Source organism: Carassius gibelio, chromosome A5 (genome assembly GCF_023724105.1).
Source record: "Carassius gibelio isolate Cgi1373 ecotype wild population from Czech Republic chromosome A5, carGib1.2-hapl.c, whole genome shotgun sequence".
In the NCBI taxonomy this organism is placed as follows: domain Eukaryota; kingdom Metazoa; phylum Chordata; class Actinopteri; order Cypriniformes; family Cyprinidae; genus Carassius; species Carassius gibelio.
This window is the reverse complement of record NC_068375.1, coordinates 4251928-4355800: the sequence shown is the minus strand read 5'-3', so window position 1 is coordinate 4355800 and position 103873 is coordinate 4251928. Positions and strand designations below refer to the sequence as shown.

At 36.9% G+C, this 103873-nt stretch overlaps 6 protein-coding genes and 1 long non-coding RNA gene across 9 annotated transcripts; 2 read left to right on the top strand and 5 right to left on the bottom strand.

Annotated features, from left to right (window-relative positions):
- Window positions 1–2451: 2451 nt before the first annotated feature.
- Window positions 2452–24716, bottom strand: tprn (taperin). The gene is made up of 4 exons (XM_052591427.1): window positions 22599–24716; window positions 7736–7934; window positions 7014–7129; window positions 2452–6151 (listed from the first exon to the last, which is right to left on the bottom strand). The coding sequence occupies exons 1-4, from the start codon at window positions 24525–24527 to the stop codon at window positions 6089–6091; spliced, it is 2307 nt and encodes a 768-aa protein (XP_052447387.1). The 5' UTR covers window positions 24528–24716; the 3' UTR covers window positions 2452–6088.
- Window positions 24717–25961: 1245 nt separating this feature from the next.
- On the bottom strand, window positions 25962–26686 carry tmem203 (transmembrane protein 203). The gene has a single exon (XM_052591426.1). The coding sequence runs from the start codon at window positions 26684–26686 to the stop codon at window positions 26264–26266; it is 423 nt and encodes a 140-aa protein (XP_052447386.1). The 3' UTR covers window positions 25962–26263.
- Window positions 26687–27917: 1231 nt separating this feature from the next.
- alad (aminolevulinate dehydratase) lies at window positions 27918–34884 on the top strand. 2 transcript variants are annotated; one of them, XM_052591418.1, is made up of 12 exons: window positions 27918–28072; window positions 28960–29082; window positions 29216–29266; window positions 30311–30407; window positions 31271–31406; window positions 32103–32186; window positions 32302–32390; window positions 32479–32534; window positions 32672–32759; window positions 32988–33074; window positions 34120–34249; window positions 34411–34884. In XM_052591418.1, the coding sequence occupies exons 2-12, from the start codon at window positions 28964–28966 to the stop codon at window positions 34467–34469; spliced, it is 996 nt and encodes a 331-aa protein (XP_052447378.1). In that variant the 5' UTR covers window positions 27918–28072; window positions 28960–28963; the 3' UTR covers window positions 34470–34884. The 2 variants fall into 2 exon arrangements, with proteins under 2 accessions (XP_052447378.1, XP_052447379.1); XM_052591419.1 differs by having other exon boundaries at window positions 27941–28072; window positions 28953–29082.
- Window positions 34885–35262: 378 nt separating this feature from the next.
- On the bottom strand, window positions 35263–38434 carry LOC127989378 (uncharacterized). The gene is made up of 3 exons (XR_008162520.1): window positions 38272–38434; window positions 37616–37696; window positions 35263–37524 (listed from the first exon to the last, which is right to left on the bottom strand). It is a non-coding gene; the product is annotated as an uncharacterized LOC127989378 (long non-coding RNA).
- fbxw5 (F-box and WD repeat domain containing 5) lies at window positions 38426–48384 on the top strand. Its single transcript, XM_052591412.1, has 10 exons — window positions 38426–38568; window positions 40614–40809; window positions 41050–41207; window positions 41659–41842; window positions 41926–42074; window positions 43710–44033; window positions 44792–44975; window positions 45081–45228; window positions 45566–45778; window positions 46632–48384. Exons 2-10 carry the CDS (start codon window positions 40623–40625, stop codon window positions 46900–46902), a joined length of 1818 nt encoding a protein of 605 aa, XP_052447372.1. The 5' UTR covers window positions 38426–38568; window positions 40614–40622; the 3' UTR covers window positions 46903–48384.
- Window positions 48385–48397: 13 nt separating this feature from the next.
- Window positions 48398–75266, bottom strand: traf2b (Tnf receptor-associated factor 2b). Of its 2 annotated transcripts, none has more exons than XM_052591416.1 (11): window positions 75100–75266; window positions 69728–69948; window positions 65731–65809; window positions 65345–65443; window positions 56661–56822; window positions 55573–55647; window positions 55254–55328; window positions 53010–53354; window positions 51795–51972; window positions 51216–51364; window positions 48398–49551 (listed from the first exon to the last, which is right to left on the bottom strand). In XM_052591416.1, exons 2-11 carry the CDS (start codon window positions 69946–69948, stop codon window positions 49333–49335), a joined length of 1602 nt encoding a protein of 533 aa, XP_052447376.1. In that variant the 5' UTR covers window positions 75100–75266; the 3' UTR covers window positions 48398–49332. The 2 variants fall into 2 exon arrangements, with proteins under 2 accessions (XP_052447376.1, XP_052447374.1); XM_052591414.1 differs by lacking the exon at window positions 75100–75266 and adding an exon at window positions 74685–74959.
- Window positions 75267–97038: 21772 nt separating this feature from the next.
- Window positions 97039–103436, bottom strand: bspry (B-box and SPRY domain containing). The gene is made up of 6 exons (XM_052591417.1): window positions 102773–103436; window positions 101700–101798; window positions 101179–101409; window positions 99807–99832; window positions 99592–99716; window positions 97039–98261 (listed from the first exon to the last, which is right to left on the bottom strand). Exons 1-6 carry the CDS (start codon window positions 103163–103165, stop codon window positions 97726–97728), a joined length of 1410 nt encoding a protein of 469 aa, XP_052447377.1. The 5' UTR covers window positions 103166–103436; the 3' UTR covers window positions 97039–97725.
- Window positions 103437–103873: the final 437 nt, after the last annotated feature.

Sequence of the window (103873 nt, the reverse complement as noted above, 5' to 3'; positions counted from 1 at the left end):
ATATATACACATTTTTACCTATATGTTTTTTTTTGAGGATTGGTTGATGAATAAAAGTTCAAAAGAAAAACATTTATTCAAAATATAAATATTTTGTAACATAATATAAGTTTTTACTATCACATTTTATCAGTTTAATATATCGTTTCTAAATAAAAGTATTAATTTCTTGGGGGGAGGGTCTGTGTATATTGTGTAGTGTATATTGTTACAATTCTATTTTGAATAAATGCTGTTCTTTTCACAGGTGCACACACAGACACACGCACACACACACACACTGTAGGGTAAGTTGGGGAAACACTGACAGATGGCCAGTCCTTCAGTACATTTTTTGTTTCATATCTAGTGAACATGGTGTGATGCATTAGAATTCACATAGAGTGACCTGACTGCTTGAGTCGGTGTTTGATAAAGTTTTGCACATTATTGCTCTTATTAGTAGGAGGAACTGCTGACACACCCTTTCATCTATCACAACATAAATGTAAAGAAACACAACATATTTTTGGAATGTGCCTGAAGCTTCCTTTTAATATATTTTAGGAAGTGTCCCATTTCATCCTCCTTGTCTTTCTCAGGCATAGAGGAACTGTGTTCTAAAAGAGAAGAGTTGAACCGGCTGATCCAGCAGGAGGAAGCAGAGAAAACTCGTCTGCAGCATGATATCCGTTTGCTGACAGACAAGCTGAGTCACGTGAACGAGAGCCTGGCACACCGCCTTGCAGCCCGCGCTGACTTTGATCGCACAATCGCAGAGACCGAGGCTGCGTACATGAAGGTAAGGACACGGTCAAGCTGTTTTTTTATATTTCATGTTCTCCTCACTGGGAGGGACCAGAAATACCGACAACTAGCTTTGTTAATGTTGCACAGGTGAGAACTTCAAAGTAGGAGAGGATTTGATATTTATATACGTTTTTATAACCATATTTCTTAAATGAAACTTGAAACATTTATAAAGTTAGTTAACTGTGTTACTTAAAATTAACACAGTACTAATGTTAGTTGGCTAAGCATGATGATTAGATAATAATGGTGGCATTTACACTGCAGCTAAATTTGGTTGTCAATTTACCTTTTAGTTGTTTAATCTTGTTCTGTACACACAGAGTTCAGTAATTTACGGTAGCAACAACCACACACAGGGAAGGAGGTACGTCTTGACTCAGTGTTACCAGATCTTGCTATAAAAAAGGCAAATAAGAACAAGCCCATAATAAAAATGAAATCCAAACACGTTATCTTGGAAATAAGCCGCATACCAAATGATCACAACCTGCACCTGCCTACTCTCCATAATATGGATCATTTTAACAAGTCTAATGATGCTTAATAAGTGAACATAGCAGCCCTTCTAAATCAGAGGTGTCCAAACAGTAGAGTTTAGTTCCAGCTTGCCTCAGTTCAACTGCCTGGAAGTTTCTAGTATGCCTGGTAAGTGTGTTTCAGGGTGTGTTTAATTAGGGTTGGAGCTAAACGGTGGCCCCCCAGAAGCAGAATCGGACACCCCCGTTCTAACCATAAACATAAATCATGACGATGTGAAGTCAGCAAACATAAGTCTTTGGTTGATGTTATATTACTTTTGTCAAAAATAGGGGATACCAAACACGCGAGGTAGCAAAATTTGTCAATCATATTTAATTGTATTTGTCACTACTGAAAATATACAGTGTGTACTAGGGATGTCAACTTTCAATCATTTCCATTAATGATTTTCATCTAAATGAACAATCAATTAGGTGATTAATCACTAAACTTAATACTGATTTGTCTATTGCAGTGGCATATTGTCACCAGCATGACAGGATCTGCAAATGCCACTCAAAACGCCAGCTTTGAAGTTTTTAGTCTAAATAAAAGGCTAGTAGCAGAATTGTAAAATCAGTAGATGTGATAATGGTAATTTTATAAAATGTAGAGAGAGCGTCATAATTAATTGTTTTTTTTTTTTGGTTTATGTTTAAATTGAATTTTTATAGGATTTGCTAAACTTTGCTGAACTTCAGTCTTTTTTTATCTATGTCATTATGGTTTGACTAAACCTTTCCTCTCTGTCTGTCTCAGATTCTTGAAAGCTCTCAGACACTTTTGAGTGTTTTGAAGAAGGAAACAGGAAATCTGACCAAAGCCACTGAACCAAGAAGCATCACTGATCATTGAATAATGCAGAATGTCCCATCTATCTATCTATCTTCTCCCATCTATCTATGACTATATTCTAATAATGATTTCATCTTTACCAGCATCACTTCTTGTAATCACCACACAACTCCTATTGGGAAGTTCTGTATGTAATGTTAAGGTTTGTAATGTTTTGATATGTATTAGTGTTTAATAAAATCCTTTTATTTAAATGCAATGTTTTAATAAAGAGTTGTGATTTTTTTTTTTTTTTTGAATTTCTGTGTGTAAATATTATCCCCAAGATAAATTGTGAACACCTCATAGCTTTCAAATGTTTATTGAACATTTCCTTGTTTGACATTTTTTTCCCCTCATCAAAACCAAATTGTACATTTAATATACTCTTGATGAAGAAACAGAAAGGATGAGGAAACGTTTTGACATACAGTACATTAACCATCAGAGCAATGAGCAGCTTGACTAGAGTTACAGGAACTAATGAAGCACTTGAAGTGGCGTTACATTTTGTAAGACACAAAAAGCAATAGTTCCCAACCCTCTGAATGTCTAATATACATCCCTCCAGATAATTTAATGTTTGCAAAGAATATCTGGAGGATCTGCTGTAGACTGGGAAGTTAAGCCGAGTGCTAGAGTGATATACTGAACTACAATGTACAGTAAGACTTGGCTGAGTTCTAACACTTGGTGAAATTCAACATTCTCTTAAACAAAAATTGCCCTTAATTATGTGATATATTATTAAACAAACACAGGTTCAAAGGCTTTGTTCAGACAGGCAGAAAAAAAGTGTTCCCCCCACACAAATATATTACCGTTCAAATAAGACTCAAAAAACAAACTGTCAGCAAGATATTCTTATTCTTTTGCAAGATGTCTCTCATGCTCTCCAATGCTGCATTTGATAAAAAATACAGCAAAAACAGTAATATTTGGAAATATTGCAACTTTTTCTACTTATTCCTATGATGGTAAAACAAAATTTTCAGCAGACGTTAGTCCAGTCTTAAGGGTTACATAATCCTCCAGAAAGTTTTAAATAATATATGTTTCTTGAATATTCCCAGAGGAATAGAAAGTTCAAAATACTTTTTTTTTTTTTGTTGTTGTTTTTTTGTTTTTTAGAAACACAGGGGAAGTCTTTACTGTCATTTTTGAATTTATATATTTTTTTTGTTTTGGTGTGGAAATGTATTACATTCCAAACCAAAAAACAGGTTACACTTTATTTTAAGGTGACCTGGTTACAGTGTAATTATACATTTAAGTACTGAGTAATATTTATTAACTACATGAACTAACCATATATATATGGTTAAGGTTAGGATTAGGGTTTGTCTTAGGGTTACTTGCATGTAATTCTGCATAATGTATTGTTATTATAATAGTAAGTACATATAACGTGTAACAAGCACACCTTACAATAAAGGGTTACCAAAAAACATCTTACTGACCCCAAACATTTGAATGGCAGTGTATGTTTAGTTATTTGTCTGGGGGGAGGGGGGCAACATTTAAAGTAAGATTTGTATTAAAAGAAAAATCAAAACCTGACACCACTGGTTATATCTGTGGCAACTGATGTAAATATACCAGATACAGACTACACTGTTTGAACTTGATCCAAATTCATTACTTTCAGAATAAGAACAATCAGCTCCTGACATCCACAAGCAGATGTCAATGGTTAAGTTTATGGCAACTGATGTAGATATAACAGGTATTGACTACACTGTTTGAACAAACGGATCCAACTTCTTCACCTTAACAACACATAACCGCACAGATAGTTGGTCCTACAGACTGAATAAAAAGACAAAACAGAATTGTGTACAGCGTGAACAAAGCCAGTGTATTTAAAGAAAATGGGCAGAAAATGTTGATCAGCAGTTTTGAGCTGATAAACTGGTGCTTTAAGTCAATGTTATGCTTTATGGACACATATACATTTTTATTAAATAATTTATAATATGAAAGTAATTCCTAAAAGCCATAATTCCAACCAAGAGCTGTGTATGGTGCAAAATAAAGCAAAAACAAAACAGTGCAAATTAATAAGATGTAAGCTGTTTTAACAACACTCATGTAACTTTGTGCATGATGTCCACTATAGTGAGTGTATATTGTTTTATATATATATATATATATATATATATATATATATATATATATATATATATATATATATATATATATATATATAAACTATCCCAAAGCACATCGGTGCCACTGTTTGCCCTGTGACTAAAAATATGGAAAAGCTTTAAAATATGCATGAAATAAATTATGAAAACTTCAACCTGGAGTGCACAAACTATACATCAATACTGGTCGGAGAGGCTGTGGAGATACGTGAGCAGATACACCAAAGCCATTTAACAGATCTGACATACTCAAGTCAGTTGGCATTGTGTGTACGTAGTCTTCATGTTTCGCACACACACACACACACACACACACACACATGGCCCATACATACAGCATGCTCACTCACAAAATAATGTTTCCTTCATAACTAAAACTGACCGCTCCCCATTCGTACTACAAGAATGTCCAGTCCAAAACACATAATTACATAAACTTACGCATGGTTATTGACAAACTGCTTAAACTGACATACTAAAATAAATGTAGGTCAATGCTACTGCAATTTCGCATTACATAAATCTCTGTCAAGAACACTTCCAGGTCATATTTCACTCCAAAAGCAAAGGAATAAATAAATAAATATAATGTTTTATATTTGTGTTAGAGGGCGAATAATTAGGCATAACCCAAAAATAATCCACATAAATTATCATTACCATCAAGTGAAAATGTATTTAATTATAAAATAAAAACTGTATTTCAATTATGTACTGCAGTATTTTGTGTGTGTGTGTGTGTGTGTGGGTACAAAAATTAGATAAACACTAGATTATGATAATAATGCGGGAAAAACTCACTTGCATTATAAAAATTAGAAACGTAGGAAGGAAACATGTTAAAATGTCATGACAAAAAAGTCACAATGGTGGTGTATGCAAAATGTATTTTCTTGTTTTTATTTTGGGGTGAAATACAACCTGGGCATGTCTTCACAGCATTCATGTTTTCATGTGTGACCAAAATGATGATTAAAATGTTGAGTGATTAATAAATTCTATCACCATGAAAAAGCAAAGTAAAAATGAATGAGCTTACCAGCTCACCAATTAAGAGCTGCGTTATAAAACCCATCTAGAATCACTAAGTCAACACTAACATACCGTTAGTATTTCGGCTGTATAGTAAATATCAGTCTGTGCATCAAAAAGGACTACCGTGAACGAAACACAGGCATACAAATGAACCTAAAGTGAAGGACTTGTATAGTTTGGGAGTCATGTCAATACAGACCTACACATGCACATACAAAAACGTCACAAAGAACAAGGATTGTGGCACTCTTTTACCAGTCATACATAAACAAGTCACTCATTTCATTTTTTGTTGCTTCGCCCTCTTCTTGTCCTCTTCTTGGAGTCCCGTTACACCCACTCAAGTTTCCTTCTCTATTTTAAGGACAGTCTTTCATCTTTCTCTCTTTTAGAAATTTGGTCACTTTCATGAGGTGAGGATTACAGACAAAGAGCAATTATGTGATGGAAGAGTGAAATTCAAGAGTGGAATGGCTATTTGAGCCGTTTTCCATGTTAACAGACTCCATCACAATCACAACTGGTGGCAACAGGAGGTCACGTCCGGATGTGAGTGATACATCTGCCCGGTGGACCAGCAATGGGCACAGACCTGCTGTTGTTGAAGATGATGATGGCGCACACACGTGGAATACAGAATGTTAGTTTATAGCTGGTTGCTACTGGTTCCATTGTTCTGAACAGTGTTTCTTTGCATCCAGGCTGGTGCTTGCAGGCAGGCAACGGTTGGTCCCGTATTTTCCAGACATCTGGAAGGTTTAGAAGTAGAGCGCTGGTTCACTGCTGAAGTCTGACAGAGAGGAGCTATCAGCAGGTGTCAGCTGGTGAAACAAACAAAAAAGCATGTGTGCAACTTGCCTTCACAGTAATCAATACCTCAAACCATCGGGCTTGTTTAAGAGATGTGCTAATATCTTTGGTTAATAATGTTAGTTTGGGTCAAAAATAACTGGCAATAACACGAATGTTATAACAACAACAACTATATATTTTTTCTATTTTAATATATATATATAAATGTACTTTATTGTTGTGATGGTAAAGCTACATTTCCAGGAGTCATTACATCAGTCTTCAGTGTCACACGATCCTTCAGAAATCATTCTAATATGTTAATTTTACACTCAAGGATTTTTCTTATTATCACAGCTAATATTTGCTTAATATGCTCAATATTTTTGCGGAAACTGACACTTTCAGAATTCTTTGATAAAACATCAGCATTTGTGTGAAACAGACATTTTTTAAAACATAAATGTCTTTACTGTCACATTTTAATAATGTAATGCATCCTTGCTGGATAAAAGTAATTTCTTTTTAAAAAAAAAAAATTATCTTCTTGACACCAAACATTTGAGTGGTAGTGTTTTTCTAGTTTGCAGTTGTGCTTAAATGTTTGTATGGTTATCTCTTTAAGAGTGACTCCTGTAATTCTTTAGACACAGAGAACAACAATAATAACTGATGGGACACTCAATGACAGTGTCGTTCCCATACAGGCCACAGAGAATTTGACGAGGGGTTTAATTTAACTTGGGACAAAATCAAACACCCATAACACTCTAGCAACTAGCAAGCAATTCCACAGAGATCCCATAATGCCCTCATTTTTACATGGACGGGAACCAATATCATGTTCTTCTCGTTTTACACCACACTTGTGTCCATATTCGTTTTTCTTACCATAACCTCCTCTGTACTCTGTGAAGTATCTTCCCCTCGGTGAGCAGACTCATCAAGCTTGTGTTCCTGCCAGGCGTTAAACTCCACTGAGTGTTTGGGTGTGTAACTGGAAAGATCTGAGGATGAGAAGAAAGGCATTAATGTCAATCCAGACCGAAGAACTACTCCATTTAAAAATACTGTAGATGACTGAATTATTAGGAAAATAATATATTAAAATAGAATATTAATAATAAAACATTCTATTGTATTCTACATTTTATAATACATTTATACTGTAAATTATATATAATTACAATTATATACATTTTAATATTATAACTTATCTCTAATATACATTTTCCCTTCCCTTCATTTATATCAATTTTAACATAAAAAAGTGTATGTCCATGTTATTTGTCAACTACCTAAATGCAATAAATGCAACACCTCATGATTGACCAGCAGGTGTCAACAATGTTCAAATCTAGACCCATACAACTGTAGTGGAACCCAGAGAGATCATTCCAACAAATCAACATAGAAGAAATAGACCCCAACTTTCATACTAATAATCATTGGACTTCTAAGAGTTGCATCCCTAAACATAGGACAAAAAGTGCATTTATTTAGGTTGTAAAAATAGTGTATGAATTGGATCCATTTCCTGTTCACCTCATCTGTGGCTTCTGTGCCTTCCTCTCATTTGATCCATTTCCTGTCATTCTTCTCGTCTTACTCACCCGTGGTGTTGTTGGAGTCCGTGTGTGAGCTGGTGTAGCTGGCGCGAGGAATGCTTATCCTCCCTGCAATGAGCCCTCCATCATCTTCTCCTTCTTTTTCTCCTCCTTCCTCCTCGTCCTCTCCACTGTCCCACGCACTGCTCTCGGATGGGTATTCATAAGTGCTCTGCAGGCTGGACTCGTTGAAGGATATTTTCAGCTGTGGTGGAATCAGAGGACTGTTTGTTAGGTTTCACAGCAATTATAAATAAACCTGCAAATGCTCTGCAGATTTCCACAGAGTCGGAGCAGATAGTGGAGGAAGTGTCCAGCATACACGTGAACTCTTTCGAAACTATTTAAATGTACATCATGATGTTGTTTAAAAGAAGCCGACAGCAGTGATCTAGGCAAACTTTGCACCTTTGAAGAAGATAAGATAGTAAGATAGTTTTGATTTGTTTAACATTTTAACATATTTAACATCACTACATATTATAATAATTCCACTATGTTATTATTTTAAATGAAAATGAATCTTAATTGTGGTAAATAGTAATAACGGAGTATGAGGCGTGTCCAAACTTGTTTATGGCACTATGGCAGAACAGCTGGTCCTGACCGAAACTAACTTTTGTTAAGCAAAACTATTACCAGGCCTGTGCACTTGGATCTATGGTAACAAATGGAGACATTTTTTGACTATTCACATAATGCAAATGAAATGGAAATGGGGAGACAAAAATTAAGCATTAACAGACAACAAAGTTGCTTTATTTTTTTTCCTCGCTCCTTACCATGGTTTATATAAGCTTTACTGTTTTTGATGATGTCTGATAATCTAAGTCAGTTGTGGTCATAAATGCTGACACACAAATCAATGCTGGGAAACTCGAATGAACTAAAAGTAGACTTACAGAAGTAGTGTGACGGTGGTAATCCATCACGATACTTTCAAATATAACATGGCACTGAATGATCACCATACTAACTTTTAATTAATAATCTGATATAATGCACTTCCTTTGTTCATACGTTTTTACATAGTACAAGTATTTAAAATAATAACTACATGTAATTACATCTGTAAGTACATAGTTGTTAAAGACACCAGATGTTTTTCTATAAAGCTCCTTGTTTCTGCCCTTTTTTTTTCAAAACAGAAATGTGAAAACAAACAGAAACAATTATTATTTAGGGGGAAAACAATGTTTGATTGATTAATAAATAAATAAATAAACAAATAAACATACATACACACACATATATATATATATATATATATATATGCTTTAGCATTTTAATTAAATTACATATATATAATATATATTAATGACATTATTAATATTAATTGTATTAATAATATAATTAGTTGCCTCATTTGAAAGCAGCCCACGGCCCTTCTTGAGGACACCTAGTGGCTCCCGGCCCCCTGGCATACCCACTGTCACAAGCACTTGAGGGTAGTTTACAAAAACGATTACCTTGAAACCAACAAGAACAGCCTAGCTTCACATAGAAACATACTAAAAACCCAGAGGACTCCAAAGCAACACCTTAACAATATGTTAATCTTATTAAGGACGTATCAAACAAATAAACAGGTTACTGAATGAATAAATACTGATTCAAACTCAATGTGAACGGCCACTGGAGGATATTATACCTTAGTATGTGTGTGTGTGTGTGTGTGTGTGTGTGTGTGTGTATGTGTGTGTGTGTGTGTCAACGCTGTCCTAAATCTACTCTAATCTCAATCACATGTCCTTACTCAACAACATATACGCACACTTAATTTACGAAGGCTTTGAACGTGGCTCTACAAGGCACACCCAGGAAAACAACTGGACAAAGGGCACATGTAATGGGGTGATGTTTATTTGATGTAATAAACATTATATTATATACCATCTAATTGTAAACCATAATGTGCTTTTGAAAGTAACTGACCCACATACCCAAGTGTTGTATGTTTAACAATAATAAATGTAATCATGAATTTTGCCTCTCAGTTTCCTTCGTTTCTTTTAATAAGCTTTCCTGATCTATTTTCAAATACTCTACCATTCAAGTTATTTATTCAAAAATTACAGTTAAGACTTTTAAATAATAATAAAAAACTATTCCTTTTTAAATGTTTTTCCATCAATAAATAAAAATGTATAAATGTATATAAATAATTAAATGTCTCCGCAGCAGAGTTGTTTTTAAATCAGCGTATTAGGATGATTTCTGAAGCATTGTGTTACACTGAAGTCTGCGGTAATGATGCTGAAAAATCAGATTTGCCTTCACATGAAAAAATAGATTATAAAATATATTAAAATAATAATTTTAAATGTTAAAATATTACTGTTTTTACCCTATTTTTTGTATCTGCAGCAGCTTTGCAGGACTTGACTAAAAGTGTTTTGTACATTCCATTTGTTAATAAAATTACTTTGAAAACATTCTGAAGCTTGAGACACTTTTACTTTCAAATTGTATTCTAATATGTAATTACAGTTGAATGCAGTAAACAGGGCTGCCATTGACTTTTAAGCTTCATTCTATCCATTACTCTTTCAGAGGTGTTGTACAATCTTTAATTTATTTTATTGACATAGCGTCACAAAATTTATTGTGGTTACATACAATACACAATGTATTCAAATGTATCTCTTTGTAACTCATGGCATTATTTGTTCATGTAATAATGTTCATTGCACATTTAAAGTTTTGCCAAACCCTACAGGCAAATGCAAATTTGTTCCAGCTCTAAAGTTGACACTGAGTATCTATGCACTGCAGTTATCAGAAAAAACAACTAGTTCAGGATTTTTCCATAATACTCATACCCATAATACAAGGGCCATTGGTCTACTGGAAAAGTACTCTCCACCCAAAGTTAATATCTCTGGCTGACTGAATCAGGTTTTCTTACAGACTTGCCTGTATTTGTCCAAGTTGCCCATGATAACAACATCTTTTAAGTTTCCTCAAATAGGCTGAATCTGAAGTGCTATCAATCAGTCATAACTTCACAAACTTGTTACCACATATCAAAATCTTTAAGTTATCTGTGATTTTAGATTGAAGATTGTTCAGGGGTTAGATCACTTTCAGTTGGTCCCCATTGACTTCCATAGTATGACAAAAAAAAAACACTATGCAAGTCAAAGGGGACCAGCAACTCGTGGTGAACTATCCCTTTAAGACAGAGAACTAAATTTCATCGATTTCTGAAGAAAATGTGAGTAGTGGTTGGCCTTGCAAAACTCCCTGCAACAATCTTCTGCCTCTGTGTTAAATCAGAAAATTGAAAGTAATGGCACATCTGTTCAAATAGCTGCAAATCTGAGGTATAATGCATATTATTATGCACATTAAGTTAAATAAGCAAATGTAATACTTTGAGTAAATCCCTAAAGTAATAGTAATAGCAAAACTAAAATAGGAAAAATTTTCTCTCAAGGCATTTTCTGATTGTCTTCTTTGCAAAGGACACTATGCTGCCTCAGAATTGGTATAAGCAAAGGTATCTTAGAAAATGTCTAGCTTTTGAAACTTGTTTTGTCTGAAGTATATATTTTGTCATAAATGCAATGGGCAGCTCACTATAGGTTTTGGAACAGCAATTGCATCGCATTTACATAAATATTACAATTTAGCACTAGTTAGCGTTAAACTACACTTTTGACCATAGCCATTTTCCCACTCAACTACTGTAGTTTCTTGGTACTGTACCCACTGCTTTCTAAGGCACAATTTGCCCAAACTCTGCATAAGTCACTGGCAGTATCAAGCAAAGTTTCCAGTGTGGAGTTATTTGGTCATTCTTGGCTCAAGCTCACATATTTCCTGACTATTCATCCAGCGTTAGACATTTAAGCACAGCATGAAATGCTGGCAGTTTCAACCATTTCCCATCACAAATCACCACACAAGCACAGAGATTTTGTAGTAATGATAAACTGTAATAATAGTCATAATAGCAGCTCATTTCATCCTTAATGCTCGGATTATCACAGAGGTCTGTACATATAAATATGGATGAGTACTTAAATAATTTATATAATAACTAGAGATATATACTTTCAGAAATTTCCATAATCAATTGCAATTAAATCAATCAATGAATAACATTTTTGATGCAAAATTCATTATTATTATTATTACTATTATTATTATTATTATTATTATTATTATTAACAATAATAGTTTAATATTTAATCATATGCAGATCAGTTATTCCCTGTAAAATTGAATAAACAAGTTTATGTCTTTAGTGTAATGCTTCTTGTTAATCATTTTAAAAACAGCCAAAAAGGGAGAGACAGACTTGGGGGTCTCTCCCTGAATTACAACCTTTGGTTGGCAGCAGACTGTAAACACAGAAGCTGTTTGTCTGCGTGTTTGTGTGTGGAGAGAAGATTGTTGCAGCCTCTCAGTGAAGTGTAAAGCAGACTGAGCAGATGCCTGATTAAAGCTAATCTCCTGCCAGAGTGTTTAATATTAGAAATCCCTCAGCACAGTAGAGATGGTAAGACCTACAAAACATAAACACACACACATGGTTTCACAAGCGTGTGATATGGGTGAACCAGCATGACAAATGTGTGTATTATCATATGATATAAAGGATTATAATATTTCAGTCATGTATAAAGCATTTCATTTGCACTATAGAGTATGAGGAACTCTGCTTGCAAGACATCCAATGCACACATACAGCAGGAAGTAGTGGTTGAGCTAAGGTTTTATAAATATGATGACAATAATGCAATGTACACAAAACATGTTTCACAATATTTACTAAATTTTGAGTAACTACTTTTTTGGAGGTAACATTAAAGTGAAAAATATGAAATCAAATTGGCTCATGTCTAAATAAAAATATAGATATATAATTTATATCTTTTTATTATGTCTACAGGTTATTTTTTTCAGTTTCATTTTCAGTACAAGTTGAATAAATAAAATATGAACTAAACTTAATGAAAATGAGAAATGTTGCTTTGGCAACTAGATGCAGTAAAATAAGTTTGGGTTTTATTTCTTTCTTTCTTTCTTTTTTGTTAAAAATTGTTTTATTTGAAGTAACATTTTTTATGGTTTTAGTTTTAGTTAACTACAATAAACCTGATAGAAATGGCGCATGGTGTAGCAGCAGGTAATGTGAGGGAGTGCATAAGAAATGCTGTATTCACAGCACCAAAGGATAATAAAACAACATGTCTTCATCCATGGAATTGCTTAAAATCTGTATCAAACTGAACACCACCTCTCAAGAACAACAGCACTGTTGTAAAGATGCATATCTGTGCTCTAACCAAAATAACTGAAAGCGAAATGCTGCACGAACCACTGAAATTTGCCCATGGTTGAGCTACACATTATAACAACAACAAAAAAATATATTAAGCATCCAACAAAATGGTTGTGTCTACAGTTTGCACACTACCTAGGTTATATACTTGCCAGTCAACAAACTATAAATTGGGACATGCTAACTGTAATTTCACATACTATGCAAATAGTAAGTGTGCTGTTGTGGTCACAGCTGGTTAAGACAAATAGTTGAAAAATTGAAGATATTTTAATAATTTATCTTCATGAGAATATGGATATTTTTTCTTACAAAAACGCACTGATTCGCTACAGGAGGCCTTTGTTCACCCCCCGGAGCCGTGTGATACATTTCTTTTATGGATGGGCACTTTTTATTACAATTATTTTGGACTGATGCACTGCAACACCCGCTGAGCGGCATTAAACAGCTAGAAAGATCAAAGACAATTTTTACATAACTCCGACTGGATTCGTTTGAAAGAAGAAAGTCATATACAACTAGGATGACTTGAAGGGGTGTAATTTATGGTCTAGTTTTCAGTTTTGGGTGAACTAACCCTTTAATGACAGACAGGAGGAGGTTTATTTCAGCTGCTGTCTCTTTAAGACCTCATGCTTGGATCTATCACACATAATTTAGTTTCTCAACTGTTTCACTTAATTGACCGTTTACGTGAATACTTGAATACGTGAATATTAATATGAGCATTTTTACAATTTTGTATGTATTTAGCCACTTACACAAGGCACAACACAACTTCATTCTGTTATCTCGCTCTCTTAGATGCGGGCTCTATGTGAGCGCTTCAAAAGATTTATGTTTTGAATACGAATATCCTTTTTAACTTTTTAAACTTTAAAATTATTACAGCTTCCAAAAAAAAATAATTTATATTTCACAATATTAGCTACTGTTTTTTCTGTAATAAAATAAAAACATTAAAACATAAAAAATTTTACTGATTCCAAACTTTTGAACGGTATTCAATATTTCCAGGTTATGATTAAATTAGAAATTTGACCCCACTGTGCACGCTAAATTAAAATTTAATATTAAACTACAGAAATAGGTGCACAAGGCATTAATTCTGCTGAATCCCAATGATTTTCCCTCACAATCAGAATATAAAATGTGGAAAAAGTGTGCTGATTCCATGTGAGCCAGATTTGAGGCATGCTCTCATTTATGGAAAGGCTTGAAATATTAATCAGGTCTAGCATTAGCACACATGAACAACACTGTTGTTATGGTGTTTAACGCAGCCTGATATGGGCGGTTTGATAAATCATTGGCAAGTACAGGGCAAAGGGAGGGAAGGAAGTGTTTTGGAAACAAAAAGGCACAGATATCTAATTTGGGATTTCTAATGATAGGATAGAAAGACTGTGGTCACTGTTGCTCAGCGACAGGAACCACTGCTATTTTTAAAGGAGAGAGCAGAGGAGGAACTATAGCAAGAGCAATGCATGCAAAGGGCGAGAAGACAAGTGTGCTATACACTGAGAGGTAAAGCTGCTTAGAAAGACAAAGAAGACTCCTATCAACAGGCTTATCACAGAAAACCAGGGCAGGAAATCATAAACACACTCATATCATTCTATCTGTGATGATCTACAATGGTCAGCTGGTATTTTTGTGCAGCTTGAGCTTAAGGTCAGGGTTTATTTGAATAAGCTTTGCATTGACTATTTCAAGTCTGACTCAAACAACAAATTATCATATGTGCAAACATCCATGCAAGTCAACACGGGCACAGGTATTTGACACAAATTTGTTTGTCTTTCAATTTATGTAATTTAAAAGAATATTCCAGGTTAAAATTAATTCAAGGAATAGGTTACCCATAAACCAAGACGGCATCAAGACTGGAATTATAATTAAAGCTAATGTAAATTTAGGCATCACAACATTACAATTTATGAAAAAAATTATATTTATTTGAGATTAGGATTCAATTTAGATTTATGTGTTATAATTATTTTGTTGTTGTTGTGTTATAAATTGATTATTTTTTTATTTTTGAAGAAATGACTAATGTTTTTAAAGATCAAGCGTTAGATGACAGCAAATGTCATCTAAATGTGCAAACGGGAAATAATGTGCACACTAAAAGTTAAAATATTATGAAATATTCTTATAATTCAAAGTAACTGTTTTCTATTTGAATCCGCTTTAAAATGTAATTTATTCTGGTGATGGCAAAGTCAAATTTTCAGCAGCCATTACTTTAATCTTCAATGTGACATGAATCTTTATAAATCATTCTAATATGCTGATCAATAAATACTTCTGATTATTTTTATTAGTGTTGAAACAGTTGTGCTGCTTAATATTTTTGTGGAAACCTGCAGTTACTTCCTGTATTTTAAATCTTTTGTGACATTATAAATGTATTTATACTGTCACTTGTTTATCAGTTTAGTGTGTCCTTGCTGATTAAAACTATTAATGTATATTAAAATAACATTTTCCTGACACCAAACTTTTGATTGTAGTGTACTGTACATACCCACTTATCATAGTTTTTCATAATTTTTGAAGCTTGAACATTTTGGTCCTCGTTCACTGCTACTGCATAGAAAAAAAGCGACACAATACAATATTCAAAGTGTGTTCCAGAGAAAAACGAACAGCATATGGGTTTAGACCAACATAGGGTTGAGTATATAATGACACCATTTTCAATTTTGGCTTAATTGTTTCTTTAAGAATTTCATTAACTTGAAAAGCAACATTGACACATTTTTTTAACACTCTCACATCCACACAGACTACAACTTTCTCTCTCTCTCTGTCTGTCTCTCTCAAATTCTCTCTGCTCCTCTCTCTGTCCCTCACATACACACCGGTAGCGACTCTTGAATTAAACATGACAGTGACAGTGGCGCTTTGCAGTCTGAATTCTAATTACATCGACTCTATTGTAGATACTGCAGACATGTGATACACATGATACACACTCTCACATATAGTACACAGAAGTGGTCCATATTGGATTACACAGTGGCGTCAAGACTGTAGGATACATCTTTAAATGATCTGAAGTTCATCACAAAATGGCACATACTAATGGCAAAGTAAAAAGCACACAGCTGCGGAAGAGCCAATGTCTGCAAGGATAACTTCCTGGAGGACACCAGTAAGGTTAAGAGAGGGGAGACGGGGAGACGGGGGGAGGGGGAGGAAAGGAGGAAGTGAGGATGAGAAGAGAGAGAGAGAGAGAGAGAGAGAGAGAGAGGTGTGGTGTGGTGCATGATGGAGAAGGCATTCTGACTGGTCAATAATTAAACATAGTGGACTTTCACACTCGTAACAGGACGTTTAGGGGAAGAGGAGGGTTGTGTGTTTGTAAGACACACATCATAAAAATAAGACAAATTTTACAGACAGAAATATTTCTTGCAAACTGAATGAATGTACAATGAGAGGTGTGAATAAGAATAAAGGCTGACCAAACAAGAAGTTCTTATGTGTCCATATGACAAATAGGAGTGCTTTATTTATCCAAAGAATTAAAATTCCATAAGTATTATAAATTGTAACTGTACAAATATAATTACATTCTTGGGGGGTTGCCACACATGACATTTAACAATCGAAACTAACCTTTCCTTCACATAAGAATGTCATTTTCTGACATTTTAATATTGTCATTGACAAACACTAATAACGGGTGCTCTTAATGACATCATTTCCTGTTCTTTAAGTACATTATTCCGAATACTTGATAAGGATCCTTTTCAAGAATTACTTTGAAGAAGGAGCCATTTTCTACGTGATATGAGGCCAGGAATGATAACCAATCATCTATATAATGACTGGATTGCTAATTGAGTTCTAAACTGCCATCAGAAGTGTTCAAGTGGCCATCTTACTATTCCCTACCGGCAGAGAGCATCAATGACTGACAGAAAAAACATTATTTTAATTGTTTAAATATTAAACATGAACATATATCTGGTAATAGTATCTGAAATGTATTTGAATATACAATGAATAATACAATACAAGCCTCTGTATTGAAATTCAAAGCCTATCATGCATCATCTTGGAAATAAAGCTTCATCTCTTTAAATCCATACCGTTTGTAAGTTATGTGTTTATTTTAATGTCCTATTTTAGCAACTCAGACTCTCCTAGCAAATTATGTGGCATTATAGCATTTCAGTTTGCTTAGTTAAATTATGTTTATTTATTTATTTAATTATTTATCTAACCAATGTTAAAATCATTACTTGCTTCAAAGTTAATGCTGTTAATGAAATCATGGTTGAAACATTTGCAGTTAGTCCACTGAATGAATAAAAACACTATAACAAAATTACATAAACAGTGAATAACGGTACAAGGCGAATTAAGTTATAAGTGTCTACCAAGCATAAATCTTTATTCAGATTTCGTGAGCACTCTGATGTTTATCATATTCATCTGATGTATGCTACTGTAATGAATTTGAAAGTAACTTTTTAATAAGCAGGGGAAATTCCCGACAAATAATCGTTTACATGCTAAGGTCGCTTGTGTTGTAAGAATTTACAGAGATACTTGAGATATAAATCACTGACCCATTAGCTGATGTTTTCTCATTAAAACCATACAATTTCCTATTAATTCAACAGAATGCATTGAAATACCAATATGCCGCACAGTGGTTTCACTTTAAAACGTCATGAGCATTCCAGTTCTCTATTATAGATCAGTTATGGTAACCCATTCTCTGAATTTGTGCTCTGCATTTAACTAGTACTGTACACACACACAAACATACACACACACCCGGAGGCAGGGGGGTTCGGTGCCTTGCAGAAGGGCACATAAGTCACTGGTATTGAAGGTGGAAGGTGGACATTCACTCCCCCCACCTACTGTACAATTTCTGCGATTACTGAGACTCGAACCCACAACCTTTGGGTTACCAGTCTGACTCTTAAACCATTAGGCCATGACTGCCAGGAGAGTCAAAATTAGGTGAGCAGCATGCTGATATTGTTTGTATTACATACAAAAATAATCGAATAATCTTACTAGCAAAAACAAACCAGTTTAAAAAAAAAAGATTAAACTGCTCAGTATGAAATACTTCTGCAATGTCTTTTTGAACTTTTTGGTGAAATGGGGGACAGAAACTTTCAGATTTCATAAAAAATATCGTAATTTCTCTTTCAAAGATGGATAAAAATCTTTTTATCCAAGGTGCTTAAAAGGTTCTTCTCAGCGATGCCATAAAACCATTTTTGGCTCAACAACGAACCATTCAGTCAAATGTTCTTTAGCGAACCATCTCTCTTCCCTTTTTATGATCTGAAGAACATTCTTTTGCCAACAAACTAAGAACCTTTTGTGAAACACAAAACCACTCTCAACTGCCTCAAAGACAAACAGAGACTCACTAATGGATAACCAACACATAGGCACACCAGCATAACAAGCCCCTGCACACTTTCTAAAGCTGGGCCAATCCTTCTTCATGGGCTTCAAGAATGAGCATATGACCCCTTTAATAATATTAATAATATTAACTTTTTGTGTTAAAAATTAGCATTTTTATCTTCAGATCAAAGATCCACTTACAAATGTTATCTGTATGCTGAGTGGATCCTTGTATACTCTACTAATGCAATCTTTGATGTACAGAGCAGTATTCAAATTAGACACTATCAGACAAATTGCTATTTTATAATTTCCAGTCAAGTATCAACACATTTTAAGGCTATTATCTCCTATTCTATGTCACATTCTTCTAAGCCATAATTACAGAGTAAATGTGGCATCAGATTCAGCAAATATCTCATGATCTTTCCCATGAAATCAGACCTTACTGAGCTTACACACACATACTTCTGCTGCCAAAGTCATCTGAGCTTTCAGTCTGAAACTCAATCAGCTCATTTTAATTATATTTAGCATTACATGTTTACCATGGTTCAGCACAGACTTGGATCTATAGATAGGTTCTTGAACTAATTCACTCTCATTGCTCTACTCACAAAAGAGATGTAACTCAAGGCACAGGCAAATCTAATGTTCATAACATCATGACTGTTCTACATAACAGAAGGATTCACTCAAGCCCTGGAGCATAATGAGCTGACCCTGGACAGACAATATGCTAAGAGCATTGGTAGGTTTTTAGCACAAACCCCTCAACCACAGCTCACTTAAGATAAAGGACCCAGTCAGGCTTCTCAGGCTGATTTAGACCATAAACCTGAATAGCTATATTTGTAAGAAATGTATCATTCTAGGGAAATTATTTTGGGGAGAGAGTTTCTTTTTATTCTGAAACTATTAATAAGCAGCAAATAAGAAAAACTAATAACAATAAGTAATAATAGTGAGAACTGGTCCCCAAACTAAAGTGTGGCCATGTTTTCTAATGGCGAATCATTCTTTCAGGGCTCTTTTAGCGATTTGGGAAAAACTTGACAAATTTGGGTTTTTCCACGTGTGTATATTCTCAAACACAAAGCCCTGGCCTCAAGAATATAAAGAGCTTTTGGAGTAAATAGGCCATAAAGATACACTTCTCAATGCTGCTGAAATAAAGACTGTGGACCAACAGAAACCAACACAGAGAGAGAAAGAAACCAAGATGCGCATTAACACAGTGAGCAAATAAAAAAAAAAAAAAAAAACCTTGGCCTTGATGTTGCCATATTTGCTGCTTCCCTGTCTAAGCTCCAGACCAGAAAGGGCTTCAGTGTAACCTCTAAAACCCAACAAAGCAAAGGTGTGGCATGAGCCAATCCCAAGCGTAACAATCACCTACATACAACAGAGAGTGAGGACAAAAGCAGAACATAACCTAACCCAAATTGGGCTTAACCCACACAGAAGAGACAACAAAACTGTTACATAAGGTCAAAAATGGAGTGCACAGCTTTCTGTCAATGATAAACTGATAAGATTCCACTATAGATTCAAATGTACACAAAAAGACTTACGCATTTCTACATTGTGAAAATGAGGGCCCACAAAAGCATATTCAATTGAGGTTATTTAAGAAAATGTGAGTGATGCGTACCTTACTGTAGGTTTTTAAGGCGCATTTACACCAAGCACAATAACTACAACAAAACTAAATTAGCATCCACACCCACCGATGAAAACGTTCTGTCTCTGCACACTGCATTTACGTCATCTGCAACTTTAAATGCTCAAGCTCTTTAAAGTCATGTGGGTTGTGACTGTCCAATGCTTTTGTCATTAATCATCTGATAATAATTAATCATGATTACTAATAGCTATGGTTTGGACTTCCCTGTTGTCATAAGTTAGAATGCTTATTAACACTTTATAGTTACAGTTAATGTTATAACATTAACTATAAATGGCCCTTAAGGGTGATGTCCACTACACAATAAAGAGACATGTTTTAAAAAGGTTTAAGACACAGGATGCATGCTTAATTTCAACAGAAAGGAAAGTTTTACTACTTTTAAGATGACATAGTGTATTAAAAACAACAAGGGTGCAAAACTTTAGCATCACAAATCATCATAGAACAAAATAAACAAAAACCTACATGGATTATGCATAATGACTTAAAACAATAACAGAAAAGCCAGGCGTTTTCTTGCCATTTGTTATTAAAGTACAAAAGTGCTGCTTTAGCAGTAGAAGTGATGCTTATCAGAGAGTTTATTGTGCAGGCAGTCCAACACAATTAGCTGTCAGCTGTCTAAAAACCTTGCAGAGAAGTAGTGTCTCTAAATTCCTCCCTATTATCAATAGAGCTAAATAAATTAAAGCTAACATAAAAATTTGAAGAAAAAACTAAACATGTAAAACTCTAATCGACCAAGTTGAACATTTGGAACCATCCCAACTTTTAACACGATATGAATCTAAACCTTGTTTGATATTAATTAGTTTGTTTGCAAGTACTACCATGCAGAGGAAGTGAAACGGATCATTGCTGCTTGTTTGGTTTCCTGTCTTGAGATCAATTTTGACTGTGAATAGAAGCTTGTTATGTAGCAGGTCAAACAAATCTCAAGTAAGGCCATGCAAGTTACAAATACTGATAAATATCCACTCTATAAAATACAAATTTCATGTTTCATGAAATGGCCAAAAAAGGCTTAAAATGTATCGTTTTAGCAAAATAGTTATTCAAACATTTTTTTAAAGGGAAGATTAAACCAGTTTTCTACGTTTTGCCATTTCACATTCCCTTCAGGATTCACAGACAAGAGACCTAAAATACCTTTATTAGACCTCAGTAACTCTGATACTTGACTCCGAACAGATCACATGACTCATTTTCCTACGTAAATCACCTGGCCTCCTCTGTCAAGTTCTTTACTGCTGTTTACATTTGGTTATACATTTAAGTTGCTATTTGAGCACATTGTTGAGCACTGGTTATGTCTATAACAGGGCACAAACTACATAGCCTCAAACAGCATTTTCTATATTATTTGCATATAGCATTTTCTATATTCATTTCTGTAGTTTTGTACTTCAAGTTGCCCTGCAAAATTTAAGTTGTTGTTTTGTTTTTAGTGGATGTATTAAGTCATTTCTTCTTCAAGTTCACACAGGTGTCTTAGCACAGTAAGCACATTTTGCTCATTTAAAATAAATGTCACTTGTTTTGCTATTCTGTTATCTGATGTAACAGGCTGCAAATTTTTTGGTGTGGCTATCCAAATGGGTTTCACTGTATCCACCTGATTTATTTGTAACTTGAAAATGTGTTATGCTGCATGATGTTGCAAATTGGTATTTATTGTTATAATTGATAATATCATAACCATAAACACTGGTTTGTAGCTCATATAGTTTTACTGTTTAATCATCTTTGTTATTCTTCTAGTTATTAATACATTTCTTCTGTTTTTGCTAAATAAGTTGGATAGCGCAGAAAGTTAAAGCTTGTTTGATCTGATGAGATGCATGGTTTTATGAGATGTCTTTGGAAAATCTAAACAACGGTGTTGAGACATCTTGAATGATGCAGTGGTTATGAATACAGTGAACTTTTGAACAGGTCATAAACACCCAGCCACTATCTGAAAAATATCTAGAAAGCCTTTTTCATGCATTTGGACAAATTTGGAACATACAAGCAAACCTACTGTATACACACAAACTGTATTAATATTTTTTAATTCATTAAGAACATCAACATTGATTTAATAAAGACACTTGCCAAGAAAAGGAAAAGGTTAATTCTTCTTAAAAGGATAGTTAACCCAAAATTGAAAGTTCTGCCATTATTTACTCACCCTCATGTGGTGCCACAACCCACATAACTTTGTTTCTCCAGTAGAGCGCAAAATGGGATATTAGGCAGAATGAAAATGAAACGTAACTGGGAGTGCCTAATATTGCACTTAGTGATCCACAAAAGGAAGAAATAGATAAAGGTTTTGAATGACATCAGGATGAGTAAATGATGGCAATGTTTGTTTTTGGGTAAACTATACCAACTGAGCCACTTCATACAGACATTATATTTCTTTGATACATGTCTAGTAAGTAATACGGAAACAAAGATCATTGTAAGTGTCATTAGATATTATGCTAAATATGATATTATATTACCTTTTTTCCTGTTGAGCCAGTCTTCGAAAGGCAGGATCGCCCAAGAGAGAGGTAGCCCCCAATGACCTCTATCTCCTCTGCAGCAGGGTAACGCTTTTTAATCAGGGTTCCCAGGTGGACATAAGGGGCTTGTGGTGTGCTCTGAGATTCACTGACAACTTCTGGGGTCTCAGCAGGGTCAGACTGGGCCTCGGGCCTCCGTTTCGGAACGACTGTAAACGTATTTCCTTTGCGCCTCTGCACTGCAGGGCTCACAACAGGCGGCGTGGGCTCCACGACTATGTCATCAATGTTTGTGATAGGCAGCTTATCATCCGGAGATGGGACTGATTTGACGGGTGAGCCAATTGAAGGTGGAGAAGCTGGGGCTGGGGAGGTGGGTGTGGTAGGTGGGGTATGTTGCGGAGACACTGTTTTGGCTTCTATGGTCAGCTTTTCTGTAAGCTTTGGTGTGGAGGGTATGGGAGCAGCAGGCGAGGGGGTTGGCACTGTGGGCTCTGAAGATGCCACTCCCACCAGGGGTCGTGAGGATGGAGGGGAAAGCACAGGGCTGGATGGGGCGGTGCTGCCAGGTGACGAAATGGCTGCTCGACTCTTGGGAATGACGGTGAAGGAATTGCGAGACTGGAGTCGCAAGTTGGCGAGTGCACGGGCCTGTAGATCACCGGCCGGAAGAAGAGAAAGATCCGGGTGAGGGGACGGACGGATCTCAAAACTGGGCGATAAAGGGGGTGATGTGGGGCTAGGAGTACAGTCGGCACGGGCATGGTGGCTCTCTGGAGAGCATGGCACCTTGGCTTTAGAGGCCCCATCTATGCTGTCCCAGTCCCGTTCTCTAACAGGCTTGGACGGAGACCTCTCAGTGTCCTCCCTGGGATACACAGTGACACTTCGTCCCCCACTCCCCTCGAAACGTCTCCATGCAGAAGATGCTAACTGAGGGGATCCAGAAACGGGTGTACTACTCCCTGAGCCACTAGGAGAGGTGTGATGATTGCTCATGGAAGACTTGACATTTTGGAAGACCTTACTGTGTGAGGAACCGGCTTGCGGAGATTCTGGGCATTTTGGCACCGCATCTGGCTTGGGTCTAGGGCTTGGCCTGATAGGACTGGAATCCAAGTCCAGGAGGTTTTCCGTGCTGCGTGACTTGGGCTGCAGCTTGCCATAATTCCTGTCAAATTTCTGTAGCATGCGACTCACCCTGCCTTGCCCCTCCAGCGGGGAGGAAGCCGGTCGTCCCAGCGTGCTGAGGTTCTCCTCGCTTTTACTAAGTGCAGTATCGTAAATGACCACTTCCTTCGCGCGTATCTCAGTAACTGGACTACCTCTTCGGTCCAACAGGTCATTGAGAGAGCTATATCCGCTCACCGTGCCGTTCTGCTGCAGTTTCGATGCATGTTTCAAACCACATCCTTCCGAGAAGTACTCCGGGTCGGATTCAATGATGATGATATTGTCAGCGCGTATAGTCCGTATACCGGGGACGTTGCCGTATAACTCGAGGATGTGCTGAACAGGTCGCGCGGCGTTCTCTTGGCTCTGACGCTTCTTGCGTTCTTTTTCCAGTTTAATGAATGGGTTTTCCTGCAGCGGACCCAAGCTCTCTTGCAATACCAGGCTCTCCTCCGTGCGGCTCGGGTCCGCGGATAGCCAGTGCTCTTTTGTTTTCACCGGTGACAGATCCGGGCTTTTGGTCGCGCGCTTGGCAGCGGTAATGGTGTAGTTCGTGCTAGATTGTGCGCCGGTGATATCATCCTTGCTTTTGCTGCCAGTTACCTCGCCGTTATGTCGAGATGCGACGGACTCGGCACCTGCTCCGCCGCCCTTCGCCTTTCTCCGCTCAAGGATCTCGCGTTTCCAGGCCGGCATCCTCGGGCTCTCCTGCCCCGGCTCTTGGCGAAGAACGCGAAGATCCCCGCCCGACATTATGGGAGAAACGGGTTTAATAGAGATAGGTGTGAAACCAAAAAAATCTCTCGCCGTACCTGCAGCGCCTCTTCTTACTCGTACTCCTGCATCATTGCAGCCTCAACAATGTATCCTGCATGATGATGATGTGCCTGTCTCCCGACACGACCCCGCCCTCGGAAAGTGACGTCAGGTCTTCGTCTCAGGGTTGACACCTCATTTGGTCATTTTGACTTGAGGCACAGCATTTGTTTTAACATATGTCCCACCCCCTACTTTCTACTATTGTGAAAACTAAAGCGAGCCCTGTCAGTCAAACACAGCGAGTCCCGCCCATCTCAGGACATTAACCCTTTCATTATTTAGAGTTTGGTGGCCCCTGGTTTATGTTATGAATTGGCAAAAATGTGAGCTGTTTGGATCAAGATCACAGCAAGCAAAATAAATAAATAAATGCATTCTGAAACAATTAATCTGAAACAAATTAAATGAAGATAAATATAACAAAAATAAATAAACATACATGGGTAGCCTATGTGAAAATACATATGACTATAATAGCCCTACAGTGTTTCGAATGCAGCAAAAACAAAGGTGAGTGAAAGGATCAAAAATGGTGTGTTTGATCAAATAAACTGAATAAAAAGTAGAATAACGCCATGTGATGGTGTGGTACCACTACTGTCCTCGTCACTCTCATAATCCAGTTTTAATCAGATTAATTAAAGGGCACAGAAATAAAGATTATAGCAAGACATCATAAGTACAGAGCGTCAAGTTATTTATAGACTTTGTTTATCCAAATACATGGCTGTAGCCTATTATGCACCTGGGCATTCTGTGCATTCAGATAAGCTCATAATCGGGGATGGACGGCAGGAAACAAATGTTCCTTTAAGATATGGGTGTACGACCTTTAGTACTGCTGTTGGCATTTACAGCCACAATGGGTTGCATGTCAACTTAGACATATTAATATTTTTAAAATGTCTAAACGTGATCAAGGAAATTATTTTATGCTATTATAAACCAAGTGCAAAGTCCAGAAATAAAGCGTATTATTAACAGTTAAACTTTCTCTTCAGAAGTTATATATTTTAGAAAACGTTTCACCACATCCATAATTTACATTTTAAATTAGCTGCTCATTAATGATAGAATTGCACCCAAAAACATCATAAAACTATTTGTAAATGTGTACTTAATTAAATTGCATGGTTTGTCCTGAGTGGACTATAATGAGACGAATAAGAAATTGCAGGTTTAATTAAATCTGCAGTGCCATCTAGTGATTATTATAGGACGTACATACATACATACATATATATATATATATTAGCTTATTTAGAATTTTCCTCTCAAAAATATCAAACATTTGACCAACTTTTCTAAATAAATAAATTTAGGTCATTTCAAGGCATGTTCATAACAAACCAAGGAAGATCAAGAATGTTGAATGTTGATGGTTTATTTACAATTGTACAAATAATAATAAAAAGGTAATAACAAGGGTAAAGCAAAATCAAGACCATATATCTCAAAGCACTTAAAGACAATAATAATGATAAAAATCAGCACATTATTTTAAGCATTGTTTATGATGCCATGGTCACATGAACCATTTGAATACCAAAAAAAAAAAAGGTCCCTATGATTTTGCACTTCACAAAAATTCACTCCTGGTTTGAATGAGACCTGCAGGAGTCCATTTCATTCACATAAGTCCACTGGCATGTGTGCAGATGGTTTGTCCTTTAATTGACACGACAAGCACGAATCATGAGCAGCTGCAGAAGAATGAAAAGGGGGGAAACGATAAGCCCGAACCACAAATCACTTGCCTGGTCCTGTTCGGCCAATTTCTGGCATAGCAGCACCTCACACACCAGCTTGAGGCTGAGCACGGTCAGCACCCACAGCAAGCGCAGCACTGCCAGCCGCTTCTCTCCTTCTTGATAGAGGCGGATGGATACAATGGCTGTGAAGTAAGTGCTGAGGCCATCAGCAGCAAACAAGGGTGAGAAGACAAGCCACCAGCTCATCTTAAGAGTCTGCTTGTCCACGTCCATGTGTAGGGCCACCAGCACACTGAAGACCAGCAGCGCGCCCAAGTGGAGGAACAGCTCGAATGTGGCAAAGCCCAGCCATTGCACCAGCTCTCGCAGAGAAAACAGCATTTTTAATGGGACACAATTTAGTGTTTACTGGGGAGACTAGGATCAAAACACTAGCCTAAGAAACTGGAAGTGAAGAGAAGCATTTAATGGGTATTCAAGCCTACGAAAAATCCTCCACTGATGAGCGTTTCACTATTTTGGCAGCATCATGCTCTTTCTGAAATGGACCAGCTCCACCTTCTGACTTATGCATTTAACTCTCTGTCGAAACCTGGAAAGGGAAGAAAAAGACCTCATTATCAAGACCAAAAACAACGCAAACCATTCAAGTTTGGAAATCATTCTATGTGTAAATTTGTACACTGATGAAGTCACATTGTCCAGAAAGATGGTTGACTGTAACATTTAAATCAATACATACGTCAGTAAGGATTATTTCACTATCCTCAACATCATATCTATTGTATCCTTAATATAAAGCATAATCCAGGTTAACACTACGCAGATAAACATGTTATTAGTCAATTGTCGTTAATCATTTTGTGGAATTGAACGTCTAACGTAAGTGTACACAAGCGAACTGTCAGTTAGCATATGATGACGACTACTAAAATGTACAAATAATACACTGAAAAAAACCTTTTACCTGACAGATATAGTTTGCAGTGATGGTTGAAGACAAATTTATAAAAGCAAGCTACATTTTTAAAGGATTATTAATGAACGGATGGGTTGACAGAGGTGGATAAGAAGCTGTAAAGAACACAAGCTTAACTGAGACATGCTATTTACCTTCCAACAGGAGCCCGGAAAAATATCGCGAGATCTCAAATTCGAGTCGAGAGGAATATCATGTGATACCTTTGAAAGTGAAGAATATTTTCTACGGAGCCCGAAAGGTAAAAAGATAAAATGGTTATGCGTCAGAATGACAAACTTTACTAATATATATATATATATATATATATATATATATATATATATATATATATATATATATATATATATATATATATATATATATATATATATATATATATATATAATTTTTCTTTTTCTTTTCATACAATAAAGCCACGCAATCGATCGTAAGAAGATCCTCAAGAACAGAGCAAAAGTAAAAAACAAAACAACAAAAAAACGGATTTCGCGTGATTTGATGATAAACATTTTACATTAAATAAAGCCTGCAGGAAGATATTTTTTTATATCACAGGTACAAGAGCAAGACATTTAAATATTTAACAAATAATACTTTAAAACGTTATGAAATTTGAGTGTAGCTAGATGAAGAATTTGCCTCCTGAGCCACCAAGCGCCTCCTGGAGGAATAACTTATAAGCTTTTCCTCTCTGAATGAAATGCGCATGCGTTTGACGTTCACACACTTTAGCTAGCAAGATCTCGGCCATTTACGCTTTCCCATTAGCGGTGACTAAACACAAAGTAAGTTCTTCTCAGTTGTATAATTTCATTTATGAAATACTTGAATTATTATGCATTTTACAAGCTCCATGTTTCTGTTACATTTACATTATACAGTACTGTGCAGTTTAGGACGATCACTATTAGCTAAGAGAAACCTGTCAAGAATGTTTCGTATCAGTATTGTTAAGTTATATATTTAAGACCAAGAGTGTAATTTAAGTACTGCTTTTTAAAGTTTTTGAAACGATTGTTTAGCCTAACTATTTCATGATTCTTGACTTTCAGCAAGAATTAGTCATGAGTTGATCTCATGAAATGTGCATGCTTATTAAGATGTCCTGCTTAACCATTACATTACAATGTTTAATTTACATAAATCCATTATAAATGTACTTAAAACACAAAATACTCCCAGACACAGTATACCATGTACAGATAATGATTGAGTAGGTAAATGATTGAGCGTATATAATTGTTATGTGCAAAAGAAGATTTTCCTTGATTTAAATATGGTTTCTTAAGCAGGTGAAGGAATTTTTCTTGTCTGCAAAGAGAGTTTCTGCATGCTTGCGTCTGTTGTATGTCTAGAATATGTCAGAGTCACTCTTTGCTCATTCATTCAGAAGATTTATTTTCATAAAAGCAGTGGACCGAATAATATATTTACAACCAACCACTCTGGATTTGTCCTAATAAGTCCGTTAACATGCTTTCTATTGCAGTTTTGCTTTTCAGGTGAATTTATTGTGTTTTAAGGATTTTTTTTTTCTTTTCTGGGAAATAAGACTGGGAAAGAAACTGATTAATAAATTTTAAATAAAATGTAGCTTGTGTACCTATGATTCATAATTGTGCAGTTATGTAGATTGTGTCAGTAAGTGTTTGTCTTCCATTTGAGTCTACAGGACAATGACACAGCCTGCAGACTCTATTCTACACAGCGGTTACTTTCACCCCACTCTCCGATACTGGCAGACCTGTGCTTCAGACCTTAGACCAGATAACCTCATTTATCCTGTCTTTATTACGTAATCTCTTCTCTCTATATATTTTTTTTGATGATCCCATATAGGTTCATGAGTTGTGTTATTGCTGAAAGTTTCTATTTGTCAGTTTGTATGTTTGAATTATTATGTCTCTCTCCCTAAATGATTTTAACAGTGACAGTCCTGATGCAGTGGAACCAATTGCAAGTCTACCTGGTCAAGCAAGGTACTGTTTCCTTCTTTTACTGTCGACAAACATATTCTCTATTTTTAGACATTTTTAGTCTACAGTGTTACTTCCTGTTTGGTGTCCATTCATTCTGTAACTATCTGGTACCATAGTTACAATTCTTTAATGGATTACTAATGGAGATTAATTTAAATAAACATAGAAATGAAATAAATATACAAATTAGGTTTAAAGGCCCAAATAAAATTGAAATGTATCAGATATTTAGCTTGAATTAAGCTTTCACTCGATAGTTTGCTAGTTTGGAACCAGAGGTTGATTTGTAGTTCCTGTTAAACTTATGTTTTTATATATATATACAATGTTTATCCCATTAATTAATTCATATTATTTCATTTATTAGTTTAATAATTTCTCTTTCAGTTATCTTAATTTTGATGTATCGAATAAAATTTGCACTACAAACAGTAAAAGACTATAAGGAAGACCCTGGACAATAAAAATGTTAATGTTCAAGATGTGTATTATTGCTATAACAAAGATGGAGTAAGCATGTTGGAGTTTGGGCTGGTGGTCTGAGATAAGATTCAGGCAGGGTGGAGCTGGAAGTACCCAACAAAGCACAAAGATAAACCAAGAATCCGTTTATTCTGGGAGGTTCACAGAATAAGCCCCCTTTGCATTGCAATAGTAGTCCGTGTGAGGTCTGGTTATTTTATTTTACTGTATATGTATGTATTGTGGAATACTATCATTCTCGTTATTGCATACTTTTTTAAACAAACTGCTATTTGAAACAATGCACATTATGCATTAAAATCTGTTCAAATTTATTAACTATTGACAGTCTGATCAAATAATTTGCTAGATTGTGCATCAAAGACTATGCATACAAAGATGGTTCATACATATTACTGTGCATGGGAAAAACGTTTTTTTGCTGTTAGAAGAAAATGGGTTATTTTCTGAAACTTAGAAACACATAGCCCTGGTGTATCTAATATAGAAAAAAGGAATGTCGATGTTTTGTTAAGATGTCTTAGTCATGATATGACATGATGTTTTTTGTGTCTATTTCAGATATGGTGTTAATAAGATAGAGGGTTTACTTCGTCCCCTTGTCGATAAAGGCCTGAAGTGTGTGCTGATTTTTGGAGTTCCTGCAAAAGTTGCGAAGGTTGGAGAGAAGTGAAATGATTTCAAAATATTCCGGTCAATAATTTAAGTCATAGTATGTAATGAAGGGGGGATTAAATTAGGGCTATCAAGTGATTCTAATTCTTAATCTAATGAATTACACAAAGTGATTAATTAATCTAAGTAATCTAAGAAATAACACCAAAAGAAAATTTAAAGTCATTATTGTGTTAAATTAGAAAATCATTAAGTAGACATTATGAAAAGCATCTTCATAAAGAAATATTTTATTTGATTCAACATATAATCTATTACACATAAAGTTTTAGATTGCTCCCATGATTTATTTATTTGTATTTTTTTTTTTCGACGCTGCATTTACTCTTGTCTTTTTAAACCTGTGTAACTTTCTTCTGTGGACCTTAAAACAAGATAATTTGAGAAATGTCTCATTATTCTTTTTTTTTTTTCATACAAAGAAAGTCAATGGTAACCAAAACAATTTGGCTACCAGCATACTTCAAAATATCTTCACATTTCTAACCAGCATGCATTTCGCTGTGATTAATGGTTAAAATGCGGGTAAAGCATACTTAATATATTTTCCATAGTGAAATGTAGCATGCATTTGAGGGATGCTGTGATGCTTTTAACTCAATGAAAGTGAAATAGCGTCTCCCCTTTTCCCCTGCACACTGCAGCTTTTTTTTTTTTAACTGTGGTGAGAACTAACCAGTGCTGAAACAGAAGGATTCATGACCCTTTACATGTATTATTAATTTTAATATGTTTTTTTTTTCCCCATAGCGAATGAAATTAATTAACTAATTCATTAAATTAACAAATTCAATTGGCAACCCTTGATTAAATGTTGTTTTCTTATCCTCTTGTTTGTTTTCTCAGGATGAGAGAGGCTCTGGGGCAGACACAGATGACACTCCTGCAGTCCTGGCTATGAAGAAACTGAGGAGCACATTCCCTGATCTTGTGCTGGCCTGCGATGTGTGCCTTTGCCCCTACACCTCTCATGGCCACTGTGGTTCGTTTTAGGACTGGATCTGTTTTTAAATATATTGGATGGATATTAAAATTCTGTTTTACTTTGTCTCAGTAAATGAAAATTAAAACATTAAAAACTAAAATACATCAGGTGAATGAAAGCATAAAAACATACATATGAAATGAAAATTTGTGTATTTTAATGTATAATGTATTTTTTTCATACATTCAGTATGAAAAAACAAATAGTTGCAATATTTTCTAAATATACATTTAAGCAGTGTTATTCAATTATTATTAATTGAGGGAATGTTTGATAATGCCAAAGGCAATCTAAATGTAAAAGAAGAGAAATTAACATTAATAATTTAAATATACAATATTGGCTGCTAAAAAAAAAAAAAATAATATTGGCTGATAACAATATGCTGCTGATATAAATTGTTGTGCTGACCTAAACAAGTAGTACCTCTGACAAAACACTTAAAATCACATGACCATCTGAACACTACTTGATTATAATTTCTTTTTTTCGTTCGCAATGACATTTTTAACCAATTTTAACCAATGATATTATTACGCATTACTTACACATGAAGCTGCATCTATGCTGATAGGTGTCAGAATAAAGCCCATGACCAATGTTGTAACTACCAGTGAAACCGCAAATTACACCTTTAAACATAAACAGATAATTAATAATTAGTGTATGAGCTTTCTCTGTGGCACCTTTAAGGAATCCTGCGTGAAGACGGCAGCTTGGATAACGCTGCAAGCTGTTTGAGGTTGGCTGAAGTAGCTCTGGCTTATGCTCGAGCAGGTTTGTCCTAAATTCCATATATCTGTAGCCAATTACACATAGTATGTGCATTTTTGCATAATAGTTTTACAGAAGTCATCTTTATCACATTAGGTCACACTTTTTCTCCCCGCAGGCTGCCATATTATCGCTCCTTCAGATATGATGGATGGACGGATTGCAGCCATTAAGCAAGCACTAATCGCCAATGATTTTGGCAACAAGGTTGAGAGAAGTCATAGATCTGGAAGCAAAAAATAGAGTTAAATCAAATAACAGCAGATACTGACTCGATCTCTGTTTCCTTTCTTAGGTGTCAGTGTTGAGCTACAGTGCTAAATTTGCCTCCTGCTACTATGGGCCATTCAGGTAGTGTACTTCTAATGAGTCCCTTTAGAGTACAATAGTGGACCTTCTAAGTAGTTTTTATGAATTTACAGATATTTAAAACACCAGGATAAGTTTATTCTTTGTAAACCTAATTTTTCTTTACTTTACATTTGAAGAGATGCTGCTCAGTCTAAACCTGCTTTTGGGGACAGGCGATGTTATCAGCTTCCCCCTGGTGCCAGAGGACTAGCTCTGCGGGCCTGTGTAAGAGAATATCACTGAAATGAAATTTCCAGTTTTGACACATTTCCTTTGAAACATGATCTTGTTGAAAGGCCACTTTAAAGATGTAATCTGAACTACTTAAGTTCTGAACGCACATTTTGATTGCAGAAATGGGCACTTTGACTAGGCCTGTGGCATTTTTTTTCTATTGTATGGGATGCTCCAAGTGAAATATTAGAATATATGGTTTTGATCCTTTGCTGGTAGGACCGGGATGTAAAAGAAGGTGCTGACATGCTGATGGTGAAACCTGGATTACCATACCTTGATATTGTGAGAGAGGTTAAAGATAAGGTAATAACATTTTTGCCACTTCATCATATATTCAGATATAATTTTCTTCATGCTCAGAAAATCTTATTTTACATTGTAGAAATTTAAAGTACTGCCAAAAAGTATTTGGACACTTTGGATATTACACCCAAAAATACTCTCATCATTTACACACCATCATGCCAAGATGTATATAACTATTTTCTATAGCAAAGATTGCAAAAACCACACAAAGCAAATAAGACATCCACGTCATTCATCTCATGGAAGCTTCAGAAAGCATTTATGTCACACTTCACAATGTGCTGATGTTTACATCAATCATGAACTCATGAACCTGCGTATGACCGTTGACCTGAAGCAGTTCCTTATAGTTTAAAGTGTTTAAAACATTAGTTATTTTCTCACAAATGTCTAACATTTTGTTTTGGAAGACACCGATTCATCAACTGGGGTCACATTGATTACGTTTATGTTTTGTGTGGTTTTCGAATGATCATCTTCGCAGATCCCGTATACTGATTTTATTTGTATTTCTTTTGGTGGTAAAATCCCTTTAATGCATTCTTAAAAATGTATGAGTGTCTTTGCACTCTGCAAGTCATCTCATCTGAATCAGGAGAGACATATCCACAGATCAAGCATGTTTTAAAAGTTCTAATCAAATATGTCTGTGAATTTTTATGTTGGAGGACAAAAGCATGCAGCTTTTCACTTCACAAGACATTAATTGTTGGACTGAAGTTATGACAGTTACTCAGCTATTTGGATTTTCATTTCTCAAGATCTCTTCTGAAGAAGAAACAAACTTATTTTCCCCCTGAAAATAAGGGAGTACATTTTCAGCTAATTTTCAACTATTCCTTTAAGTTTGCTTTAAAATGCCAGGGAAGTATGTTTTTGAGAAGATTCGAATTGAAGTCTTCTGAACAGTGGCCCTCCAAAAGAAAAAAAAGTGTTTCAAAGCACCCCAAACAATTTGCAGCAAAACTAAACAATTTTATTTATAAAGTGAACCCAATGTTTCTGCTAATCTCATACCTTTGAATTCTCCATTTCCCATCAGCACCCTACTCATCCACTGGCAGTGTATAATGTATCAGGCGAGTTTGCTATGTTGTGGCATGGAGCTGAAGCTGGAGCTTTTGACCTGCGCACTGCAGTTATGGAAGCTATGACTGCCTTCCGTCGAGCAGGTGAGATCCTTTTTTTAAATCTGTTAAAGACAGGTTCTCCTTAATTGCATAAATATAAAGATTTAGTGCTTTTGGGCAAGAGCTTGGTGTCCTTTACCTGTTCTTTTTTTAATTCCTCAAAAAATGGATGATATTTCACGACACTATTTTCTTTCTTTCAGGAGCTGACATCATTATCACTTACTACACTCCACAATTGCTCACATGGCTAAAAGAGTAATGGTTCTCCTATTCTCCCCTGAGAGAGAAAATGGAATTAGAAATAAATCAGCTAAGCAAATATTACTACAAAAAATCTCAAACTATTTTCCAGGATTTTTTTATTTTATTTTATATATTTAGTTATAAACATATCCAATCAGCTTTGTTTTCTGTAGTTCTTAAATTTTTGGCAAGCTTTAGCAACCCTCTACATTGCGACTAAATCATATGCGACTAAATCTTCACTCTGGGCAACGAAATGATGTCTAATATTAGCCAATGTTTAATAAATTCTCAGATTTTACTCGCCAGTGTGTAAATTGGAGGCTAAGTATAAGTTTAAGCAAAGATATATTTTCACTGGCAGACCACACTGAGCTCTTCAGAATTTGTAGGAAAGTAGGAAAGCAATAAAATGAGCATCTTTCATCTAAGGCTTGTGTTGCATTTCGGGGGAAAAAAAACATTGTCTATATATCTATGCATATCAGTAAACTAAAAAAAATTTACTAGCCAATGGTGATTCAATTGCCAAGGTGTCCGTAGAGTTTTTTTTTTTTTTTTTGTACAGATGTTAAATTTGTCATTTATTTCCCAAATGTGTTTGACTACATCACAGATTTGTTGTCATTTTAATGTGCATCTATAACACTGAAAATAGACCTTAGGTTTGTAATTACAGCTGTTTAATTTTCTAATTAATATACTAATAATCATATTAACATTGGATGTCCTGTTGGCATCTCCATTTTAAGCATTACATGTAATGCATCTACAAAATGTTTATCTGTTTACAACCAAAAAGATGGGAATAAAGCTAAATCAATCACCTTTATTTATATAGTGCTTTAAACAAAATACATTGCGCCAAAGCACTGAACAACATTCATTTGGAAAACAGTGTCTCAATAATGCAAAATGATAGTTAAAGGCAGTTTATCATTGAATTCATTGATGTCATCTCTGTTCAGTTGAAATAGTGTCTGTTTTAATTTGCAATCAAGTCAACGATATCGCTGTAGATGAAGTGACCCCAACTAAGCAAGCCAGAGGCGACAGCGGCAAGGAACCGAAACTCCATCGGTGACAGAATGGAGAAAAAAACCTTGGGAGAAACCAGGCTCAGTTGGGGGGCCAGTTCTCCTCTGACCAGACGAAACCAGTAGTTCAATTCCAGGCTGCAGCAAAGTCAGATTGTGCAGAAGAATCATCTGTTTCCTGTGGTCTTGTCCTGGTGCTCCTCTGAGACAAGGTCTTTACAGGGGATCTGTATCTGGGGCTCTAGTTGTCCTGGTCTCCGCTGTCTTTCAGGGCAGTAGAGGTCCTTTCTAGGTGCTGATCCACCATCTGGTCTGGATAAGTACTGGATCCGGGTGACTGCAGTGACCCTCTGATCTGGACACAGACTGGATCTGGTGGCCACGGTGACCTCGGAACAAGAGAGAAACAGACAAATATTAGCGTAGATGCCATTCTTCTAATGATGTAGAAAGTACGGTGTTATGTGAAGTGTTCCGGTTCCAGTTTACCTAATTAATGCAGCCTAAAAATCCTTTAACGGATTTGGATATTAAAAGCATATTAGTATGTTATGTGTATGCCAGGTTAAAGAGATGGGTCTTTAATCTAGATTTAAACTGCAAGACTGTGTCTGCCTCCCGAACAATGTTAGGTAGGTTATTCCAGAGTTTAGGCGCCAAATAGGAAAAGGATCTGCCGCCCGCAGTTGATTTTGATATTCTAGGTATTATCAAATTGCCTGAGTTTTGAGAACGTAGCGGACGTAGAGGAGTATAATGTAAAAGGAGCTCATTCAAATACTGAGGTGCTAAACCATTCAGGGCTTTATAAGTAATAAGCAATATTTTAAAATCTATACGATGTTTGATAGGGAGCCAGTGCAGTGTGGACAGGACCGGGCTAATATGGTCATACTTCCTGGTTCTAGTAAGAACTCTTGCTGCTGCATTTTGGACTAGCTGTAGTTTGTTTACCAAGCGTGCAGAACAACCACCCAATAAAGCATTACAGTAGTCTAACCTTGAAGTCATAAATGCATGGATTAACATTTCTGCATTTGACATTGAGAGCATAGGCCGTAATTTAGATATATTTTTGAGATGGAAAAATGCAGTTTTACAAATGCTAGAAACGTGGCTTTCTAAGGAAAGATTGCGATCAAGTAGCACACCTAGGTTCCTAACTGATGACGAAGAATTGACAGAGCAACCATCAAGTCTTAGACAGTGTTCTAGGTTATTACAAGTAGAGTTTTTAGGCCCTATGATTAACACCTCTGTTTTTTCTGAATTTAGCAGTAAGAAATTACTCGTCATCCAATTTTTTATATCGACTATGCATTCCATTAGTTTTTCAAATTGGTGTGTTTCACCGGGCTGCGAGGAAATATAGAGCTGCGTATCATCAGCATAACAGTGAAAGCTAACACCATGTTTCCTGATGATATCTCCCAAGGGTAACATATAAAGCGTGAAGAGTAGTGGCCCTAGAACTGAGCCTTGAGGTACTCCATACTGCACTTGTGATCGATATGATACATCTTCATTCACTGCTACGAACTGATGGCGGTCATATAAGTACGATTTAAACCATGCTAATGCACTTCCACTGATGCCAACAAAGTGTTCAAGTCTATGCAAAAGAATGTTGTGGTCAATTGTGTCAAACGCAGCACTAAGATCCAATAAAACTAATAGAGAGATACACCCACGATCAGATGATAAGAGCAGATCAGAGCTAAAGAGCTAAAGGCATGGTAAACATTATTTGTTTACTATAAGTTCATTTGGGAACATTGTTTGTATGTCTCTTATTGACCACTCGGCTTTGTATTATGCTTTATGTACTGAACAGGTTTCAGAAATGCCCGTCCCCTTCAAAGAGTTTACAGGCAATTCATCATTGATGTCAGTATATGAAAAATATTGGAAATATGAATTTATCATAAGTGTCTTAATTCAGAGTTTTTAAAAGTGCTGCTTATATAGGAACCACACTGCATGAGGAAGGGTGACTTGGCAGAGGTGCCCTCGAGACTGACCAAACTTGCTGTCCTGCAGAAGAAAGAAGAATTTAAAAGTACCTAAAATATCATCTGAATCCCTTTTAACTATTTGTGAAGTAATGTCCATATATATTACTTACTGTTAGCATGTCATCCTGTGTTTGTGGCTCTTTTTGAGGATGTAAGACATGAAGCCAACCTCTCAGCCAGATAAGAAAGCCCTGAGAGCACATAAATAATACTTCACTAAACACTTAAGCAACTCTGTGCTCATACTAGCACTACTGCATTTAATAGAGAAAGAAACATGGATGGAAATGTTGGGTGAGAACTGTTGCATATAAAGTAAGAGATCTAGATCTTTTGGTCCTGACTACACAAAATAAATAAACAAAAACTCGGTATGCAATGGTTTCCTATTGGAATATTTTGGATGCAACCTTAAAGGACATTATACAATAAAGAACGATTACAATAAGTTATAGTGAGGTTTTTTCTTTAACTTTAACAACCAAAAATAATTAATTTCCATTACCTTATATATCTGCTCATGTAAAGTGATATGATCAGTGTCAGTTTTCTTATCCATACATGTTCTGAGACATTAACATACTGTACATTTTTAAATCAAAATTAAGTCTTAGTAGTTTGTTTACATATTCATTAAATGCACACCTTAATTATCATGCGTGACGTTACATAATTTAATTAAAAATCAAAATTCTGTAGCCTATTTAATAATTATACGGAAAAATAATTATACATGCTAAAGAGCTAATTTCAGGCTTAAACTTACCTCTCATAATCAGTCATAGTAACATAGCTCAACCAAATGGATCCTCTAATAATTTACTGTAAGCTACCCGATACAAGATACCTGATACAAGATACCAGACGTAAACATCTTCTGTGATCGACTAATTGACCTGGGCTATTCCAGGACGTATCGCTGCCGCATCGACGTTCGATTAGTGTAGACTAGGGATTGTGCTAGTCGTTTAGACGTTTACACGGAGCTAAAACAAGTCGAGGATGTTATATTTTCCTTAGCTATAAACTTGCTACGTATTCCACAGGTTGTGTCCTTTGGCAGGTAATATGCAATTTAATAAAACATTTATCTGAAATATGTTTTTGCAAAGCTTGCTCATATTTGTTTACCCTGATCTTTGGTAATGAGCTTAGCTTATGTTATTAGCTGCTTTAGCTACTAACACAAATTAACAATATTAAAACAGCAGTATTATATTATGCTTATTGTGTGCACTTCAAACTGTATATTTCTGTTCTATGCCAGGTTACATAAATTAACACAAATATATATGTTTTCACCCGTTTATCATAATGTTTTGATACATACTAACGTATTTGGTTACCTGTATAAAAAAAATACTGCACTGGAGATTTAATGGAGGTTGAATTTAGATGAAAAACAGACAGGTCATTATCTGACATAACATAAAAACATTAATCAAATCCTGTGACCAAATTTGTATATGGGTGATCTCACTGCACTGCTAGAAAAATAACATTTAATATATCTCTTTTTATAAACTAAACATTCAGCAGTGAAAGGGTATGCATACCATGATCATTTATTTTTATGTGTAATGAAAGTATCCTTTATGTACTGAAAGCTCTTAGATCAGTGAAAAAAATATATATATTTTTGGATTAATATATATATATATATATATAGTTTTCTAGATTCAATTTACACCTTTTTACCTAAAAAAAAATAGAAAATAAAAACCTAAAAATAAACATCTGGGTGGAGAAGGAAAGACTGTGTTACTCAGTCATAATTTACAGCTGTCAGATCTTAAATTAGAATAGAGAAATGAGAGAGGTGAGTCCCATTTTTTACCAACTATAGTGGATGGACTTCTTCTTGAAAGATAGACTTCTAAAGATTAGAGACAGACAGTAATTTATTTATTATCAAATCAACTATTAAATGCCACAATTTGGTGAATTTTAAAAAATAAACATTGTACTCCTGTCTTCAGTAGAAAACAATAGTGATCAATAGGTAAAGTAACTTGTTTTATAACCTGTTTATAGGGATGTAACGATTAACAGCAAGCCGGTTGAAAATCGATGGAAATATGTGATGAATCAAATTGGTTGAGATGCTAAACAAACCGCGATTCAATTAGGGGTAGGAGTTTATATCAATGTATGTCTGAGGGGACCTTACTGTCTTTAGAAATGTTCAGATGTTTCTTCTTTTTTTTATTTTTTATCTTGCCTCTTTATAATGCATATTAAAGTTAATAAGTGCAGGCGCTGCTTTGTTTACTGCGGAAACCAAGGAAAAGTTTAAAGCGCCGCGTGCTGGCAGAGAGGGAATCTGTGTCTCATTCAGCTAAAATTTCTAAATGATACAATCTAATTTACATTAAAAACTGCTGCATATCACCCTGTCACCCAAGACTGGTCACCCACTGAAGCTAAGCAGGGTTGAGCCTGGTCAGTACCTGGATGGGAGACCTCCTGGAGAAACTAGGTTGCTGCTGGAAGAGGTGCTAGTAAGGCCAGCAAGGGGTGCTCACCCTGTGGTCTTTGTTGGTCCTAGCGCCCCAGTGTAGTGATGGGGACACTATACTGTCAATGAGACGTTAAACTGAGGTCCTGACTCTGTGGTCATTAAAAATCCCAGGATGTCTTTCAAAAAGGTGTGACCTCGGCATCCTGGCCAAATTTTCCCATTGGCCTCTGATTGTCATGGCCTAACAATCCCTATTATATATCTACTGATTAGCTTCATCACTCTGTCTCCTCTCCAACAATAAGCTGGTGTGCGGTGGGCGTTCTGGCTTTCATTATTGTGATTACTGAATAACAGCACATGTTTAACAAATAAGAAACATCTAAAACAAAGTACAATTAACAGACCCAAATCTTAAAAAAAAAAATAAACAATAAAAAGCAAATTAAGTTCACTGTTAAGCAACAGCACAGTTATCATCAGAGAAAAGGTCCCAGTGAAAGTTTTTTTTACAGGTTAATAAATATTAAGTTGTGCAAAATAGCCATTGTTTGGCTTGATAGTTATTATTCATTGTTAATATAACAAAAGCTAAATAGCCTTTGTTGATGTAATCGGTTGAAAGTCTTTTTTTCATTTTTTTTTAGGATGTTAGGATGGCAAGTGGCCCTGGCTTGCCGGACAGCCTGGTGCTGGAAATCTTCTTGCATCTCCCTCATAAGGCTGTGCTGAGCGCTGGGTTCACCTGTCGTCAGTGGTTTGCTGTTTCGCGGGATGAGTTCCTCTGGAAGGAGCTCTTCTACAACTACTACTGCATCCCGCGCTCTGTGCCTCGCCACCCTGGTACTGTAGCTGAACTTTTATTCTTTAAACTGCATCATAGGCAGTGAATTAATGTGTAAAATATATAAGCACACACCTTCACATCTGTAGCCAAAAGTAATATAGTGTTTATTTTGTAGTAAAAGACGTGACACTGCCTAAACTTTCCCCCTCTCTGTCATGTGATGCTATGAATGTTGCACTGTGGCAGCACTCCCTGCGTCTTTTAAAAGTAACCGTGCGTTTCCTGCATGTGTGCAGCGGCTGTGTCATGGTACAGGGAGTTCAAACGGCTGTATGACTGCATTCCCTGTGTGGAGGTTCAGACTCTGAAGGAACATCATGATCAGGTCCTGCATTTGGCCTTCTCTCACCGTGGACATCGCTTCTCTTCCTGCTCCAAAGACTGTACTGTTAAGGTAAGACCGCGTACTGCTCGCTTCATAAAGATCACATTTTAAATGTTAACACAGATAATTATGATTTATAATCTAGCAGACTTATGTCAGAATGAAAGAAATGATTTGCACATGCTAGCCATAACATACAATCTCTATGGTTATATGTAAAAAAAGAAAAACCGGGTTGTTGGCATGACATGTCAGAGTACTGCATAACAGTAATGCTGTTCCACAATTTATTCTTTAATAATAATTCAACCTTATTTGACATTATATTGATTGATTAATTAAATGTTCCTAGCACAAATGAAGATAGCTTATGCATTTAATAATTTTTCAAATCAAATAACAGCAAATATGACTCGTCAGTGACACCATGCTAAAAAAATGTACGCTTGTCTTTACTAACGATTCGTTACAGCTTTATTATTCACTGAATAATACAAATTCACTTAATGTGCTTTTACAGCTTTGGGACACGGAGCGATCAGATGGCACAATATCTTTGGTTCACAGCTCCAGCATGCGGCAGTTTAACTGGGGCTACACTCAGTTCTCACAGTTTAATGCTGATGACACCCTGCTGCTGGTCTCAGGGGTCTACCTGGGCCCACATCACTCCTCCTCTGGAGAGATCGCAGTCATCAGTTTGGGTAGAGACAGCTGTTACATACACTGATTGCATACACCCACTGTAAAAAGATTTCTGACTGATGTTATTGTTTTGGATCTGTAGAGAACTACACTCTGCTGTCCCGTGTGAGAAACAAGCCATACGATGTTTTCGGCTGCTGGCTGAATGAGACTCACCTCATCTCTGGTAACCTTCACTGGATTGGCAACATGACCTCCTGCTCTGTGCTCTGGCTCAACAAAGCCTTCCAGGTCCAGATGAGTTCACTTCTCTAGGGTCTTAAAGTGATGTTCTGAGTCCAAAATTAACTGTAATTGATTAATTGAGGAAATGTTCTTTACTGGCCTTGAAAAAAATAATTAATTAAAAAAATATTTGTTACCAAGTAGGATTATACAAACTCAATCAGTGTTTCAACTGCGGAAAGACTGTATTAAAACAGCTTGTTAACAAAATCTTAACATTTCATTAACCTCAGGAAGTCCTCAGTTTCCACAACTCTTTAGTGCGCTATAAATAGTCTAGAGAAGAGCATTTCAAGAAATATTAGACCATGTAACCATTAAGGCTGTCAAAAAACAATTCGGATTTAGAAATTAGTCGAATTTAAAATAAAAAACCACATTCTAATGCAAAAACGTTGCATTTGAATTTTAGGTGAGCATCAAGCAGCCTTATCAGTAGTGCACGTAATGCATTGACAATGTAAGTGTCATTGCATTTTAATGCTTTTGTTAGCTTATCCAATTGAACCCATTAGATGTGGTGCTGCTATGTTGTTCATTCAAAATATTGTGGAAAAAAGATGTTTACGTCCAAACTGAAACCAAGCCGTTCAAACAGAATGCATGTTTATCACATTTTCTAGGGGGTAAAAGAGAGCTCTATGTTTAGAAAAAACACTTCTTAAGACTTTGTGGTGGTTTTCCCCAATATTTTGTGGCCTCAGGAGAGAAGCCAAAAGTTTTTTATTTTTTTGCTAACTGAAATTATGCCTTTAAAATTCGAATACAATTCGAATATTGTTAATATGCAAGTTAAAAATTTTCAGCCATTTTGACAATTTGCCCTAATAGTCTTAACCTGTTAGTGATGTTTTAATTATTTAATGTTTAAAAAAATCTGTTTTGAAACCAGTTAGGAGAGGCACTGTATAAATATGTATATTTCAACAAACAAATAGATTTTTTAAAATAGTTTAGAAGTGAATTTAAAAACAATTAACAATTGCAATTAACATGTTTGCATAATTTTTTTAAGTTGAGTTTTGCTTGTTTAAAAATAAATAGTAATTAAATTGAAGTTTGGGCTCTGTTGTTAACTGTATTCTTATAGTAGGGCTAATGTAAAAGGGCTCACTGTAGTTTAGAGCAATTCTTTCAGTAAACCACTGTTTAATGATAATAATAAAAAATAATTTTATGATTAGTTTTTCCCACTGCTTTATAGGGCTGCACGATGTGTCGTTTAAGCATCGATATCGCAATGTACGAATTCACGATAGTCACATCGCAGGATGTGCGATGTAGGCTGTCGTAGTTGATCCGTTATTCATTAACTGTACGGGCCAGCTGGTCCCCGGCCCTTGACGAATGTGATTTTCGGAGAGCGCGAGAATATTAATCAATTGAAACGATGGTGTTGTTGTTTAAATCATTTAAATTGTTTGTAAGAAAAATTTGATTGAATTTCATATCGCAATATATATCGCAGAAAAATAAAATTTCGCAATGTCATTTTATTACAAGAAACAGTAGTCATGCCAATAAAACAAAAAAATATGTATTTCTAACTGAACATCTTATGGTTATGGATGCATGTAGCTATTAGGTATTTGGTATTTTTGTCCTAACAACTCACTCAGTGTTACCCCTTTGCATGTTTAGGACATCGAGTCAGAAAATGTGAATGTGGTGAAGCGTCTCTTTAAGATCCAGAACATAAATGCCAGCACTATCCGCACAGTAATGGTGGCCCACTGTCGTCGACACGACTCTCCTGACCTCCTTCTGGACTATGAAGCTCAGTCACAGGCAAAAGCTCAAGCCCAGCGGACACAGCAACACCAGCCTCTCTTTTTTGATCTGGGAAACACAGACAGTGAAGAGGAGGATGAACATGATGAAGAGGAGGATGAGGAGCGAGGAGAAAAAAGAGGGTCAGGTCATCTGCCCTCATGTAACCCATCCGGGATTCAGCATGTTATACACGTAAGAACCGTAGAGATTGCTGCACCTACAACATTTCAAGCCACTTAAGATTCTTTGTGTGTATGTGTGTTTTCATTTTTAGTAGTGAAGACTGTTTTCATGTACTTACAAAGATAACAGAACACATTGGATCTGGAGAAATGGAAAATGGTTTCCTAAAGTTTTTATGCATTTTTTCAAACATTCTCCAACAAAAGCATTGTATTTGAGATATATGCAGCAATATCATATCAAGTATTATGCATATTATTTTGGGATGTGAATCAAAAGATGACCGTATATATTCATCAAATACAAGTGTTTCATTTTTGAAAAAATATCTATTTTTATTTTATAGTTCAAAATTTGAATATAAATATAAAATATATATTTTAAGCATTTATAACAATGAAATCTGAATTGACATTATTTACTTAAGTGTACTATCTGTGCATGTTATCCCAAAGAAAAATTGGGACCAGTTCTCAGTATTAACTAGTGTCTTATTAGCATGCATATTGGCTGTTTATTAGTACTTATAACAAAATTGGGAGTTTGAGGCAAACATCATAGTTGTTAATAAGAATTGTTTTATTTTAAATTAAAATGTAATAACTTGCTCAACTTCTGAAACAACTGGCAGCTTTCAAATATAGAGCAATTCATATTAAAGCAACAGATAAAACCTGACTTTCAGTAGCCATGCTTTAAAAACATCTCTTCATCTGTTATTGTATGTTGTCGGTTATATGTGCAGTATCTGTGTTTGCTGGAATTAGGGTCATCAAAGCATAGCCAAGTGGGATCGAGAGTTGGAGACTAAGGTGGCCAGGTTGATGGGCAGAAGACGCACTAAAGCTCCTGATCCAAATCTGGTGACCCCAACAGCTCCTGGAGAAGGAGAGGACAAGACCTACCTCATCTTCACCACCGGCAGCCTTACCTACTCGCCTCACCAAATAGGTGAGCTTGCGCTTATGTCTCTGATGAGACACTGTACGAATGATTACTTAATCCGCTAATTCCATACATGTCCGGATGGTAAATTCATGTGTTTGTGTGTTACAGGCATCAAGCGAATAATGCCAGATCAAATGACGACGTGCGGTCCTGTGTTGGGAGAGGAGCGCAGTACAGATGAATTTTTTGACTCACTGGATCATGTGATCGACATACACGGCCACATCATTGGCATGGGTCTATCACCTGACCATAGGTGTGTGTTGTGCAATAGTAAATGACAAGCATACATGAGCTTTTAGCTGACTTTGAACAAATGCAGTTTATTGAGAAAGTTCATAGTCTTTTAAATTCTAAAAAGGAATCCCACAGTGTTCCTCCAGGGGGCGCAAGCAGGTTTCGAATGATTCATCTTTTTATCTTATTAAAGGTGCAGTATGTAATATTGACAGCTAGCACTTGAAAATTCAAGTCCAAACAGCCCAAGTTCAAAATATTGCAGAGCGTTGTTTCTACCTACCCCTCCTCAAATTCAAGCATGTTTCCTAAATCTTAATTAAAACGGTGATCATGCGGTGTTTGTCTGTTCACAGATACTTGTATGTGAACAGTCGAGCGTGGCCAGCAGGCTGTGTGATCTCTGACCCGATGTCCCCTCCGCCCATCGCAGAGGAGATCGACCTGCATGTGATCGATCTGAAGAGTCTTAGAGAAGAGCGCCGCAGCCTTCGAGCCCACCGGGCCTTCACACCCAACGATGAGTGCTTCTTCATCTTCCTTGATGTCAGCAGAGACTTTGTCGCCAGGTAATTTACAGCCCAACCAGCTGTGCACATTTTATTTGCAGTAGTCAACAGATTTTTTTTGCCTGTTCACCAGTTCTACCACTTGGAGAACAGTACATGCTATTTTCCAGAGTGAAGATTTACGAAGTCATTTCTTCTTAAGTCAGTTCTTTCACTGGTCTCGAATTTTATACAGTCAAGCAAACAGCATGGGTGCAGCATCAAGAAAATGTTTTTGAAAAGCAGGGTTTTTTTAAATGTTGTGGGAATAGCATTAATTAAAATGGTTTAAATCTATCAAAGCATTTGAACATTTAATAACAGGAATGTTTGCACGACTAATTAAGCTTTTAAGATAATTGGAAAATTGTAAATGATGAATGCATAGAGGAAGTTAAAGGGGAATTTCCGTGGGTTTTTTGAGGCTTTGAAAACCTTTCTTAATTCAGTCAGTCAGAACAGTGCTAGACAATAGTGATAGGTACCAGTCAGAGAAAATCACATATGTAATGTGTAAATATGGCTCCATAATGATATTGCAGCCAATATAAAAGACTTGACTTAAGCTTGATGTCTGCGCCAGAATATGAGCAAGAACTTATAAACTCAGCACAACACAGTACTACAGCTAGGTGATATAGCCGATATTTTGATGATATTTAATATATATATATACATTAAATATCATCACGTCATTAACTTTGAATTGGCTTTAAAGAGTAGTGTTTCTATTTTCCCCCTTTTTTGGTGTAAATCATTCTCAAAAACAGTCTTTTAAAAAATAATTTAAGACTGGAATATACTGCATGACTTCTGCTTATATTTAGAGTCTGTAGGAGTGTTAATTGTCTAATTCCTGTAATTGTCTGTGTAGCGGTGCAGAGGACAAGCACGGTTACATCTGGGACCGGCACTACAACATCTGCCTGGCTCGTCTGAAACACGACGATGTGGTCAACTCTGTGGCCTTCAGCCCAGCAGACCAGGAGCTGCTGCTGTCCGCCAGCGACGACTCCACCATTAAAGTGTGGCGCTCACCACGCATGGTGCGCCTCGCTGAGGCACTTCAACAGCCCCCTCGGGCTCGCAAACTGCTCTCCTCTTTGTTTGGCCACAGAAATGCTAATCTGAATGGTAAACCCTGACCCGGACCCTGGTGGGCATAACACAAGAGGAAAGCACCACAGAAAGACACTCCATGAACAGAAACGTGTGAGGTCAAGAAACTGACTCCACCTGGGTCCCACGAGAACAAGGAGGATACATGTATTCCTTAGTAGCCCTTTTGCAGGACATCACTGGGTGATGAAAATAAATTTTTGCATAAAGAAACCACAAAAGTTTTTTTTGAGGAATGCTGTATTTGTGAAAGATCAATGATGCATATGAATACATTGAAGAAAGACATCAACCAGATATGTGATTTCAAGAGCAAAGAACCAAGAATTTGAAGAGATATTAAGGTTACATTCACATATATGTGTGTCACGTGTGCAGTTCTAAAGTCTGTTTAACCCGGTCAATGGAGCGCCACCTTTGCATGCCGGCACATTTGTAATTTATGCATTTCTTTTTTCTGCTGCCACCTTTTTTAGTAGATGTTATAGTTATACAAGCAAACCTGATCATAACAAGGACATGGTCAGAGCATTTAAATACTAACAGAGAAAAATGACAATTCTGCTAGAAATTTACAAAATTGTCACTGGTGTTTTATCTCGGTTCCAGTTTTATGTAAAAGAGGAGCAGTTTAATTTAACGTCTTTACAGATTACCCCATCTACGCCTTTATTATTGAAAACAATTGCATCCGTTGCGCATATGGTTTGTGTCATACAGGTTTTAACAATCATACTATATTGAAAATGTAAAAAAAAACAAAAATCTAGTTTTTCATGTTGAACTTTTAAGTTGTTGGCTTTATACAATATTTTGGTTTTAACTTGCATCAGTGCTGCACCTCTGTTAAGTTGGCATTCTTATTTTATATGTACATCTAGTATAACGTATTTCATGGCAATTTGTGCAGGTTGGATTGTTAAAACTAAAAAAATACCAAAAAGCTAAAGAAAAAGGGTCAAACAGATCACTTTCCATTATGTTTATTTAGGTGAGCTCCATGACTTTACGGCATCAAGATACTATGCAGCATCAGGGTGCTTTGCTACTTCAGATCCATAAGCTGGTTTACCTCACCTCCGGCACTTTCTGTGTTCAGCTTTCTGTGTCATGAGCTCACATTGTTTACCAGCATTAAATATTCAGCGAAGGTTCTCATTTGTTATGGTGAAAAAGTGACTCTAAAATCGAAATGTTACTGATGCATATTACTTTTTCTTGATTTTATTTTGGTTCCTTTAGTTCATTAAGTGATTTAAATTTGATCTCCTAATAATAATAATATAGTTGGGCGTTTGGATAATGGCGTGCAGCATTCATCTCTGTAGTTGCGAGTACATCAATTGTTTTGTTTTTAATGGACCTGATTCCCTGTGTGACATTTGTTTGAGCTAGTGCATCTGATTTTCCTACATGCCCTTTGGCTATTTGCCATCAGTAGATTTTGTATTGTGGAATGTGTAAAATTTGTTTGACCCATTAAACTATATTACTTTTACCAGACACAATGTGAATTTCATGTTTTTATATTCTATGTTTGTATTTTTTATAAAGATAAAATAACATAATACATAAGCTGTTAATAAGATGTTAATACAATATTGAATAAGCCTAGGAATTATTAGATCATGAACCCGAAACTCTGCTTACACACACACACAAAAAAGCAATGATGTCATGCATTGTATTACAGCACTCTAGTACTCGAAAATGATGCTAATAAAATAAAGAGTATTTTTATATCTAAACATATACAAAAAATTGGTTGCTTGATTGAACAGCTATATAAATGATAGATAAGATATAAATCAGTAAATGACAGCTAAATAGTAAAGATATAACACAGAATTTTATAAGAGTTACATATCCGTTTTTTTTGTTTGTTTTTTTTTCGAATCCTAAGATCTCACATATTTAATAGCATAAAAAATCCCACTAAAAGAACAGTATATGCATAAAATAGCTAAAGCTTCGGGTCACAGAACATGTCATATGTAATAATTATTCAGATTTAAATTTAAGCATTTAGCAGACGCTTTCATGCAAAGCGACTTACTGTGCATTGAGGCTAACATTTTTTTACCCATCATTTTCCCTGGGAATCAAACCCACAACCTTTTGCGCTGCTAACAATACTCTATCACTGAGCCACAGGAACACTAATTTATGCATTACATACATTACTAAAAGTAGGTATCGTTAATAGATATAATATAATGCATACTATAATAAATATATATTGTGTTTTAAATATTATTATATCATATAATTTAAGAGTTTAATCAAAATAGTGCAACCACTGCTCCGGGTATGTGTTCACGATGTGTGTGTGTGTTCATCTAAATATAATGTTATTATCATTTATATTGTATAATATTTAAATTGGCTTCCGCAGCTAATATATAACAATAATAACAATAATATCATCAATTATTATTATGGATAATTCCAATGCTTTATAAGCCAGTGAGGTCGACAATGGCTTTAATAAATATGGTGTCATCTCGAAGATATGAGCTTTTGCCTGCCAGCTTAGAGAGAGGGCAGAAGAGAGGGCAACCGCTGGCTATGTTCATTTCACTGATGGGCCTCTGGAAGGATGTGGAGCTCACGTCAGGCCTGAAGGCGTCAATGATGTGCTCTCTGTTGTTCTGGTCCAACAACATCAATGTCACCTAGAAGGAAAGAACAGGAAAGAGACAGGAATTACAATCCATGCTATGCCAAGCTCATGTTCCTGAAGTTATACTGGACATCAGATGACAGAAGAGTAATGCCCGCTTCACACTGGATGCGCAAGCAGAGCAGAGGCAGCACAGGAGATGTTTGTATACACAGTGGGACCAGCATCCGCCCAATGTGTTTTCACACTGGCAGTGTTTGTCACGCGCAGCTGAACTGCAGAGTAGTGCAAATACAGGCGACAAAATTCCATTGTTTTTCAGATGTTCTCCTCCTACCACTGTCTATCATGTGCTTTGATTTATGGGCAACGATGGGTGTTCCCCTTCTACTGTCCCCTACACATGCTGTAGAGTGGGTACAGAAAATACATTTTGTTGCTATGCAGCCTGAAATAAAGATGGACACGGTTTTATCCAGCTGAGTGCAACTTATAACATCCAAATGAATGATATAACACCAACATACAGAATAACAACAGAATAAGAGCTGGGAAAGAATCACCCCCTTCTAAAAATGACTTAACTCAATCAGGTGTAGCTAATCACCTTCTCAATGGCACACAAAGCCAGTAGACATTCAACTGTGTGGTCATTTTGATTAGCTCTGCATGAAAAGAGTTTCCTGAAGCATTTTTGTCAGAGGGGCTGCCAAGAAGCCTACAGCAACTCTGAAGCAGTTGCAGGAATTCATATCTAATAGCGGGCATTGTGAGCATGTGACAACAATATCACAAATTCTCTACATTCTTGGATGTTATAAGTTGCACTGAATACATACAGCTGGATAGAACAAAAACTGTGTCCATTCATTTCAGGCTACAAAGCATATGTGATAGATTGTGGAAAGAATTCCAGAGTTTAGCAGCAGGACAACTAAATGTCCTAGACCCATAGTGGCTAAACGAGCAGAAGGTACAACAAGTGAAACAGATGAAGAAGATCTGAGAGGACGCTTCAGGATGTAAATATGAAGCAAATCAGAGAGATATTGTGGTGCACAATTATGAAGTAAAATCTTATAATCTACTCTATGTTTCAATGGAAGCCAGTGAAGATGGTAGAGAACTGGAGTGATATGCTCAATGGAGGAGGTTCTAGTAATTATACGGGCAGTTTACTCACTGTATAAACGTAGCTTCCAAGATAAAAGTAAACTTAAAGTTACATTTTTAATCCTTTAAACAGGCCATTGAAGCCATTGAGACTTCTGGCAATGGTGAGTTTATGATTTATTTATTTTCCACAGCACTAAATGTTATATGGTGAGCACTAAATGTTATATGGTGATTAGGAAAAACGGAACACCTCACTTATTTGATTTTATGATAAAATTAGTCAGTCCACAGTTATCACGAAAACTATTTTAACCAAGAACAATGCACTGTGGCTTTAATTCGGAGTGAAAAAAAATAAAATACATTCTTAAAATCTTGCTCATTAACAGTAAATTCTACATGTAAAATTCAATACAACATATTTATATAAACTGTAGAGTACAACAAAACATTCAGTCCATGCTATAAAAGTTTGCAACCAAACAACTCAAATGGTATTGTGATGCTTTAGCTGATATCACATCCCTAAAATTAAAGCTCAAAAGGAGAGAACAAATAAAAGCCAAAAATAAAAGAGGAAAATGGCATCAGGTTATTTACCTTCTGGCTAAAGGGCCACTTCAGCAGTGCATCATATTTGCCCCTCATGACCACAAAGAATAGAGAAAGATGCGTGCCCCTTCCTGTGCCATCACCATTCAGGTATAGTCTCAGACACATCTTATACCCATATTTACTGGAGTAGAACGCTAGAGAACAGAAGAAAAATGGATCAAAATGTAACCAGGGCTCAGGGAAAAAATATTATCAAAGGTGACAAAAATGCTAATATGCTACTAAAATCTGCTTCAAACACTGAATGTGAAGAAATCATTCCCAAGACTCCCAAAAACGTAAAACTGCTTCTCAGATTGAGAATTAGTTTTAATCAACAGTTTTAATTAACATGTTGAAAAGTTGGAGTGGGTAATATGCTCAAAAATCTCTAATTAAAACAATAAATTGTTTAATATTACTACAATTTAAAATGTTTTCTATTTTGATATATATAAATGTAATTTATTCTTGATGGCAAAGTTGAATTTTCACCAGCCATTTCTAATATGCTGAATAGGGGCTTAAGTATTTATTCAACCCAACCAAACCTGCAACAGTCCTTTAATCTGATCTTAACCTTACCAGGTGAGAACATGGCAGGTGCCCGGCCCCCGACTGCATCTTGTCTGCGACGAGAGAAGTCTGCTATTTTCCAAATGAACACTCCATCATATGTACAAAACTGCAGCTCCCGCAAGGACTGCTCTGATTCGGCCAACTGTAGATCTCGCGTGGTTAAAATCCGTTCCAGCTGTCGCACCTTCAAGAGTCGCCAAACACAGATGAGAAACAGGGTTATGAAACTGCCAAAATGCAACGTTGTTTTAATAATCATACACTAACATTTAAATGATAAATCTACACAATACCTTTATTATTTCTGTCTGAGACTTAAGAAAGTTTGTGACACTGGTATCAACAAATTATCTTTTGTCCAGTGGTGTCTATGGTTCGATGATAATTATACATTTAAATTTTGTCATTAAAAGGAAAGTGTAATTTACTGTAAAAGATTCACTGGTGACATAAATCAAAATCTGTTCAGATGAAGATTTAATTCATTTACAACTTGGATGACCTAAGTGTGAGCAAATTCTCAGCAAATTTTAATTTGTTGGCTGAATTATTTATTTAAATGACAATTTCTCTCATAATTTTTGTTTAAAGTACTCTAACTCGATCAACTGATCAATTATCAGAAAGTCTTGGATGGTCTTCACTTTATATCCCATGTGAATGAAGGCTGATGGCAGAGACAGCGGAGGCTCTTCTGCTGGAGGAGGAAAAACTCACGTTCGTGTTTCACAAGTAACAGCGAACAAAAGCAAATCTTACTAATAACGATTTTGTAGTAAAGCTTTAATTCAAACTCTGACTAAATCAGAAGGATGGTTTACCCAAAGATATAAAACACTGTCGTCATTTAACCCCCACCCCAACTCTCCCTTTGTGGAAAACCCAGAACTGTGTCCTGCCCGAATGTGACACATCAATGCTTGCGGAAAAAAAGTGAGAAAAAAAAATTACACCTTTAGGGGTATATCTTGTTACTGGCTAATAAACTATCCCCTGAAGTAAAATGTTCCACCAGCATACAGTATCATAAAACAAGATTGGCCAATACGTCATAATGCGTTACCTGCCAGGTAAGAGCCTCGCATCATGCTCTGACACACAGCAGAGCATCATAACCATCTCTGCTGTCCGAAAGAAAAAAAAAATCCTATAAATTCAATTTAACGAGCGTTTAATCTGAGCTATTTAAGTGTATAATTTCCTGCAAAGTGTGCGTAGTACCTTGTTTGCCAAGTTCTCTATCTTTTCCTGGTCTAGCCGATGTTGACGGGATAGTGCCTCCAGGGTGAGGGCCGATCGCTCCACCTCCCTGTTCAACACACACACTATGTTCTCCAATGCTGAGACTTTCTGCTGTACACCCGGACTGCCTCCTCTTCCTGCATTATGGTTAACAGCATGAGCCCCCACTGGAGGTGCGTCTTCAGGTCCGCGATACAATCCTAGTCCAGAATCGTCCTGCCAATCTCCGGCCGGCAGACGCAGAGAGGACAGCACAGACAGCAAGAGACGCATGTGTTCCATCACACTGGTCTGCTCATGATCCTGCTGCTTACTATTGTCAACCTATGCACAAGAAAAATACATATATTTTAATATTAAGAAGGGTTACATAAAATTATGTAAAAGCATTTATTTGATGTTAAAAATACTTTGTTGATATATGTTTGGTTACCACTGGATAATTTATGATTGGGGCTATAATTTGCGATAGTGTTAGCAACAATGTCTGATATCGTTGTAGTCAGAAATATAGGCTGTAGTTTACAATACTGCCATTGGTAATGTCTACGAAACGACTAAATGATGCAGGTAGTAGAAGTCCTTCACTGTCAGGCTGTTAATGTAGAAGTCATTTGCAGTTGTCACTAAATCATTGTTTGAACAGTGTATAAAACTGTCCTAGTGATAAATGTTGTACCTTATTCGGAAAGGCACAGATATGATTCAAAATGTAAAACAGATAACGGTCTCTCAAAAAACAGAACCAGCTCTCTGTCAAGTGTTGGCTAATGATCAACTTCTTAACATATGTATTTTCTACTAGGCCTGTACATTAGCTTCTTTTATTTTTGCTGGTTTATGTGGCACACACACACACACACACACATTTGTTCAGTGAATTTTCAAAAAAGACTCAGAGTTCTGCATAATGAAAATGTGTGCCTTGAATCCAGTCATGTTCAAAGGATTACTAAATGTTTGTCATGAAATCTCTCTGCTTGTATGATTTAGAAGTCATTAATTTAACATTTAGAACATAATCCCTACTCTTTTTCCCATACTTTTCCAGACCTGCAAATTACTTATTTCATACTTTTCCAAACTGCGCAGGAACCAGTGATAGAAAGGAAAGCATGATATTTCACATAAAAATTACTGCGCAATAACGAGTGTGTGAAGTAAATGAGTGTAAACTCCATAGCAGTGTTATACAATAGCAGTGTTGCAGTTGCCGTTTTCCATAAATTCTGGAAATTACTTAAATCGATTTCCACATTTCCAAACGGCGTAGGAACATTTACTGTTTTAATTAGAATATATTTAAATATTTATCGCATCACGAAAGGTCCCCAAGCTGGGAGTCGAACTAGCGTCGCATGAAGCACAACCGCACATCTCGAAGCACTGCCTTTACAAAGGTATCCTACTGTTAAAAGATCTTTAAATTAATTTTTTAATCATAAAATAAATTAATATTTCAGTTGAACAAGGCATTATTGTCCAGTGATAACCACGAAAAAAGGATAGGCTCTAAAACCATAGACCATAAACCATAGGACTTCAAGTAACTGTACATATACAAATAATTTTGTGATTGTTACAGGTACAGGTACCATGGATGTGACCACCTCCTCTTCTATGATCTAACTGATATTGATGTAAGCTGAGTTGTGAGTTTTATTTCAGAGGGGTATGTTATTGCTACTCTTTATTTGTGCCAGTTTATTCTCTGACCAGTAGAGGGCAACAAACTAAACGTGCACTGGGGAAAATATTTAACTTCCCTTAAAGACTTCAAGGGTAGATGACTCATTTTAACTTACCAGCTGTGATCTCAGAAACAGTATGAAATTATGAAAATTACAAGGTTTTTTTTTGTTGGTTTTTTTACTTTTGTCTGCAACACATTTTCCCCAATGAGTAACCAGCCTTTGCAAGTACACAAATGACAGGACTGTACACATTTAAAGCCTACCAATGTGTTTGGGACCAAATGTTTGGGACTTTTCTAACCCACACCCCAAACTATTTATATAATTTGGTTCTATTTTAAAGCCACGTGGAAAACAAAGTGCAAACTGCAAGACTCAAATAGATGCAGTAGTTCTAACAAAAATAACTACCGGTAGTCGTGACAAAATTATTTCAAGGCTTTTGAAAGTTATGAAGAATTTCAGAACAACTAAAAGAATTTAACAGCTATTCTGAATAGAACTACATTCATGAGCAATAAATACACACCACTGCCCTGCAGCCAATTTCTCTGAACTGGCACGCCGATTTAGACTTTGCACAAGACTTGATGTGCTCTTGAAACTGAAAAAAAAAAAAAAACATAGGAGAAAGTCAGAGAAAAAAACTCAACACAGGATTATGACAACACATGATTAGAAGAATTGTGTGAATGAAGCATCGTGTGAAAAAAAAAAAAAAAAACGTTTTCAAGAGATTATTTTTTTTCAAGATATTTTTTTATTTTATTTTTACCAGAGTGTTTGCATTCATACTGAGAAATACTGTAATTCAAACAGAAACGATGTGGCTGAGAATGCAGACCAACCTTTTCTCTGGGGATTTTCTTTTTACCACAGTCTTTGCACTGCATGGGAAATTTCTGACATATTTCATCATGAGCCTGTGACAAAAGAATAATGAAGTAAGAAGAATCAGCAAAGATTATATGATATCAACAACTACTTTGCTCACCCATTTCATTCAATTCATCATTCATAATTTTACTGTTGAAAGTAAATTATGAGAATTATTAATTTCAGTTGAACTATCCTGTATAAGAAAATTCCATCAAGAATCCAGCCACATTATATTATTTATTATGCAATGCTTTCATGGAGGAGTTAATAAAAAAAAAAAATAATAATGAATTACCGGTCACCCTAATAGCAAGCTAGTGAAATTAAATATTTCCATAGCTTGCGTCTGTTGACACTAGAGGCGGGAATCTTTACTTGCCTCATAACACGATTTGATTCGATGACTATTCAAAAGCTAACAATTTTATTATAAAGCAGTTTTCGATGAATCAGGGCGCATCTTTTCCTCCAATTATTTTATTAATAATAATAATAATAATAATAGTGTTTATTTTATCTTTTTTATAGATCAAAAAAGTATTAAAATGCAAATAACAAACAGTAGAACAAATACAAGAAAAAAAAACCTAATTAATAAACAGTGATTTACATTTTTAATTGTAAGAGTAAGAAATAATACAGGACCTGTAAATGTAAAAAAAGTTATCACATCAGATTACATGTGTAAGATTATATTACACTTATTGGCTTATTGCACTTCATAGCTCTCTTCCCACACTCTGTTTTGCATTCTTGCATTTTCTTTTTGTAAAAAATGAAATGGAAACCTTAGGCGCAAGTGCTTTTTAGACCCAAGGACATGAGCAATTTTTATTTATTTAAAGACTATAGTAGGAGTAATTTATTTAAAATAAAACAACACATTAATATGTATGATGTCCATTTAATAACATTTTTTTTAAAAATCTATTATTTTATTGTAATAACGGTTTTATTCCACAGCTCTACTTGACACAGCAAAAACAAGTACACAAACTATAAACCACTCAATAGAACATTTTTTTTAAAGATACACCACTTCTAGGATGTGGATTACCTTAATTTCTTTAAAGTTGAATGTGACCTTGCAGTATTTGCAGTTCAGGGTTCTGGCCTCACATTCCCGCTCATTGTGGCGATCTTTCTCACTTGACAAGATGAGTGCTTGACATGCTTCACATTTTATACGTTCAAAGTCACAACGACCTTCATGTTGAGCCTAGTGAAGAAAAAAAGTATCTGTAAATGTTTCGATCAAATGATATGTTTAATGGATTAATACCACAGTTAAGTGTACTGTTGTGTAGGAGTCGATTCCTAAATTGTGCCCCATTCACAATTATATTGAGAATGTGAAGAGCTTTTCATAGCAGTAGTTCATGTCCTTCATTTCCATTAGATGCATATGTATTCCTTCCCGTTTTAAAATAACTAAAATGGTCACAAGACATCACTGGGTGAAACAAATTAAACCACTGGAACTAAACCACGCCATCATGGAATTAAAATGAACATCATTAAAAAGTACATAATAGTCAATAGTCATGGAAAAGTTTTGTATAATGGCCTCAGGAGGAGTCAAAAGTACTTATAATGCACCATAATAACAAAAAATAAAAAAGCAGAATGTGCAGACTAAGGATCCCTTTGAATACGCCATGTGATTCAAGAACTTTGTGTTAGCCAAAAAAAAGTGCTTAACAGCAGAACCTACAGACACACGACTAGCTTTGGACATTACCAACCACTCATCAGAACAAATCACAGTGAAGAAAACTTGAGTGATATTGGTTTTTACTAAACTGTAGTACTGTTCTAGTACTACAGTATTGTATTATATAATATGAATAAGTGGAGGTTATTCAAACTGCCATTTTCAGATTAGCATTGGAAATTTCCATGACATGACCGTCACAAGACATAACAAGTATGTCTGCAAAATAATTTGCATGGTTTCAGAATTCCATGAGATGTAGGGTGAACTGGGGTAAACTGCAACACTACTTAAAGGGACAATTCATAAAATAATAAATAAAAATAAATATTTAATTGTTTACCCACATTTATGCAGTTCTAGACCTGCTTTTCTGACTTACTAGGATTAATTTAAATGTACTAGTCAATTTATGTATTTATATATATATATATATATATATATATATATATATATATATATATATATATATATATATATATATATATATATATATATATATATATATATATATATATATATATGTGTGTGTGTGTGTGTGTGTGTGTGTGTGTGTGTGTGTGTGAATACACACACACACACACACACACATATACTAAATATACATGTTCATATAAACAAATTAATATATAAGACTATTTAAGTAGCAAGAAGAAATGCCACAAATATTACAGAGAACCAGTATAAAGTTTTAAAGTTCACTGCCTCTATATTTTTTGTGGTCATTCTCAGTTGTCTAAATCAAAGGTTATGGGACTTCTGCTGGTGTGTCTTTGTGCAAACGTTCAGTCTAATCATTCAAACATTATACAAAACAGTGTAGGTAAGGCAAATTAACACTGCACTGATAGATGACGTACAGTACATCACATTCCCTAACCCATCAAACACTAGCTGGTTTTCCATCAAAGTTACAAACTTAACTTATGCGCAAAATTGTATTATCGCATAGAACATTTACTAAGAAGCAGTTTCCGTCCAACAAGTCAAAGTGAACAAAAATTATTACTTCCTGGTAAACCCACACTGAATATCACTAAGAAAAGAAGGAAAAGCCACTGAATATAATAATTTTCATAAATAATAAATTATTTGCAATGCAAAGCGAGCAGATGAAACACAATAAAAGCGGCCATTGCTTTTGGAGGTAAATGCCTGCTGCATTTGATTGGTGCCTAAACACGCTGTTGTTTGATCCTACGTCCATTTTTTTTATATAGTCTGTGTTTTTACCCAAAGTTAAATAGTTATGTACTCTTCGCTACGATACAATAAATTATACAAACATTTTCATGAATTCTAAAGTTTGTCTTCTACGCAGGAAATCATTGCACAGTGTGTTTGCTGCAACGACTCACGTCTACTGACTAGCCAATAAAGATGCGATATGAAATCAACGCGACATGGCACTAAAACATAAAACCGCTTACTTCAAGCTCTTATCCCTTCCTCTTTTGCCACTTCCACATTTTTTCCAGCGCACATAAACGGTGTGATTCATTATGCTATTTATGTTCACCGCTAGCTGATGCTGATGACATTTTCTTCTATAGTAATGTTCGTTGTACGAAAATGCTTTGGTGGACACGTTAAAGGGTTAGCTCACCCAAAAATGGAAATTAGCCCATAAATGAATCACCCTCAAGTCATCCTAGGTGTATATGAAATTTTTTTTTTTCTTTCAGACGAATCCGGTCTGAGTTACATTACATATTTTCACATATCTTTCCAGCTGTTTAATGCCACTCATGCTGGGTACACACCAAAAGATTATCTGGCTGAATGCTAATGAAGCAGCACTAAAACTTTTGCAGATTAAACACAAAGGAAAATTGCTTAAACAGTTCTCTATCAACAATAGAACATAATGTTGTACTCTAGTAACAGAGCAAACCACCAAAACCCTCCTTTCAATAAGGAGCATTCTGCTTAAATACACAAACTTCCCGCCTAACAGAAATGGAAAGCACCATTTGCACAGGGGAACCTTTGTTTCAATAATGTCTATTACATCAATGACCTTAAAACAACCTCATCTTACTTAACCAAATAAATGTGGTTAGTGCAGCTTAAGCAAAATAATGTTACAAACATACATTAAACAAAACAAACATCACAATCCCAACCTAGGTTATCTCCCCCCAGTTGTGAAAAATGGTATGACCGCTGCTATTATAAGCGCGTTCCGGGTTACGCGCGCTACCGGAACGAGCAGAGCAGCAGAGCAGAAATCAACGGGTAAGTACAAACAATACCACAAAGCTGTATCATTTAAATGACCAATAAACTGCCTGTAAAAACCATTAGACTCCTTGTGATTTATTACCCTTCAGCAAGAACTAACAGTAAACAAAGAAATTGAACTTGCATGATATTACTAAATGTATGAATTGTAGAGTTGCAAACGTCCATAGTTAAATATAACAGCACTTAACACTCACAGAGACATACTGAAATGGTGATGACGTCAATCACATAGGTTCGTCATCATAGTCATATAAAGCCCTATTCAGATGGGACTAGTTTTCTAAACTGAGTTGAGTTTCGATTCTTACCACCTGACGTCTGCGATTTTTATGTACCAATTGGGACGGGAATAATATCTTAGTGTTTATTAATGGGAGGGTCTTATTTGTGCATATGGGCGTTAGAGATCGCGCGCTCTGTATGCATGCATTGCATTCATTCAGAATGATTGCCATTAGTATGCTGATGATACGCAGCTCTATATTTCCTCGCAGCCCGGTGAAACACACCAATTTGAAAAACTAATGGAATGCATAGTCGATATAAAAAATTGGATGACGAGTAATTTCTTACTGCTAAATTCAGAAAAAACAGAGGTGTTAATCATAGGGCCTAAAAACTCTACTTGTAATAACCTAGAACACTGTCTAAGACTTGATGGTTGCTCTGTCAATTCTTCGTCATCAGTTAGGAACCTAGGTGTGCTACTTGATCGCAATCTTTCCTTAGAAAGCCACGTTTCTAGCATTTGTAAAACTGCATTTTTCCATCTCAAAAATATATCTAAATTACGGCCTATGCTCTCAATGTCAAATGCAGAAATGTTAATCCATGCATTTATGACTTCAAGGTTAGACTACTGTAATGCTTTATTGGGTGGTTGTTCTGCACGCTTGGTAAACAAACTACAGCTAGTCCAAAATGCAGCAGCAAGAGTTCTTACTAGAACCAGGAAGTATGACCATATTAGCCCGGTCCTGTCCACACTGCACTGGCTCCCTATCAAACATCGTATAGATTTTAAAATATTGCTTATTACTTATAAAGCCCTGAATGGTTTAGCACCTCAGTATTTGAATGAGCTCCTTTTACATTATACTCCGTTACGTCCGCTACGTTCTCAAAACTCAGGCAATTTGATAATACCTAGAATATCAAAATCAACTGCGGGCGGCAGATCCTTTTCCTATTTGGCGCCTAAACTCTGGAATAACCTACCTAACATTGTTCGGGAGGCAGACACACTCTTGCAGTTTAAATCTAGATTAAAGACCCATCTCTTTAACCTGGCATACACATAACATACTAATATGCTTTTAATATCCAAATCCGTTAAAGGATTTTTAGGCTGCATTAATTAGGTAAACTGGAAACGGAACACTTCACATAACACCGTACTTTCTACATCATTAGAAGAATGGCATCTACGCTAATATTTGTCTGTTTCTCTCTTGTTCCGAGGTCACCGTGGCCACCAGATCCAGTCTGTGTCCAGATCAGAGGGTCACTGCAGTCACCCGGATCCAGTACGTATCCAGACCAGATGGTGGATCAGCACCTAGAAAGGACCTCTACTGCCCTGAAAGACAGCGGAGACCAGGACAACTAGAGCCCCAGATACAGATCCCCTGTAAAGACCTTGTCTCAGAGGAGCACCAGGACAAGACCACAGGAAACAGATGATTCTTCTGCACAATCTGACTTTGCTGCAGCCTGGAATTGAACTACTGGTTTCGTCTGGTCAGAGGAGAACTGGCCCCCCAACTGAGCCTGGTTTCTCCCAAGGTTTTTTTCTCCATTCTGTCACCGATGGAGTTTCGGTTCCTTGCCACTGTCGCCTCTGGCTTGCTTAGTTGGGGTCACTTCATCTACAGCGATATCGTTGACTTGATTGCAAATTAAAACAGACACTATTTCAACTGAACAGAGATGACATCAATGAATTCAATGATGAACTGCCTTTAACTATCATTTTGCATTATTGAGACACTGTTTTCCAAATGAATGTTGTTCAGTGCTTTGGCGCAATGTATTTTGTTTAAAGCACTATATAAATAAAGGTGATTGATTGATTGATTGATTGATTAGTATAATTACACAATAAATACTAAATGGCTAGTATAGCAAAACCATGTTAATGTGTGGTTCCTTTAGTTGAACTTGTTTTCCTTTTTGTTTTGTTTTTGTTTTTTGTGTAGTAGGCTAAACCTACCGTATCTTTAATTTTCATAAAGTATGTAACTGAGTGCATAAATGAATGCGAGTAATCTTGATGCTGATATTACAATAGCCGGTATTAACAGTTTACGTGATCTTGCTCTTGATGTTATTATTTTTATTATTATTTCTTTGCCGGTAAGCAAATATCTCAAACATGCGCGCGGTAAGAGCATCTACGGTAATTCACGTTGGGCAAAACACACAAGGAAACGCGTTGTGAAATAAAATATCACCAGCAATCACAGACTTTCGCATTCGGACTTGATTAGTTTTCTCAGAGGAAAAACAGTAGGTAATTTGCTCTGGAATTATCACAGAGGTTGTGTGAGCAAAACACAGACGTGGCAGATTCGGACGGGATTAAAATCACCAAGTACGTCTGTGAAACATTTCTCTAACGACCCCCTGTAAAACTAGTACCGTCCTAATAGGGCTTATGTCTTATAAAAATCTTTTGGCATGTACCCAGCATCAGCGGTTGTTGCATGCATCATTCCAAAAGAAGTTAAATAAAAAGTGCCTCACACGGCTCTGTGAGTTGAACAATGGCCTCCTGTAGTGAATCAATGTGTTTTTGTAAGAAAAATATCCATATTCTAAACGTAATCCCTTTAATGTAGCTTACGCTCACGGTTGTACATGGAAGCAGTTCCGGGCGGATGACGTATGGAGGTCAGCTTTGCAAATGCGCTGCTCAGAAGTGATGAACGCGGAAGTGCAGGGGATAGATCAAAACCAAACAATGGTCACTAATTAGAAGTACAAAACAAGGATTTGTAAAGATGAATGTTGGAGGATTCGATATAAGCCAAGAGGAGACTGGTTTTTCCTTAGCTTAAGTAAGGAAATTTACTTTAGTAAATCGTTAACAGGAGTAAAGGAGGCCTTTGTTTCTAATTTTTGGGTGAACCAACCCTTAAATTTTATATTTATTGTTAGGCATATGCCCTATTTGTCTTTTTTGCATTTATGAAATATACTGGAGCCAAACCTGAGAAAGAAGTTTCCACTGAGTTCCATGACACATAATTTATGTTGTTGTAATTCATAGGCAGGGATTATGCTAATTGTGAATGAGCGTGAACACGCCCTATTTACGAATGATTGGAATTTATTGGCATGCACATATTTAACCATCAAGTCTGATGTTTACGAAGCATTTATGAATACTCCAGAAAGTTTGAGATATGTTTTACCAGCAAATTACTCAATTAATTCAAGTTTCATGAATGAGGCCCTATGTTATAACTGCATCCTGTTAATGTACAAAAATACTGAGGATCAAATAGTATCTGCCAGTATAAAAGTATAGATAGCATAATTACACATTGCAAAGATTGCTGCTGTCCATGAGGTTGTGATCATAGGCTGTTAACCAGTCAGTGTAAATTCTGTTTTCCTGTTTACAAAAAATAGTACCCTATAATTCAAAACCTTGATTGTGCACGTATAGGGGGGCCGACAAAACATTGTGCCCAGAGTCCTCTGAATTCTCCATCCAGACCTGGACAAGGGTAACACACTGATCAGGCAAAACCTGACAAACCTGTCTGTTACCGTTTGTCTGCATCTGTCAATGCAGTGTGAGAGTCTTAAAACAGGTAGGGTATGGGAAATATCATGGCAGATATATCTGTTACTCAGAAAAAGAAGATCAGCATCAAGCAAGTGGAGCAACTGATCCAAGATAAATATTTTAAAGGGGGGGTGAAATGCTCGTTTTCACTCAATATCCTGTTAATCTTGAGTACCTATAGAGTAGTACTGCATCCTTCATAACTCCAAAAAGTCTTTATTTTTATTATATTTATAAGAGAAAGATAGTCTGTACCGATTTTTCCCGGAAAAATATGAGCGCCTAGAGGCGTTGACGTGTGGGCGGGGCTAAAGAATCACGAGCGCCAGTAGGCTTTTGCGTTGAGAGCGTTTGGAAGCTGTGACACAGATCCAGAGGCTGAAATTTATCAAGAGCAGCATCAGCAAAGGCGTCTCTATGTGGTATGTACTGAAACTGTATATATTTGCTTAGCGGTTTTGGAAAATGACTAAGTTCCACTTTATGTCTTTTTTTTTTTTTTTTTTTTTTTTTACGCTGTACATGTGGAAAGTGCAGTTTGATGACAACATCGCATGTTGTTTACTTGATGTGCTTACAAGCGCTGATAGCTAAGTTTACAACACAGAGATATTTGAAGCAGCTTTCCTCACCGCATGCGGTTCCAACACACGATCGTGACCCTTTTTCGTTGGGACTGCATTATCCTTAAGAAATAAACGATGTGCAAATCCGTCGTCAAACTGGGCCTTGTTTGTAAAACAAGCATCTTCGAAATGCAGGGAACAAACAAAAACACTTGCACAACTCCTTGATGCTCTGTAAAAATAAACTCCATCCACTGGTCCCTTAATGCTGTTTCTCTTTTGGTAATCTGTGCAGGGTTGTCTTGCCCTGGCAACCAAAAACACTCTTCTTTTGTAACATTTCGCGACGCTCTCGCTCTGATCAGTGACTGTCTGTGCTTAGCCTCTCAGTGCTGTGCTCTACGGGAGCGTGCGCTCTTCCAGCAGAAGTGCCTTAGGACCCATATAAGGAAATTCCGCTCCATTTAACGTCACACAGACCCAAACTCGAAAAAAACTTTCCGAAACTTGTGACAAACCGGAAGAGGTTTTTTTGGAACAAAAATACTCCTTCAAACGTACAACTTAATTTTTGAAACTTTGTCAATGTTTAGCATGGGAATCCAACTCTTTAACAGTGTAAAAAAACTCAGTATGCATGAAATAGCATTTCACCCCCCCCCCCCCCCCCTTTAAGAACATGGTGAGACTTTAGGGGAATTTCTTGATTCATTTCTTTAATCAACATGTGTTCACATCAGATGAATCAACACTGACTCCGAGATAGGGTTAATGATTCAGAATTCTGTCATGCTAATACTTTTTACCAGCTAAACAGAAGAAAAGAAAGAAAAAAGAAACCCAAGACAAAGTTAAACTTGAAAGGGTTTCAGGTTTTCAGAAACAAGACTGAAAGTCAGAACAGAAACTTTACAGGAGTATTTGTCAGCTATCAAAATATCTTGGTTCACAGTTTATAAATAAATAACTTTTAAGCATTACTCTAATCTACACAACCACATACAATTATAACACTATAACCACCAGCTGCTGAATGCCTTTAAATACTGAAACCAGATTACCAATTTTGCAATGCAATGCAAAAAAAAAAAAAGCTGAAAAATAAGCTCTTCAAAAGTTAATTATCTTCCATCAGAGGGGTGGAAGATAAACTTTTGAAGAGCTTATTTTTCTTTTCTTTTTTCATATAGAGGATATGTTGTAACAGCTGGGTACTTTCCAGTCAGCCTTGGGACTTTCCACCCATCCCCCAGTTCTGACTTTCGTTCTCAGTAGTGTGGGCGGATGGTTTTTTTTAAACTGACGAGCTATATTTCATCAGCCTTTCTGCTTAACTGCTGGGTTAGAAATTTGTTTTAACTTGAAAATGTAAAACATTTTAAGAAGGGTATGACAAGCCAAGTGAATAATGTTCTTACCTCATACTCTTTCAGTGTTCCAGACCAACTACATCCTTCATTTGGACATTTTGCAGGCAAGCTATCAATTTCTCTTCGTGCGGCATTATCAGGAAATGCCTAAAAGGGAAGTCAAAGTCCATGGAATTATCTTCATTAATGAGTACCTTTTATATTCCAGTTACTGCTAAACATTACACCAGTGCATGTACATGTATATACTGAATAGGAGTTACCAGGAAAAAAAACAATGATAGAATTACAAGATTAAGTATAGTCAAGTCTCCTTTATTTATATAGGGCTTTAATTCTTATAGATTGCTTTGAACCAGCTTCACATTTATAAACAAGAAGAGAACAGAATAACCTGTTAGGGTTAGGGTTAGGGTTAGGGTTAGGTGTCTTACCACTTCAATATTGAGCACTGACACGGTCTCTTCAAATATACCCTCAGCACGACAGGCTTCGCAGGGTATGGGCCCTGAGCTGATAAAGAGAAACGACTTTTAAAACTTTAACAGTGCAGCCTTCAATGGGGAGTATGGTGAAAAAGATAAGATCAAACTATAAGCAAACTATAAAGACCACAATTTCCGGAAAGCATTAACATACAGCCTTCTCTTACCTGAGGGCTATTCATTAAGTTTTCTCAAAGAAAGCTGCTTTCAAGGTTAATTTGCAACAAGAAAGTAGTGCTTTGATAATGGAAAGATTGATGTAAAAGCAGCATGTGTGCAATAATACATAAAGGTGAAACAAAGGATAAAGTTATTGCAAGAAATGTTGGCAAGATTTTGAGAAGGATTTACTCGCATTACTAATCTACATTACACTAAATTTTATCTTCTCATTTTAGACTACATCCTATAGACCAGGGATGGAAATTAGGACCCGCCACCAGGCAAATGCAGGTGATTTTGTGTTGTGGCGGGTAAATAAAAATAGCATACCGTTTCACCCGGCTGGTGGACAAAAAGTTAATTTCCGAAGCAGTTCCGAAGAAACCAGATTAGCTGATTCATACACACTCAACTCAATGGGTGAATGATGGAGGAGTGGCCCGACACACCCATCAGATCTGAGTGTGTATAGTAAATAGAAACTGAGAACATAAATCTATAGACGCCTACAACTGTGTTCTCTTTAAACTTGGAACCAAACCATAATCCGTACCAATAATTCCAATAGTTTATTTAACCTTAACTGATATAAAGTGTGCGTTCCAAATTCAAGAATTTTTGATGATCTTTTCGGTCCAATCTGGTAGTTTTATTGCATTTAACCACAGGTGTTGTAAGTTTTTTTTTTTTTTTTTTTCTGGCACTGGGTATGCGATAAAATGTAAAATTGGAGCCTGTACTCTATCAATTCTGACACTAAAAGATGACATTTTAAACTCTTTATGTAGCTGACTCTGTGCTGGTTTGTGCTGACCTCCAGTTATCCCTTTGTTTTGCCTCCAGCTAACACTGTGATGTAATTATGATGTCAGCACTAAAAGAATCCATACTGGCTGACTTATAAAAAAAAAAAAAAAAAAAAAAAAACTACTTCAAAGGCTGTATGTAAACTGACTTTTACCTTAGCCACATGTAAATGACTGTTAAAATTCTTCCATGGTAGTAACCAGGGCTTGACATGAACTTTTTTGCTCACTAGCAAATGTGGCTAGTGGTTTTCCAACTAGCCAAACAGCATTTTTACTAGCCACATTTTTATTGTTGTGAATATACTCTCATATCATATAGCAGCCATTCTCGACCTGACTTGCACTTTTCGTTGAAAAGTCTTTTGTTTTCCTTTGTCTCTTCTTCCTTTATGGTTTCATCGTCAGGTTTTCTCGTGTGTTGTCTGCTCACCGGGTTTGGTTAAACCTTTTATGTGTCACCACATAGCTCCACTGGTGTCCAAAAGCAGGACAGCAAGCTGTCTCTTCGTTTCTGTCACTAGCACACAAGTGCAAGGCAACACTGTGTGCACTAGTGAGACAACCCGCGGAGTCAGGGATAGAAATAAGCACCCGCCACAAGCCAAATGCAGGTGAGTTTGTGTTGTTGCGGGTAAACTCATTTCACCTACCGGCCACCGTGGCGGATAAATAAAAATAGCATACGGTTTCACCCGGCTGTTTGACAAAAAAAGTTAATTTCCATATCTGGTGTGTGTACAACAGGCAATAAAGTTTAATATCATCCGAAGCAGTTCCGTGGAGAAAGGCAGTGAAAACTGGACTCGAAATGGCGGCGTAGTGCCCAGTACAGTGTTTGCAGCTGAAGTTAGTGCCACTGGTAGAGGGATATATTTGTTGGTTATTTACAGTTCGTTTTAAAGCACGCGCTCATGATATACAAGATCGCGTGAAGAGTTGAATTTGTTATGGCGCACAAATTTCAATATACTGTCATGTCTCTGTCAAGTTCATTCTCCTCCGACATTCTGCAACATTTTAGATTATATTGACAGTGTGTGTTTATCTTATTGTTTTTAACGGCATAAAAAGCAAACTAACAAACAGTATTATTGGTCGCGTGTCTAATAACTGCTGTCTGGGGGATGCTTTTCATTGCCAGTAAACGGCATAAATGTTTGCGAGCAAAGATTATTTTCAGTGATACAGTGTTGAACAGGGGACTTTTCCCCACGTGTTCCCTCAACCACAAAAATAAATAAATACACCAAAATAAAAAATAAAATAAAAATAAAAACACTTATACTGGTGAATCCTTTCCTTTGGAATTAAATACAACATTATTAATGCGTACGAAAACTGTTTAGAATATCGCAAAAATGTTTCTGTTCATTAAAAAAAGTTCAGTGCAGTGTATCATCAGTTGGGCTACGGAGCTGAGAGAATGAGTTACTTCAGCAAGAGTCGGCTGTTTCAAAACCTAGTAAGCTGCCATTTTTGAGCATCACTGAAATAGAAAATGTTAGTATTTCATTGAGACTTGAGATTAAATAAAATGCTTAAATATTGTAGATCTTGTAGTATTAATTTTCACATGCAGTTACACATTGTCGATTAAAAACAAGAAAGCGGCTGCCCACAGTGGGCGGTGGACAAAAAAGTTAAGTTCCATCCCCGCCGCAGACCCCGGGTTGGGACGGGTAAAGAAATTGTCACTTTATTTGCAAGGCTGGTTGGGGCGGGTCATAAAAATAAAAAAAATCCATATATATTGTAGTGTTGGGTGATATGGTTGGGTGATATGATAAGAGACTCTTTGTTCTTGTCATAGCATAAATATTTAGTTATCGAAATAATAATCGAAATAATCAAAGAAAAAAAAATACTTTCAGACATACTGATAAACTAACGTTAAATATAAAAATAATGTTTAAAACAGCTAGTTCATATATAGTCAGACGCATCTGTCATATTTTAAATACTTACTTTGGCCGACAATGAAGAATCATAGATATTTCGTTATAATACAGATTTTAACATTTTAAATCACTGATATTTGTCATATCAATATACAGACAAGTCTGTACTAACAATTTTCATAGCAATCTTGCTCACCATAAGGGGGAGATTATCATATTAAAAAAATAGCTAGTCTCAACCTCACATGGATGCTTTATGGGCCATCCACAGAGCGCCTCATTTTTCTTGGCATTTCAGTCATGAACTGAAGTTTGTGCGTTCATGGCTTTTTTCTGCCTTCAAATTCTGACTATAGCAGATTATAGACATATAGGCGATTGAGCAAATTATCGTAGGATGAGGTTTTTGAACAAACACGCCTGAGTCTGAATTAACTGGCAAGTGGAGTGGAACTGAACAATGAATTTAAAAAAAAAAAAAACTAAAATTAGAAATGCTATTCATCAAAGAAGACCAACAATGATTCCACAAAAGGGAGGCATTTTTCTAACTGAAACAGAAGGCTAGGATTTATTTCAGTGCTCCATCTCTCCTTCTCTCACTCGCAGCAAACTAATGGTTGGACGGGAGTGGTTAAGGATACTCTGCACAAGCTGTCAAAATGATATCAGAGAACGAACGACTTTCCACATTGGAAGAAAATTTTCAGATTTTGATTAAAGATTACCATGACAAACTATTGCTTTCTATGGATTAACTTCATATTCATTCTGATTCATTGTTGTATAGTATAAAATCACTAAAGTTGACAAAAATATAACCAAATGACTGGCACCAAGGTAAAGCTCACCAAAGACTGAAAATATCCTAGAATATATCCACAGAGGTAAGTGAAGTATATCCAGATTGAAGGACAACCCTTCGGATTAAGAGGCGAAAGAGTGGATCAACATCAAGCAGAAGGAAGATATTTTTCCATCTAGCTACAGTGCAGTGGTGGATTAAAGGGACTGGAAATGTCCATGGAGAGGGTGGCAATTAATGCAGAGTAAGAGGCAGAGGATTTTCCTGGGTACCTGGTGAGTTGTTTGAAACAGAACACACAGAAGCGATGTCCACACTGTGCTTGGAAAGGTTTTCTAAGAATATCTTTGCACTGCTGACATTGATATTTTGGTTCCATGGACACAGACAGCACTTCTCGAGATATTCCAGGTAATGTGGAGTCCAATGAGGATGGTAAAGATGGACGTGCCATTGCCTTCCATTTACCAACAGGGCCCACTGTGCTGATCATCTGTAAAAATGAGAACAATTTAGCAGAATAACGACAGACATGTTTTTAACACCTTTGTTTAAAATCAACATTAAAAAAAATTTTTTAAAAAAAACTGCATTTACAAATATTTTAACTTCCATTTTATGAAATATTTTTGAGTTAAAGATGATATTCAATAACATAAAAATGTAGGTTTGGACTTTGAAATGGAGTAGGACCAGAATCCAACTCTCTACATTGCGAGTAAATCACTCGCATATGCAACTAAATTTTACTCTGGGCGACTAAATCATGTCTATTGTTAGCCATTGGCTAATAAATTCTTAGATTTTATTCTGACAAAATCTAAAATATCTTTAACAGTGTTCCAAAGATAAATGGAGGTCTTACAGGTTTGGAACGACATGAGGGTGAGTTATTAATAACAATTATGATTTTTCAATTAACTAACCCTTTAAGTTCAGTTAAAATGACGAATATGCATTCATACATGGTTATCAAGTTTCAGTTCTAATTACTAAAGTTCTATCATTAAATAGTGCTTAATACAATAATATAATGCTTGACTGACTGATTAAGAAGCTAAGATTTAAGAAGCTGTGCCATTTTACAAAGATAAGCTGAGATATATATATATATATAGATATATATATATCAGAGTTTCCGCTAGAAAAAAATGGTTTCCTTTTCCGGACATTTTGATGATATGCCGGTCAAGTATCGCCTCTTAATTAGTCAAGGTGAGGAAAACTGGAGGCAGGCTATGTAACGTAAAAAATGACATAATCAGGCCGCCGAATGCAACATGTTTATTAGCCTAACTTTCAAATAGACGGAAAAAAAAACATTTTCTACTATGGTTCATTTCTTCATTCGGATCTATTTGCGATCCATTCCATTCTAAACAAACAAAGCATATGTTTCGTCCTTGTTTCATTATAGATTAAGATAATAATTCATAAATGCACGCATAATTATAAGTGAACTTGATAAAAGTTGCAGATATGTTTTACATGCATGCACAAACAAATGCCTTTCAACTTATGTGTGCAAAATTCAGAATGAAATGAATGTGCAGCAATTTGTACAAATAGAGATTCTAGGTCTACTATACATGTTGTAGCCATTAAATAAGCTTATTTAGTTTAATATTTGTTAAAATATTATAATGTTATTTTTTAATTTATGTTGATTATGAAAAGTGAACCGCACGAGTAAGATAAGATGCGCAATATCGAGAGACATGGAGCGGGTCAGACATGATTTTGACCACTTAATTAAGTTTTGTTTAGTAGAAATACTTTTTTGAAGTGAATTTCGTTTTGTATAAATTGTATCTTAATTTTAATAATTTTTTTTATCAACCAATTGCCTGGATTTAATACATAAGAAGCAAATATAGCAGACGACAGGCCTAATGATGCAGGCGCCCTCGCGGCCACTTGCATTGCTAGTGAAGTGGAGTGCATCTCATCCTAATTTAACGAAACTCAGCGTAGGCCTCACAGACATGAAATATATCTTAAGAAAGCTTGAAATGTCTTTTTAACAATTTAAAACGAATTTTTTTTTTTTTTACCTATGCTAATTACACATTAAATTCAGGTAGGCTACTGAGTCGCTGTCTTCAGTGCCCAGAAAAGCGCTGAAACGGAGATGAAAGGGGAACCCGTTTTTATTTATTTATTTATTTTTTTGGCTTATTTTAACTGGCCCATCCAGTTTCCTGGAGGCCCACCTACAATCAAAATCCTGGCGCCGCTAGTGCTTCGCAGCGGTCTGATATCAAGAAATAACAGACCGCATTCCACATTGGAATTCAACCAAGCCATGTAATAATGTTTAATAACTTTCAAACGAGCCTGTTCCTTCATAACATAGCCAAAGTTCGGTGTATTTTTGCTTTATACATTTTAGGCTTATTCTCAAATTCAGATTGTGTTAGGGGGGGTGGGATTATTAGGCAATTTTATTCGGACAATTTGACCGGAGAGATTTAATTTTGTCGGACACTTCATTTTTTTTCGGCCAATGTCCGGCAATTACCGGACAACGGAAACCCTGATATATATATATATATATATATATATATATGTATATATGTATGTATGTATGTATGTGTGTGTGTGTTTGTAAAATAGTATATCAGTCTGGCGAGTAAACAAAAAAATTTACTAGCCAATGGAGATTATATTGCCAAGGTGTGCGTAGAGGGTTGGAATGTGAAGTCAAACATTTTTCATATCTCCAGACCACTAGGTGGAACTGTGCCAAAACAACCTCAGGACAGGGTTGTCATAACATAAAACTGAATCTTTTAAGTATTGCAGAGATCACAACTGCTCTATACAGCTAGGTTCATCAAACATAACTCCTTCCGGGACAGCAAGAAACCTAGGAGTTGTGATCGATTATCAGTTATGCCTCCATACTGCTACAACGGCCACTGGACACCATCATGCACAGATAGATGCGTAACCCAATTTCGACATTTGGAAACGTCTGAGAAAGATGCAACGATTACAAAAGCTTGTTCAAACTCTGCTGATTCATTCACAGTCACCGGTTTCCGAGTGCGCATGAATGCAGCAAACTCTATCAGTTAATTTTGACCTATATATTATATATATATATATATATAATATATATAATAACCTCAAAATAATTCTTAGAATGAAATTTGGAGTCCGACTTTCGGAAGCATATACAGCGTTACTTATTATACAGTAACTATTATTCTATATTCTTTGCACTGTGACATTACTGACTAGGGATGTTAATTTCGGTTATTTTTCCTAACCGATGCTCCTTAACCGATTATTAACCATTTACCGACAAGATTATTTTAAATAATAATAATAATTGAAAGTACAAACACTAATTATATACTTTTTTTTAGACATGAGCACACTGCTCAAATAGTGAAAGTGAAAAGTTAAAGTGACATATAGATAATATATGGAGTTTCTTATTGAGTTTCTCACGGTTTGCACATAATAACCACTCTCCTACATGGATTCTTTATTTGTTTTTAACAGCAGAATACACCTTTATGGATAAATAAACAAACTGCTGTGCTGCTCATATTTATCACGAAAAAGAAGGCCCTTCCCCATGCCCAAAACGGGTTGCCTGTGGATGAGTATCCAAAAAAAGGCTGGCCTGCTCCACTTCACAGTTGCCGAGTGACATGAGGGTTTTATAAATGACAGGACATGCATTTATACAACACTTTATTCAAAAGGAAGAGCTGCTCGTTCAATGCGTCATTACGTTATTTCTGCGTCATTGGACATGGGCAGTCCTTTCAGTTTCATGGCTCAATCCGATGGACTGTTTACATGCACGCTCAATCGTATTAGAAGAGGAATAAACCACCCCATTTAATCAGATCGAAATTTCATTCATATCGAGTTTAATCAGATCGATTAAAGTGTTTATATGAACGTTTTTCAATCCGTTTACAAATGGATTATTTGGGTGCATGTAAACGTAGCCAGTGTCTCTTTCAGTTACAATAAATACAATAGAATAACCAAAAGCTGCCGTTAGAAGTCCCGGTTGCTCTCTCTCTATATATATATGCCGAGGGAAGTCATGGCCTAGTGGTTAGAGAGTTTGACTCCTAACCCTAGGGTTGTGGGTTCGAGTCTTGGGTTGGCAATACCCCCAACTGCTCCCCAGGCGCCGCAGCAGAAATGGCTGCCCACTGCTCTGGGTGTGTGTTCATAGTGTGTGTGTGTGTCCGTTCACTTTGATGAGCTTTGCACTTCACTTTGCACTTTGGATGGGTTAAATGCAGAGCACGAATTCTGAGTATGGGTCACCATACTTGGCTGAATGTCATGTCACTTAGTCTGACACATGCACTCATGACATGACATGTCATACTTCATTGGTGATTTCAAATCACACTATAATGTGTTTTAAGCTACTGCTGTAAATAATTTATAAAAAAATAAAATGTCTTATTTACCTTTACTTCGCGCCATATCCATATAATTTACAAAAGGTGATAAAATGATGCGTCAGTCAGTCAATTTTCAATACAGTTAATTAAATGGTGAATGAGAACGTCTCTCTGTAGTATCATTATTTGTAATGTAAAAAATAAATAGACCTATAATTGTACAATAGTAACAATTTCAATTTTTTTAAAACTGACATGATTACTTTTTGTATTTATTAGTTAGAATATGTGTAAATCAATTTAACAAATTATAAAAGTTGAATAATAGAACAAAGCCTAATGATTAATTGGCGAAAGAATCAATAGTTAGTCAATTAATGATTGTAATAATCTTAAAGACCAATTATCAAAATAATCAACTGTGTAAAAGAGTAGTTTGAACATCCTGTAAAATAATCACACTGTGTGCTTCACAAAAGTCCTAGATGTTTTGAGCAAAACAAGCATCTGTAAATATTAAATATAAATAAATAAACTATCCATTTCAATGCCAAACACAAACCCTTTTTAATTTAAGTCTATTTGATGAGGCAATTTAATAATGGTTTCCATATAGACCTATTCTAAATCTCAGAATTATATAAAGAAAGTGCAGATTTAGAAAATGTTGCCTACATATCCTAAGCTGTACATTTCTACCCATTACAATTTGCTTTTAGTCAATAAATCTTCAAAGCTTCAAATGGATTTATTAAACAGCATTGTTTTAAACTGTGGGAAGCGGGGGGAAGTATGATCAGCACAACATGAGACTGACTTTTTCCAACGTTTTCAAAAAACTTACCAACAACATGATTCAATTTAAGTCAAAAAATTTCGTCTTTGTCCAAAGTCATATCTAGTGTTGGCCTTGTAGGCTGCAGTTACACTTTGATCTTGAAATATGTTGCCGAGTTACAGCCACTAAAACATTTAACGTTATTAATTATCAAAACCAACAGATATTCATCAAGTGTCTATATAACTACCACAACAGCAATCTTAAATCGATTCCAAAAAAAATCAACTAACTTAGCAGCTGAAAGCAATGTATCTAATGTTAGGTAACGTCAGTTTCCTGACTCTCCCCGCGAGAAGCGTCAACTGACTCCAGCACCCGCACACACTGCTTAACTACAAGCAGCGTGATTTTAATTTGGCACACTACGGTCAACGTAAATCTCAAAGCATCAACCAAACAGAATACAAACGTTACTCACCAAACACTTTCAAATTCTGTAGGACGAGGCTGAGTTAAGCTTCTTTTTGACGCTATACGTTCCACCTTAAAACTTCTTCCTGTTTGTTTCGTTTACTGGGTCGCAACCATAGACTGTAGGTCGCAACCAGCATTATGGTGCATTACCGCCACCTACTTTGTTGGAGTGTGGGCCAGAGTTTTCCTTCCATTGAGTAAAAAATAAATACAGCTAATAATAGTAATAATACTAAAAATATTTCCTGCCCCTAAATTCTATTTATCAATCCAGTTTCTCTCAAATAACAGAATAACTTCCCTAATTCAATATAAAAAACATTTAAACTTAATTCTTCCTGATCAAACTTTCTACTTTCCTCCCTTAATACTTCCCGCTCTCTATAGAATTTTTGACAGTGAAGAATTACATGCTCGACTGACTCCTCTATTTGGCAGTGTTCACACACTCCTGAAGGGTGCTTATTTATTAAGTGCAAAGTTTTATTAAGCCTGTCCTACCCTTAGCCTTGTAAAAATGTTCTCCTCTTTATTGTTTCTTCTGGCTATCCTTCCTGTACCCACATTTTGCTGTAATATATAGAGATGTCACCCTGTGTTTCCTGTATCCCAACTGTTCTGCCACTCCTTAATGATGTTTCGTTTAATTATTCCTTTTGCTTCAGACTTTCTGAGTGGAACGCACTAGACCTCCTCCTGCATCAGTGCCTGTTTTGCTAATGTATCCACATCTTCATTTTCTTTAATCCCTCTGTGTGCCCGAATCCACATAAATGTTACCTGCATGTTCATATTTTTAATTCTGTACAATATTTCATAGATCCCATTTACTATATATTGTCTGCTGTTAGATGTAAATGACTGCAGTGACATTAATGCAGAGCATGAATCAGTACATATAATAACTTTTTAAATTTGTAATTCTTCTACCTTCTCTAATGCTATTACAATTGCCAACATCTCAACTGTATACACTGATAAATTATCTGAAGTTCTTCTCTTACCAGAAACATGTAATGTAGAAATACTTAAACCAAAACTGCTATATTTCCAAATCCTTTTTGACCCTGCATTTTTTTCCAGGAAATATAAATCTACTGACGCTGGAGGAAACAACCAAGGTGGTGTCACTGATAATGGCACTGTCGGGATATATCCACCTTAATTTAATGTCATGTCTCTAATTATTTCTTCACATGTCCATGCAAAGCATCCCCGTTTAGCTCTTTCACTCTCCCAACATGGGAGAAGTATCTTAGTTGTAGGATGTCGATCCCCAGAATGCCTTTGTAAATTTATCCAGTAGTGCATCATTAACTTCTTACGTCTAATGTGCAACGGCATTTCCCCCATCTCAACCTGAATAGCAGCCATTGGAGTTGTTTTCATAGCCCCACATCATAGTCTTAGAGCTTGAGCTTGCACCACATCCAACTTCTTTAATGACGTTTTTGCTGCCGATCCATAAGCAATGCACCCGTAATCTAATGCTGATCTTATCAATGCTATATACACATTTATATACACCCTGTTAAGAATCTTTTTACACTTGGTATTTATCCTTTTGATATGTTCATTCCATGTTAACTTATCATCAAACCACATACCCAAAAACCTAAAAACTTTTACTTTCTCTATTTCTTGCCCATACATCTTTACCTGAGCTTCAACCCCTCTCTTTCTAGTTAAAAATACTGTCTTGGTTTTCCCAATTGCAAACTTAAATCCCCATGCAATTGACCATCTCTCCACCACATTAATTGCCTCTTGTATTTTACCTTTAATATGATTAATGTTCCTGCCCCTTTTCCATAAGGCTCCATCATCAGCAAACAGTGACTGTCTGATATCCCCCTGTACTTGTGAAAAAACTTCATTAATCATTATGGAAAAGAGTATAGGGGTAATAACATTGCCCTGAGGAGTACCATTCTCTACCATGTATCTTTTTAAAACAGCTGTCCCAATTCTTACTTGTATACTTCTCTCACCCAAGAATCCCTTAATGATCCTTTCCGTTATCTTTCCTACATGTGATGTAAGTGCTATTGGTCTTTAATTCATGGGCTTGACAAATCTTTCCCTGGTTTCCTGATAGGAATAATTACTGCTTCTTTCCACCCAGCTGGTAATTTCCCTAAATCCCATGCTTTATTATAAAACCCCAGCAACTTTGTAGATGCTAAAACACCTAAATGTTCTATCATTACATAGCAGATATCATCTTTACCTGGAGATGTTAATCCAGGTCTTTTTATTGCCCTTCTCATTTCTTCCATTGTAATTGGTGCATCCATTATACTGTTACTATCCTCTCTTCTTTCAAGTAAATCTCCACATGCTAATCTTGTCATTGTCATTCCTCTCTTGCCCTCCTCCGTTATCAGAACTATGAATCAGAGTAAATGCCTTCGCTATAAACCCTCTGCCTTCTCCTGGTCAGACACTGCTGCTTCCTCCCCCATCTTCAATATTGGATACTGTCACGAGTGGGGCGGGGCCGAGAGCCGTGGGAATGGACGAGGCCAGTGGAGTGATTGGAGATGAGCGACACCTGCTCGACCCACCGGTCTCGAGTCCCACGGAGGAGATGGAAGGATATAAAACTGGAGCGACAACAGTGAAGGACGAGAGAGGACCAGGCCTGGGTTTTAGTTTGTGTTTGCTTTTTATTTGTGCGCATCAATCGTCCGTGAGGGGCTGATGCACTGTTTTGTGTTTATTTTTGTAATTAAAGTTTCATTTGGATTGTCCGCCGGTTCCCGCCTTCTTCTTCCCGATGATAATGGAGTTTTATCATTACAGATACTTCCATTCCCTTCGAATTCCTCCCATACTCTTAATCATGTTCCACACATCTCCAACAGGTGTTGCTCTACCAATTTTGTTACAGAAAGTCTGCCAGCTTTGCTTTTTTTGCTTTTCGTATAATTTTCCTAACCTTTGCTTGTGTTTCTTTATATTTAATCAAATTATGAAAATTATGTGTTTTTCTTAATAATCTGAGTGCTTTGTTCCTTTCTTTCAATATTTTCCCACAGTCCTCTGTCCACCAGGGAACTGCCTTTCTTTTCATTTTCCCTTTGCTTTTTTTTTTTAGATATCGATTCTTTAGCAACTTGTAGTATTGTTGTACTATTTTTATCAATCTCCTCTATTTCCTCATTTAGATCTATTTTGTCCATTTCTATCTCACACATATATTTATATCTTTCCCATTTTGCACTAATAAAAATCCATTTCCCCCACTAATTCCCTTTGATCCTTATTTATTTCCAATAAAACACTACACCATACTGGAAAATTATCACTCCAATGATTCTTCAGATAGATCCCACTCACATATTCCCGCTTAATTTCTAGAAACTAAAGTTAAATCTAATGCTGAGATGTTCCTTTTATGTACATCTATTCTAGTCCCTCTCCCATCATTTAAACACACCATGTTTATCTCTTCTAACAATTCTTCTATAAGCACACCATTTACATCTGTTTTTACTCCTCCCCATAACGTACTATGTGCATTAAAGTCACCCCATACCACCACCTTATTACCATCCAACCCTACTACTTGTGTTATCTGCCCCAACTCTAATTTTCTACATGGATTATAATAATTTATAATTACACACTCTCCTTCATTTGTCCATATCACTACACTAACATATTCTTGTTCTTTCCCCCCTACACTCACTTCTCTGAATGAAATATAATTTCCAATAAATGTTGCACATCCTCCCCCCTACTCCATCCCCCCATCACACCTTACAGAGGCATATCCATCTAATCCCATCTGATGATTGGCTGTTCTGCCTTTAGTCCCGCCTCTCTTGGGGTGTTATCGGTCAGCTCGTGCTGAGGAGGCGGGAACTTATGGTTATGGTTATTTACATCTCCCCTTTCCAGGTACTTTGAATGAGTGTTTATGTTTCGAGGTTTTTAAATAAGCTTGATATGTGTTTGGGAAGATGTTCTGTTATCGTTTTGTTGACATGTCGAGTGTTTTCGGTATTATATTTAGTTTTTTAGACTAATGCTAATTGCTATTATTGGGATATTGTTCAGCAGTTAGCTAAATTCGGTTATGTAACGTTATGTGGCATGCAATGTATAACATAACTGTCATGAAGAAGGCAGGGAATTGACGAGGAGGGGGGGCAAACTGCAATTGTTAAGCAGTGTATTTATGGGTTCACTGCCAGTGCAACTGATTTTGATATTTTGAGCATTGTTTGTTGATTAGCTGAATACTTTTGTGGATACTTCCCTGTTGTGTTTTATTGTGTGTGTGTGTGTGTATGTGTGTGTGTGTGTGTGTGTGTGTATAATTAAAATGTTATTATTTATTTTGTTATGAACAATCACACTGGAACTTTCAACGCTCCCTCGGAGACAACAACAATGCAATGGCCCATTCAGTTTAATTCACATTTACTTGTATAATGCATTTCATAACCTGTTGTTTCAAAGAAGCTTTAAAGAAAGTGTCACAGTGTCTGGTCTGTGTTTCCCTGGGTGTCCACTAGTGGTCTCACTTCCCCATAGGCACTCCACCGCAGGCACTACATTCCCACATAGCTTTGTCACTTCATCACAGTTAATTGCACAGCTGTTATTGCACTCTGCTGTCTCCACTTCCTTTGTTATCCTGCCTATAAATACCAGTCTTTCTCTTTCTGTTTTGATGGAGTCCTTATTTTCCATTACCCGGTTTTCTTGCGTTCCTTGTGTTTTCTAGTTTCTTGTTCTTGTTTGTTTTGTTTCTGGACTGATTTCTTGGTTATGACCTCTTGCCTTTTTGGATACTGTATTTTGGATTACCCATTAAACACACTGCTTCTGGATCTCTCGTTTCCTGTGATTGATCGTTACAGAAGGACTCCATCATGTCCATATCCAGCAGTGTGGGACTTCATATCCATTCCCCAGCTAGTATGAAGGAGCGGAGGGGGAGATTCCTAAAATTAACCCCCCTCCGTCAAAAGGGGAATGAGGTGGGTGGTGTGGCACAAGAATTCTGGACCCTGGCAGTAGGATTGGGTTATAATGATGCGGCCTTGAAAGACTTTTTGTAACGCCTGCCTAGACCACCCTGTGCCTGAGCGGAGATGGATGAGCTGGAGATCTTTGATTTTTGGGGGTTGCCTGCAACATCGGTCCCAGTGGGATACCCCAGCCACACCTGTCTCTCCAGGTGGGATGGCCGACTCTAGACCGGGGTCTCCAGACAGGAGCACCACCAGCCCAGCACCACTGCACAAGATGTCTGCCAGCCCAGTGCCACAGCACAAGGTGGTCGCCAGCCCAGCGCCACTGCACAAGTTGGCCGCCGGTCCAGTGCCTCTGCACAAAATGACAGCCACCGTTGACCCTCCAGAGTCGAGTCAGGTCACCATTAACACTCCAGAGTCAAGTCAGGTCACCATTAACACTCCAGAGTTGAGTCAGGTCACCATTACCCCTCCATAGTGGAGTCAGGTCACCATTAACACTCCAGAGTCAGGTCAAGTCACCATTAACAATCATGAGTTAAGCACTACCTCAGTTAGACCTCAGGAGTCAAGTCAAGTCACCGTTGATCTTCATGGGCAAGGACAAAGCCCCAGTGTTCTTCATGGGCAAGGTCAAGTCCCCAGTGTTCTTCATGGGCAAAGGCAAGTCACCGTCGATCTTCATGAGCAAAGTCAAGTCACCGTCGATCTTCATGAGCAGAGTCAAGTCATCGTTGATCTTCATGAGCAGAGTCAAGTCACCGTTGATCTTCATGAGCAGAGTCAAGTCACCGTTGATCTTCATGAGCAGAGTCAAGTCACCGTTGATCTTCCTGAATCCTGTCAAAACACCATGGATCTACCAGAGTCTCTTCACATCTCTGCTGCACTACCAGAGTCTCTCCACGTCTCTGCTTAACTACCAGAGTCTCTCCTCGTCTCTGCTGAACTACCAGAGCCTCTTCACATCTTTGCGGAACTACCAGAGCCTCTCCACGTCTCTGCTGAACTACCAGAGCCTCTCCACGTCTCTGCTGAACTACCAGAGCCTCTCCACGACTCTGCTGAACTACCAGAGCCTCTCCACGTCTCTGCGGAGCTTCCAGAGCCTCGTCACATCTCAGCCGAACTCCCTGAGCGCTCAATTTATCCTTTTGTGGCCACGGAGGCCATCCAGGAACTCACCACCTGCCCTGTCATGGCCATGGAGACCATCTACCATCTCCTCAGGGCCACGGAGGCCACCCTTAACCTGTTCATGTTCTCTATTTCAGACTTACCTTACCAGACTTGCTCTCCTGTGCCATCGATCCCACTGTGGTGGTCTTCTGCGCTGCCCTGGTGGGCTTCAGTCTTGACCGCACGGTGGTGGTGGTCTTCTGTGCCACACTGGTGGGCTTTTGTCTCAACCGCACGGCTGTGGTGGTCTTCTGCACCGCCCTGGTGGGCTTCGGTCTCGACCGCACGGTGATGTTGGTCTTCTGCGCCACACTGGTGGGCTTTTGTCTCCCTCCTGGCTTTGTCAAGTCAAGTCAAGTCACCTTTATTTATATAGCGCTTTAAACAAAATACATTGCGTCAAAGCAACTGAACAACATTCTTTAGGAAAAGTGTGTCAATAATGCAAAATGATAGTTAAAGGCAGTTCATCATTGAATTCAGTGATGTCATCTCTGTTCAGTTAAATAGTGTCTGTGCATTTATTTGCAATCAAGTCAACGATATCACTGTAGATGAAGTGACCCCAACTTAAGCAAGCCAGAGGCGACAACGGCAAGGAACCGAAACCCCATCGGTGACAGAATGGAGAAAAAAACCTTGGGAGAAACCAGGCTCAGTTGGGGGGCCAGTTCTCCTCTGACTAGATGAAACCAGTACTTCAATTCCAGGCTGCAGCAAATTCAAATTGTGCAGAAGAATCATCTGTTTCCTGTGGTCTTGTCCTGGTGGTCGTCTGAGACAAGGTATTTACAGGGGATCTGTATCTGGGGCTCTAGTTGTCCTGGTCTCCGCTGTCTTTCAGGGCTGTAGAGGTACTTTCTAGGTGCGATCCACCATCTGCTTTGGATACGTATACTGGATCCAGGTGACTGCAGCGACTTTATGATCTGAATACAGACTGGATCTGGTGGCTAGGGTGACCTCGAAACAAGAGAGAAACAGAATAATATTAGTGTAGATGCCATTCTCCTAATTATGTAGAAAGTGCATCGAGTGTCATGGGAAGTCTTCTAGGTTCTGGTTTACCTAATTAATGCAGCCTAAAAATCCTTTATTGGATTAAGATATTAGAAGCATATTAGTTTGTTATGTGTAAGCCAGGTTAAAGAGATGGGTCTTTAATCTAGATTTAAACTGCAAGAGTGGGTCTGCCTCCCGAACAATTTTAGGTAGGTTATTCCAGAGTTTAGGCGCCAAATAGGAAAAGGATCTGCCACCCGTAGTTGATTTTGATATTCTAGGTATTATCAAATTGCCTGAGAACGCAGCGGACATGGAGGATTATAATGTAACAAGAGCTCATTCAAATACTAAGGTGCTAAACCATTCAGGGCTTTATAAGTAATAAGCAATATTTTGAAATCTATACAATGTTTGATAGGGAGCCAGTGCAGTGCTGACAAGACCGGGCTAATATGGTCATACTTTCTGGTTCTAGTAAGAACTCTTGAGTTCTTGTGAGTGACCGAGAGTGATTTTCTGAGCTATTTTTCTTAATCTTGATAGTAGTATATGAGTATATGAGCGGAGTGGAGTGTCAAAAATTTCCCCTCTGTGCTCTGAGCATTTAATAATCACTCCTCTGGGTTCACCATTTTCCGCTCCTCGCTTCACTGATCAGAAACACCGCTCCGCCTTCAATCCATGTCTAAGTATTTCAGTTTGTTTGAAACTGCACAGTTCTGTTCATAACGTAGCCTATATTTAAAAAAAAATCATAAATAAAAGAACAGGAGAGTTTTAGTGTTACTGTGCAAACTTTTTTTCCTACCTCATGACATGGTCAACATTAAAAGATATAATTGCTGCTTTTTGTGGTGCAAACCACAGTTCTTGAAAGGTGGGCAGGGAAGCACCTATAATCCTCTCGGCAGTCCAAACAATTCTCTGTAGTCTTCTGGTTTCTGATTTTGTAGCTGAAACAAACCAGACAGTTATTGATGTGCACGGAACAGACTCGATGATGCTGAGTAGATCTGTTTCAGCAGCTCCTGGGGCAGGTTGAATTTCCTCAGCTTGTGAAGGAAGTACCACCTTTGTTGGGCCTTTAATCAATGTGAGTGACCCACTTCAAGTCCTGAAGGACTCCATCACCCAAGATCCAGTGGTGTGTCTGCTACCATTTCATCCCCAGCCAGCAAGCGGGAGAGAAATGGTTTTGAGGGCTCTCGCCTAGTGGTGTTCCGGGGGACCAGGGGAGGTCGCTCCGGAGCAAGCTGTCGAGAGGAGGTCCGGCAGCGATCTCCAATGTGGGCTCCCATTGACCCGGGGTTCGGTTGGGAGCCGCCATTTTCATGACCAGAGAGGAGAGAGGAGATGCAAGTCGGCCGAACCAGGACCGCTGTACAAGATGGCCGCCAGTCCTGTGCTGCTGCACAAAATGGCCGCCAACCCAGCCCCGCTGCGCGGCATGGCCGTCAACCCAACACCACGAGGCAAGATGGCCGCCAGCACAGCGGCAAAGCACAAAGTGGCCACCAGTCCAGCGCCACAGTGCAGGATGGCCGATAGCTCAGCGCCAACATACAAGATGGCAGCCAATCCAGAGCCACAACACAAGATGGCTGGCAACCCAGCGCCAAGGGGCAAGATGGACGCCAGCACAGTGCCAAAACACAAAGTGGCCACCAGTCCAGCGCCCCAGTACAGGATGGCGACAGCTCAGCGCCAACACACAAGATGACCGCCAGTCCAAGCCCACAGCACAAGATGGCTGCCAACCCAGCACCAAGGGGCACGATGGATGCCAGCACAGCGCCGAAGCACAAAGTGGCCACCAGTCCAGTGTCACCGTGCAGGATGGCCGCCAGCTCAGCGCCTACGCCCAAGATGGCCGCCAGTCTAGCGCCACAGCACAATATGGCTGCCAACCCTGCGCCAGGAGGAAAGGTCTGGTCTGGTCACGTCACGTCTGCGGAGCCAGCACCACTGCACAAGATGGCCGCCAGCCCGGAGCCACTGCAGAGGAAGGCAAATCCAGTGGACTGTCCAGAATCAAGTCAGATTCCTGTTGACCTTCTCGGGTTGAGTCAGGTGCCCATTAACTTTTCAGAGTTGAATCAGTTCCCGGTTGACCATCCAGAGTCGAGTCATGTTCCAGTTGATCCTCCTGAATCAAGTCAGATTCCTGTTGACCTTCCCGAGTCAATTCAGGTGCCCGTCGACCTTCATAAATTAATTTAAAACATTAAAAAACGAAGTATACCTAATGCACATTTCTTTGTTCTTCATTTTCTAGATCAATAGTTTAAGAACATTGCTGATGACTACATTAATTAAAATTAGTATACCCCAAAAGGTTACTGTTATAAACATGAGCCACGTCCAAAAGGTAAAGGGGGAGGTGTGGCTACAATTTATAGTCATATTTTCAGTATTTCTCAGAACTCTGGTTTGAAGTATAATAAGTAATGGTGCTTCATATAACATTAGCCAGAGAAAAAAGTGTTAATGATACATCCCCTATGAAGATCGTTATATAGTCTTGTTTATACTTCATAAAGCTGAAGCTGCAAATTCAAATCCTCGTTACAAGTATTTTTAGGACTGTCACTTCTACCAGAAAAAAACTGCTTTATAAATAATCTTCCTGACTTGTCTCAATTCCTCAGCATATCCAGTAGCTCAGAAAAACTTGATGTTGTTACAGAAACTATGAACTGTCTCTTTTCTAACACTAAAGATATGGTTGCTCTTTTTCCCTTACAGAAGATTAAGAAAAACTGACACTTTGGTATAATGACCACACTCGCACCTTAAAGAGAGCAGCCTGGAGTGCAGTTGGAAGAAAACAAAACTAGAGGTATTTTGTATTGCATGATGGGAAAGTACTTCTACTTATAGAAAAGCTAAAAAAAAAACTGCTATATCTACTTACTTTCCGTCTCTCTTAGAAGAGATCAAACACAACCCCAGGCATTTATCCAACACATTGGCTAAATTAACCAAAAATAAAGCATCAGTATCCTTTCTGATTTAGACTATATCATAGTACTGGAACTCTCATCAGAGTTACAAATTACCTGCTCTTATCATTCCGATCTTGGTTGTATTTATTTATTAGTGCTACTGGATCTTGGCACTGCTTTAACACTATTGACCACAACATTCTTTTCAGTAGACTACAAAATTGGCATTAGTGAAATAGCATTGACATGGTTCTTGAGGATTGCAATTGGCAACTCTTACTTATCATCATCAGTCAACCTAGGTGTGGTATTTGATAGCAATCTTTCTATCAAATGATAGCAAACAACAATCTCCTCCTCATTGGAAACGGATAAAGGTACTCTTCCAAAAGACACTCCTTGCTCTGAGTCTTTCATCCAGAGAAACAGTAGCAGATATGACCATGTTCTTAGTCTTGCAATGGGGTGGGAAGTTAGCAGATACACTATTCTGAGTCTACCATCCAGAGAGTTCTGAGTCTCTGGCCTGTTACAGGGAAGGCAACAACATACTCAACTGTTCTGAGTTTCAGTCCTTTAAAGGAAGAGACACTAACAGATCACCATAGTTCTGAGCCTCTGGCGAGAGTGGAAAGAGACAGTAATAAATACCAAGTCCTAAGTCTCCAGCTTTTGAAGCAGCAACAGATATGAACACGTTCTGAACCTCCAGCCTATGAGGAAAGAGGTATTATACAGTCATGGTCAAACGTTTTGGCAGTGACATTAATTTTGTTTTACGAAGTTTGTAGCTTAAGCTGTGGTGTTCATTCACATTGTTTCTAGATTATTGTGTAAAGAGATCAGATGCATTTTAAATAACTACTAAAAGCTTTATAGAAAATTTTATTTCACAGTTTTTTGATCCTGATACAAAATGACCAACTAACATAAAAATTGTTTTTGATCTTTCAAGCTGTTTAATAAAAAGCTCATCCATTAAAAAAAGTGCCCCAAACGGGTCTGGGGGGTGAACAAAGGCCTCCTGTAGCAAATCAATGCGTTTTTGTAAGAAAAATATCCATATCGAAAACGTAATTTAATCTAGCAGTTTTTTTAAATAAAATAACTCTGACTGGATTCATATGAAAGAAGAAAGTCATATACACCAATGATGACTTCTAGGTAAGTAATTTATGGGCTTATTTTCATTTTTGGGTGAACTAACCCTTTAAAGGTAGTTGGTCATTTTGTGTCAGGATCAAAAAAACAGAAATTTTGTGTAAAGTAAATTTTTTATATAATGACTTTATTCAACAATTTGTCTCTTCGCATCACCATATTGGAGACCATCCTCTGAACTCAAGCAGCATATGCTCTCCTGTGTCAGCAACACCACAAGGATATATTTTCTACATGTATTTACGCTTTGAAGAGTGTACACTGCCTGCATTCAGTGGATATTCTCCAAAATGGCACTATGGTGATGTGGAGAGATGAATTGTTGAATAAAGTTGTTATTTTTGTTTTCTTTGTGTACAAAAAGTTTTCTCGTAGCTTAATAACATTACGGTTGAACCACTGATGGCAGATGGACATTTCTGATGATGTCTTTCATCCTTATCTGGACCTTGACAGTGTAATTTACTTGGCAGTTAATGGGACAGTCACAAGTCTTCCAGTTTCCATCCAAAATATCTTAAATTGTGTTCCGAAGACAAACAAAGCTATTAGGTGTTTGGAACAACAAGGGGGTAAGTGATTAATGACAAAATGTTAATTTTTGGGTGGAGTAACCCATTAACAGTTACAGAATTTGTGTACACAATATACTGATTCATGAGCTTGGGAGCTAGTGATTTTATTTAGTGACAGGGATAGAGGATGTCTTTGTCCATATTAGAGATTCTCTGGAATATTTCATGAATTCTATGAGTCTCACTTGTGGAAGCAGATGTTAATTCGGCAAATTATTTATAATCATTCTTTCTGGTTTTGTCTGGTCAGATTAGAACTGGCCCCTTGACTGAGACTGGTTTCTCCCAAGGTTTTTTCTCCATTCTGTCACTGATGGAGTTTTGGTTCCTTGCCGCTGCCGCCTCTTGCTTACTTAGTTGGGGACACTTCATTTACAGTGATATCGTTGACTTGATTGCAAATGGTTGCACAGATACTAATTAAACTGAACTGACCTAGATGATGACATCACTGAATTCAATGATGAAGTGCCTTTAACTGTCATTTTGGGCCTGTGACTTTGGGCCCCTACTCGGTGTGTTTACACCGCAGGAACCAGGAATAAAATAAAAAAGTTCCGGGTAAAAAAAAAAAAAAAAAAGCCCCTCAGAAAGTCCCTGCTGGCGAAGGTAGTACTTTTTCAAAGTTGCGGAACTTTCAGGGGTGGGACTTGGGCACTAAACATGCCGGTTGGTTAAGCAGCATTGTGATTTCAACCACCATTTATTCAGATAATTTTCAAAATTTTACTGTTATTGTGTCATGAAATGTAATTTTAAAAGTATTTCAGGTGAGAATGTAGTTGTTTAAAACTCAAATCTGTGGTTAATTTATAAAGACAGCACCTATTTAAAAATGTGAGTTGCACGCGATCTGATACATGAGCTCAGTGCTAGTTCTTCTGATATGTGCCACTGGCTCTGATGTCTCTTTAGTGGTTAAACATAAAATATCATTCATTTTGGGTCTAACAGGAAATGTGTATGTGTGCACCCATTACAATGAAATGAAATATTATATCAATTTACCTTTTTTATTTTCATTTTATTGTAATGGCTGTACATATACACATTTCCCTGAACTTAGTACATTACTTGATTGCAGTAATCAAGGCGAGCTGATGTTATCAAGCACTCTGCTGTTTGCAGAATTACCGGTTTTGTGTTGTCGCGGACATCATGATCCCGAGTTGAATGCAAGTTCAAAATCAGTGTACTTTGTATTGCGAAACACGAGCAGACCTACTTCACTAGACTATTGCCTAATATTCCTGGTACTTTAGACCGCAGGGAAATGTAGAAAGCAACAGGTCTGGGGGGGGGGGGGGGCGGGGGGGGGTGGATTTTAACTTTTAATTTAGTTAATTTAGTAATTTTGATGGAGACACGGCATTAGATACTGTATACCATTGGTTTCATTTGCACTAAACAGAGAGAGAGATTGACTGAGCCTGTTATTTGTGTCCATACTTGTCAGATCAAGTCATACATTTAATATATATATATATAGATAGATAGATAGATAGATAGATATAGATAGATATTTTCTATCAGTTGGCAGGTGATGTTAAAGGATTGTTAGGCTGCATTAATTAGGTCAACTGGAATCTGGAACGCGTCCCATAAAACCTGATGTACTCGCTACAAAGAAGAATGGCAGTGAATTTCAGTGGAGACCATGTCAACTAGCTGCGCCCGAAAGACAGATCCCCTGTGAAGACCTCGTTACCTTGACAACAATCGGCACAAGACCACGGAAAAATAGACAAGTCCTCTACACAATCTGACTCGTGTCTCACAACATGCTGGTTTCATTTGGCCAGAAAAGAACTGGCCCCCCCACTGAGTCTGGTTTCTCCCAAGGTTTTTTCTCTATTTGTGTGATCTATGGAGTTTTGGTTCCTTGCCACTTTTGCCTTTGGCTTGCTTAGTTGGGGACACTTGACTGATTGCACAGACACTATTGGAAGAGAACTGGATGATGACATCAGTGAATCATCAATCAGCTGACTTCAGCTGAGAAATTACTCTTTGTTATTGTCCTCTTGCATTATTGATAAACTATTTTCCTGTTTGACAATGTAAAGCTACTTTGAGACAATCAGTATTGTATAAAGCACTATACATGAGGTGACTTGATTCGACTTGATGAAAGCAATATCTTTGACAGCATCCTTTCATTGTTTAAGGGGATTTTCCATGACTGACGTCAGTGCAGTTCAAAGCATTGAATCAATGACATTGTTCTCTGTGAAGTGAAATATCAGATTCTGCATTACCCTTGTGACACATTGATTGCTGATCAAGCCTTATAAAGAGGCGTTCAAAGTTAAATTAATTTCAATACCTTGTTCATTTTTGAATGAATCAGCAATTTTAAAAGTATTGTATTAGTTGACTCACTTAATGTTGCCAGCTTCTTTCAATGCAAAGTAACTGAAGCCTGCTCGAAAAGTCATAAAATTTTGCTAGATGATGCCGTAACATTAATTAGCAAGTCATTTTGTCATATTTACATTAGTGTCAACCTTCTACATTTTTTTCTTTCTCCTGCACTCTGTACCCACATACTGTATTTTAATACAGCCAGTTTCTTAATAAAATGGTTTTCATTGATAATTTTTTATGTTTCTGTTGTTTTATCTACACATCCGATTCGAAAAATTTGGGACACTGTATACATTGTGAATAAAAACAGAATGCAATGATGTGTAAGTTTTAAATTTCAATATTTTATTCCGAATACAACATAGATGACATATCAAATGTTTAAACTGAGAAAATGTATATTTTTAAGGGAAAAATAAGCATCAACACATCTCAAAAAAGTTGGGACAAGGCCATGTTTACCACTGTGTGGCATCCCCTCTTCTTTTTATAACAGTCTTCAAACATCTGGGCAAATTGCTCTAGATTAGGAATAGAAATGTTGTCCCTTTCTTGTCAAATATAGGCTTCTAGTTGCTCTACTGTCTTAGGTCTTCTTTATTGCATCTTCCTCTTTATGCTGCGCCAAATGTTTTCTATGGGTGAAAGATCTGGACTGCAGGTTGACCATTTCAGTACCCGGATCCTTCTTCTATGCAGCCATGATGTTGTGATTGATGCAGTATGTCATCTGGCATTTCCATGTAGGAAAATGCAAGGTCACACGCACTTATGCAACCCCATACAATCAAAGACTCAGGCTTCTGAACTGAGTACTGAGTTCTGAACTGAGTGAACTTCAAATTTTGATTCGTCTGATCACAGAACAGTTTTCCACTTTGCAACAGTCCATTTTAAATTAGCCTTGGCCCAGAGAAAACACCTGCACTTCTGGATCATGTTAAGATATGGCTTCTTTTTTGACCTATAGAGTTTTAGCCAGCAATGGCGAATGGCATGGTGGATTGTGTTCACCGACAATGTTTTCTGGAAGTATCCCTGAGCCCATGTTGTGATTTCCATTACAGTAGCATTCCTGTATGTGATGCAGTGCCGTCTAAGGGCCCGAAGATCACGGATTCTCAGAATCTTGGATGATATTATGCACTGTAGATGATGATAACTTCCATCTCTCTGCAATTTTTCTCTGAGAAACACTTTTCTGATATTGCTCCAATATTTTATGCCGTAGCATTGGGGGAATTGGTGATCCTCTGCCCATCTTGACTTCTGAGAGGCTCTTTTCATGCCCAATCATGTTGACAATTGACCTAATAAGTTGCAAATTGGTCAAATTTAACTTTTCCGGCTTTTATTGCTATATGTCCCGAGTTTTTTTGCAATGTGTAGCTCTCATGAAATCCAAAATGAGCCAATATTTGGCATGACATTTCAGAATGTCTAACTTTCAACATTTGATATGTTATCTATATTCTATTGTGAATAAAATATAAGTTTATGAGATTTGTAAATTATTCCATTCCTTTTTTACTCACAATTTGTAGAGTATATATATATATATACACCTCTGAAAGAGCAATTTCTCTCACAAAAGAGATACAGGCCGATTTGCGTCTTTTTAAAGATGTCATTTCGCCCGTGTGTTTCTGGGTGCGGTACATACATCACTCCTCGTGACGGTCACGATCGCTGTGTCACGTGTCTGGGCTTCCAGCCACACCCCCCTCATATACGCCGCAGCCGGTTGAGTTCCCGGATGAGTTTGCTGGACCCTCTCAGGCTCCCGACATCTCATTCGGGGCTTGCGGAGAGGACTGTATGTCGATCGCCGCTTCACAAGGCGGGCTTGAGTCCTCGGGAGATGAGGGTTCGGCTGCGTTGCCTTCCTTGGGAGTGCCAGCGTTGTCCGAGTCCGATCCCGAGCTGACGGTCGTGCTTTCCCGGGCAGCGGAGAGCATCGGGCTTGAGTGGAATCCTCCGCCCTGTCCCGACGGTCGTGCTTTCCCGGGCAGCGGAGAGCATCGGGCTTGAGTGGAATCCTCCGCCCTGTCCCGAGTGCTCGAGGCTGGATGATTGGTTCCTGGGGGCAGCTCATGTGGTTTGCCAGCACCCCCCTCCGGTTCCTTTCTTCTCGGAAGTGCTCCAGGAAGTAACTAGTTCATGGAAGGCACCTTTAACTGCCCGAAACCGTTCTGGTACTTCCTCCACCTTCACTGCCCTCGATGGCGGGGCGGCCAAGGGGTATGCTGGGATTCCCCCGGTGGAGCATTCTGTTGCGATGCAACAGTGTCCACAGAGCGCCTCCACTTGACATGGTAGTCCCAAGCTGCCCTCCAAGGCCTGTAAGTTCTCATCCACGCTTGTGGCCAAGGCTTACAGAGCTGCGGGCCAGGCCGCTTCTGCCCTGCATGCCATGGCCTTACTTCAGGTCTATCAGGCCAAGCTGCTCTGGCAGCTGCACGAGGGCAGTGCTGACCCAGGGGTTTTGCAGAAGGCGTGCACTGCTACTGACCTCACTCTCCAGGCGATGAAGGTCACTGCACGCTCCTTGGGTCAGGTGATGTCCACTTTGGTGGTCCAGGAACGCCACCTATGTCTGAACCTGGCAGACATGAGGGAGTCTGATTGGGCTCACTCAGTTCCTCAACTCCCCGGTCTCCCAGGATGGCCTCTTCAGCGACGTGGTAGAGAGCTTTGCCCAGCAGTTCTCTGCCGCCCAGAAGCAGTCTGAGGCCATCAGACACATCCTGCCCCGGCGGCCTACTGCTGCTTCCACCCCGCCGGCGCAACCGCCTCAGCCTGCTCATCGCCGAGGGCGCCTCCCTGCGGCCTCCTCCACTCCCGCTCGGCCACAGCAGCAGCCTTCACCCCCGCCGCAGAGAGGAGATGGCCGCAGAAGGGCGGGGCAACCCGTCTCTGCCCCTAATTCTGCTAAACGCCAGGCCAAGCGGCATTTCGTCTCTGGAGTTGGAGACGTCAGGTCATCAGGAGATGGTAGCAGGACCACTCCTTCCCCCGGAGGAGGGCCAGGGGAGAATCCTTTGTTCTAATTTTCTTTTTGTTCCGCCACTGGCCCTTCGGCCGGTGGTACCCAAACCTTCACTAAAAGAGCTGTTTCCTCTACCTCCGGATCCCAAGAGGCCATGAACGACAGTTGGCGACGTGCTTCCTCACCGCTCTTGTTCTCCTCTTCCCTTGCCAGTTTCCATGCAAAGACGGCTCAAGAATGCTTCGCCTTCTCATGCCCTCTTTGCTACTTGGAGTCAGATGAGTGCCCGCACTCCGCACATGCCCTTTGGTCAGCCCTGTGTGGGACTAGGTGCCTCCATGTGTTGTGATTCCCCTTTTCTGGGTAATCCCACGTGTGTATGTCCACAGTAAGTCTCTCCGCAGCATGTGTCTTTCCCTTGGCAAGCCCCTTGCCAGCTCTGTTGTTGAAACTTCCACCCTGCAGGCTGGGTAGAGTTCTTATGTATCACCACCTTGGTATACCTGCCTTCTGTAAGTCCTCCCACGGTCAGGCAGCCTGCTTGCATATGTCCAGCTGGAATATGCTACCCGGTGTATTCTGTGTGAGCCATAGGCCCTCACTCGTGCTGGCCTCATGACAGGGTGCTATCACTCACATGGGTCGCTGGAAGACAGCCATGTGCCGTTTTGTAAGGGACCCCATTCGTAACGTCGAACGTGACCGACTGAAAGGGAACGTCTTGGTTACGTATGTAACCCTCGTTCCCTGAAGGAGGGAACGGAGACATTACGTCCCCTTGCTACATCGCTGTTCCGCTGAACGGCCGGGTCACTGGCTCGGCTCCTCAGCGAAGACTTGAATGCAAGTTGCTCGCGTTGCTCCTTATATACCCGCTCTGCGGGGCGGAGCTCGCGATGCAAATTCCGCAGACCAAGGTACTTTGTGTACCATTGGCTCGTTTTGTACCACTCGAAGGTGATTGGGCTCTCGGGCGAGATCCCATTCATAACGTCTCCATTCCCTTCTTCAGGGAACGAGGGTTACATACGTAACCAAGATGTTCTTTATCGTCAGTTCGGTTTAGTAAGAAAAAAGTTTCAAAGGATACATTATATAATACTTAATTCCTTTTTTCCTTTATTTTTATTTACTTATCTCTTATCCCTATTCCTCTCTCTCTCTCTCTCTCTCTCTCTCTCTCTCTCTATATATATATATATATATATATATATATATATAAAAAATAATAAAGTATATATATATATATATATATATATATATATATATATATATATATGTATATATATATATATATATATATAGAGAGAGAGAGAGAGAGAGAGAGAGAGAGAGAGAGAGAGAGAGAGATAGCTGCAACTACATGTTTGGAATCTTATTAACACACTGATCAAGTTAAGGGATCGGATGAGAAATGACCCTGAAGGTTACACTATTCTCATGTATGTCTCATCTGTTTACATTGACTACTGTTAAAACAGTTTCAGCATCCATCATTCATACTGGACATCAAATCTCATTGTTAATTTAAACTTGTTTTTTTACAACTACCTTTATGTTCAAATTTTGTCTCTAGAGAGCATCCAAAGGATCTGTCTATCTACATTAGACCTCCCTTGAATGTCTGCTTTGCCAGATGGGGCTTTAGGAAGAGAGTATCTATGTTTCCTAGAAGAAAATGTAAAACAAATGAAAATGTATCATTTGCAAATAGGTCAAATTAACAATTGTTATAAACTTTTTTCATAAAGTCACTTCAGACACAAGAGCTGATGTAAAGTTTGTGGATGATGTGGAGCTAGCGTATGTCATGCAGCGATATCGTGAGGTCCATGACCTGTTGCATTCTTTGCTTAGTATGCCCACCAATATGCTAGGTGAGTGTTTGATACCGTAACAAAATATGTCAACTTTTGTGTTTATATTTTCCATTTGTTTTATACCTATGCCTATGCCTATCTCTCAAAAGCTTTTAGTTCTGTGTAAATTAAATGCTGCATCAGAGATATTCTGGCAAACTAAAATGTTTTGAACCATAAACTTTGATTGTAAATTGACAGTGTCAAAGTGATTAACATTATTGTGAGACAACATTATTGTCTGTGGTAACTGACAAAATGACAGATGCAGTCTGAAGAGGTTAAGTTGTAATGAAATCAGAAGATTCAATTATGTAGATATGCAACTAATTACACATTCAAATCATTTAAATGTATGACAAAGTGATTCTTTGAATTAAGTGCTGAAATATGTTCAGTCATAATATTAATTACGGAGTTGCTACATCTCAAACTGTAAAACTTAAACACATGAAGTAAATCTGTATGTCCCCTTCTGTGGAAATTAATACAACTATCATGTGTCCTCGCTGAGTATTTCCCCCTCTTATGTTCTTCTTTCATTATGATCATTATTGAAGGTTTCATTATGATGATGACCTGTCATTCTTTGCTTTCATCTAATACTGTACACTTTGACCAGTTTTAGAGTATGACATATTTGGGCAATAAATGTAAAACGTATTTCTACTACATTCATTTGATTTAATTTTTGCCATAAAAATATTATGGATGAACCTCTTAAAAACATCATATCATGCTTAAATCATACTTTCCTATCATATTTCAGCTTAAAATCAAAGGAAAGAAACATACATTTCTGTATATTTTTTAAACATCCATCTTATTTCGCATATTTTACAAACCTTATTCTTTAAACTGTTGTTTACCCTAATGCAATTTTTTTTTTCAAATTGTGATAGTATTTGTTATTTTACCTTTAACTAAGTAAAATTTGATATTGTCTCTATATGTTGGAGTCAGCCGTCTACAGTTGCTGGCTCAGTCTCTGGAACTATGAAAGCCTGGGAGCAGGACCTTGATGAACTGAGACATGAGTTGAACATTGAGCCACCACCTGTCAATCTGATCCCATTCAGCAAGAATAAATTCTCAAACTCATGGTCTAACTGAAATATTAGCTTGTGGGAAATCCCCACAAGGAACCTACATACATCCTATTGGTAACAAAGATCACATTTTCCTTCTTCCTCCTATGATGAGAAACAATGCTTAAAAACAAAAGTCATGTAACAGTGTAAAAAAATCCTATGGCATTACTAGTGAAGTAATTAGGTTTTTCAGGAAGAAGATGAAGAGAGTTTAAAAAAAACATTTTGTTGAAATCTATTCACTGTTGATTTATAGGATTATAGGAACACACTTGATGCTAGAATGTTCTTTGTTCCTAATACATTGGAATTAAACCAGGACATGAACGAAACTGACATCTTTATTTTTTTTTTTTATAATAATTAACATTTTATGGCCTGATTAATGAAATACTTGGAAGTTATGACAGAATAGTTCCTTTAGAAATATTGTTGCAAGATACTAATTTTAATTTTAAGATTTTAATTTTAAGAGTATCTCCCTCAGTAATTTATACTTATGCTTTGTTTTGACATTGTATTTGTCTTTCAAAGCAAATAAGTATTAATATAATTTACAGTGCAAATTAAAAACTAATCTGACTTTGCTGCAGCCTGGAATTGAACTACTGGTTTCGTCTGGTCAGAGGAGAACTGGCCCCCAACTGAGCCTGGTTTCTCCCAAGGTTTTTTTCTCCATTCTGTCACCGATGGAGTTTCGGTTCCTTCCGGCTGTCGCCTCTGGCTTGCTTAGTTGGGGTCACTTCATCTACAGTGATATCATTGACTTGATTGCAAATAAATGCACAGACACTATTTAACTGAACAGAGATGACATCGCTGAATTCAATGATGAACTGCCTTAACTATCATTTTGCATTATTGAGACACTGTTTTCCAAATGAATGTTGTTCAGTGCTTTGACGCAATGTATTTTGTTTAAAGCACTATGTAAATAAAGGTGAATGAATAAATGAATTAATGAAAAACTGTGCAGTATTCTGCATTCAGATAACAATAAACATAAAGATGCATAGCAACATAAACATAAATAAAAATTACTATAATATAACATTTATTTTGCATCCATTTCAAATTTTCTGCACCTTGAGGAAAGTCCTCTGTTGAACCAGAAGGAAATGAATATTGTACTGTGCTTCCATCTAGTGGGTACAGTGGCGTTTTAATCGGAAGGTACTATATTTTAGGAATCATCGTAAATTAGATATAATTTCAAATCTTAAAAACTCACAATTCATCTTGTGAAGACTGTTTTCAAATTAGCCATTGTGTTACCATGGAAATGCCAATTGAACTTTAAAATCTTTTAGCGGGCTTCTCCCCCTAGTGGTCATATTACAAAATGTACAAAATTTTATGATTAAAACTTATTGCCAAAATACATATCGTTGGAAATGTCTGTTTTTCACGGGTTCTATATTTGGTCCTAAGTTTGTGATAGAAGTACCATAATATTACAACAGAAATGTATAAATTAGTGAAAGGAAAATGCATCCCCAAAAAAATTAAAATACAAAAATCAATATTTCTGATACAACGCTTAAATAAAATCTCTCAGGAACCTCTCACAGGTCTGTATTCAAAAGCTTTCAAGAGCTGGAATGTCTTGAGAGTAAATTTAGACGCTCTCTTAATACATTTTTATTTAATCCTAATATTAAGTTTAGGAGGGTAGATTCTACTGTGATTAAAGGTAATCTGCAATTTATTGTGTTTTCCCCACAAACCATAAAATTTGATATAATGAATTAGAATTATTAAGATGAGATAACAAAAACTGGTTTTACTATTTCAGTCCATATTTTATTGCATGAATACATCACATACATTTTCAGAAAAAAAGTCAGAACATTGTTATTTATTACAGATTTGTCAATAACCATGTGTAAATCTGATAATGTAAATTTAATTTCCCCAAGATTTTTACATGACAATTGTTCCGCTATCAGAGCCATGATTCTCATGCGATCACATGAAAACTCAACTAGAATATAGTATCAAATATCAATGTCAGCCATATCAGTACCAGTTGGGTACTGTCACAGACAAATGCAACTATTTTATATGATGTGCCGATAATAAATACAAACAGTCAACAATAATTGCACTATTTTTTTTTTGTTAAGAACTGTTAATAATTGCACTATTTTTAACATAAACATGAAATACTTTGAAAGAGATGGAGCATAAAATTATTTAAATAATTTATAAATATAAAAAGATGGCAATGTCATATGCTTGTAGATTTGCAAAATCCTATAAAGTAAGGCAAATTAGCTTCTTTAAAACTAAGCAATGTGATTCATATTATCACACTTTCTCTTCCCTTTGGATAAATTGGTCTTCAATGGCACTGTTAAAATATTTTTTGAATGATCATTGGTTCAAATGACATTGCATAATGTCACATCCACTATTCCTTCAAGTCCTCTGGATCTTCAGTGCCTTCATTAACATTCATTGGATGTTCAGTGCACTATAGAGATGCTCTGATCAGCCACAGCGCAGGCGGCCTGCAGCGGTTCACTGAAAGCATGTCTGACTACATGCAACACAGACATAGATTCAGGATCATAGAACAGCAGGGTCTGACTGGGCCAATCCAGCAGCAGTCCCACTCTCTTGAGCTTCTTAGCCACTGTGATACCCACGTTACATCCATCGTGACAGAAAGACAAGTCTCCATCATAACGCGAGAGCACCCATGATTTTTTATTGTAGCCCAGTCGTGCAGCATTGCCGGACCCTTTGCGTTCTATGCTGGAATAGCATACACCCACTTTAAAGGCAGCACTCATGCCCACGTCAAGTACCCATCTGTGAGTGCCAGAGGACATAGGTGGGGAGCAGAGGGCATTAGGCCAGCTGTCGAAGCGTGATGGGTCATAGGGCGGTGACTGACGCTGACGTTTGGGCAGGAAAGTTAAGGTGCTCTGATCACTGGAGAGGGAGAGAAGAGGACTGACCGTCTGAGCTTCAAAGTGTAGTGCAGTAAATCTTTTGGCTAAAGAAAAGAATGACAAGTTAAGAAGATGTTAGGCGCAAGATAATTTGAAGTTGAATGTAAGGGATGTAGAATGCCAGTGCTTTAAAATATTACAGTACACTGACCATGCTTACGTAGTTATTAAATTGAGAACTTTAAGACTTGATTTTACCTATCAGGAATGCATATGTACTCTGCAAAAATTAAATACTGTAATGTAGACTGTACATTGTAGATATGATTGGAGTACATTTTACAAAAAGTTTTTCTACTTCAAAGTTTCATGTTTAATTCAATGAATTACTTGCCTTTTTTTTGTTTGTAAAATGTACTACACATTTCTGAGTGAATATTGTTTTTAAACCTTTTTTTTCAGTATAAGCATTCTGTAGGCAGGTCTGGGGAACTGAAGGGGGCTAAAGGAAGGTGATAAGTGGTCAACAGAAAAGTTATAGACAGTATAAAAACAGAAAATATATATTAAGATGAACTGAAAACAATATTATTTATGTATAATTAAAACATAAAAAATTATAAATAATTCAAGAATAAAGCAATTAAAAATGGTTAATATGTTTAATATTAATACAAATATATTTATAATATTTAAATAATCAGCAAATGGAACACACTTTCTGGACAAATTTGATTGTGACTATTTTGAAAGAATGATTTTGTTCTGCCACAATTCGTGTTTTTTTCAGGTTTATATATCTAACAGTATTCTTGATGATGCAACTAAATAGAAAGTAACTACTTTCCAAATGTTATTTTATGCATATTTATAATATTAGTATTATTCACAATATGAATGGGTATAGCACAGGGGTCTGCAACCTTTTCAAACAAAAGAGCCATTTTTGCTGTTCTCCCACCAAATAAAATTTGCCTGGAGCCGCAAAACATATTTAACCTTTAAATGAATAAAAAGCTAAACAAGACATTTCGGTGTCAATCCAAACACCTTCATCAGCTGTAAAAACAGAAAGAAACTATGATGAATGAATGATTCTTTCATATATTCTCCGTCTATGAATGGCTTTCCACACTTAATTATCTCATGAGTTGCCGCAAAACTAGCAACTGTTGTTGATTTTGGAGACTTTATTCCATGGATGAAGTTAAATTTGCTCTGCTCAGCCTTTTGCAGTAGTTCTTAAATGGGTTGCCCACCCATGTATAATAAATTTTATTATTTTATTTATTTATTTATTCTACAGAAAATGGGTCATCAAATTCGGGAATCTGTGGCAACAGAACATTTGAAAACCACGAGTATGGTGAGCATATGATATAATGAATCTATCTTAAATTAAATCCTGTCTTGTGTAAATGGAAATGCACTTACCAGATGATCCTAGCAGTAATGCACTGGCCCATAAACCCACCATGAGTTTACTGTCACTGCAGTTTCTGTTCAAAGTCAGTTGTTCAGTGTCTCTAGGTTCACCAGCACCCTCCGCATCCTCGATTCTAGCACAGTCAAGTACACAATCAATTATCATATCTCATTTCTATATTTATGTGGGCATATTATTGCATTTATTTGCAAACTGAAATTACCTGTCATTTATTTCCTCATTGGAGCTCTAAATAAATAAATAAATAAAAACGATAAAAAATACAACAATCAGTGATCACACAAATATAATTAATCACATGAATATATTATTAATTGATTATGAACATCTAAATATAATAGTTTTCAGAAACTGACTGAAAAACTATGAAACTGATTCAGAAGTTTGAGGTACTTTGCTAATTATTTTAAGTATATAGTATTTGCTATTAACTTTTTAAAAAATGTTTTGTTCTATTTATAACTGTACAGAAATGTCAATTATATGTTAATATATTCGAAGTGTGTCCTGGACCCTGACAAATGATTTGTTTTCTTAAATAAGTTTGAGCACTGAAATAAATGTGATTAAACAGGGGTTTTTTTACCTCACAAAATGTGTGATGAGATCACCTCTTCTGTGGTAAGTTTTATTAAGAATGTCAGTATTTTATCCCAAAATTCAATAAAACCAATAAAATTTTAGGTTTCAAGATTTTTTTTTTCAGGACTTTCAGGAATGATTCTCAACTATGTTATGAAAGATATTATAGAATAATTTTATATACCATTTTGCTTTATGCAGTATGTGTGTCCATAAACAGATTTTCCCACTGTATACAATATAAACACTATCTAATTTGCATATTCATGTTTTCTTGGGGCAACATGTAATGAAAAAAGAAGGGTAATAATGGGTGTAATAATTGGCAAGATTTTCATAATTTCTAATATTTCATAGGAATATTGAAATTGTATTTATTTCTCTTTTCTTTTGTTGTGTCTCCAAAAATGCGTAATAAACATGTGTTTCGTCCTTCTACAGTGCACATGTATGAAATCAATGTCCTGTTTTATAACATAAATTCATATTTTGATTTGAAACCCAATGACATTTTCGTGAGATGTTGATTTTACAAAGAGATAACAAATTAGTCAGATTTAAATGATAATTACAACATATTATCATATTTCCATAACTTTTTTTAATTTGATCACTACATCAGTGCCCAAGGAGAGGGGGTGAAACTTCCAAACATTTTGTATCTTTAAAAAGCCCTGAAATGTGCTCTGTACAGGACATCCAGACTTGAAACTGTGACATGCAAGTTCTCAGAGAAATTCACAAAAATATAATGACCACTACTGAGGAAAAAAAGTATATTCTTGGGTCTCATGAGCATAATGCAAAAAAACAAACAAACAAAAAAAAAAGACTATAATAAATATTATAATATTACTTTCTAATTCTTTAATATGACAAATTCTTTGAACTGTTAAATGTGTAAAGTGTTGACAAAGGATCCATACTTTATATTTGCACAAATTGCACAAATTCACTGTATTTTTACCCCCCAGGCTTCTTCATTCACTCACCACAATCATGGTATCTGTCGAGTGTGTGAGTGTGTGAACCAGGCTGGTGCGTGTGTGTGTGAGTTTCTCCAGAGTGTGAGTCCAGTGTGCTCTCTGAGTTAGGAGGCACTGCTCCACTCGCTCCTCCTCTCTCTGTATGGCCTCTAGGAGACGCTGCTCCTCCTCCTCAAGAGCCTCACGAACCACATTCACCTGAGCCAACACACGTTCCCTTGCGCTGTTTGCATCTGTCTATCAATTAAACAGCACAAGAGGCAATTACATCAAAATATTACACTGTTATAACGTCAGTTCATCTGAACATCAAGGATGTAATGTTTTAACACCAGGTACATAAAAAAATAATTTAAAGTCACACAGAATAGATTACCATGTCCAAAATATCACAGCCCAATAACTAATTATGTTCAATAAAATAATTCATAAATGTAAAAAAAAAATCATAATAATACAGTGCATTTTGTAAGCATTGCCACTGTGTTTCATAGCTGTCCAGACGAATTAGTGAAATCTTCAGGTACCTGTACAGCTTTCTCTCTCGCTGTAAGCGTACGGTCAATGAATCGTTCGATCCGCAGGGCTTGCAGCTGCATTTTTTCACAGACATCCACCAACTGATTCTGTTTAAAACAAAGAAAAAACAAAGAAGAAAACTCACATAAGAGCAGTTTAGTAATATGTTTGTGGTATATGAAGGCATGGATATGATCTGAATGTGTCTATTGTTGAAAAAAAGGGTATATGAAAGTATTGAGGAAATGCTTGATCACACAGACAACACATATCATGTATATGGGTTTTCAATTGTAATTGGAAGCACAAATGTCTGGATTTCATTTCAAGGTCTTTTTTCCCAGTTTAAAATGTTTGTGCCTGAAAAAATAAATAAAAAAAGGCTGTCTGGTTTTATATTTTCTAATGATGTCAAATACTTTTTATGGCCAGTGTATATAACACAAGTGAGTCTAGTGTTGGTTTGAGCTTTGCAAGTATTTTGTAAATTGTAAACAAGAAACAGCACTGCACTTAAATACAGATTCTACTAATATATATTAGTATATATATATATATATATATATATATATATATATATATATATATATATATATATATATATATATAGTATAATGTGTTAGGAAATAAGTTCGTGGGAATAAAAAAAAATTTGCAAAGCAAAACGAATTAATAATAATAATAAAACGTTCAACAGCATGGTTACTGACAGAAAATTTTAAATCATACTTTGTAAAAGGGAATAGATAGAAACTTAATTACCAAAGGCAATGATCTGATTCCAGTGATCAAATAATAATAATAATAATAATAATAATAATAATAATAATAGGCCTAATAATAAAAAGTAGCGTTTCTTCATCCCGGTGTGTCACGTTACTGACATAACGAAACTAACCACGCCCTCCACATAAGTAGGCCTAATTGCAATTCAAAATAAAATTATTATAACATTAGAAATTTATTTTAAGGGAATAGCGAACGTGTTATTTTATTATTAATTGTTTATTGCTTAGTTATGTTTTGTACATTGAAACTTATTTATTATGTATTATAGGCTATTTAACTAATTGTGACTCACCCTTACTACAGTTGCCCGAGTAACCAGCTCTGTCACCGTGTGACCCTGACAAGATCCATCCGAAACACATTTCGAGCAGGCCAGTCTTCCTTCTGTACTGCAGTACAACTGTAATTCGCCTTCATGTACTGGACACAGTTTCGCTTCGCCTGAAGCCGATAAGGAGGCTGCACCGCTGCCTACATGGTTCTCCGATTTCTCAAATTTGCGCAAAGGTTTTGTCGATGATTCTCCGTTTACTGTGCCATTGGTGTGTAAAGACTGCCCACTGCCTCCACATATATTTACTCGATCTTGAGGTTTAGAAGGGTCGTCCAACTGAGAAGTAGTCTCCGGGTCATTGACATTCAAGGACACCGTTGTCAATTCACAAAGTCTATGTTCCGTACTCATGGCACCGAGAGATAATAATATGGTTAGTTACTTTTAGCAGAATAAAACACGAATGGCTCGTCTGGTTTCGTTGATGTATGTACTGTAAAATACCCGTAGCGCAGGTGTATCCTGTTTTAGAGCCCTGCCTACCTGTCGCAGGTGTATTACACGGAAGTGGAGAGGTTGTAGAGTGCGCAAGTCTGAAATTAAGTTTATCTATCTATCTATCTATCTATCTATCTATCTATCTATCTATCTATCTATCTATCTATCTATCTATCTATCTATCTGTTTTAGCAATATGCAAATTTTTCCTCTGATCTTGCATGTATCATGTCTAGTGTTGGTTTGAAATTAGACAGCACTGTTCTGTTAATATGTAACTCTCCATGCTCCAAACCTCCACAAGTTAATATACAACACAGTTTATATATATATATATATATATATATATATATATATATATATATATATATATATATATATATATGTGTATATATATATATATATATATATATATATATATATATATATATATATATATATACATATATATATATATATATATGTATATATATATATATATATATATATATATATATATATATATATATATATATATATATATATATATATATATACATATATATATATATATATAAATGTAGACTAGAACAACTGTTTAAGCATGTTTTTTCTCCACTAATGACAACAAAAATATATTTC

Coding starts and splice junctions, on each gene's coding strand:
- tprn (XM_052591427.1), bottom strand. CDS start 24,527: ATGTCGGGCGGGGATCTTCGCGTTCTTCGCCAAGAGCCGGGGCAGGAG. Junction 7,935..22,598: donor CTGGCTCAACAGGAAAAAAG/GTAATATAATAT, acceptor ATTCCACCACAG/CTGAAAATATCCTTCAACGA. Junction 6,152..7,013: donor AGAGTACAGAGGAGGTTATG/GTAAGAAAAACG, acceptor TTGTTTCACCAG/CTGACACCTGCTGATAGCTC.
- tmem203 (XM_052591426.1), bottom strand. CDS start 26,686: ATGCTGTTTTCTCTGCGAGAGCTGGTGCAATGGCTGGGCTTTGCCACA.
- alad (XM_052591418.1), top strand. CDS start 28,964: ATGACACAGCCTGCAGACTCTATTCTACACAGCGGTTACTTTCACCCC. Junction 29,083..29,215: donor ATTTATCCTGTCTTTATTAC/GTAATCTCTTCT, acceptor TGATTTTAACAG/TGACAGTCCTGATGCAGTGG. Junction 33,075..34,119: donor TGAGAGAGGTTAAAGATAAG/GTAATAACATTT, acceptor ATTTCCCATCAG/CACCCTACTCATCCACTGGC.
- fbxw5 (XM_052591412.1), top strand. CDS start 40,623: ATGGCAAGTGGCCCTGGCTTGCCGGACAGCCTGGTGCTGGAAATCTTC. Junction 40,810..41,049: donor CTCTGTGCCTCGCCACCCTG/GTACTGTAGCTG, acceptor GCATGTGTGCAG/CGGCTGTGTCATGGTACAGG. Junction 41,208..41,658: donor CCAAAGACTGTACTGTTAAG/GTAAGACCGCGT, acceptor GTGCTTTTACAG/CTTTGGGACACGGAGCGATC.
- traf2b (XM_052591414.1), bottom strand. Junction 51,365..51,794: donor ACCTGCCATGTTCTCACCTG/GTAAGGTTAAGA, acceptor TCTGTTCTCTAG/CGTTCTACTCCAGTAAATAT. Junction 49,552..51,215: donor AGTGGCCCTTTAGCCAGAAG/GTAAATAACCTG, acceptor CTTTCCTTCTAG/GTGACATTGATGTTGTTGGA.
- bspry (XM_052591417.1), bottom strand. CDS start 103,165: ATGAGTACGGAACATAGACTTTGTGAATTGACAACGGTGTCCTTGAAT. Junction 99,833..101,178: donor CGACAGATACCATGATTGTG/GTGAGTGAATGA, acceptor TTATTTATTTAG/AGCTCCAATGAGGAAATAAA. Junction 98,262..99,591: donor ATTACTGCTAGGATCATCTG/GTAAGTGCATTT, acceptor TCTTTTCTTTAG/CCAAAAGATTTACTGCACTA.